At 47.4% G+C, this 142160-nt stretch overlaps 1 protein-coding gene and 2 long non-coding RNA genes across 6 annotated transcripts; all 3 read left to right on the forward strand.

The window, feature by feature from the left end:
* Positions 1 to 22019: 22019 nt before the first annotated feature.
* LOC146765741 (uncharacterized) lies at positions 22020 to 71116 on the forward strand. The gene is made up of 3 exons (XR_014949700.1): positions 22020 to 22224; positions 59596 to 59752; positions 68821 to 71116. It is a non-coding gene; the product is annotated as an uncharacterized LOC146765741 (long non-coding RNA).
* LOC146765742 (uncharacterized) lies at positions 37653 to 58941 on the forward strand. The gene is made up of 2 exons (XR_014949701.1): positions 37653 to 54446; positions 54906 to 58941. It is a non-coding gene; the product is annotated as an uncharacterized LOC146765742 (long non-coding RNA).
* Positions 71117 to 72434: 1318 nt separating the features above from the next.
* PMEPA1 (prostate transmembrane protein, androgen induced 1) lies at positions 72435 to 116542 on the forward strand. 4 transcript variants are annotated; one of them, XM_021553607.3, is made up of 5 exons: positions 72437 to 72899; positions 87985 to 88023; positions 105242 to 105396; positions 111052 to 111105; positions 111200 to 116542. In XM_021553607.3, the coding sequence occupies exons 1-5, from the start codon at positions 72797 to 72799 to the stop codon at positions 111752 to 111754; spliced, it is 906 nt and encodes a 301-aa protein (XP_021409282.1). In that variant the 5' UTR covers positions 72437 to 72796; the 3' UTR covers positions 111755 to 116542. The 4 variants fall into 4 exon arrangements, with proteins under 4 accessions (XP_085414415.1, XP_021409282.1, XP_031362418.1 ...); XM_031506558.3 differs by having other exon boundaries at positions 72440 to 72899; positions 111197 to 116542; XM_085558289.1 differs by lacking the exon at positions 111052 to 111105 and having other exon boundaries at positions 72435 to 72899; positions 111197 to 116542.
* Positions 116543 to 142160: the final 25618 nt, after the last annotated feature.

Here is a 142160-nt window from a genome sequence, read left to right on the forward strand (position 1 = left end):
AAAAAAAAAAAATCCCAACCCAAAACCTACATGGAAAGATTCAATTTTATAATCAGCAAAGGAGGTTTTAGGACTATGTCATATGTAAAGAAATGTGTAAGTTCACAGAATTGTGGAAACTTGAGATTGAACACTTCCAACTGCAGGGGGATTGCAGTCATGATCTGAGCTTGTTCTGTAATGCAATAATAATGCACACAAACACAAAGCAGTTCTGCAATTTCAAATGAACACAAGATTTTTAAAGTGGTCTTTAATCCCTTGTAAAGATAAAGCAATTCTTTGCTCAGTATAGCAACAGCAAAAGTGTCTCAGGTGTGAGAAGTTAAAAAAAATACAGTGAGAAAATGGATCTTTTATCTAAGTGGAAGGAGGGAGTGAGGCTAAATTGACCTAAATAATAGAAAGGTTTGGAACTATGAGGCAGTGGATAAAAACTGATTCGGGTAAATTCCTCACATGTTCAAAGTCTGAGAGTGCCAAACCTATAATTTAAAGAATGTATTTAAAAAGCCTGGAATGGGTGATTAAGAGGGGCTATTTGAAGTCTGAAAGTGCCACTTTCTGACAGCAGTAGGCCTGGAATTCACATTGCCCAGGGAAAATAAGGATTGTTATAAACTGGTACAAATATGTGCATATTTGTCATGAAGTCTTGAGGGCTTGAAATTAGAATGAAGTGATTAAAGGTGTTTGACCACAAGGCAGTAAGATGTGCTTTTCAATGGGAACAGTGAGAGTTAAAAGTCTAACTTGTTGGGCTGGAAAAGGAATTTTGTGATATAGTTTTCTGTTGTGGCTCTGTGCTGTTGAATATCTTCACCAACAATCTGGAGGATGGGGTGGCACACCCTGGGAGTGGGGCAGCACCCAGAGGGGCAGCGAAATCTCCACCCTTCAGGTTTGTCTAAACTCACCTGAGGAGAGCCCTGAGCTGGCCTGGAACCTGACTAGAGCAAAAGGCCTCCAGAGAGCCCCTCCTGGATATTCTTCTGGCATTTTACAACTTTGTGGCTGTCTCTTTGGCTGCATGTGCTGTTTGAGCCTCCGTGCCCGTGCCCACGTGCTGCTTGTGGGAGGGGGTGGCTGGTGCCTCCTGGCTACTGCAGGTACCACTGCTGGGGAGGATGGGCTAAACCAGGAGCCCACTGCATCATCTCTCCTTGGAATGGAGACTTCTTGTTCTGGACCAACATTTTAAAAAGCTTTGTATTTCCCTTTCCTTTGGAAAACCTTTTGTCTCCCTTCCACAGCTTGGGGGTCAAATCTCTCCTTTCTGTAACTCCACCAAGGCTAATTTGGCCAGTGTTTTTCCCTATCTCTCAGCCAAAAACCCAGTTAAAAGAGGTCCTGACAAATCACTGCAAATGGAGTTATTTCCTTTCCAAATGCTCTCCATGGGCTAAATCTTTTATGTGAGCTGCAGTCTTTTGACAGCCCATGGGAAGCTGGTGGCAAACACATCTGATGTCTCTTCTCAGTCAGAAGACCTTATTTCAGCAGGAAATATCTGGACCTACTTTTCCTTGCTGCAGCTCCCAGATATCCCCTTGTGGGTATCTCAGCAGCCATTACATGGAGTCAGTCCTGAAAGCAGACAGTTTTTCCTTTTTTATAATGGGAGAGTTCATTTCTGCTGAGAATACAGTTTTTACCAGACTGCCTGCAGGACAATACAATAAAAGATTTATCCTTAATAGCATTTCACTGAAGTTTCACCACAGGAGACAGGGGTTTTTGTTGTGCCTTTTTTTATTATTATTTTCCCCTTCAGTTGCTATGAAAGTCTCTGCTCTTAGCTTTTTTTTTTTTTTTGAGAGCATAATCCCTAGATGTTCTCTGCCACCTCTCAACTGAATTTTACTCTTTTCTTTAATCTTTTCTCATCTCTGACACATTTCTCTCCCTTGTTGTTTTGCTTCTCTTCTTCCATTATGTAGTCAGTGGAAATTAGAAAAGAAACTGGTTGTGAGCACAGTAAATCTGAAGTTGGACAAGGCACCAGTAGCAAAACTAATGTGAAATAGGAACTCAACTTTGCTCAGCTGCACCTCCATGTTTGCTTTTCTCCCTAAATCTCTGTTAGGCACATTCTGCTCATTTACAAGCTGTGACTCCCATGATTCTTCTCCTCTCCTTCCTCCAAGTCTTGGCTGAGCCCCAAGGGCACACCCCTCTTCCTGCTTGCAGGAGGGTTCCCTGCTCCAGGACCTGTCCAGGAAAGGCACAGGCACTCTGATCTCAGAGCTTGTCCAGGGGAGGCAGCACCTGCAGAGGGCAGAGAGGGATGGAGTCTCTCTGAAGTGCCCTCTCTTCCCAAGGAGCTCAGCAAGCTGATGGAGGCACTGAGTGCCAAGTGGTTAAATGAGAGAGCTCAATCCTGAATCAGTGAGATCACTGACAAGTGCCTGAAGAAGGGTCCACAGTCCTTCTGGAGTCATCTGGAGGTCCAGTAGTGCCCTCTGACTTGGCTGGAGAGAGACTTGAGGTGATATTCCATCTCACGCCAGTCAAGCCTTGTCTGCCTCTTGTTTTCTGCTACTAAATAAGTAGAATGGTGCCTTCCTTCTTCCTAAAGTGCTGCAGAACTCAGGGTTGTAAAGAGCTTCTTGAGCAGCATGTTTCATAATTAATTGTTATCCTAAGCTTCTCAGGTGCCTGACTGCTTGAATATCTAAGAATTTATGGGCATTTGGTAACGTCTGAAAATGAAAAGTCTCTTTAATATGCTTATGATAAGTATTTGCACTATTTTAGAAAGCTATTTTCATTCCACTCAGACACTTGTTAAATAACTTTTTAGATCTTCAACATTTACTGCTCATTTTATATGTGCAATAAATCAATCAGATTTAACAAAGGAAAGAACCTGATTTGCCCACAGCCCTGTCTGAGCACAGAGGTGCCATTTTGCAATCTAATGAAGCTTTCAGTTAAAGAAATGAAAGGTGGGGGGGAGACTTTGATGCCTAATAAAAATGATTCAGCATCCTCATAACTTTGACAAGTAGTGTGACTTACAAACCTTCCACTGGAGCAGTGTAACAACAGAGTAGGAACTTACAAGTCTAGACTACAGAAGATACCAACACTAATGTATCCTCCCTAAATCCAAAAGAGCTTTGGGAAAGGGAAGGGCCCCAAGCAAAGCAATTATTATAAACAGAATATAGTGCTATGAAGAAAATTCATGCTGTGGGTTTGGACTCATGGCAAGAAAAGATATCTACATGCACTCAGCTTTCAGTATTCACCCTTGTTTAAATTACTAAGGAGATCCTGAGATTGCAGACTTTTTAAGAAGGGGCTACCATCCTGCGTTTGTATGTGCCTGGCAAAAAATGGGATACTCCAGCATGAAATGGGTTCTTTGCTGATAATGGCACATTCTGTACTGAATAACCCATTGTGAGCATGGGCAGCCCTGGCACAGGGTGCCCAGAGAAGCTGTGGTTGCCCCATACCTGGAAATGTCCAAGGCCAGGTTGGACGGGGCTTGGAGCAACCTGGGACAGTGGAAGGTGTCCCTGCCCATGGCAGGGAGTGGAAAAAGATGATTTTTAAGGTATCTTCCAACTCAGGCCAATTTAGGATTCTGTGATCTTCAGGAATACTCAGCACTACATGTGGCTTTAATATGGTCACAATCTTTTCTTACACGTTGCTGAAGCCCCTACTGTTTCTAAAACAATGCATTGCTTTTCCTTAAATTTTCCTTGCACTTCATAGTTAATCAGTACAAAGTTTAAACAGGGATTTATATATACATAAAAAGAAGGATTCCTTAACACCTCTATAAATCATCCATCCTTCACAGTCTGGGGTTATTACCAGATGGGTATCTGTCGAGGCCTGTCTGAAGAGACTCTCTGTGACTTTGATGTATTTTTCCTCTGCTGCTAACAAATGGGTCACAGCCCAGTTATGTGATTATACAACATGTTTACAGCTCCTGCCATACTGAAGATGCACAGAATATTGCTTGGCAGGAACCAAGACATGCATCTTCTATGATATAAGAAGTTCTACATCTCTCCCTTCCATCCCTTTATATACACAAAGAACCTCACAGGGACAAAACTTCCTTGCTGTCATATTTGAGAATGGTGGGGCTGAGTCTCACTGGCAGAAAGTCTCACCGGCAGAAAGTCTCACCATCTTTAATATGCTTTCAAGCTCAGCAACAAAAAAGCATTAAAACTGTACTGCATGAAGGCTTCTGTATTATGAAGTATCATCATCCAAACACTTTAAGTAGTATTCTATAACATAGTCTACCATAAGTTCAATTTTTACTCAATCACTTGAAATGCACTTAGGAAAATTGCTCTTTTGCTGTTTTCACAACAGCTCTGGAAGTCAGCCTCTGGTTTAATGATAACTGCTTTAATCACAGTTTGGCTTGTTTCATTTTGACAGCATTGATGTAACAAACTATTTATTTTCTGTATGTTAAATATACTATCATTGCAGCTACCAGATTTTTTTCCTGGTGCACTAAGTGCAGATGACAAGGTTTGCATCTCATTAAGGTAATTTGTGTGTGCATAATTTTCAGTAAACACAGTGCATGAAATCACGGATCTTCTCTACCAAAAGTGTCATCTGAAACTATTTGTGCTTGGTTTAGTAACGGAAGTGATTTTTCAAGCCCCACTATATATAGCAAACCATGTGCTTTCTCCAACAGGAGAGCTGGTCTGCAAAGCAAATGCAGCATCCTCGAGCAGGAGTTGCATTTAAAAATATTGTTCCACCATTAGGCTGAGCAAGCTCCTCTCATCTGAATGGCCAGGTTCAGATTCTGCAGCATGTGCAGCAGGGAAGGATGTTTGTTCCTTCACTCAGAGCCAGGGAACGGGGGAATTCTGCCACTAATTTGTTCTGATCCTGCTGCCTCATTAGGGCAGTCTGTAAGAGATGGGAAATGTGTCCTATGGCAGTGAACTTTCTGCATGGAGCTGTTAACACAGTAAATAGCTCAGGAGGAGGGAGGGAGACAGCTGGAGCACATTGTGTTTCATAAAGACTACACCGGGACCTTGAGTCTTCATTTAACCCATCACTGAGGTGACAAATATCCACTGCTTTGCTGCTGGGTGATGCTGCTGCTGCTTGCCTGTTAATTTATCTGTTTTCAGGCTGTCTAGACATTGTTTGGGTCAAAAAGTGCTGTCTCTCCCCTGCCGTGGGATTTGCCTGCTCAGCTCTTGCTGCAGGCTGCTGTGCCAAACGGGCTTTCCAGAAGAATGCTCCCTCTGTCTCGATGGCTTATTAGCAGGACTCCAAATGGATGGAGACCGTTTCAATCAGGCTAAGGCTTCCTACAGATAAAGTTTATTTTAACTTCTTCTCTCTAAAAATACACTGGCAGGGATAAATAATTCAAATACTTTGGGTTTTTCCCCCCCTTGTGATTAAAAATCTGCCTAAAAGTGTCCTTGAAATGTTCTCTTAAGAGGTTCAGGCGGGTTTTGGATGGTCCAACCCCAGACTAAACTAAATGCCAATGTGGGGCCCACACTGTGCCTTTGATGGGGTGGTTCTGACACGGTGCTTATCAGAACCCCTTGCTTTGCTGCCAAATAAGTATTAAAAAATACTTAAAATCATACTTCAAGTATGATTTACTTTTAAAATCCTACTTCAAGTTAAGTCAAGTTACTGCTGAATACCTCAGTGTCCATGTATTTCTTGGAAACACTTTTAGAGATGTTGTCTTTTGGGGAACTCAGCTGAAAAGATGTTTTCTATGTGAAAAAAAAAATCTTCCAGCTCTCTTACCCAAACTGTAGCCATGAGGTTCTCAGTCTGATTCAGCAGGAGATAACCAGAAGTTTTGTAAGGGCAAGAATCCTGCTCACTATAACATAGTGTTGTATTGCATTCTGTATTCAGTATCAGCATTAATTTCCTAATGTCAGAATATTGTCCTGTCCAGGACTTAATGAAAAATCTCTTTTTCTGGGACAGAAAAATGGGGCTTAGACTAATTGAAATATTTTGGAGGGACTGCAAGGACTATGAGAATCTTTTTTTGATCTTTGAAGAAGTCTCCCAAACCAAGGCGCACGCTGTGAACTGTGTGGTGGGAGCTTTAGGTCCCATGTTTCCTGTTCCCATTTCATTGCATCAGTCAGCCTGACTTTATCTTCCAAGAATTATGGTTTCCTCACACCACGTGGAACTCACCACTTGTTATTGCTCCAACACAGAGCATAGGAAAGTTCACCCAGCTAGGGGATCTGTAGGGAAAGATGGGATAAGCATCTGTGTTAGGGTCCATTCTTTTATGTGTGTATACTGCTGTGTGTTCAGCAGAAATACTTTGAATTTTTTCTTTTCTTTTTGTGCCATAAATTCACATTTATGCATAAATACTTCTGATAGGTGAAAAAATTTGAGGAAAAGAAATCTACCCTCACTGGAAAAAAATCCTCCCACCCTGTGTCCTGGTTTACAGGTGAGCACATGGGCTATGCCTGTTTTCTTTATGCCTGGAGATCCCTTCTGAGCTGGCAGGATTCTGCCAGAGGTCCTTAAGTCTGCCAGAGGTCCCTAAGTCTGCCATAGTTCCCATAGAGGGAGAGGGACTCTCTAGGGTTGTTGCTGAAGAGAACACCTCAGGATTTGCAGCCGATTTTTGGAGGACAAGTCCCAGTTTTCTCCCATCTGTAAAGTCTCCCCAGCTCTTTGCTGCAGAGCTTGTGAGCAGCTCTTTGCTGGCTCTTCTCTTGCTGGACAAGGGCTCCTGACCCTGGGGAGGCTCCCAGCTGAGCTGGGGCTCGGACAGACTGGACTGAGCTCAGCCAGGTCCTGCTGGAGCCCTGCCCTGGCTCTTGGCCACTTGGAGGACACCCAGCCCCAGGCCCTCAGTGACCAGAGTTCAGGCAAGTGTGCCCAGGCTCCAGCAATTCACTCTGAACCCAGCTCTGAGAAATTGTTGCTCCAGGCTTTTATCCTCTCCTTGCTGGCAGTGCCTTTTGCTAGGAAGGTGCTGGAGGGAGCAGTGGGAGCAGCATCCCTTCGGAGGAACAGAAATTCCTGACCATGTCCATCCCAGCGGGCTTTAAGTCACTCTGACTGCAAGATTCTCAGCTTCACATCCCTTCTCACAAAGCCAGGGCTACAGAGAATCTTTGCTCTAAATTTTCTCCCCCCTCCCCATTGGAATTTACAAAAAAATGTCAAGTTTTGTTAAATCTGACTACTACAAAGCTGAAATTTTAGGTTAAGTTAGACCAGAAAGAGTTTCTTTTTTTTTTTTCCATGACTAATTCTATATTTATCCATAGAATTTGCATAGGTTTTCTGTAATTTTAATGGAAGCACCTTCCAAAATATTAACTAAATAGAGAAGTACTTTCCCTGATTTACCTGTAGATCTATAACTAAAGGATTTTCCCACTATCCTATTTATTCTAAATGAGTGGGCTCAAGAAAGAAAGCTGCCCTAATCTTCCAGATAAGACAAATATTTCCAGGATTTCAAAGCTTCTCATGCAACTTCTGAGCTACCGAGCTTCTTCTTCTCGTGCAGCTTACAGAGCTGAATGGTGTCTCCCAATGAGGCAGGGAATTAAGTGAGGTTTAAGGAGAGGAAATTGTGATGGTGGGAAGGATGCTCAGAAAAATTAAGGGTACCAATATCTTTCCAACCCACCTACGTCTCTGACCTTCTGCCGTATCATTTACCTGTCTCTTGCTTGAGGCATCTTCCAGAATTCTATTCCTGACTGCATTAAAAATCTCATCCTTCTCTTCCCCTTCACTCCCCAGGCCAAGATGTGCCTCTGGCACTGTCTGAGCCTGGAGAAGACTCCCAGCTCAGCATTACTGGGGGAGCCACCTGGGCAGGCACTGCTGGCTTAGTTTCATGTCAGAGATCTCTTGCTGTGCTCAGGGCTGATCTACTGCAGTCATGATTTTAATGACCTTCCTCTCTCTAAATCAGATGCTAAGGGCAAAGCAGTGCGTTTCACTTCTCCCATTTGTAATTAGCCAGCAGCAAACTGAAGTCAGGCAGTGTTTTCCTGTTGCCTTGGCAGAGACTGGGAGGTTCAGCCCTGTTCACTTTTGAGGGCATCCAGCTGAACACCGGCCCCTGAGCTCACCTCCAGTTCTGCCAGGGATCTGTGGTGGGTTTGGGACAGTCTCCCTCTGCATGGGGAAGGCAGCCAGAAGTCAGGCAGCAGAGGAGGAGATGGAAGAAGTGGGTTCAGTCCCTTGGCCTGCCAGGGACTTCCCGCCTGACTGTCATCCAGACACTTTATCCTCTTGTGCTTCAGTTCTCTGTCTCTAAGCCAGGGCAAACAGTGATTTCATACTTCTCTGTGGTGCCACGAGGAACTGTAATATCCCCTAAATTCTGTGGGAGAGATGAATGGGTTGGTTTGTACACAGACCCAGCAGCTCTAAGAGCAGATACTGCCTTCAGTGCCTGCGGGATCTGGGACCAGCAACGTGCTTGTGATCGTGGGGGGCTCTGGAGATGGGATGAGTTTGGGGCCTGTAGCTGCTGCTGGCTCACACATTACAGAGCACAAGGTTGTGCTTCTCAAGCATAACAACAAGTGATTCCTGTTACTCTGCTGTGATTCCTTGGGCAGTCCTGGAGCATGGGCAGACATTCTTTGGTTCAGCCCCACGAGGTGAATATCACTTGGATGGCAGTGTTATAGTGGGCATCATTAGATGTGGACTCATCACTTCTTGCTTTAGGTTAATTTAAACATGTACAGGATATTCCTAATCATTCTGTGGGGCAGTTTTCAGTTTGATAGGTACATTATATTCCTTTTTAAAAAATAAAATATCTATTGATATCACCCAAGAAGGAATTTTCCCCCTTACCTCAAGGCTCAGAGGCAGTCAGTTTGAGAGCTGCTGATCTCAGCTCAGCAGGTGATGTTGTTTGATTCATCCTGTGATGTTTTGTCTGCTCAGATTCCTGACAGCTTGCTGTCTAGCACACAGGCAGCTTGCTCACTGTACCTGTGGGAGGGACACTTGATGCCAAGCTGCCCTCATGGAGGAAGCACCTTTCATCCCTGCTGGGCCCGTTTGGAGCTGGTAGCCCTCAGGTGAAGAGAGCTGCCCTGCCAGCCCTCGTGCTCCTCAGCATCTCAAACCAGTGACAGTGCCATGCTCCCCTTTACACCTGAGAGGGCAGAGCGAGTTAACAATTCTGTCAGAACTTGGTAAAAGTTTGGGGAAGTGGAGATAAACAATAAGAAGTGTTTGATTCTCTATTCACCATTTGAAGCTGATAGAACAAAATGTCTGTGAAGGCATGCAAATATTTCAGGGTGCTGGTTAAACACTGCACCCACTGGAAGTTTGCCCTCTTGCCTTATGGTAATCTAGTAGTGTTTCACAGATTGCAGCAGGCCTACCTTTTGCAAGTTTTACTTCCTTTTTCACTATTTGAGATGAAGTATCCTCATTATGCCCAGACTCAAAGACAAATTAGGAGATTTTGCCATCAGGGTATTTTCCTAGTTGTACTTCTACTGCAGTCCCTGCTGCAGCCTCACACAAACACCCCTTTGACTTGTAACCCTCTGATGGCCAAACACCAAACTGGAGTTCAACCTTGCTGTTGCTCTTTGCTGCTGATATTTTTGTTCCTTTGTTTATTCCATCTGAAGTCAGTTTATAGTTCATCCCACTTCTGTTCCTGCTGGAGTTTTTGCTCCATAAACTGTATACCTCCCTGGCTGAAAAGTCAACAGTTATTGTACTTTCATTTCCTCCTCTGAGGATGAATCATAACCAAGCAAGGGCTGCAGGAGCAAAAACAAAAGGAGAGAGAAATAAGGCTGTGGATCAGCTTCTCCAGGCAGTGTGAGTTCCTCAGGGTGACCTTTACTAATGCAGCCCATGAACTGAACATGAAATAGTTTCCTTTTCAGTGGCTGAAATAAAGTGACCCTTGAAGGTTTGCTGGGTGATTCCATGCAGATGAACTTGAGGTTTCCAAGTGGAGCAGCCTCCCAGCACTGCCCTGGCTGCTGCTGGAATGTGCCTTTTGTCCTTACCTACAGCAGCAGCACATGGGCTTGAGGACTTTGCAGACACTTCCAAGCTTTTCTCCATGGCTTCAGAGACCTTCCAAGCCTTTCTCCATGCCCTACAACCATTCAGAGAGAGATCCAAACACACAGCACAACCTGAGCCCCTGAATGGGACTCTGATGTTCGTGGGTTTCTGAATCTCCCCATTCAGAATCGGCTTCTGCATTGAATGGATGTATATGGCCTTAGCAGCAGCTTTCCTAAAAATGATCTTTCAAAGGCAAAACTGCCAAAGCAGGGAGGTTGTGTGACTTTATCATCTCCTCTTAATATCATTTGTAGCTGTTCATTGGTTATTTTGATAAAGTAGTTTTCCATGCCACCAGGATAGGGCTGGATTATGTGGAATATGATGGGGGCAAGAGAGAATGCATATTCAATCAACAAACATACATGTGTGTGAATGTATTTAAAGATGAATATTTGAATAGGAAATATGACTGTAAGAAAAATTATTTCCATTTTCTTGAGAAAATTGAGTATTTTCTAATCAGCATCAGAGTTAGAAATAACTTAAAATTTATGCAAAATGCCACTGAATGCTCCATCCAAGGCAGCAGGCATCACTCGTGTGCTTTCATTCACAGTGTAACTGCACTTCAACCCAATTTGAGGTGAATGTCAGCCCAGAAATAATTTATACTGAGGGACTTTCAGTCTCACACTTCAGATTTTTGGGAGATGCCACCTTACTTGAACTTTCTCTGAATTTTAGTCATGGCACACGTAATCACTAAACAGAGGCATCAGAATTTTGGCAGATGTTTGGGAAAAGATGTTCTGCAGTTTTGCTCATATTTGAAGAGTTTTTTGTCCTCTGTGGCTTGGTCTGATGCCCATCGGTGTTCATGGAAAACTCCAGTGGAGCTGGATGAGTTTTGCAGATCCGGTTCTGTAATGAGACGAGTTTCTTCCCTTCATGCCAGAAGGAATGGAAAGTGCTAAACAAACTGCAGGAGGTGGGTGACCCTGGTCTGTGCCAGGGCCCCGAGTTCTGCCTTTGGAGGGACAAGACAGAAGAGAAAAGTCACCTCCCTGCAGTGGCTGAGTTCTGACCTGAGCCAGCTCTTAGGTTCCTTTTGTAGACTTTTGTTAAACTGACATTTAACTCCGTGAATCACACATGGAATTTGCATCTTATGTCACACACACACACACTGAATAGTGGAAAGAATATGACTCAGTTATATTCTTTTTATGAATTGAACTCTAAGAAAAGATGTCTTGCATTGTTTTGTTAAGAAGTCTCTGTTCTGCTCCCTTACATTTCCTCCAACACCCACCCACTCAGAGGCACATGCACTTCCTACCCCTTACCCTACCAACACTCCCACCACTCCTTTCTGTGACCCTTCTACTGGAAGTTGTTTACTGCTGCCTGTTCCCTTCAGTGTCAAGTCACTGCTGTTATTACTGTATAGTTATTATTATTTTTGTGCCAGCCACTCATCTGGACAGGAAAGCTGTAAGAAACTTAATTACTTTGTGGCCGGACGTGGAGCTATATTTCTAAAAGTAGCTTTTCTTTTTTGGATCAAGTTCATTTCCTACAGTGTCTGGTTTTATGAGTTTGTGAAAAGCTTTCAGGTTCTCAGGAACCCCCATACTTTCTTCTCAAACACACACACACAAATATATATAAAGAGTATATAATAATCTGGAACAATTAAATCGCTTTCGCCTCTTGTCAGTCACCTACTTGGAGTCATTTGCAGTTTCACACACACACTCTGCTTTCACTTCTGGGCTAAATAACTCTCTAAAATTATCTGTGTGATTATTGTGTGCTGTAGTTCAGGACCCTTCCAGCTGAAATGTTCGGTAGAAAATATCACTGTTATTCTTAAAATGTAATTTCTGGCGCTTACCACCAACTATGTTAATTTTTGTATTTTTTAAGAGTAGTGCAGCAGAACTGGCAGAGATAGTGAGTAATTCCCTTGAAGCTATGTCCCCACTGATTTGATTTTTACTTGACAGCTTATCCATCATGCTGTATGCTTATTTAGACAAATAAATAAGAGAGCTGTTATCTGCCAGCCTGGCCTGAGGGCTTTTAGCAACACCAGAAAGTCTGCCGGCTTTCCTTTCAACATTCAACAAGACGATTAGGGAATCACATCATGGTAAACGTGGATATACATGCTTCAGTGGAAAAAGAAAAAGCTGCCCTAAAAACTGGGAATCCATGAGAAGTCCAGTGATGGTTTGTACAGTAACAAAAAAAGCAAATACCTTCTGAGCAGGGATCAGGGAGGTAGCTGAAGAAAAACTTGTGTCTAATTCTGTGTGGTGAGCAGGGCACTTCTGGGATTTATTGCAAGCACTGGGAGATGCATTCTGATAGAACATCCTCAAAAGAAAACAGATTTGGGTCAACTGAAACATTTTTGAATTCATGTTCAGCTTAACAAGTTGTTTCATTCTTAAAATTTAAGCAAGTCAAAATGCTCCCTTTCAACATTTTAACATGAAACAGTACATCTTTCAGAAATGTACCTGGGTTTAGTTTTTAAATGCTTACAAGTGAAATGACACTTTTTACTTGAAACTAAGTGACAGATTTTACTCAACCTAAATTATTCTCTTCATTTCATTAAAATGGAGGGGGGGGATTCAATTTTGAATCTACCCTCAAATGTTTTCTTCCACAATTTTTCAGTACAATTTTGCAAATTCCCTTCATGAGAAATCATTTAATGCAGTCACAGAAACAGCCATTCCTCCACCTGCTCTCCAAGCAAATTCTCTCTCTTTCAGTGAGACTAAACCAGCCCTTCCCCACTCCCAGCTGCTGGAATTGTGAGGGCTGAGCATGAATCTGCTCCTCTTTGTGCTGCTCTGTCCCCTGAGTGACTCCTGAGCATGGACAGGCTCAGAGCTTCTCACAGTCAGATAAGCAGGGCAGAAGTTACAAGCTAAAGTTTGTGCTGTCCTTAAACTGGGACTTGATTTTTAGAAATGAGAAAAATAAGCTCTCTGCTTGCAAAATAAAATTTTGGTCCACACTAGGGCACAAATATGCTGTCCTGATTTTCTGCACACTCTACAATTTACTGCCTAATCTATCCTGAAGGTTTCCATAGGGTGGGACAAAGGGATATCTGTCAGTCAGGAAATCTAGGTCTGAGGTACAGCCCTAATATCCCTATGAAACTGCACAATCATAAAAAATTCCAAGTTGGAATAAAGGATGGAGCTGTGTCTGTGTCCGTAAGGGTGTCTGGAGAAGACCTAAGCTCATCTTACCATCAGCGTCAGAAGGCTCTGATAAATGGTAGCTTTCCAAGCATGACTTAATTTCTCCCTAAGATGAGTTGGAAAGCTGGAAAAACCTGCCTTATAAAAAATGGTCTCATCAAAGTGAAGATCTCCCCAAGTTCAAAGACCTGAAAGAGTAACAATTTGTATCTCCCTTTAGCTTTTTTAATAAATTCATTCAATTAGGGAAAGTTTAAAGTCACAGCTTTTAAAAATCACTTTTCATTCTTCTCCTACTTTCTCTTTCAGCACCACAGTCACACCCCAATTAAGTAACTGTACTGATTACAATAAAGACTAATGATCCTCCACTGGCCCCCGCCTCCATTAGCAGCTTCAGAATCCCACCAGAATCCTAATTAACACATTGATTTGCTTAAAAGAAAAATAGTGATCTTTGGCTGTCCATTCCACCAGCTGTGTGTTCCATCACCCAGTCTCCAGCAAGTCCATTGATTTCCTTACAGTAAACCCAGCAAATGTCCATTAATTCTCCTCCCTTAACTTCAGGATCCCGCTCAGATTCTTTTTGCCAGAGTTTGCTGGGACGTTTTATCCAGGAAAGCTTTAGGACTAATATGCTGTGCTCCTCTCCTGCTGGTCCACTGGTTCATCAAACTGATTTCAACTGACTGCTGGTGTGAGACTGAGGGGAAATGCTCAGTGAGGATGTTTAACTGCACGCTGCCAGTTCGACTTGGTGAGACATCCAGAGAAACCAGGCAAAGAAAAGGGCCAGGAAAGCCTGGATGTTAAGGTTGTGTCCTCTACAATCACTCTCTGATAATTAGACTTGGTAATGAGGGAGCCCTCATTATCAGGAGCTATAGAAGGAGCCTGCCAATGTTATTCTTGAGGTTGGTGGAGGTCAGGAGGGAGCACAGGCACAATGCTGGCTCGCCCCGAGGCCCAGCGGACCAGCGGCAGCTGCTGCGCGCCCGAGGGGAATGTGCGTAGGGACTCCTCCTGAGACAAAACAGCACCAGTTTGATGTCCAAGAAGTTTCCTGTTTCAAAGCACTCCTCATGCTGTGCAGTACACTGCAGATAGAGGTTATAAATAATTAGGAATGAGTGACCCAGTTCGGATAATAGAGCTAACCTGCCTGTAAGCTTTTTCTAGCAGCACTCGTCGTCTGCCTGGGCTGGTGTTAGAGGCAGCTTCAGGAAGTCTCCAATAGTCACCAGTCATGCAGGTGGCTCTTGAGTGAATGACACCAGGCATCTTTTGAGATTTCACCACACAGATGGAAAATACCAATTTCCACTGGCCACCTAGGTACCTGTTTATCATAGGCAGGCCGAAGTGGCAGGATCCTGCTCTCCGATTGCTAACACCAATACCCACAAGACCACTGCAGTAAAATGTGCTATAAAAACCACTGTGAAATAATAACCAAGTGATAAAATTACAAGTAGGAACACATTTAAAAAAAAAAAAATTATATGCACTGCAGGAACAATGATAAAAGCCTGCCTCTCAACCTGTCTAATCTCACACACAAACCACACCCTTGGGTATTGCCAACCAGCTGAAAGCAGAGTAGGAGCAGAGTAAGTGAAAACACATGAATTGTGATGTGTAGCTGCGTTCCAAAACCATATTACAGCTTTTCCCTTTTACTGCTTATACGAGATTCCTTGGAATCTCCCAAGGATGTGAGATGGGAGGATGTGTTCCTCCCTGGCTGGATGTGAGAAGCAGAAGTCAGTGGGGTGCACAGAAACATCTCCAGGTGTTCCACCAAGCAGGCTCAGCGTGCTCTGGAGTTATTGCCAATGGCTGCAGTGTGCCAGGTTACTTGTGCAAGACACTGGGCTGAGGAAGGGCTGACTAAACAGGTGCAACAAATAAATAAATTATTGATGGGCACAAAGACATCCTATGGCTTTCATTGTGAAATACATTTTCCTCTCGCTTTTCTTGCTGCCTGCTCCAGCAGAAATTAAGGTCTGTGCTAGTTTTCAATCAGAGTTGAGTCAGGCGTAGCATCTTACTTTACATCTCCTGTGTCAGTGTAGGAAGTTAAAAAGCACCCAGCAGTGGTGTCTTATTCTTAATGAAGTCAACAAAATGCTTTCTAATGTCTTAGACAAAATCAAGATTTCACTGGCCTTACACTCCAGTCTCCCTGAACACAAATTTCTTTTCCTACAAGGTGATTTGAATAATATTCACATTCAGTTTTTATGAAGAGAGCACATTGGGACAGGCTAAATCCCATGTGGTTGTTGAGTTCAAAACCAATACTTGCATCAAGGTTATTTTGGTGTTGTGGTGGGTTTTTTTTTTCCCCTTTCCCAGCATTTGCTGGATTTCAGATGCAAACATGCACACAAAACCTGGCTGCAGCAATCTTTTCAATTAGAGAGATCGTTCTACATACTCAGGGAGATTAACATGCTGCAACTTGAAAATCTGCAGCTTTTAGGTTCACTCTTGGATGCCAGCATACTACTAGAGATTTGGAGATAACGACAGGGCATTAGACAGTCTCTAAATCACAGCAATTATTTTTGATGAGAATAAAATGAAGATAAAGCTGAAAATAGCACTGCACTTTCAAAGGAGTGATTACAGGGCCTAAACCCTGGGCAGCGAGGTAGATGGATTTTAGCAATATGCAAACGGAATGCTGATCAGAGCCTTGCATTTGTCATCCCTGCATTGCCAAAACTCAGCACCCATGGCATGTCCATTTTGAAACTCACCATTTTAAGGATTAGCGGGAGGGGAATGATCCCAACCACACCAAACCAAATGCGTTTTCTTGCTCGGTGGATGAAAGAGCAGCTTCTGCTTTCTGCATTCTCCTGCACAGCCTCACTTAAAGCCTCCTTACTCACCAAAGTGTCAGCTCCAGCTGTGGAGGCCCAGCCTACCCCTGAGCCTTCCAGGATACCTGGATCTCTGGCTGTTTCCTTCTCACTCTTTCCCCCTCTTTAACACTAGAATAATCTTGCCAAGTGATTTGCATTTGCCGTAAGAAAATGGTTGGGTTAAACAATTCAAGTTTGAATTCTGTTCCAAAACACAGGATCGTTTGCAGAGCTTAAAGAGAATTACAAACACTAATTGATTCTGACAGTGCGCCTGCGATGGCAGATAAAGAATATTAAAGCCATTTTACTGATAGGTAAACAAGGGTAGGTAAAAGAATTATAATTTCCCTGAGCTCATACAGGAAATCTGTGATGAGGGTGAGAGGAGCACTCAACGTTTCTGGTTCTTTGGTATAATGTCCTGTATAAGAGAAAAGCCCTCCACAAAATTGCAGTCTCTGGTTTTTAATTTCTGTACTGTGAGGACCTGTACTGTGAATATCTTGTTTTCAAAATAACATCTGCTAAAATACACAGGCTAATAGATACATCTGCATTCACCAGGAATATTGTAGCTCCACATTTGGATTTCCACATGCAAATCTTGAATTAGTCTTATAACAAGTTCATTATGTGAACGATGTCTAATTTGCACATGCTGTTTTGGCAACTGTCTGTTCAATTTTGAACATGCAGGACTGCATGCCTGCCCTTTGGAAACCAAAGCTCTTTAGCAACCCTTCATGTAAAATTCTCTATTTTTCTTTCATTGAATTAAGCTGACCTGAGAACTGGGATCTCTTTTATTTTATTTTTATTATTATTTAAAGGAAACTAATAGAGAATATTACAAAGGACATCCTTTAAAATGATTCAAGAGCCTGACTGACTTTGAAACCACTTTAGTCTTCCAGTTTTTAAAGAGATTTATTCTGATTAACTGACCTGAATGTTAACAGAACTGGAATTTTAATTTGTATTCAGACTGTAAGAATATCATCCACTCAGATGAGACAGTGTTGTTTAATTAGGTCTAGTAGTTAACTCAGAAGAAAGTAAATGTACTGCTAGAGGTTTGGAAGACTGCTACAGGCTCCTGGGATTTGTGGGAGTTTGGAGAAGCTTAAAAATAAGAAGTCAGTAATTTTAGGAATTAGAAATGAGTGCTTAGAAGGTATTGGAAAGGTTCTGCAAAGTCTGTAGTCAGCATCTTTTAACCTTGTGCTTCCCATTAGTGTAATGACCTTGGAAAGATTTGAAATTTTGCAGTCCAATCAAGTAAATCATATATATGTAAGGTTCAATTTCTGTGATTCCAGAGAAACCCCTCAGATATTATGATAAATATGCTATCTACAGTATCTTCCACAAGACTCTCTGTGTTTCATTTATGATGCAAATGAGCTGTGAAAATTAGAAGTAATGTATATGCCACCACCAGCAGCCATTAATAGCAGTAGGATATTATCTTCACAATTATAGTTTGAGTCTTAACAGTATTCTTTATAGTTGATAAAATAAGTTATATGTATTTTTTCAAATTGCTATTCCCACACAGTTTAATACATCATTGAGACTTTGCTTCTGGTTTGTTGTTGTTGTTTTCATTGTTGATATTTTGGGACATTTTGGTTTTAATTGAAAGAAACATTGCAAATTACAGACTGACATATTTTTGATGAAATGACAAGGCAAGCACAAAGCCATACAGAGCTGACAAAATGAGATAGAAGAGGGAACTATTCTTTAAAGTTATAAATGTGAAAATTGATTCAAGAACACTAGCTGTTTTCAATTTTTTATTACAACATACTTTCAGGACACCCATGTTCTTACAAACTGGAGCTTATGTTCTGATATGCAAACATAATTAACACTTAAATTGACACTCTATGTCCTGTGGTGTGGAATTTTTCTATTCTCAAATGTGAGCAATTTGTGAAGAAAGATGGTGGCAGTGAAACATCTCAATATCAAATTGGGGCATCCTCCTGGAGGGGCTGCTGGCACTGATGGCTGATTGGATCTGCCAACACCTTGAAGTTCAGGAATGGATTTTAGGATGGCACTGGCCAGCTCTGGGGGCTGCTGCAGTAAGGGTTTGTGTGTCACCCTAAGCCAGCTGCAGGTGCTCCTCAGGCACCTTTGGGACAAGGCTGGAGAGGGTTTGGAACAGGCTGAGAGCTCTGCATGGTTCCTTTGTGTGGCTTTCCAAACACACTGTGGAAGAGCAAATCCTTTGTAGGGCATTTTGAGTTGCCCATCAGTTGCCTTCCAGTGCCACATCAGAAGGGAATTTGGAAATAGTCATATTTTCAAATTACCAGTTTGCTTTTATTCCCCATGTCCATGTATATCCCCTGTGTTTTGCTGGCTGCTGCTGCAGAAGATATCTTCTACCAAAAGCTCCCTCTCAAACTTCCTCAAGTAAATGGAAGGACTCTCTTCAGCAAAGCAGCACAAGACCCCTCCAAACAGAGCTGTCATTGTTATTTCAGAGGTCTGGGAATCTGTCACAAGCAAGTTGCATTTCTGCAAACCACCCAGCAAACACCCTGCACAGCCATCCCTGAGTTCTCTGTGCAGGGAGAGCAGGAGCTCCAGCACAGCTCAGTCTTTGTGGCAACAGTGATTTTCCAAAGCCAGCACAAAATGCCTCTTTGAGAGCTGGAAAGGTCTGGAAGGGAGAAGGCTTTGCTGCTGCTTGGAGAGGTGACTGTGGCTCACAGAACAGAGATGTCACTGCCATGGCATTCCTACTTCCCTTGTCAAAGTCCATGAGCACAGTGTTAGACCAGATTGCCCAGTGGGGCTTTTCAGGGGAATTTTTGCATTCAAATTTGCCTGACTGTACAGTAGCTTCACACTTACACCTGTGCTGAGGCAGCAGTGAAATGATGCAGCTCTGTTTCCATCAAGGTAGCAAAACAAAACCTCCTTTTGCTCAGTAGAGCAAAGAAATTAATCACAAATTATTGCTCTCCAGTGGCAGCAAATTCCTACCAACTTGGTAGAGATGCAAACAGAGGTTTCAGCTGGGAAGGATGATTGAGATGAGCAGGGACAGACTGCATCCCATGCATGCAGAACAATGAAATTACCTGGTAGCACTTCACCCAGCCACGGTGTGCAATGCACTGGAACCGTGCTCAGCTGTGCTCTTCATCCCTCATGTTTCCCTGGGTCACTATGAAATCTCTCCCTTCTTTACCACACAATGACAGCAATCTTACCAACATTACAGAGACTTTGCACCATACTGAAGAGCCAAATGAATAGGTAGCCCAAGGAAGGCACAACAGGAATTAGCTGAAATTAAATACCATGAGTAAGAAGCAAAGATTGAAAAAAAGTGGATTGGTTTTGTGGGGGACAAAAGATTAAGGGTGGGCATGATAACAGCCTAGTTCTTTGGAAAAGATTGATTTAAAGAGGTTAATGGTTAGTTATTTCCCTTCTCCACTGGAGCTGGGACATCAGTTTAGGAAGAAATCAGCTTAATTTGCTGGGAAAAAATTAAATTGGATATTAGGAAAAGCCTTCTGCTTATTAGGAGAGTTAGGTGGTGGAACAGACTCTCTAGGTTAGTTTTAGATCTCATGCTCTGAAAGGTTTCTAAGGCTGTGTAACACAGGCACAGAGGACGGTGGTACACCAGAGATAATCCCTGTGTAGGAGTAACTGAGACTGCACAGCACAAGGAGAGGACATGCAAAGTTTGTTTCAGTTCATCCTTGTGCTCTTCTTGTCCAAAAAATTGAGGCATTTGGCCTAGGGAAGGTATGTATTTAAACAAATCACTAACCTGACCCAGTTTCATTGAAAGTTTTATTTTATTTCAGGCAGAAATGGGAGGCAATAGGAAAAGTTTCATTTCTGGAATTAATTATTTCCCTTTTAATTTTCGCCAGAGTAAATCACATATTTTTTCTACATGTTTTTAAAAGTCTGCATCAAAACATGCATTTTTGGGCTTACTAAAATAAATGCAAAAACCTGACCAGAAAATTATCTGTAGTTTTCAGGGAATTTCAGGATTTTAAGGTTTTTGTTCTTGTTTGGAAAAGGAGCAAACCTCAGAAGTGCTAAGTCGTTTGTCTCTTGGAACAACTCTGCTCTCCACAGCTCTTGTGTGATCTTTGGCCTCTGGCAACTGGCAGGGCTCCTTGGGGTGCCCAGGGGAAGGAGGGGAAGCTGCTCTGCTCCGAGATTCCAGAGCTCTGGGGGCTGCATTGGGCTTCCTGCGTTGCTGCCTTGACCTCAGCATCAGCAATTCCTGCATCTCCAGCCTCTGAACGTCTCCTGCAGCTCCTGCTTCCTCCTGCCTGCTTTGACATGGGCTTTAATCACTCCTGTAGGTTTTGTGAGAATCTTTATTTCATTTAAGAGAGGATGAGGAAAAAAGGATGAGAATCTCAGAGGGTTCTGTGACCGAATCATGGCTAAAGTTCAAACAAACTGCTGGAGTAGTCCGGCAGCTTCGGGGGCTGCAGCTGCAGCGAGTTCTGCAGCAGGAGCCTGACGTGTTTGGAGCTCACTGACACAGAGGTGCTTTGAGCAGATTCCTCCAGAGCAAGCCCAGACCGGCGAGGCTCATTTAAAACATCATCAGCCATCTCCTCATGCAGCAATCAGCTAAAGAAATAAGACTGGGCAGATGAAAACCCCAGGAAGGTAATAGAAGCTGGGGGAATGGAAGCTGGTGCCTGAAACAATTAAGAGTTCAGAGGTGAGTCAGAGAAAAAACAACTGCTTTTTATTAAAAATTCATTTCAATTTCATGGGCTGGAGAAGTGATCCCAGCCCAGTCTGACTTCAGAGAAATGCCTCCCAGATAGCAGGATACAGAACAGCTGAACAGCACAGGACAGAATTGTTGTTAGAGCAAACGTCTCCCTGGCTGAGGAACACTGAGGGATTGAATGGAAATGTCCTTGGTGCAGGGAAATGTACAGGCTCCTCTGCAAAAACTCCTCTCGCCAAACTCTCCAAAATCATATCAAGTCTAATATCTGCAGAACCAATGATGCACCAGGTTTGAGGCATTACATCACCAGCACCCAGCTCCATTGGCTGCTCCTGCCCTGAGGACAAGACATTCCTTCCTGCACCTTTCCAAAGCTGCTGCTTCTCAGGAATTAACTCTTCCAAGTGTGTCACCTTGGGACAAGCCTAAATTTCCGACTGATCCGTGTAGACAGTGTTTAATATAAAAGGTGTTGTTAGCTGGAACCTCCAGAGCAACAGCTGTGTCTCTTCAGTTCAGATTGTTTCTCAACCTTCACTGCAGAAAAATGAACAGTGTATTTTCTGTCCTTCAGGAAAAAAAAAATCAAATTGTCAGTGCTGTTATAAAAAGGAGAATACACTGAATCAAGAATACTATGCAACATCAGTAAATAAGGGATTTATATAGGAAATAGAAGGGCTGCTGCTGCTGCAGTGTGAAAAAATTCCTCTAAGTGGTTAATTAGATTTATCAGTGTCACTGCAAAAAAGATGCTGCAGATGCAGGTTAGCACTGCCTGGCTTGAATTTGTATGCTCTATTTCAGGTTGCATCCAAAAATAGCTGGTGGATCTAGACAGTGTTGCAGGAAAAAGAGTGGGGTACATCTGTGTGTGTATATATTTTGAGTATATGTGTTCTTTCCCCTTTCCAAATTTCCAGTTTGCCTAGTAAGTGTGAGAAACCAGTTTCATAAGATTACTGCCCAAAAATCAGCTGATGAAACTCGTTGCATTCTAAGTAATTTGGTTATATAACTTTTCCAAAAAGGAAAAAAAAAAAAATCCCCGCACACAGAAAGATGCAAGGAAGTTTCTGGAAGATCATTTCTTGACTAACTCTTTTTTTTTTTTTTTTTTTTTTTTTTCCTGAAGAAATGTTGTTCCAGGGAGTGTCTGACTAGTTCTGCAGCTTGGCAAAAAAGCCAGACGTTACCTCATAGCTGCGGCCAGACAGCCCATTTCTATGCCAGGCAACCACTGCAGAAGCACAGAGCACAGGGCCCTGCTTGATTAGCACTTCTGCTGTTTCGAGAGTCCTGGAGTGTTTTGTTCAAGGTGGGCTGCTGAGAGGGGACTCGGTGTGCTTTTGTGCAAATGATGAGGCCGGGGCTGTGTGGGCTGTGGGCTGGGGGCACAGGGGGAAGGGAGGCACAGGGACACAATAAGGGGAGGCTGCATTAATATTCCGTGTTCATGTTATCTTTGGGAAACAGGATCTGTTTGATTTGACCTGGTCAAAAATAAAATAAAATAAAAATAAAAACAACCCACCAAGTATCACGTCCTAAAGGTCAGAGGAAAAGAAAGAGATGGGAAACAAAGAGCTGTAATGACAGAGCAGGTCAAACTGAATTAAATGTTTAATTGTCTCCCTCGTGTCTCATCAAATAGCTGTCTTTAAAGCAAGAGGGATCTTTTCTTCCAGCAAAACTATTACCAATTCATCACTGAATTGGAAGGTGACGAGTGTTTGTAAACATTACAGTCAATATAATTTTCTCATCCTCTCCCCCATTGTTGATTTACCTTATTTAACTGGATCATTTACCTAGTAAAGCTGTGCCTGTATCATGTGTTCCACAAATGCTGGGGTCCCTGCACAGAATTCCTGCCCAGCAGGACCGTGCTGTGCTTTTCAGCAAACTGTACCCCCTGCACAAGAGAAGGGCAAAGAGCAGGGCACAGAGAGGGCAGAGATGCCCAGCCCTGCACCTCCTCCTGGCAGTGTCCTGGGACGACTCCTTCCAGCAGCTGAGCTGTGCTTCAGTGCTCTGGAATGGAGACAGGCTGTGCAGTGAGCTGGGACAGGAGATGCTGTGTCCAGGAACAGCCTGAGTTCACCTCCCCGTGTCACACAAAGCTGTAGGGCACTGGAGCTCCATGACCTCTCCTGGTGTATTGACTCTGTTCTTGTCAATGACAGCAGAAATTTCTGTTTGGGACAGAAGAAACAGATTTTAATAATTCAATTTTATTGGGTGACAAGATAGCTGCTAATAAACTCACCCTTCTACCTGAGAGTACTGCATGATTGTCAGAAAATTCGATATCAGAAAATGTGTGGATTTGGGTTATCTTTAGTAGTCAGTTTCCCAGATGACAAAAGTTGTAGCTAAAGAGGTAAAATTAATTGGTTTTGGTCACATATAAATCAGTGTCAGGATCAAACCCTTAACAGTTCTTAGCTCCCAGTCTTTATTTGACCCCTAATGCAAGATATGTACCTGTGGGAGGCAGAAATCAGTCCTTACCTAAGACAACTTCTACTGAAACTTCTACATTTCTTCCAAGCCTTTTTTTGGGCTTACAAGGAAAACTGATTCCCAGAACTTCAGGAATGTCAACTGGAAGTTGCAAGAGGAGAGACTAAAGTGTTACGCTAATGGACTTAGGGCAAAAGTAGAACCCATCTGACCCAGTTAAGACCAAGTCCAACTGCTCTAAGGCCCAAGGACATGTGTCAACACCAGAGATGGGGAAACCACAACAGGAGTTTTTCCAAGATTTACAGGAAGAGATGTGCTCTGGATGTTCCCAGCTGCTCACAAGTGGGCCAAGAGGCTGGTAACTCCAGTCCTCCCTCCAGTCACAGCACTGGAGAGCAGCTGCTCCAGCCAAGGGTGTCTCAGAGATCTCCTGCAGGGCCATGCTCCTCGAGATCCTGGGTATCACCTGGGTTTTGTGCTTTCTAGAAGCATCACAGGCTCACTGGGGACATTTGGCTGCTTGGCTGGATGTGTGTGGTAGGACAGTGGTGGTTGTGGGTGTGGGTGCCCGGATCAGTAACAACCATTGCATTAACAGAGCTTTCCTATGGTGCTGAATGCAGCTGATTCCCTGGATTACAGGAGGCCCCACAGGGCTCTTTGGAGATTCCAGCCATAGGGCTGCAGAAGAGAAAAAGAAGGAAATTGCTTTTCTCTTCCTTTTTGGCAAATGAGAAGTTGGAGCAGTGGGCAGGGTGGATTGCTGGGTGCTGTGAACTGTGCTGGCTCTATCCCTCTGCATCTCTCCCAAGCTCTTCTTGAGATCATTTAAATATATTTAAATCCCATTTTACAGTCACCTTAGGACCAAATAATTTTGAGGCCAAATTTCCTTTCTAACACAGTTAAGTTTCGTGTAGAGTAAATTTCCTCAAATTTTGGCTTGATGCTTAAAAACACCTTGGCACATGAGAGCAAGGCCTAAGCCACTCCTGGCTCCTCTTTTTCCCCAGGGTGAGGGGATTTGCTGTTTCCCATGGTTTCACATATCAGTGATGACAAAAGAACATGGACATCCCAGCTTCCAGGGGCGTTGTGAGCTCCATTTGGGGAGCTCTGTGCCTCATTTGGCTGCCTCAGAAAACCTTGCTGAGGACACCCCATTGGGGCTCCTGGCAGGCCAAACAGGAGGGCAGTGCACAGCTCAGGGTCAGCGCTGCACTGTCCTTGCACAGGAGGAGGAGGAGGAGGCAGAAATGTGTGCTAAGGAAGTGCAGCTGGAGGAATTTCAGGCTTTGGAGGTCAAAGTGCAGAGTGAAAACCTCAAGGATAGTTTCAGCCCTGAGCACTGGGTTCATCTTCCCAGCACAATGCAGATGGAAGGGCAGTCTATGCAATAGGAGTGGGGAAGTCAGTTAAATGTATGTATGGGATACAGTGGAAGAAATGCATTAAAAAGTAGAAATCCCTGCCTCCAACCAGATCATACCTTCCAGAAAAATTGGAAACAGTTGGTGAAGGGGAGATTTGCAGGGTGATGGAAAGAAATAGGAACCAGCCCTGCTTGCCCAGCTCAGGAACAGCAAGGTGTCATTCCCAGATGGGGTCAGGAAAAGGTTTTATTTGGGAATGGGAGGAGGTGGACAATCACAGGATACCAGGAGCTGGGCTGTGCACATGGGCATTACCCACTGGGAAATAGGTATGGATGGAGCTGCAGTTTCCTTAGAAGATAACAAAGGTATTAACATTAAAGAATAGAGATTGTTTAGATTGTTTGGGGAGCAAGAGAAAAGAATGAGAGGAGAGAGAGCTATTTGAGAAGGAAAAGGATTTATTAGCCTTTGAAAGTGGGGATCTGAGAGAGACTAGAATGGGGCTGCTGTGTCATTATGAGCTGCAGTTGGAGATGTTTCAGAGAGTAAACTAGTAATAGAAATATTTTATAGGCCACCTGACCAGAAAGAACAACTGGACTGTGAAATGACTGTGCAAATAAAGCAGGCATGTAAAAAGAAGAGAGTGGTAGAATTGAAGATTTTAACTATGAGACATAGACTGGAATACATTAAGAGAAATAAGGCTGGAGGTATGTTTGCAGATCAGACACAGACCTGCTTTCTGATTCAGCCTGAGCATCAACTGCACAGCTTGGCTATTACAAAGGGACTGCATGAGGACAGACACAATAGGGGAGAGCCCTGGGGAGGCAGCTTTGACAGGCTCCAAGGGAAAAAGGTTTTAAAGGTGGATTGTGGAGGAAAGGGTAAGGGGGAAAAAAAAATAGTGATTTTGGTCTGAGTGGCCTTAGAGCTTGAATTTCAAATATTTAGGTTTTACTTGTCTTACAGTTCCACAGAAGCAATCAGTAGTGTGGAATCATGACCCACTAATGAATTAAATCCTGGAATCACCCAGCTTCATCCCAGGTGAAGCTGTCTGTTGTTAGTCAGAGCTGGGAAACAGGGCCTGTAATGAACCCCTGGCCCCAGTGACACCACCAGTAAAAGTCAGGTTTGATTTAACGAGGCCATGGCTTCATGCTTGATGCTCATAATCTCCTTGGGCAGGAGGGTGATTAGGGAAGGTGAGAGCAGCAAAGCTGGTTTGGAGGGCCAGGGATGCTCCCCGGGGGGAGGGAAGTCTGGGGTTTCATTGCCTGCCATACACAAATCCTAAAGGGTCATCAAAGGGTGAGACCCCTGCTAAAGGTAAAGATGAATCTTTCCAAGGCAGGGCATTGTATATGTACAAGGTGGCCAAGGAATAGCTAAATTTTGAGTGGCTGTCATGAGTCATACATTGTTTTCTTGTAGCCAATATGCTTGACTTCACCTCATATATCCTCTCTGATTAAAAGAAATAAAGGTAAATAGGATGGCCTTAGGGATTTGCAGATGAGTCCAAAATAGCTGCATGTATTGTATATATTAAGATATCAATTTTACTACAATTGTAGAGATACTGCCAAAAAGTAGCCTTCTTGTTTTATTCCTTTGTATTAAAAAAAAAATTAAAAATAGAAAAAAGTGTGTGTTTAAGGGAAGCAGAAGGAAGAGGTTGTAAAGAGTGAAAAGAAACCTCAAACCCAACAGGTGCCAATGATTCACAGTTCTCTTAGTCACCATTGCTGGCTGCATGAATCAATAGAGGACTCTGCCTATTAAATAAAGATTCAATTTTGGTATAAAATATTACCTGATAACCAAGCAGCCTTATTCAGTGAATGCCTCATGAAAGACTCAGACTGAGGCCCCCAAAGAGAGACAGGTCAGTGCACAATCATTTAGCAGGGAAAGCAAAAGCTGAATTTTAAGAGTCTTTATGTAGATATTAGAAAAAAAAGAATTCTGCTGTTGTTATAACTAATGATAATAAACTGGAACCCCATCTGGTGTGGGCAGGCACTGCCCAGGCCCCCAGGGCAGCCCTGAACCACGGCCTCTGTCAATCCAAACACAGCCCCTTTGACACTGTGTGGGTTCATGTTTGTGCACAGCAAGGGATGGAGCTCTGCCCAGAGCCAGGGACTCCCACTGCCACTGCTGCTGGCAAAAATGTTGGATTAACTCTGAATACCCCTTCCCTCCTGTCCTCTTGCCCCCCAACTTTTCCATTTGGCAGCCAACACCCCTCTTCTTCTCCCAGTACCACTAAAAGCAGTGACTGTTCAAACAGATTTTCCTTCAGTTGGTAATATTTTTTTGGGGATGAGATGTGCATGTGTTCATTAAAACTGAAATTTTTTTTCAAAAAGAACAAACACGATCTGTGGTGATTGTCTCTAGTTGCTAATCCATTTTTCCACCTCCTTTTCCTTTAGCATTTGGTGGAGAGTTTTCATCCATTCTCGATGGAGACTACTCATCAAATGAGTCTTCCAGCAGCCCTGGCAGGGCTTTTAATCCCTCTTTACTCCAAGCAACATAAGGGCAGCAAATACTTTCAGTGCTTTGGCCTCTGCTGTCCATGGAGTGGGAGCTGGTGGGATGCTGCAGTCTGAGAGGGCTGGGATTTGTGTGCAAGAGCCAAGCGTTGATCTGATCTGCTGATGCTCAGGATAATTAAACAATAGAAGCAAAATTATTAATAAGGTTCTTTTTCCAAGGCATGGAGAAGGCTGAAGGCCTGGAGAGGGGCCAATGAATTTGACTAAATAAACGTAGCAGAATAGGAAGATTTTCAGCAATTATTGGCTCATTTTTTCCCCAGGCTTTCTAACCCATTGCTTTAACTTATTGGCTTAAGATACTTCTTACACCCACATCACATTTTGCCTTGGGCCATTCTGCTGCTCTTGACAGCTGTCTAGGGCAAAAGGAAATCACCCGACCACAAATGTTTTCTCATAACTTCATAACAAGGGAATCTGAAGAAGTCAAAACCTTGGCGGTTCAGACCTTGCTTTAAAAAGCGAGATAAATTTAGGACATGAAATGGAGGCATTGCCCTCTGTCCCCTGGCTGTGTGTCCAGTTGGGCTGCAGTGTCCACACATTAGCAGCAATTAGCAGCAGTCTGAAAAGGGGTACCTGAATTGCTGAAGTTCTGGTGGTCATTGGAAGAGCAATCACAGCCCCTCAGTGCTGCATTTTGGTACCTGGCAGGTCAAGGGAGAAGTCCCAGGATGGGGCTGGAGAGGTGGGACTTGAGCAGTCCCAGCTGCTGAGGGGTGGCAGTGCAGGGGGACAGGGTGGCAGGGCACGTGGGCAGAGCTTTGCTGTGCCAGGAGGGAAGGACAGTCCCAGCTGGATGATTAATGTTCAAGCTAAAGCTAAACCATGCCTGGCAGTGCTCTGGCTGCTGACTGTCCCAGGGTAGGAAAAAGGGAAGATGCCTTTGAGCCCATCCAGCCCTTGTGAACTGGGTCAGAACAGCACAGCCTCAGGGGCAGCCACCCTCATGGCAGGTTTTTGATGCCTGGTGGAGATTTAGGTTGCTGAAGGGTTGAGGAGGGCAGTGTCAGCCCTGCTGTAGGTGTTCAGTGTTTGCCCTACATCTGAAATGTGCTGAGTGAAGGCTGTCTCTGAAAGAATGCTATTGAGGGACTGGGAACAGCCACAGATCCTGACACTGTGCTGATGGACATCAGAGCTCAGGGATGTTCAGCTTGTGCTCCATCATCTGCCCATGGCCCCTACAGCAGGTGCATCAAGCAATTACTGGAAAATAATTAAAACTTCGCCTGTCTTCCCACTCAAAGGGAAGACAAGCTGGCAAGCTCCAGAAAAAGAAATGCAAATCAATGAGCAGTCAGTGTTCAGAGTCTTTTGTTTTCTCTGCAAATGGGTGCAAGGGAGTCTTGGGACTACTTTGGGAAGGTCAGGGGTCCTCTGAATGCCAAAAGCTTGAGGGATCCAGCTGCATCTTGCTCAGATGTCCTGGCTGAAGACAAGTCAAACAACGAGCTGCCTTTTAACTTCTTGACATTTTATTTAGACCCCTTCTTCCTTAGAATCTGTTTCAAACATGTACACTCAGCCATTCTCTCACAGCCCTGTTCCCTTCTGCACAGAGGGAGAATGGGGAGGTTGTTGAGGTTTTGGTGTGAGTGTGACTCTGCCTGTCTGAACTAGTAAGACATTAAACATCTTGCCCAAGGTCACAAATAATTCACTGTCTTTCCCTGATGATTTTCAATACAACACATGCTCTAGCACAAGTCCTCTCTGGAGAGTGAATATTGCAGTTTTACTGTCTGTATAGGATGACTTTCCCTTTTTTCCTACCAGTGTACCCGAAGACCTGGTTTAAAGGAAAGCTGAGATATTGTTCCCAGGAATAAATCTGTCTGCAAGTTTGAAAATGGTTGAGTATCTGAGCCTTCCAGTCTTCACTGTTCTTTCTCCAAACTTGTTGGAAAAATCTTGGAGGGATGTTCCTGTGGCTCTGAAAGGTACTGCCCAGTGTGATTCCAGTGGCTGTGAGCTCAGCTGGGCACACCCTGATTCCCTTGGAAGAGCAGCTGGAGCTTCATGGCACTGCTCCATGGGCATCCAACAGGGACAGAAACAGAACTGCAAAGCAGTAGCTACATCCTATTAAGAAGCATAATTAAAAGTTTAATTACTTCTGAAAATAGTGGTGTCACTGGCTAGACATGCAAATCCCACTGCAAGCCGAGTGAGAAATTCAGGTTTCCAGGAGGACCCTTGGGATGAGTGGAGTGAGTGGCTGGGGTCCTGATGTGAGGGGCACTGGGTGCCACACCTGGCCAGATGAAGATGCCCCTGCCCACCCTGCCCTCCTCCCTGGCAGGCCTGTCCCTCTGCTTGCCTCCCCTTGCTGCACTTATCTGATGGTCAAAGTCACTCTTATTTACATTGCCCACAGGGCATGTTGGATTGGAGCACATTTCCTCTCTTGTTACAGATGATGAATGCAGCTCTATTAAAATATCATCTCATCTTCACACTAGATTGCAGTCTAAGATAATATGTATTTTTCCTATATCGTTTATACAAGAAAGATTATGTTAAATGCCAGACCCAGTAAATATTTCAAGATCCACTGCATTGCTGAGAACAGTTTCTCCCTGGGCATATGTTTAAGAGCCAAAGAAAACACTTTAAAAATTTCCTTCCTGTTTAATTTTTTTAAAGGGCATTCTCCCTATATCTGTTACTGAAATGACAAGTTGTCATGTTCCTTGATCTTATTACAGTTGCAGATGTAACTCAGCAGGGAATCTGCCCGAGTTTACATTTAAAATCATAAGACCCTGATTCTGATATTTTTTTATTTTTTTATCAGTTTAAATCTTTCTGTGGTATAGGACTTCCAGCTTTACCTCATTGTAATCAAGATCAGAATTGCTCCTAATTATAACACTTAACTCCTGTGTAGTGCTTTACACTTTTCAGGCTCTCTATATTCATCAATTAATTAATCCCCAAAGCAATATTAGATTTCTACTGAAAAAATGGAAACCAAAGCAAGAGGGTGAGAAGAACTTGCCAAAAGGCAGTGGTGATGGAGGAAGAGAATGCCCCAGTTCCAATCCCAGTACCCAGGGAGGAGGAGAACACTCCCAGTTCTAATCCCAGATTTTTTTTTTGCAGTTCACTCTCTGTCAATCCCTCACTGGGTGGATTGTCCTTCCCAGTGTGCAGGGAAATGTCCCTGCATAATTGTAGCACAATGTCTGCCCTGTGCCTCCTGCACCTGGATAAACCCCTCCACAGATTCTGGAATAAAATCCATGGCTGCACAAAGATGTTCTTCCAGAATATCAGTTTTATTCCAGAGTAATATGCAGGCAGGATATTTTACTGGCCTATCTGTAGTGGATTAATTATTCTAGTACAGCTGTTCTGGGAAGGTATTTCCCTGCAGGCAAGCCCATGGAGGGCAAAGGGGAAACATGAGCTTGTTGAGGGATTAGGCAGAAGGGTGGGATGTTTAAAGGTTCAGCTAAGCTTCAAATAAATGAATTTAAACCTTTGGAGGTTTTCTCCATCGAACCTCATGGAGATCAGATCATTTTTATCAAAGAGAATAAAAGGACCAAGATGCAAATTTGTTCTTATTACATTGGTTAGTTGGAGAGGGAAAAGGAGAGAAGTGACTTCAAGAGAAAAAGCAGGTTACATGGAATTTAGATTATGTGATTTTGGAAGGTGTGAGTCATTAGGAAAGAAGAGGGGGGGAAATAATTTTCTCTGGTCGCTATGCAGTAATGCAGAACAGTTGTTCCTGTGTTTATTTCTGTGTTTTCCAGCATGGAAATTGTTGGCATGGCCCATTGTGAGATAGGGATTGTACAAACTGAAATAGAAAAGCAAATACTCACCAATACAATGGCAGCTGATGCCAAGTGTAACACCTGACACAAATATGTTGAACCTATCAGAGAGAAGGGATCATTAAAAGAAAAAAGTATTCTTTTAACTTTCATTTCCTGAAGGGATTTTGATTTGTTTAGGGTATTTTAAGAATAACTGGAACAACTGCACTGGACTGGAATGGCACACCAAGTAGGGCAGGGAGAAGAAATCTTTGATTTCTGCTTTTGTACTTCAGAGTCTGAAAACAGAAAAGTACTTCATTAAAAGCAGTGGCAGCAGGAGATCAAATGGTTTATTCCTATTACAGTGTATTATTATTTTGAATCAATATTTCATTAATAAGATTCACTCTTACATGCCTACTTTTTCTTTAGAGAAATTGAAAATCAAACACAAACAAATGCAGCTGTTGTTTGCGTTCCTCTGAAGGTCCTCTCATCTGTGCATGGACTGTTTGTTCTTTTCCCTTGTTTTATTTTCTTTTTAAACCTTGAGGCTGATAAAAGTCAGATTATTTTCAAATTGTTTGTGTTGTTGCCTACACCAAAATCATCCTTTTTAAGGAAATTACCATAAAAGCAGCCAAGTCTGCTGACATGGTATCATGTGTTGAAAACGCCTCTGGTCATGGCTGTGTTTCACAGATTGGTTGCGGGTACAGGAGCCATTGCAGGATTCTTTGGCTGCCTCTGACCTTGCTGCTGTTCTGTTTGTGTTTTGGGGTTTTGAAGCAGGTCCCTGGAGCAGTCACCTGGGCTGCCCAGTCCCACCCCTCGCACGCCGGGGGCTCATATCCCCGGATCCTCCTTCCTTCTGGCAGGGATGCTGTGAGCCCCTGGAGCTGGAGCAGCCTCAGCAGCTTGCTGCTGGCTCATCCTGACCATGCAGCCCAGCAGGGGCTCAGGCTGTCCCCTCTGGGTGTGCTCATTCTGTGCATGGGGACACTGTGTGCACAGCTAAAGCTCACCAGACTGAGATGCTCTGCTCAAGGACCCGAGTGCAGCAGTTCTGCTCCCACCTGGCCACCTCTCCCCTGTGCCTTCTCTTCCCCGTGGTTCCCTCCCTGGGGGAAGAAGCTGCAGTGCAGACTCAGAGCTTGTCCTGACCCTGGGTGAGGAGGGAGCTGAGAGCACAACTGAGAGCTGAGAGCTCTCAAATGCTTCTGCTTCACCAGCGCAGACACAAAGTACCCAGCAGGAGAACATCTGCCTACAGGGAGTACTGTGCAGGGCTTGTGATGCTTGAATAGTTTTTGTCTGCTCCTATGCTGCAAAAGGGATGGATCCCAACCCAGCGCAGGGCAGAGTCAGTGCTGCATTCTCTTCTGGATGAGTACATTGCCCCTGAGTGCAGCTCCTTCCCATCCTGTGCTCCAGGGATGGCAGGGGAGCAGCAGCACAGAGCTGTGGGACCTGTGTGGGGTTGTGTGCCCTGGGACCTGTGTGGGGTTGTGTGTCCTGACACTGCCCTGAGTTTGGAGGCTTTGGCCCTGGTGTATTTGTCTGTCCCTTGTCTTGTGAGAGGGACAGGAGGGGAGCTCACATACAAGTGCAGACATTTGTCTCCTGTTTAGAAAAGACAACTGGTGTTTGGGCAAGTTTCTCTTCTTGCATATCTAGTCCCAGCCTTGAACTGTCCCTCTCCATCCCACAGTTACTCTCTCCCTTAGCACGGACATAATTGTTTTTCTCTGCTCCTTTGATACCAACATTTCTTCTTTCCCAGAATTTAACTCTTGTAGAAGAGGCTCAAACGTGTTTTCTGTATGTTCATGTTTAGGTTTGCAGAGCCACTCAGACCAGCTAAGAAAAGCCAGCCAAGAAGGTCAGGGAAAAGAGCCTTCATGTGCTTTGTGGATTGCTCTCATGGTTGGTGAAACTGGCAGGACAGGGGGGAAAAAAAAGTGTTTGTCCATGTGTTGTGTATGTGGAAATCTTTGCAGCTCCAGTCTAGACCTTCCCTGCTGTTCAGGGAATCAGGGAAACTGCAGCCAGAGTGGAGAGGCTGGGTGAAATCATAATAGTACCATTGACACCAGCCTGCACTCAGCCACTGTGCAGACCCAGCAGGCTGGCAGGGGAAATGTGTCACCCACACTGTCCTGCCTGGGGGACACCCTGACAGCCACCAGTGGTGCTGCTTCCTCGTGCAGCATCTGAAATACCCATCAGGACACTCCCTCTGAGCTCTGAGCTCTGAGCAGATCCAGGGGAGCTGTGGGTCAGGTGTTGCTTGGGTGCACAGCACTTGAGCACCCCGTTTATACAGAGCACGTGGCAGGTACGACCAGAGCAGCTTTCCCTTCCCCAGTGCCATCAGTGCTCTCCTCTCTGACGTGAGAGAATTGCACGCGCTCCCCTGGAGACTGCAACACGTCGAGGTTGGCCAAAGATGTTGTGTTGAGCCATATGTTGACCCAAATCATCAGGAGATTCTGTGGGTTTCGTGTCCCAGCTTTGTTGCGTTCAGGCCCTCCCTTGTGTTTGTCAGGCTTCCAGGCACTGATGTCTGGCGTTCCCACCCTGTCTGCCACCCAGTCCCAGCGAGCTTTTTGCTGAAACAGGAGCCTTTGATTTTTCATTTTGAATTAACTCTAGGGGTTTAAATTTCTTTCCTGGGTAATTTTTAAGACTTCAGACAGAATAAAAAGTCTGTATCCAAAACAAAACCTCTTGTGTTGGGAGAAAATGAAATGTTTCCCATTTTTTCCTCCCTTTTTTCCTCCCCTTTCCTTTTTCCTAATTTAATATTGGTTTTAAACACAAACTGGAGACAACCAGAAATGATGTTTCAGTGCTATTACCTTCTTTTTCCTTCCTTTCCTTGGCTGTGATGCATTTGCACTGCTTGCAGTCCTGACTTCCCCAGAAGACACTTCCCAGGAGCCTCCTTTTCCTCAGAATTCCAACCCCGGCTCCCCAAGTCGTTCCTGCATGTACCAGACTAATGGCATCAGCTTCACCAGTCTGTATTTTAGGCTGCAAAAATAGCAAGGAGGTGATTCAAAATGAAAAGTGCTTTCCAAGTGGTTATGTTGTATTTAGTAGATTAACCACCACCCCTCAGAGGAGGCGGATGAGTGTGGAGGAGGAAGAGGTTGTTTTGGAGATTTTGTGTGAAACTTCTTTTGAGTGACAGCATTCTGTGACAGTTCCTGAAAACAGTGTTTTTTACTGGCTCCCAAATTCTCTTATCTTTTGGCAAATCTCCTCCCCATCCTGCTGCCTCTCCTCCTTGGGATACTGGTGAAAAACCAACAAAAGGAAAAGGGAACACCTGGCACGTTCACCTGTGGCACGAGGACAAAAACACAGCTCAAGTCAGTTCTCAGCAGATGGGCTCCTGCAGCCCTCCTAGAAGGACATTTTGGCCCCAGTCACCAGAATTTGGATCATGTTTCCCTGATTATTTTCTGAGCTGCTGCTGTCTTAAAAGACCCATTGCAATGGAAAAGAAAACCTTTGTAAATGCTACCGGCAGCAGTGGTGGGGAAGGATCTGATTACCAAAGGCATGTGTGGCACCCTGGCCTGTGCTAGAATGGAGCATTTCAATTGTGCTCTGCAAACTTTGCCCCTGCAGACAGATAGAAAATGGTTAGATGGAGCAGGGATTCATTTTCTAAAGGAAATGAGGATATAAATTCATTTAAGAAATGACATGCCAATTTTTCTTGCTCCGTTTTCCTCTCATAATCAATGGTACAGCTGCCAGGAATTTTTGTGAAAATAACACTTGCTTTCTTATGTTTTTATTTTTATGTTTTTAAAATCCTGCTCAAACGTTATGAAAGACCCTGAGCCAGATATTTCATATTTAAGATCTCAGCGGAGGTAAACCTCACAAAGCAAATGAAGAGTCCCTGTCCCTGTTGACTGCTGACAATGATAGTGACACACGCTGCAACATTACTTCCTCAAAACCTGGAGAAAATATATAACCCATTTACTTAATGGACTGAGCTACAATGTCATCAGTTAAGTGAATCTCGTGAATAAAGAACAAGATGAAGTAATTGCTTCCAAAACATTTCTGGAATGAAGTAAAGCTTCACAGCGACTGGTCTCCTGGGGTCCCATTGATAACCTCTTTGGAGCAAAGTTTGTTCTTCTGTGAGATCCTTTTCCAGGTGTTATTAAGGACTCAACTCACTAGACAGCATTTAAGGGGGGACCTTGATGTCACCCCACTGTGGCTGGGTTGGGGGATTGCCATCGTGGTTGGATTTAAAACAAAGCAGCTAGAAGCAAAAACAACCTCAAGCGCACGAGCTGGCACAGATCTGCTGTGTTCCAGCTCAGTCTGGGGAGGTGTTGAGCACCTGTAGGTCCCAGCAGAGCAGTTTATAAACCCAGCCAAGGAATGACACAGCAGGCTGGGGTGTGTTCCCAGCTGAGACAGTTTCAAAACAAGTGAAGAAACTCTACTGGTCTGGTGTTGCAATCAGCACTCCTTGACTGCCCTGGGAGAGCAGCAGCAGCAAGGTCTGCACCTTCACAGCTCATCTTTCACTTGGCTTTGGCTTTTTTCTTCAGAGGAGAAGCTGCAATGCCATCCCACAGCAAGGGCAGAGAATGAAAGGCTGAGCTGGCTCTGAAGAGCTTGGTGGTGTGTCTGTAGAGACCCTCTTTGTTTCAGGGTTGTTGGGCCCCTGAGAGTTGTCTAGGTCTTTTTTTCATAATGAAAGAAAAACTGTTGGAAATGCTATTTTTGTAGTCCACAGGACAAAAGAGTTGTTTTCCTGAATCTTTGCAGCTTTTACTAGGCTGGAAGGGACATGTGGGGGTCATCTAGTCTGACTGCTTAGGGAAGGGCTATTTTCAAAATCAGATCAGGTCAGATAAAATAATCAGTGTAGCCCTTGATTATAATTTTTAGAGGTTTCTGCCTCCATAGCCACACACAAAGAGCTAATCTGGCCTTTGGCATGATGGATTAGGCAGAAATTTCCAGCTCCAGAGCAAAAGGAACACAGAGGCAGGAAACTCTTGAGGTAGATCAGCTGTGGGCAGGAGAGCTCATTTCTTTGTCTGTGGTGGATCCATTTGGCAAGGCTCCCACCCCTGAGTCCCATCTTCCCTCCTGTCCCCCTGCCTGGCTGCCTGAGGTCGTGGGACCCTCACACAGAGTGCAAAAAAGTGTTTGTGTCACAAACCTTGGGGAGCAGGGCAGGAGTGGTGATGATAATGGTTCACCAACTGTGCTTACAAACCAAAATTAGAAGCCTTCCCATGTTCCTAACTCCCCTTCCTTATCCTTCACACAATGCCCCTATCTGCCCTTCTCATGTGATTTTTGTATTCCCCTCAGCAATTTTATTTGCACAATGTTTTGGGTTTTTTTTTTTTCCTCCCACATGATTGTTTTTCTGCTTGCTTCACAGTGGCTGAAATGTTTAGTTCTTTCCATCTGACTTAAGAGGTTTCTGGTCTTACAGTTGCTCTGGAAAAAATGTAAGTGCTTAATTAATATGCAACTATTGGAAGGGAAGAGAAAAAGGAAATATAGGGTTTTGTCTGACAGAGTGAAAAGCCCCATGGTACAGAGTGCACAAAAAGGGGGTTCCATAAAGAGATCTGGGTTCTCTTTCCATCCCAGTGCCTTGTGTGATTTCCAGGAAGTGCCTCATCTCTCCAAGCCTCCTTGCCTGCTCTTGCTTTTCTTTCCTGTTCACTTATTTTCTCCTCTGTTGAGGTGTTGAGCAGCTTAGGGCAGGCACCACCCCACCTAAAATGTACCTGTGTCAGCTGGCACAGCCCCTGCCTGTGAACCCTTGGTGGTGAAGAGAGACACCTCACAGTGATTCACAGCTTAAGTGGGATAAATAACATCTCCTAAAATCCTTATCCTCTCCATTAACTGCAGAAAGAACCTAAAACTGCTGTGTTCCTAACCTGGACAAAGAAAATCTGGTGGGAACCTACACAGCCCAGAACATATGCAGTGTTTATCACCAGCAGCTCAGCTGAAAACTTTAACACCTAACTATAACAAATCATAATGCTAGGAAAAACTGCTTTTCCTGGGTTTCTTTCACACAAAGAATCTCGTTGCTGCATATCACTATCAAAGCAAGCACAGCAGAAATGACTTGAGCTCTTTTTTGTGATGACAGTGGAGGACTGTAAGCAAAATGAAGCACTGTTCTTCTGGGGATAAATAAAAAAAAAGCAAGATCTGCATTAAAACAACACTTATGGGAACTTAGAGAAAACTTAAGGCCTGATACTTTGCAAAGTGAAGAGGAATGATGAAGATGCAGAGGTTGGAGAGGGGAGTTTGCCCTGTTGGGTCATTCTTTAGTGGAAGCCAATATTTGGTGCAGCTCAGTGTGATGAGCAGCACACCTTGTTACAGCCCAGGAGGTGGAAGGATAAACTTGAAAGCAGAAGGAACTTTCTACTTGCTTTCTAAAGACAGCAGAATGTTGAACACCAACAAAAGGTCTCACATTAAAAAAAAAAAAAAGAAAAAAAAGGAAGAACTCCTACACTCCCCCCCCCCCCCCCCCCCAAACACCTCAAAAGGCCAAATGGTCTTTTGAAATGTGGTATTTTATCTGAGCACTGCAACAACACTGGAGCATGGAAGTCAGGAAGGGGTTTGTGAAGGCAGCTGCCACTGCTGGGTGTGAGAATGGAAGAACAGGTCTGTCTCAGATCATCTGGTGGAGTCACCTCCCTTTGTCCACCCTCATCATTTTCCATCAATCCCTGCTGCCCTCTCCTCCCTGCCCTATTCCCCCCTAATCTTTGCTCCCGCTACATCTCTCTCCAGTTGGATCATTATTGATAGCTACATTTTTCCCTCAAAGAAAGCCCATATTTATGAAAATAATCTGTAATCTTTATCTTTAGTTACAGAAGATTTTTTTATTTTCCTGCTGCTTTTCCTGTTTGTGCAGTGCTGAGCCCCTCAAAACTCAATTCTGTTACCATGCATTGTGTGATGAAACATTTCTGCATGTGCTGAGTTGTAGGACTCATCAGCCAGCAAGTGGATGACAATTTCTACAATAGCTAACAAACCACTGGTAGGCAAAATAGCAATAAAATTCTAATAATTCATTTGCTGAAGCCTTTTCTCATAGACAGATTTCCTGCTACAAAATTATGACTCAGGCACCACCATTTTCAGAGGTCTGTTCTTCAAAGGATGGATTTTTCATCCTTTTCATGTTGAGTTTTTCACCCAACATGGTACTGAATCATTCCCTGGGATGTGAAAGGTATTTGTGTTTGCACCACGTCGAGGTGTTGTCGTTATGGTAACTCTTCTGTATTAGTCTTGATTCCTCATGTAGTGCAATTATGAATGTTGTTGTTTTAAAATACTCTGAGCTGTCTCCAGCCCAGGGAGCCAGCACAGCTCAGTGAGACCTGCACATCCCCACTGAGGCAGAGCTGCTTCACCAAACGTTGTTCAAATAAAGAGCTGGTAAGGAAAAGAACACATCAGAACTATTTCTGTGGGAAATCAGTGGAGAAGTCCACATTTCCCTTGAACTTTTCTCCACTGTCTACTTTGCTTTTTTTTCCCCTTTAAATTAATTCAGCCTTGGTTCTCAGGTAATCACATGAGCCCAAATAAGCAAGAGGGCACTGCACTAATTGAAATGATGATATAAGCTGTGATATTTCTGCAGAGGTGCTTTAGAAAAGCCTACTCTTGCCCAAGGTCCAGAAATTGTACATCCATTCCTCAGTATATCCCAGAAAAGGGATGGGGTATACCACAGTGCAAGGACCTCCCTGTGCCCCCTTCCTGTATGGTTTTAATCCACTATTTCACTTTTCTGGATCTGAAGGAGTTCAGATCTCAGTGCAATATTAAAGACACACAAAACCACTAAAGACTGTGGCTTCAGTGTCCACAATTTGCCTCAAGGTTCCAAAACATTCCCTGGATGTTGCCCAGGGGACAATAAATCCATTTCTATCTCTCCAGACTTTGAAGGACAGACGTTTTTTCTTAAATAGACCGTCTCTGTTTTCATTCCCTTATTTATCTGGAGCTGACACTTTAGCACAGTAGATGCAGCCAGACACTCAAAACAAAGAGAAACTCGAGTCCTTGACTTTTTTTGAGACTTGCAGCCTGTATTTAAGAAGGAAAAAAAAATATCTAACAAACAGAGAAAGCTTGTTTACAGATTTGTCTCCTTGGCTTCTCTAAACATCAAATAGGCAGAACAAAGATTAGGAGTTTCTTCTACTTTGTGAAATACTAAATAAAAGAGAATAAAAGTATTTATAGAATAACAAAAGAAAGAAACAAAAGATACTGTGCACAAGGTGTTCCTTTGGTTTCTTGGGAGAATTGCAATGAGGCTCGAGATTGTCTGCATTGCAAACGCTCACAATGAGCTTTTGAAAAACATTTCATTTGCTGGGTACTTGACCCTCTGTGTGGATATGTCTCCAAACTGAAGGGAGGAAAGGAGGAGGCAAGGGAGAAGAAAGGAGCTGTCCTTGCTTCTATTATCTTCAAAGACTGTAACATTTCTGCAGGGTTTCTAGATAAATGGTGAAGGAGAGCTCTCCAGGACATCCTGTCCTCCACCCCTTCTGCTGGAGGCTGATTTCACTTTCCAACCATTTGCTGTGGCATGTTTTACCAGGAATTGGCTGCAAAGAAACCAGATTTCCCAGCTGGGCTGGCCTTGGTGAGAGAATCACCCCCGCCAAAGGCTGAAATCAAGGTTTTTTCACTTCATCTTCAGGTACAGAAGGCAATAATAGGGGAGAAGGGAGATGGCCAGACATCCAAAAGCTCTCTGAGCTGTGTGGGATAGATGGAACCTCTTCCTGTGGCAATTTCCTATTCTTGGGCAGCTTTGGTGGAAGTGCCCTGTTGCTTTTGCTGTTACCTGGTGAGGGCTGCAGTGGGTTTGTGCTCTGGAAATCCTGAGAGGATGCAGAGACAATTGGCTGCTCTCAGGCTGAGCAGTGGGATCAGAAAGGAGGAAAGCAGTGACAGGAGTGGAAGGCAGCTGCAAGGACATAATTTGTCCCAAAATCAGTTTTTAAAGTGTGGGGAGCAGTTTGGGTGTTGGTTTGGCAAAGGGTGCTTTGGTCATCCCACCAGGGCCTTGCCATCACATCAGTGAGGGCTCAGTCTCTGTAAAACCCGGCCATTGGTTTAATCACTGGGAAAAGGACTTGGGGCAGTTTATTTTTCAGGTAGTTGGATTCAGGTAGTTATTTTATAGGTCTTGAGGAGGGAAGTGGAGCTGGTGCTGAGCACGGAGGGTGGTTCTCACGTGGGATTTTCTGTCGCCACCATGTGAGACTGGCGCGTGCATGCAACAGGCACGGAGCCACCGCCACCAAACACATCCCCACTGCCAGCTGGACTTCAACCAGACATCCAAAGGTGAAATCTTATCTCCATGCCTGAGAGAAAACAGGAGGAGATGCAGATGGTCCCAATAAACCATTGCAGGAAACAAAGTACACTCGATAAGGAGCAAGGGAAAAGGAGGATGAGAATTCCTAATGTCAGTGATTCTGTTAAAGACTTTGACCATGCCTTATGGGAAACTGCAAAGTTAAAATATAAATAAACTGACTTTAAAACCTCAATATTGCAACAGTAGTGGCTGAGTTGAATTTAAATTACCTTCTGTAATTCCTGGAATATCTAATGCTTTAAGAAAGTGTGATGTTTTTCTTACCTCTTACATAACTTTTTTTGGTCAAATTTCTGAAGCAGTGTATTGATCTTATTTTTTTTTAAGGCAGAGATTATCAAGCCTGTTATCAGTTTCTAACAAATAAGGGCTGGTCATGTTAGAGAACTAACAATTCAAAGAACAGGGAATTCTTCTCAAAGTCTTATCCAACAATCCTAACACTTTCCTCAAAAGTCCCTGAGTAATGAAGAAAGATAAGGATAGAAACATCATATTAGTGACTGTCATTTTATTTTATTTATCTGCTGAGTGCAGTGCAGAGGGAGAATCACTTTTCAGCTCTGAAATTACTGTAGATCTTGTCCACAAATAGAAGCTAAGTGCAGACTACACTGTGCCTTTGCTTTTTGCCTCCTGAAAGACTCTTTGGCTTGAGGGAAAGGCAGTTCTGCATCTGCTCACAAACAGTGAAAACCAGCCAGCTGCAGAGATCAGATTGGAAGGTGTAGTTTTGCCTTCGCTCTCAGAATAGGATGAGCACCAGCAGGAGCACAGGCTGGCCCCTCAATGGACCAGCATTTTGGGGTTAGTCTGTGCAGACCTGCAATATTCTTATTGATTAGAATTAATTTGATAGTACTATTATGCCCCTACTGAATACAAAATTATTCTGTTAGCTCTGCTAGAGGGGTTTCCCCCCCCTTCTAAAATGGTAAATGAGACAAGTAAATCTACAGGACAGTCTTTGACTGCTGATTCATTTCTGATTCATAAAAATAAACAGATAGCAAGACATATGTCTGAGTTGAACAGCATTTACTCTGTGGGAACATGTAAATGTAATAACACTCTTTAACAGGGTTAAACAATATTAGCCCTCTGATTTCTCATTATTAGTGTCACTAATTCTAGTTTCATGAACATCACTAAAAATATATGGCATGCAAAAAAACTACTACCATAATGCGGAGCACATGCATCTGTCTTTCCAGAAGAAAAACAGGCTTGGCAGAGACTGCAGTTCTGCAAGGATTTGAAACAACAACTTTTTATTCATTAAAATGTGGTTATGGTCTGAAAATGGACTTGAGAGAGAGGAGGAGGGAGGGGAAAAATGATCTCTCATTACAGACAGCACTTAGCAGTTCCAGTTTGTCTTTCACTGGCAATCTGCACTGACAGATACAATGGCTTATTACTGCCCCCACTGATGCCAACAGAAAAATTCCCTGTGGAATTCAATGGAAGAAAGACCAGACCCCAAATCTGGACTGCTGTCAACAGTGGGGAGCCAATGTCAGTCTAAACAGAGCAAGTTTGGTTTCTTTGCTGCCCCATGTGTCTTCAACACATTGCCAGCTCAGAGCTGAATCCAGACTCTTTACAGCTTGTGAGGAGAGTGGCTGGGCAGGCTTTGCCAAGGCTGTGGAGTCTGAGGCCGTGTGAACCTCGTGAAATATTTGCAGCTTTGCAGGACTGGGGAATGACTTCTGCAAGCCAGTTCTGCTCTGACTTCGGGCCAGGGCTCAGCTCCTTACCAGGGCGCTGCCGTTGCTCCGGGTGTCCATGTGCACGTGAAGGCACTTGCCAAAATGTGACACCTGCACACGGTCACATCCCCAGAGGCACAGCCTGGACTGAGTGTCCAGGAGGAGCCTGCCAGAGGAACGTGCCTCAATTACCTGTTCTGAAAGCCCCCAGTGCAGAACCGCCTGTCCAGGATTTCCCTGCTCCTGCACCTAGGAAAGACATTTTCCTAATGCCTTAACCCCAGTCTTTGCTGCAAATAAGGTGATTTCTAAAGGAACAAGAAGAGTATTGTTCTATTTATAACAAACTTCTGAATGTTGAAGACTTTTGCTATATCTTTCTTCTTATCAAATCTTTCCTCGTTCTTTTTTTCTCTAGACTAAACAAGCCCAATTCCTACAACCTTTCCTTACAGGTCATATTTTCCACATCTCTTATCACTTCTTTCTGCTCTTCCCTGGCCTCTTGCCAGTGAAACCAAATGATGGTTCCCAAAGCTGGACATCCTGCCCCTATTTTGTTGCTTTGGATATAGGACAGTGAAGCAAGCAGAATTATCAAGAGATGAGGAGCTGATTTTTAATCCCCTCCATTATCCCTGAGCTGGATAACAGTGCTGCAGGGGTTTAGGGATAAAAAGAGCCAAAGTGGGAGCTCGCTGAAGCACTGAACAAATGACATAGATTCCTAGTTATGACCATCTCTTAAATTGTGACAAGTCCTCATTAACCCTGAGGTTATTACTTTGCTCAGCTAAATATTCACCTGCACGTTCACCTGGGATGGGGTTTTGGGGACAGCTTGAGGAGTTTGCCTGGAGTCAGCTCGACTCCTGCCAGCACCACTGTGCTCCCACAGCCCCAGGAAGGATGGATCACGACAGAAATTGCTGTGCCGACTGTGGGAGCAGGAGGAGGACACTGTTGTCATGTCCATGTTCTATCTGTCATCTACTGGTAGCTATTTATACTGCGCCTATCGCCGGGGTGGGATGAGCAGGGGGTAAGGGAACGTGTGAGAGCCTCCGAGGCACTGAGCTGAAAAAAGAAAGATCCTGTTGGGTTTTAATGTGCCAGACTGAGCCTGGGAGGGAGCCGCTACCTGTCACAGCACGGGGACTCTCTGCAGCCCTTCCAGTGGCACTCAATCCCTGAAAAATCACAGCCTGCGCCGGGAAATTGCAAATCCCTCCAGGACTGAGCTCCAGGGCTTTAATAGCTGCATGTTTTATTCAGCCTGTTTCTCCTGGGCTGTATGTTGTCCTTTATATGTTTTCAATATTTAAAGCCTGTTTTTCATGACAATGTTTCTTCTGGCATTTCCACGCAAGATTTTGCTTTTTCCGTGTCTCTTCGTTTCCAGAAAAGATGTGGTTTTGTGCATTGTTCTCCTACGGCTGTGAAATCTCGGGGTGTCCATTAAAATGAAAAGAGTGACAGAAAATTAAATTAGTTTTATTATCTATGGTAGCAGCGCTAGGAAAAAGATTGTGACTGTGTCTGTTAGGGCTGTGTAGCACAGGTAGAGCCAGAGAGCCAGACTTGGCCTCACCTGGATTATTGATTTTTTTTTTTCTTAATTCTATCCTTGCTACTGATTTTTAAGGAACCATCATTGCTTTTATTGTTATAAACTAAGCAGTGCAGGAGGTTTCAAACAAACCTATTTCTCCATGACATAACCATTCCCCAAACACTGCAGATTTGGTGCTACTGTTGATGGGAAATCAAGGACCTTTTTAAAATGGAATAATTTCTCCAGACAGTCCTGCTGTTGACAAATCCAGTTAATGCTACTACACAATCTTAGAGAACACAGAGAAATGTTACATCTACTCATTCACCTGCAGAATAACTTAGCATTGCAGGTCAGCATTTAAAGGGGATTGTCAGTAATTAGGCTGCTATAAAATATAAGTACAGTGGACACAGATAATAAAACCCAAGGAAGCATCTTTGCAGAGTGTCTGAGCCCGGGCAGTTCCACATGACCATAATGATCTTCCACAGGAGGCTCCTATGGAAAAAGAAAAATTAATATGTGTATGTATAAATGAATATACACAAAAACACCCAACTGCAGAGGGGGTCTGTCAGTTTTATTAGTTATGTATCCCCTCCAGGGAAAATGGAACTTGCTCTAGGGACGTTCAAAGGAATTATTTTTAAATGAAGATGATTACATCGGTGTCTGTGATCCCACAAGTCACTGGGGTTTCTTTGTCTTCCTCTTGTTTTCCCTGGAGACTGCATAGGAAAATGAACAAAGCAGAAATGCAGAAATCTGTGGCTACTCTGGAGACAGAGGCAGCCTCGTGTATGGCATGGGAAAGGAGAGCCAACATTCCTCTTTCCATCAGGAGCCCAAAGCTCCTTCACAGAGACAGAAAAGCTACTGCTGCCAGCACAGGGACCATCCCTTGGGGGCTTTGGGGTCACCCCGGGTGCTGCTGCTGGCAGGTTGCAGCCCCAGGGAGTTGTTGTGCCATAAAACCAGGGGCAGAACATCCCCTCTGCTTATTCCCTGTGAAACTGGGCATGGAGGAGTGGGGAGTCCCCAGCAAGGGGAGTTCCAGGGCTCCTGGCATCCACGGCCAAGTGCACGGCCCCTCCTGATGCCTGCTGCTCTCCTTTGCCAGGCAGGGGTGCTGCCCTGGGTTACATTGGTGCTGTTGGTGCTCCATGGTCTCACCTGGGCCAGAGGGACCCAGAGCTGCTCCTTGCTCCAGAGGGGCCTGGCTGCAGCTTCCCAGCATCTCTCAAGGTCTGTCAGCTCTGGGCTTAATGGACCCGCTCCCTGGAAAGATGAAATAGATGGTTGGGCAATAAAAGAAAAGCTGGAAAGAAAGATTTATAATTTTCCCCTTAAGCCTGTCATTCATGTCATTAATATAGATGTCGTTTAGGAGGGCAACAACTTTCTCTTCTTTTTTCTTCTTTCTTTTTTTTTTTTTTTTGCTAAAAGCTTTGTGTATGTACCCACAGTCTGACAACCAAATGGGTCTGCCTTTCTTTTTTTCCCCTCCAATATGTGGATTGCTTCTAATTCTGTCAGTCAAATGGAGCAGCAGTTTCGGGAGGGGAGTGATTAAGGTTCCCTCGGAATAAAGAGCTGCATGCTGTGCCTCTGCTATTCATCAGCAATGGGGATGGAAGAGCAATTCCAGGCTCCTGAATAACAGGATTTTTTCCAACATACAAAACACACCTTAGAAATACTCTACCAGCAAAGCGCACAATCTCCAAGTGCTATGCTTATTTTCTGTTTATTCAGGCTTTATTTTCACTTTTCACCATGTTCACCCCACTCAGCCCTAGTGCTTGACTCCAGACTCCCCCAGCAAAGCACTTGGCAGTTCCTTAATTGTGCTTAACTCGATAAAACCAAACTATTTAAGCTTGTGCCTAAGTAAAGCCTTTGTTATATACTTTGTTAAAAGAATTTTCATTATTAGATCTGAATCTATGCTGTTGGTCATTTATGGGGGCAAAAAATGCAGAGCAGGCAACCCTGCAGTGTTTCCCAAACCAGTGTTCATTTAACAAAATAGTTTGTAAGGAGAAAAAATATTAAAAAGGTGAAATGGTTTTAAAGGTGTTTCTAAATAAGCTGCCAGTTTGCAATTTCGACCAGAATTATTTATAAGTGTTGAAAACCCACTTAAAATATAAAATTTCCTTTTTATTTATAGTCAAACAGTATATTTTATTTGACCTCAGATATTTTCTGTTTCCTTTTTGACTCCTCAGATATTTTTGACAATCATTTAAAGTTTCTCTGAAATGGAAATGCAGATGGGAAACCAAACAGCTGGGGCTTACTGAGGAGTCAGGGAGTCTGTTGCAGGTAATGGATTCACAGTTCCCCAAATATCAGTCCAGCACCACTGCCATAACACCCTCTTCTTCATGCAGTTAAGATGAAAAATACAGATGATAAATTGTATTCCTGCATACCAAGGGATGGTGGGGGTCCTCAGAGACTGAGCGTTTGTTGAAATGCAAGATATCACTTCTTCATTCCCCACTCTGCTTTATGGCGTGGCAAATTTATTATGAAGATAATATTCAATGCCCACACTTTACTGAATTTAAATCGAGGAGAACTTATCCAGGTCAGGGAATTTTTTTTTTCCCCTCATCACTTTTAATGTCTGCAAACATCCTGTCTGTGTGAGTGCCTGTACCAGCGTGTCCGCTGTGTTTGCCAAGGCACAATGGAGGGAACACTTGGGTGCCACATGGTAAACGTTTCATGAAAAGAGTATCTAAAACCATCCGAGACTGTCTGCTCTGCACTCAAATGCAGGACATTATTTCATGATTCCCTGTGATCCCTTTGGCATTGTAATTCTAAACTTTGCAAAGAGAAGTGGATGAAGGTGGATTACAAATTCTAGGCTGTATAAAGAACCTGTAATTATTTGTTAAACTGTTGTGTTTAGTCTCCTGTTCTGCTGTCTCCAGGCTGGGCTGTGGAGTGTTTTCCAGTTTAACTCCCTGGTTGTTTTACTGATGTTTAAGGACAAGATGTGCCTCCTGCTTTCTCACAGGCCTGCAGATAAGATTTCTTCTTCAAATCCCGGGGATGGCCTGAGAGTGTCTGCAGGTAGAGGATAATTACCTGTGGGATACAAGCTCCAGTCCCACGCTGGGTGATGGGACACTTTTTGACATGCCAGCAGACATTTCTGTATGAGCACAATGTCTCCAGACACCTTCTCATGTTGGTTTTTTTTTTTCTTTTGTTCTTGTTTCCCCTTAGACACAATTGAATTTGTTTTGCTTCAAGGTAGAATTTCCCCTAAAATGCAAAAAAAATATCTGCTTCTCTGTCCACCCTTCCTTTCTCAGACAATGGGTCCCCTGCTTCATCTGGAGATGTATGTGCATGTATCTATACCTATGTATGGATCTACCTACATGTGTATTCTTTCTTTACCCCATTCCACTGTGATTTAAAATAGCAACTCTTTGCCAGTCTCTCCTCTCCCACCAGAGACAGGTAGGGTTATTTTGGAAGGTGCGAGGGTTGTTTGTTTTAACTTTTCTTTAAGCCACCAGAATGGTGTTAAATATAATTTCCATGAAGTGCTCCAAACCCACTGCGTTTGCCTGGGTGTATTGTTTTTCAGGCTCTCTCCCACCTCTAATCAGCTATGATTCGGCACAGTTGGCAGTCTCTGCTCAGCAAGCAGACTGTCTGAATCACAACTCAGCCCTAGAAAGGATGGTCTTTCTAGGTCAGGGCTAAATATACTGACTATGGGGGTGAGCATGGAAAAGTTCCCATTCCAGCTGCTAAGCTGCTATCCTGCACTGAGTCTGCAGGGATAAAACTCCCTACCTTGACAGCACATGGTGAGGCTTCACTCACTGGGATGTGAAAGGGGAAGAGGGAAAGTCCTGTGGAGTTCCTGCCCCACAGCAGTGAGGCTCTGGGGCCGTGGCATCCCGGAGCCATGGCTAGGAGAAACCCTCTCTTCCCTGCCACGGCTCTGAGCTGCATGGAAAAGGGAGCAGTTCCCTTATCCCTGGCAGGAGCTGGGCACATGTCTACACTTCACCTTGCTCCTCCTGAGGCCTGGCAGCTGGTGGGACCAGGAGGGCTGGGATCCCCTCCTCTGTGCCTGCAGGCAGGGAGCCCTGGGAATGCAATGCCCGCGGGATGACGTTTGCTCTCCATCCTCCGGCAGAGAGGGACAGCCACCAGAGCATTCCCTGAGCTGAAGGACACTTCCAGGATGGCTGGCAGGCCAGGAAAGAGAGCTCTGTGCTGCAGAGGGGGTTATGGTGACATCCTCTGGGTGAGGATGCCCAGAGCTGGGGAAGCAGCAGGGCACAGCCAGGGAGAGCCCAGCTGTGGAAACATCTCCCTCCAGCCTGGTCCAGCTACTCCTCCAGCCCAGGGCTGACACTTGGCAATGTGGCTGGAAAATTTAGAGCACAAATCCAGGTGCTGTTTGAAGTCAGTAATGAAACAAACTCCCATTTCCAGGAGTGGGACTGCATTTCCATTGGCCCCTTCCTATTAATTCTGTAATACCATCTTTCATTTTTATATAACACAACCAGCCTCCTGCAAGAGTTTTCTTTCCTTTTAGAAGATGAAGCTTCAAGATTGTTACAGTTGCTAGAGGCAACTATTCTGCAAAATCTTTTTATAAAATGTATTTATCTAATTAAAAATCTTTTAACAGCACCATGCCTGTAGGATCAAAAATCTCATTTATACTGTTCAGGACTAGAGCAAGTATTTGCTGCTTCTGTAGAGCCACAGATAAACAGGGACTGGAGGGGCATAAAATGACTGCTCCAACCCAGCTAATCCTAATGCACTTTTTCTAATAAAAAAGTGGGCTCTAAGACCTCTCTGGTTTATTATTGGAAGAAAAGTAATGGGAAAGGGGGAGGAGTAAGCTTATAATGGAGTCAATTCAATGTAGTTGGCAACAAGAGTAGAACAGCCTTACATCAGTGACATTTTCCAGTGAAACAAACCTGTTGTACAGAGAACAATTTTTAATTAACTCTATATCTCATGTGTCGAGGAACGTGAGCAAACTTCTTTATGACTTTACTTTTGGCTGCAAAGTATATCCCAGTTTTTATCCTCCAAGAATAGATCCATGAGGTGAGTGGCAGGGAAGAGAGGGTTTCTAAATATGCACGCGAGACGGTACAAAGCAACTTTGCAGGCACTTTATTGATTTTATCTCCTTCTTTTTCATGAGGCAGAGCATTTATTAAGCACTAAATGGTACTCAGAGAGTCTTTAGGAGGACAAGGCTTGTAGAAGTTAGTAGGGAGTTTGGAGAAACCAAGTATTTGTTACTCAGCCTTGACGAGAAGAGCCCAGGCTGCCCAAGTTGGTGGCCAGGGTGGCTCTATCATCGTGGCAGTACCACTGACCTGCCATGGGTCTTATGGTTCTGGGAGCTCCCAGGAGCTGCTGGAGGCCATCCTTCTGCTCTCCTTGCCCACTGCAGAGCCCACTCCAGACTCTGACCTAATGAAGGGAGAAAAAGCTTTTTCCTTGTGGTGGCATCACCGTGTCCCGTGTCCTGGCTCCTCTCTGGTGGGGCAAGAATGATCCCTGGTCAAATGGGACAAAGCTCAGGTGGGGAACCAGAGGAGGTGACTTGTTTTCAGGTATTGGGATGTCCTGAGAGACTTCTCAGGAGGAAACTGGAAGAGTCTGTGCCATGGCTGTGCAGTGCTGCAGCCACACTGAAGCTCAGTGTAATGGCTGGAGATGTTTCTCCAGAAACCAAAGCTATCCAATCACAAAATTAAACACTTGCTCTGCTATTTATTTTTTTTAACCTATACTAGCTCAAAATAACTTCTGCTCTTAATTAACTTACCCAATCAACACCATCAACCAGGCCCTGCCAGCTGTTTGGCTGAGTTTCTCTGTGCTCAGAGCAGGGCTGGGACTCACACTGGCTGCAGTCTGAACTGGTGTGAGACAAAAAACCACAAGAGAATGAGTGTAAAAGCACATGAGCATCTCTTTGGCTTTGCCCATGTTTTGATTCCAGGAACTTTGTTCAAAATAGATTGCTCTCAGAGCCACCCAAAGGAGCTTGATGATTTCCAGTCAAGCTGAAGAAATAAGTATTTCATGGGGAGTTGAAAAGGAATTTAACAGAGCTGCCTATAAACCAATTGGTTTCACTTCTGGTCCCAGGGCTCAGCAGAGCTCAGGTGTTTCTCTCAGTGAGGGTCCCTGCTTGGCCTGTACCCCATCACTGCTCCTTCCACTGCTGTGCAGAGGTCAGAGCTGTGCTGCAGACAGAGGAACGGGGTGCTGAACAGCACAGATCATAGGGGAGCCAAATTTGTATGCTTTAGCACAAATTAGATTGCATTTCTAAAATCCTAATAAGCATAGAGATGGATCCAGTGGGATTGTTACAAACCAAAGCAGAATAATAAGCTCATCCAGAATTTAGCTAATGGACAAAAGGAGAGACAATTTTCAAGTAATGGGCACATCAAATGAAGCAGAGAGCATCTCTCTAAGAAGAAATACGATCCTATTCTGGGATGCTGGGGCCTGCAGTGGGACATGGAGGGACTTTGCAAATTGTAGCTGTGCTGGGGAGAGGTGCTGATGGGTGGGGAGCAGAGTCTCACCCTTAAATATGAGAGTCGAGGAAGTACTTTAGGTATGGATGAGAAATTGCTTTCAGGAAACCAAGCCCTTCATTGAAACCAATGGAGAATTTGTCATTGACTGCAGTGAGATCAGCACTAGACCTGTAACAAGAAAATAATAATGGTCTTGTCTGAGAAATAAATAAATAAGTAGATAAAAAGGCAGCATTCAGAGCAGCCAAGAGCATTCTCTGCGGCTCCAGGAACACTGCACTTGGTGAATCATTTCTCTGTTAGATGGAGCATTTGTTCAGCTCCTGATTTATCTCCAAGCAAATTTAGACTACTCAAAATCGATTTGCTCGTTATAATTTTTCAATGCCTATGGGCAAACTCTTGGCTTTTGTTGCTCACTATTGTTGTTCCTGCTGAGCATTGGCTGCCTGGCTCACGTGGGCCTATGCCTCCTCCCTGCTGTGTGATGAAATGTTATAAATAGGGGCTGGCGAAAATCACAGTGCCCCGTGTTTCAACAGTTAGTTAGCCCCAAAATTCTGATTCCCTTTATTTTAGAGTCAGTTCAAAACACCTGTTCTTTAAAGGAACTGGGTGCACATGTTAACAGGCAATAAAGAAAAGCAAGGCACATCAGGCAGCAGCTAAAGAGACCTTAAAAGGCTTCCCTGAGAGCCATTGAGCCAGGAACCTGCAAATATCCATTAATGAAAGTTATTTTGCTGATGCAGGTTTCCCACAATAATTTGATTGGGTTGGATTGCTGTTTGGGAGGAGGGGACCTGAGGAACATCCCTGGACATTATCCTGGGGAGCCTTTTAAGGCAACACCAGCCCAGTGTCAGCACATTTCATGGACACTGCTGCAGCTCCTCTAGCTGCTCACTGGATGGGATTCAAGCAGTAGCCTGGAGAGGATTTTACAGACCTCTGGCCTTTTCTGTTGAAGCTGCTGCTTACCCAGGATCCTGTCCAAATTTTATTTAGATATTCCTATTTGGCCTCCCTGTTTAGAATTGTAATTACATTTGGCTGTTCCGCATGTGGTCAATCCAGTTTCGTGCTTCAGTGGGTGCTGCTCAGCTCTGAGGATTCATTACCTGTGGGGGCACTGAGGGATCCTTCAGCCTTTATCACTTCCACTTCCTCTGAAATTCTGGGGTTTGCAGCCCTGCCTGTCCCAGAAGAGCTTTCCCAGGAGCAGATCTGGTTTTAACCTGTGTAAGAAGCTCTGCTCAGCTGTGAGAACAGCCCGGGCTGAGCTTAGCTCTGTTATCAGGAGATTCTGTGATCCTCTGTACAAGGAAACTGCTGTTTCTAACTCCACAAGTGACACACAGGTTTGTCTCATGTCAGACTCAGCAACTTCTTGGATGCTGGGTTTAGCACTGAGCCATCATGCTTTCATTGGGATCCTTTGTTCTTGCAGTACCTTACACCAAACACATTTTTTGGAGATGCTAAGAATTTGCATGATATTAAAATGCATGTTCCACTGGGCTTTCCAGTTAATTCCTTCTCTTTTTTTTTCTTTTTTCTAACAAATAGGGCTCAGTTTTACCATTGTTCAGTTTTTTTTCTTTTATTTAAGCAAAATCTTCAGCCATTCAGTGCCTCTGTTGAGATTTTTTTCTTTCATTACTTTATGGCAGATGAAAGTTAAGAGGTCCAATTACTAACATTTTATGATAGCACAGAATATTATTAAAGCACTTAAGAGGTTATTAACACCTTTTATGTACCTCATTATTTAAAAGCCTGCCATATTTAATCATTTTAGCACCATTAAATTGGCATTAACAACAACCCTATGACTTACACTCAGAAATGTCACCATTTGACAACACTAAATGCAATAAAATATCTCACAGAAACCTGGAGGCACCAGGTGAACTATAAAAAAAAAGAAAAAAAAACAAACCAAAAAAAAAAAAAAAAAAAAAAGGATTTTTCATGGGTTCCAAACATAGATATCTGCAAGGAGAGGCAGGGAGTGCCCACCTCACCCTGCTGGCAGTGCCAGAGGGAGCCAGGGGAATGTGTTTGGCAGGAAAAGCTGGGTTTGCTGTAGGACCCTCTGCAGTAGGTGAGGGACACAAGGGACACTGAGACCTCCCCGTGCAGAGGAGCAGGAGCTGATCCTTGGCCAGTCCTCTCTGGAGTCCAAGGTCTGGGGTCTTGCCTGGGCAATGGGAGTCCTGGGAATCTTTTTGTGCCCCCGTGGGTGCTGTGGCACCATTGCTGTGTCCGTGCCATGGCACAGGCTCAGGCTTTGAGGGCCCCTAATTCAGTGACTGTCACACTCCTCCCTGTGCCTGGGGATGGATGAGCACCTCTGACAGGTGAGGGAACAGCAAAGCCCTTCTTCACTCCCTGTCCTGCCAGGGCCCCTTCTTCACATGTGCTGTTCCTTCTTAAAGTGATGTAATTATTTATCCTGTGACTCTCCCCATGGATCCCTTTCCTTTCTTTTTCCTCTCTGTCTGAGCTGGGGGGCTGACACACAGACTGGTGGTTGGTGATTGCACACTCAGCATCAGCCTCTGCCCTCTGATTATCAAGGACAAAACCCAACAGTAGACTGGAACATCACGTTAATCAAGGCAGAAATATTATTTTTACAGCCTTCTGATTATTTCTAACAACCTGCTAAAAGCCAGTGGGACTGGGTGGGTCGGAAATGCTCTGGTGACATTGGGAGTGTTCCAGCCCCTGGAGTTTTTCCAGCTCCTGCAATTTTCAGCTCACCAGCTGAAGGTTCAATGCATGTGGGACTTTTCCACAGCAAAATATGGGATGAATTGTGTTTTCTCTGTAAGGTTTACAAATAAATCCCTTTCTTATTATCATTATTTTCATAGACGAGTGTTACTAATATATTTTGGCATTTTAAAGCACATCCTTGAATTTACCCTGGCAACTGCTGTACAGCTGAACACACAATCAGGGAAATCTATTCCATTACTTTAGCAGTATTTGCATTCTTTGTGATGGTCTAACAAGGAAAAAAATGGAAAAAGTCCCCAAAGCCTCAAATTTACAGCCATAAGAGGCCTCCTGAGTTATTTTTCAGATGTTGGCACTCAGACAAGTGACTGTGTCAAAAACCCCAACAGGTTTATGTACAAAACCATGTGCTGGAAGGGTGCCAGCAGCACTATCAGGATATCAGTTCAGCCTTTTGGGGAGGGTAAATGTCAGTGTTTGTAGCTGGGAGGGGCTGGGGCGCTTGGTGTTAATGAGGCTGCCTGTCCACAGCCCAGTCCTCCCTTCCAGAGATCTCTGGGATCCTCCCTGTTTCCACTGCCCTTGAAGGGATGGATTAATATTCCAGCCCAGCCACGCTTGGGGTTGGTTTGCTGTTTGTTGTACATCGATGTCTGCAGCAGTTAAATGCTGGTAGGTCTTCAGGTCTGCTAAACAAATGATGGGAGCCTTTAAACATCATTGCACTGGGCTTCATCCCCCACAGGCAGCATGCAGATCGCTCAGGTGCGTGTGGAGAGGAGGGAATGGGGCTTCCTGCCAATCCCCCTCTCCAGCAGAGCCAACTCCCTCATTATCTGGGAAGGAGGGGGGTTAATTGGCATGTCTTGGTGTAGGGTTTAACAGCAGTGCCCCAGCCCCGAGGACAGAGCTGTGTCTGCCTTTCTCCCCCGGATCTGGGTCTATCTCTCCAGGTGTTTCTGGTATCTCTGAAGTCCCTTGGCCCTCCTCCCTCCATCTCCCCCACTCTTTCCCAGGGTATTTTTGTGTGTTTGTCTGCTGTGGCACCTTTCTTTAGAAGCTGTGTGTGATGGAGCCAAGTCCTTGGCACCTGGGCCATGGGGTGCAGCCCTGCAGGGCCCTGGGGAGAAGGGAAGGGAGGCTGTGGCTGGCTGTGTGCCCCAGCTGCTGCTGCCAGCTGGGCTGGCTGGGCCAGGAGTGACTCTGCAGGGCCAGCAGCAGCTCCCCGTGCCACGGGCACTGTGGGTCCCACGCTCCTGCAGGGGCTGTGCCAGCAAGGTGAGTGGTCAAACTGGGCAAGCACCAAGGGGAAGAGCTGCTATACATTTATCTATTATGCTATTCTGAAAATGGCAAAGCCCAGATCCCGCCTATAGGAGTAAGCTTTATCTGTTCCATCAATACAGCTGCAGCAACAGGTAACTATTGCATTAAGTGCTGTAGAATAGCTCCCTTGTGGCTTTTCTTACCAAGCCTTCACTACCAAAAGAGGTGTGACTTTTATTTTTTGTTTCTTTATGGGCAGATAGCTAGTAAGTGGTAACTATTTTCCTGTAAAATCAAGGTGATGAAACTCCAGACCCACAGGCAGCATTGCTGGGTGAGAGTAGCCATGGGTCACTTGGCATTGGCCAAGGGAAATGCTTCAGTCCTGAGGTTATTTCAGACTCACTATTGCTCTTCACTTGCTGAGTTAACTTAAAACCCTGTCTCAGCACTTGTTCTGCTCCTGCCTAGGAACTTCCCTGGAACACCCATCCCAGCCTGTGCAGCCAGGCCAGCAGAAGTTTCTAGCTCAGCCTGCCCTTCCTCCGTTGAGGGGACCATCTCCTCAGCAAGCAGAGCTGGACAATGTGGCTGTTTTGCAGAGCATCATCAGCCCAGGCTGGTGCAAACCCAGATCATTTATCATCTGGGGCTGTGATGGATGAGGTGATGTGAAGTGGTGGCTTTGCTCCATTAGTGTTGGAACCATCCGATCTCTTTGTTGGCAGCCCCGGCTGGAAAGACTCTTGGTGCCCTGTGGCACCTCTCCTCTTTGGAGAAGACCTCTGTCCTTCAGAGGGGACTGTGAGCAATCAGCACAGTGGCCTCGGAGATTCTGCTGCCTCCGGAGCTTTCCTGCTGTGCCAGGGCTCAGTGGATGCTCCAATTCCTGCTGTGAGCCTGACTCAGCTCCCTGGGGACAGCGCCAGGACCCCCAGGCAGGTGAGGCAGATCCCGCAGCTACTTCGCAGCCTGGGATTTGCGTGTCTGCATGGTGCTGGTTTGCGGCACGGAGTTATCTGCATTTGTGTGCGGTTGTTTTTCTGCCCCAGATCCCGCAGCGAGCTCTGCTCAGAGCTGCTGCCTCTCGCACGCAGCAGGGCCCGGGCTGGCTCACTCCTGCAGCTCACCTGGTGCTGCTGGCCACAGATTCAGCACTTCAAGTTACGGTTAGCCCTGCCTTTTAAGGTCTATTCCAACCCATTTAACTCCTCGGCTTTGTGTGGAAAACAAATGGGAAATATAAAAGCTTACATCAGCTCCTGCAACTCACAACGTGAATGGGAAAGCTGCAATAAATTTAGAGTCAGAAAAAGAACTGAGAGTAAACTCCCACTTTTTTTCAAAGACAGTTGATTATCAAAGGATAATTTTAGGTGACAGTTGTTGCTGGGGTATTTTATGCTTTTAAAAAATTATTACTACTTTTTAGTTATACAGCGTAATTCTTGAGCAGATACTCGAGCAAGTGAGATTGGCTCATCATTCCTCTTTAATTCCACATCATGTCACTTTGGAAGGGAAATGGCTTGGTAAAAGCCAGAGAGTTCAGATACGATGCTGGCAGATCGTTATGAAATATTCACAAGACATTTAGTTTAACTTGGTGCTAATTGAACACTGACAGCACAAGTTACTCCTGCCTGCAGCAATAGTCTATCACGTTTAGGCAAGTGGCATTCTTTCCTCTTTGATGCTCTCCGAGATTGGAGGCTGTGAGGGAGCACAGTTAACAACCAGTAAACACTCGGGGAGAGGATCCTGCATGGAGAATCCTCCAAAAAGTGGAGAGAGTTTCTTTGCACAGGGGCTGTGACAAGGCTTCCACTTTGTCTATGAAAATTCTCAGTATTAGGTGAGGGGTGACTCTAAATTCTACAGATTTTTTTTTTTTTTTTTTTTAATATCCTCCTGAGTGAAGACACTTAGAAGCAAGACTAATTGCAGACTACCTAATTTCTCAAGCCATGGCCCAAAATGCCTCCTTGCCCTGAGATGAGAGGTTTCCAGGGCAGCTGTAGCTGTACTGGTGTAACTCAGTTTTTCTATGGAGACATGGCCTTGTTTACCTCTTTCCTCTTTATAGCTTAACATGCTGTTTACTGGTATTTGTGAATTTGTTTCTTATTTGTCAGTTCAGCTTCGCCGTGGACATTTAATAACGGGGATTTTCCTACCATTTTAATTGTCTCTTATTCCAGAGCCAAGCAGAGTTTGAAGCAGTGTATTAATACCATCATTTTAGTCATCAGACATGATGTGTGGTCTAAATAGCTTGGATCAAAACTCGGTGCCCAGCTTTGCCTGAAACCCTCTGGCCATCTGTGGCTTAGATGCAGTCATCTGCCTTGGGTGCCTCAGTTTCCCAGCTATGGAGAAGGGCCAAGTTGTTACTCAAGGACTTTTCTCATCTTCCCATTTGGAGGAGTTTGCTGCAGACTCCTCCTGTGTGGCCAGCACAGGGGGTGCCCAGCAGGAATGTGCAGGAACAGCTGCCTCAGCAGGGACCCTGCTCCCCCGCTCTGCAGCCCACGCCGAGCACATTTTGTCACTCTCAGTGTAGCTGAAGGATTGAGTGACATCCATGTGCAGCAAAATATTAGAGAAAGTGACCCAGAATATATTTAATTTACCAGGGGAAATGCCCCTTTCTGCCTAACTCACCTGTCCCGGGGAATTAAACTGGAGAGGAGTCACATAGTGAGAAGGTGTTAATGAAACTGTCACTGGGTGCTGAGGTGACAGTGGCTTCCATTTCAGGAGTCCCTCTGGCAAATGGGGTGGTGGCTGAGCACTGGCTGCCTGTAGAAAGGCAGTCAGTGATGCCTTGTGCAGGCTGACCTAGAGGCTGGACAGAGTTGCAGAATAGCATTTATTCAAAGGATCTCCATGGATCCACCTTGGGCAGCACCAGAGCCCAGCCAGGGCTGCACCCAAATGAACCAAAATGGCACAAAATGAACCCAAATGACCCAAAATGGTCCCAAAATGCACGAGCGCTCCCGGGGGCTCTCCCTGGGATCAGTTCTGCTCCATTGGCACCTTGGAGTTCATTGTCCCATTCCAGCTCCAGCCCATCAGTCCCACCCTGCTTGTTTTTCTCTCTCCAGCCCACGCTGTTTGTGCTCCTGGGCTGAGGTTTGGATCATTTGTCCTTGGTGCCCAGCTGGAGCAGGAATTGTTTTGTCTCCCTGCTCTGTGCACAGAGCTCACCATCCCATAATGTGAAGCTCAGAACTACAAACAAAGCAGCACAGAACCTGAAAAATAGAAAAGCTAAACCTGAGGCATCACAGTACTGCAGTCGCTGTGACTGACCAAAGCAGCAGTAGTACAACTGGTAGTAACCATCAAAGAGCTCCAGCAGCTTGGAGTAAGCCCCAAATCCAGTGCTTGTACAAATGCAGGGAAAATGGGCATCCCCTTCCCCATAGCCCTGATGAGAAACTACAAATGGGTGTAAACAGCCAAGGAATAGGAGAAAAAATGTGAGGAATATTGCACAGGCAGCAGTCACAGCACACAGCTGAGGCTGTGTTTTTCCCTTTTCAATAGAAATAGAAATGGGGAGTGCTAAGGAAGGATTTAAAGGGGGTATCTGTGATTTCTTTGAAGCTTGGGGTCGGGTGGAAGATGAAAGATGGTTTCTGAGCTGGACAGACTTGAACCAGCAGCTGAGGACACTGCTGGGGTGATCCCCACTCCACTTGCCTCCAGTGCCAGTCATGGTGAAATAGGGATCACCCCAAAAGAGCTTCGGTCTGAGATGAGGAACACCCAGCTGGGATTGCAGAGAGAAGGGACCAGGTAAATTTAAGCAACTAAGAAAAACATAATTTCATTAACAGAAGGTTTTTTCATCCCAAGCAGATTCTGGATATAAGCTCATGGCTGAGCTGAAAGCCACAGAAATGAGCTTTCCTGCCCTGGAGATTTGCACGAGTTGGTTGATGGCTGTAGATAATGATCTGCTGGGAAAACACACCTTGCTTTCAACAAAAACGTATTTTCAAAAGCCAAGGATGCAACAGTGGACTAAAAGAGCTTCCAGACTTCCTTTCCATAGACCTCCCACCCTTGGATTGTTGAAAATCACTCTCCCAGTGATCCTGTCCTTGGGAAAGTTGAATAAACTAACAGTGCCCCTCTGCAGAGAAGCAGCAGCAGAGGGAGGGACATGAAATGTCCCATCCTCCCCAGAGTCCTGCTCCAACTGGCTTCCATAAGCATTGCTCCTCAGGAGGGAAAACAAATGAGGCTTTCAAAACTGTTTTACTTAATTCATTTCATTCTGGGCCAAGCAAGGCAAATAGACAGTGGGAGGACTTCACTGATAAAGTTCTTTAGGGTTTGTTTTTTTTTTTCAAAAGCTGAGAATACCAGAAGATAACACAACAGCAAATTAATGCATATTTTAAACCCTTGTAGCTAAACATTCCCTTCTGGGGCTGCGCCAGGTATCTCGTGGTGCCACTGAAAATGGGATACAGATGTTCACTTGTTTGGATGGAGACACTGCAATAATTCATGCCTGCTACAAATGATCAGCTGCCTCATGCTCACAAAAAAATACTCTGATCTTTTTGTCAGCATTAAGGAAATATATCCCCTGTACCTATCTTAAGGAAAATAAGGACTGTAAGAACTGTGAAATGTGTTTTTCAGTTTTCAAAATGTAATTTCTGTTGTAGCAGCACAGCCAGTGTTGGTAGGAGTGCAACCAGCATGATTCCAGTCCAAGGGTGCCCTCAGTCCAAGGGGAATGAGTTGGTGTCTGGGACAGGTATAAGGAGCATTAAAATACCTGATGTGAAATGTGTATTCACAGAGGAGCTCTGGGATGCTGCCCCTGGGACTTTTTTTTCTTTGTTTCCTTTTCGTAACTTCAAGCTTTAAATATTTGTGTCTTTTTAAAGATGAATTTGGGTGGTTTTAACATGTTTTACCTCTGACTTTGAACTCACTTGTGGTGAAAATAACCTCACTGAAGTCCACAGTAGCAGCGCTCAGGAATGTGGTGTGTCCGATCTAATGGGGCACGATGGAAAAAGGAGCTGCATCCCCCAAAAAACACCCAGGGACGTGAGGAGAAAGAGCTGAGCCCGTCAGGCTGCAACACAGCAGCAGGGCTGACACTCACCTTCTGCTTTTCCATGTACAGCAGAGCACTGCAAAGCTGGCATCTGCCAGAAGGATTTGTTCCATCCCTGAATACCTGCACTGCTGCTTGCCCCCGTGCTGCTGCCAGGAGAGGAACAAACAGCTCCACACCTGCTGCACAGCTCAGCCTTGAAGGAATGCATGTGCAAATCTGGCAGGTAGGAATTGCTCTCTTCAGATCACTTCTTGAAATAGGAGCTCTCAGCTTTTCCTGCCTGCTGTTCTATTTTTCACTTTCTTCTTGCAGTGCCCATATTAAAATGAAGATTTTTATAACTTTTTATTTCATCTTAATTCATTTTCATGGTGGGGCTGTAACCAAATTCAAACTGGCACTTCTAGGAATCCAGCCCCGATGTTGTATGAGGGTTTTAAAGGTGTGCACAGTTTTTTCTCTCACTCCCCCAGTTCTTTTTCTTGGTAATTTTTGTAATGTGGATTTGGACCTGACACAACTGGCATCATTTGGGATGTAATGACTGTTTCTCCTGGCTTATTTGGGAGTTGTTTAACCTTTTGCTTACCTTCCTCAAGTTGTAGGTTGACTTCTAATTGAAAAATACCATTTAGAATCAAAACCCACTGAAAAATCTTTGGATTCAGTGCACTTAAATGCAGCACTTTATTTCCCTATTTTTTTTCAACAGTTTTCCTTGACTTAAATGACTCACCAGATTTTTTTTTCCAATTTAATGAAAAGTTTTGGCATTCTGAAAGGGCTTTTTTTTGCAGAACTACCTGTTAACTGATTGTTTTTTCCAGTTACTGTTTACTACATTGTTATTTTAGTTTTTCACATCAGTGCAGACCATGGACAACCCCAGCTGGGCATATATATAAAACTTTCCAAGGGAATTGTGGATCCCTGGATAGAAAATTTCTCTCTCTAACAGCTGAATACCTTTTCTCATTTCTCTGTGGACTCCTTGAAGTCCCCAGCCCCCAGAAGTTCACAGAGCACAGTCAAAAACTGTTTCAGGTTCATTCCCACTTGCTCACAGAATGTAGTAACTCAGCCAAGACGTGCTGCCCCACTGGTGTTGCTTCACTGGAGCAAGTCACAGCCAGAAATAAAGGCAGGGGCTATTTTTTTCTTCTCTAAGTATGTTCAAAACATGAATTTCCATGAGTTTCCAACATAAGACCTATATCTGCATGGTAAGTAGAGTCACTTTCACTTGCAAATGAGGTTGGATCTGCTAAAAAATCTGCTAATTTGCAATAAAAATAGCATCCATCTTTGCTCTGCAAATATAGTCTCTTTGAAAACTGTCCCATTTTCAGAACTGCAGCAGCTTGTAGGATGGGAGAAAGGGGAAGGAGGAAATACCTTGCATTTGAAGTCACTTTGTATTTCTCCAGGACTATTTCACACACCTTTAGTCATTATGCTGCGTTTTGTGTTGTCACATTAATTTTCACAGTAGCAGACTGATAGAAACAGTGTGACTGCACTGCAGAAGCAAGGGAAGCTGGATTGATTGGGAGGGAGAAGGATTTGTTCAGACATAAATATCTCCTGCCATATTGAGGGGAGTTAAAAAAAAAAAAAAAATGGCCAGCCAAGAAATTGCTTTTTTGTAGGAACGTTCTGTTTCTCTCTTTTTCCTATTTTTTTTTTTTTCCTTTTAATACATGCTTTAATGTGAGAGACCAGGCACAAGGGGAAAAAGTAAGTGGCTATTTAATGAGTCTGAGGTGCTGAATCCAAGTGCTCTTTCAGAGGGTGAAACTGCAAGGAATGGGAGACAAGGAAGGTGAAGGGGTGTGTGGAAGTTGGTATTAAATAAGGATGCCTGCTCATGTAAGGTCTTGTTGGGGAAAATGCTGACTTTCTTGCGGGTTAAATGCTTGAAGGAATTGCAGAGTCAGGCTCTTAGAAAATGAGGGCACACACCGAAAAATCAGCACCTCAGCACACAACCAGGTGAGAAGATCAGGTGCAGAGAGGAAAGCCAGTGCAATGCCTTCTATGCCAATCTTCCTGCACCCCAGGGAGGATGCAGAGATTGCAGAGAGGAGCAGCTATTGCTGTCCCTGTGCAGCAGCACCTACCTGGCCACCAATTTATCCCCTGGGATGGGGTTGCTCTCCGCCCAGACTTTCAAAAGCTGCTCCAGCACTCACATCTGCTGGCTTGGCAATGCTGCTCATGCCCTGCCAGGGCCAGTGGGATGGTTTTCAGTGCAGGCTGGAAGCATTCCCTGGGCTCCCATGGCTTTTCCTTTAAGGGAGGAGCTGAGAGATGCCTCAGCTTTGGAGCTGAGTTCTCTGCTGGCACTTGTCACTCCGAGAGTATTCTGGGCTAGAGCTTGTGGTCTGGTGTAGGAAAATAAATCCGCCTCTGAGGAGGCTTGAAGGAAAGTCCCAGTATCTGATCAGAGGTTTTGCTATTGAGGATGGGATCGGTTGCAGCTCTAGGAATGCCTTTTTCCTCACACTTCTCCTGTGCTAAGGACAGCTGGGATGGGTCACACTGTCCCTTGTGCAGCTTCTGAGCCTTGAACTGAGGCTTCCACTTGATAAATCCAAGTTTCTGACACCAAAAGCCTTGGGTGGAAGCTTGCTTATGTCTGGCTGGTTGGCAGCAGGCAAAACTCTTAAAGGAAGAGCAGCTAATTGCATATTCATAATGGCACATCCTTGAGAAAAGCCCTTAATTTCTGCTGTGGTGGATCTGGAAATTCACCCTGTCTGTGCTCAGCAACAACCACCCCCAGCCTCTGAAGAATGTGGATCAAACAGAGCTTTTTGGCCCTTTTTCCTCTGAAAAAGAACCACTAATTTCTTCAGTTGGAGCATTTTATTTTTTTAACAAAAGAGCATGATACAGCTCTATACACCAGTTGGAAGCAATGTGATTTGTGTCATGAATACTAATATGCATTTGATGGTGTCCTATAAATTCAACACATTCGGAAGAGCGTTAACAAGAGTTGTAGGAACCATACTTAAATTCTTCCCCTACTTTTTTGTCAATTAAAGGAAAAAGGAAGCTAGTGAGAGTCTGTATTTGTATCCAAAACAAATATGGCTTGGGTCACGACAAGACTTCTGCACGCCGTGCTAGACCTGGGTCTACAGCACATTCATTGATTTTTGTCTCCATGAATCACCCTAAAGCTATAGGCAACAAAAGCTGAAGCTATGTAGATGTGATTTCTAGTTCATTTGTTGTTCATTAGAAAGATTTTGTCTCTCTCATTTGCAGCACCCCTGCTGCTGCGTGTTCATTAGGAGAATGGAACGTATTCCAAATATTTCCTAGCTCTGGCAGGGCAGATGGTGGAAAGTAATTTTCCAAACTCTTCTGGAAAAGGATGGGGTGGGGGGAGAGGGGGGGAACACACCCAAATAACCCCAAGTCACCCCCTGCACGCCAGAAGAATTTGGTATTTCTGAGTGCAGACGTGCCGTACACTCTCTGTCTCTCTGGTTGTACAGTGCAGCATGTCGGAGTGGTGGGAAGTGTGTATGAATGGGAATGTATCACATTACATGTGGGATGTTAGCAAGGCTGGGATTTTTTTTCACAGGAAACTGCATTTGCAAAGAGCACACAGCAACATGCAGTACCCTAAAAGATGTGTGTGAAGGAGCGAGCAGGATTCATTTCCCTAAATCTTCTGGGCAACCCAATGCCTGAGGGAATCCCAGGGAGGGAGGACAGAGCCTGGGCCCCACTCCAGTTTCCCAGTCCAGCCCTGTGCGGAGGCGTGAGGCAGCCTGGAAGCTTCTCAGACGCCCCATCCCCACTGCCCGCCCCGGCCGCTCGGGCAGAAGGATGTCCCAGCGCTCAGACAATGGTGGAGGAAGCAGCTCTGGCTGCATTTCCCTTCTGCTCCCCGGGGAGCTGGGGCAGCACACAAGGCAGGGCCAGATTCAGCTCTTGGATCCACATGAAACATCCCTGTGCCGACTGCTCCCTTCCTCCCGGGAGTGGAAGTGGCGCACGCGAGGGGAGCAGAGGGGCCAAGCTGGGAGCACAATGATGGGGAAACAAAGAGCGGGGCTGTGTTTGCTGCCATTCACTTCTGCTTGGAGCCCTTTCCTATTTCCAGGAGCCTCTTGACCTGCAGCTCCTTCTCCTCAGCAGACAGACCCCAAAGCCCCGCTGGATCCTCGTGGCTCTTCAGATCAGACCAGCAAAGCATTGGCAGCGTGGAGCCCAAGCTCTGTGCTTGCAGCCAGGATTTCAGCTCCTCAGCGCTGGCACTGGGAGCTCCTGGTTGTCCTCCAGCTCCTGGGGACAGCAATGGTGCTCTCAAAGTCAACACAAACAAACCAGGAGAGGCTTCAGGCAGTGCAGCAGAGCCTGTCCAAGGGCTGCCGTCCCTGGGCTGTGCTCCTGCTGAAGGAAGGAGCCTCCAGCACTGACCTCAGACCTGCACGCCCCAAATCTCAGACAAAGAAACCTGGCAGAACACAGAACTTCCTCAAAAGAACGGGACCAACTGACCCATCCATGCCAAGCCGCTCAGCCTGGGAGGGAGGTGCTCTGACAGCTGCTCTGAAGCCCTGTCAGATTGTCAATGCTCGCTATCACTGATGGATTTCCAAGCCCTCTCTTTCTGCAGGCACTCTCACATTGCAGTGAGTGGGTGCAGGTGGAGGTGCTGGGGCTCTCACTGGCTTCATTTCATAGAATCACAGAATGCTTTAGGTTGGAAAAGCCCTCTAAGGTCATCAAATCCAATAATTCCCCCAGTGCCACCAAGGCCACCACTAAACCCTGTCCCTAAGCTCCACATTTACACATCTTTTACAGGAGTCCCCTCTGAGCCCGAAAATTCGGGATCATTCCTTCCCAACAGCCCGGTGTGGTGCCCTGTGGGAGCTGCCTTTCCTCCCAGGCTGGCCAGAGCTTCCTCCAGCCAGGACTGTGCCACCAGCTGAGATCCAGGCTTTGTGCACTCCACTTCCAACACCTGAAGCTGTCTCCCCACAGCCAGGCTGAGTTTTTAACTTCAGAGATGAGCAGGGGCTGTAATTGATTCGTCAGGGCTCCTGTTAATTGGGCTTTGCTCAATTGTTGTGATATATTTCGTTCCCGATTATTACGCTCTGGAGCCAAGGTTCCTTTAGGTAATTTACGCTGTAGCCTACGTATGTGTAAAAAATTTATTGCACTCATGTTTTTAATTAAAATGCATGCGATAATACTAAAAGCAGAGAGGGAGAGGGAGGGAGGAGAACGCAGATTAAGTTTTTAATTGTTTTAATAGTGAGATTTGTTTCAGAGAGAACAGGGCATATTGGTTTCCTTGGAAACATTGGCGATGTATTAGCTGTATAAAATCTAGCATAAAAGATTTGAGAAAGTGAAGCCTTTAGGTTTTAACTGATGTTATAACTCTTTTCATTTGGAAAATCAGATTTACACATGCTCCCTGGAGGCCCAAAATGGTGTCTTTTTTGTGTTTTCTCTTAAACCTTAGAATTTATAATTTCGTAGATTATCAGAATCATTAAAAATCCAAAAACTCCAATAACAACAAGAAGAAAAATAAGTCTTCAACAATTCAATATCCCTGATTCATACGATTTAATTAGATGTGCCTGTAAGTTCTCTTTGTGCCAAGCAGTACCAGGCTCAGACAAGACTCCATGTGATCTGGGAAAGAAGGGCAAAAAAATTGGCTTTTTTAGATGTTCCAGTAAAACTGGAGATTATTGGTAATGGACAGAGGGTGATGTTTTATATACATCCTGTGTTGTTTTATTGGACATCACCTGGATGTACAATATACAATGTACAGACAGTTTCAAGCTCAAGGAACCACTGCGGCTGATGATGATCTGCCCTCACACAAAGTCTTCAAGGCCTCTATTTTTCCTGGTTTGTATTTTAGGAACCAGAGGAGCCCTCAGAGAGCCTCATCCCAGAAACAGCACGTTGGGTTTGGGGCTACAACACTCCAAGGCAGTACAGGAGGTCAAATGTACATTTTAAGGGTGTTCTCATCTGAAATTAAAACACTTCCTCTTCGTTCTCTTTGAAAAGCAGGCTCTCAAATTATCCATTTTGTCTCTTTGTAAGGGAGGGTTCAGCTCTCTGCAGCCGAGTGGGACTGAAACAACCACTTTTAATATCTGTGATTCACCTCTGAGCCCAAACTGTGATGATACAGAGCATCTGGGGATCCAATACTGCAGAAAGGCTCTCTCTGGAACAAAAGGGGGGGGAAATAGACTGCAGATAAAGTAGCAGATGTAGTATTTTGGACCATCGAAGAAGAGAATGGATGGCTGGGTTTTAGCGTGTAAGACTAATCACTCAGTTGAAATCATTTCAGCAGCTGAGTAAATAGACTTATGGAAAAGACATTTATGGGAGCATTTGTGTTCCAGGATCCTCCCTCTTTCCTAGCCCCGCCGGTTGTTTGCTTTTCTGTCTCGCTGGTGCCGAAGCCTCCCGACGGTGTCAGCCGTGCCCGGTGCGAGCAGCGGGGCTCGGAGCTGCCACCCTGCCCAGGGACCGGGCCCGGTGGCCAGCTCGGCTCCGGGACACCGGCCGGGCAGGGCAGGGCAGCACCGAGCCGGACCGAGCCGGGCCGGGCAGCACCGAGCCGGGCCGAGCCGGGCCGGGCAGGGCAGCACCGAGCCGGACCGAGCCGGGCCGGGCAGCACCGAGCCGGGCCGGGCAGCACCGAGCCGGACCGAGCCGGGCCGGGCAGCACCGGCCGGGCAGGGCAGGGCAGCACCGAGCCGGCCCCGGGACACCGGGCCGGGCACGGCAGCCCCGGCTGTCACACCGGGGTTGTCACGGAGCGGCACCGGGACGATGGAAATGAGTCAAGCCTAAAGGAAAGCGGAGTTGAAGCGCACGGGCCGGGCAGGCTCGGCCGGAGTGTCCTGCCTTGTCTGTCCGTCTGTCCTGCCCGGTGGACACAGACAAACCCTGCGTGTCTGTCCGTCTGTCCTGCCCGGTGGACGCAGACAAACCCTGCGTGTCTGTCCGTCCTGCCTGGCCTGAGCCCTGGCTGTCTGTGCGCCCGGCCGGTGCAGGCAGAGCCCCGGCTGTCTGTCCGTCTGTCCGGCTGTGCCCAGCTCGGGGCAGGGCACGGTCACCGCCCGACAGAGGCAGAGGCGATGCCGTGTGTCCCTGCCCGCTGCGCGCACGGGCGGCTGAGCCGGTTCATGACCGGGGCAGGAAGCGGTGGCAGCGCCGCGGGTGCCGCGGCACACCCAAGGCGCGCGGAGCCCGCGGCGCCGGGGGTCGCGGTCGGGCCGCCCCGCCCGGGCACGGCCGCGGCCGCGGCGCGGGGCCCGCGCTGTCCCTTTAAGGCGGCGGCGCGGGAAGGCGCGCGCCGCGCCTTTGTCACGGCCCCGGGTCACGGCGCGGTCACGGCCCCGCCCCACGTGGCGCCGCCGCCCGCGCGGCCGCGCGCCACGCCCCCCGCGCTGATTGGCTGCCTCGCGCCCCGCGGCCGCCGCCGTCACTTCTGATTGGCTGAGCCCGCGCGGCCTTTGTCGGCGGGGGCGGGGCAACGCCTGCCCGTGGCACCGGGGCCATCTGGCGCTGCCCCGCGATTTAAAGGGGCCGCGCCCCGCCGGGCGAGGCGGGTTCGGTTCTGGGAGCCGGTCCCGCTGGGTTTTCCATGCGAGGCCAGGGGCGCATTCCTGGGGATACCCGTGTGGTACCCCGCCAGTGATGGTGATGGCGGGAGGAGGGCTGGGGCTCGCCCTGTGCTGCCGCTGAATGGCGACTTCAGGCAAGGGCATCTTCAGAGCCGCTTCCTCCTCGTCCTCCCCGGGGTTTGCCCGTGCGGGCGCGGAGCGGCTCCGGGATGATCCCGAGCTGCTGCAGCCCCGCGGGCAGAGCGGAGCCCGGCTTTGCCCGAGCTCACCCCGAGCAAGGAACGGAAGCCCAAGGCGCAGCCGATGTGTCCCGGCCGACACGGGCGTGTGCGGGGCTTTTGCGGCGGGGTGGGTGGGTGTAGATGGGCATCAAACAAGGGCAGTTCACCCATGAGCTGCTCGCAGCTCCAAAGCTCCGCTGAGAGCGGTTCCGAGCTGCCTTCCCTCATCGCTCAGGTGCTTCCTCGGATGAGCCTGAAGTCTTCACCTGGCTGGGGCAGAGCTCAGGGTCACCTTTGTTTGCTTTCCAGAGCGCCGTTCCCCTCTCCAAAACCCGTTGTTCCCTTAAGAAAAGTCAGGGATTGTTTGATGTTGATGCAGTTAGAACTCTTCCCTCGGCGCTGTTTTATTTTACATGTGCCATCGTGGTTTCTCTAGCACGAGGAAATGAAGTGTGCTCAGGCAGGGAGCTGTGAATTCAGAGGGTGATGTATTTCCCACCAGTGCCTCAATAAAATGTAAAGGTAGGGTGGAGTCTTTCCAGTGATGCCAGCCAGAGTTATATCAGGCCCCAAATAAGACAGAATGGGTGGCTTGCATTCCATTCTGGTGCCTTCCGTGAAAAAAATTCATTACAAACAAATACTGACTTTTTATGCCTCCTGGTTGGGAATAAAACCTCCTAAGTGGGATCCTTAACTAAAGCTGCTGAGCATCCATGTCCCCGTGGCATTGTCCTCTGTGGCAGCAGAGATCCTGTTCTAATTGCTGGGGAGAAAACCTGAGTTTCTGGAACCAAGCAGTTAGAAAAATAAACTTAAATTGAGAGGTTAGTCACCAGAAAGTGGAAACCATGTCTGGAATTGTTAGAAATAAGACTTGCTTGAAAATAAATATAGAATTATTCACCATGGTAACTATTGCCCTATTGCGTTAGTGCGTATCGATTTAACATTAATCCGAAGACTAATGCTGTGAAATATTTGGACTCTTTAATGGACAACTGTTTAGTTAACAAAGCTTTTGGGAGTTGTGGAGTTCTTTTTGTTTTGTTTTTCCTTGGGTTGTCTTGAACACCGTTTGACTCTTAAGGTTACTTATTTCTCAGATGGATCTTGCTTTTCCATTACATTTTATGAATTTATCCATAGCGCTGCACTGTAATGATCTCAGTGATGCTGGAGTGTTGCAGTGAGGAATAAAAGGAAATATTTAAATGTGTCTGTACAGGCAAATGCCTGGCTTCTAGTCTGGCTTTGAGCGAAATTACGTTACAATCCCTGACTAGCCATGGCAGCCTGATGTGCCCACGTCCTTCATTTTGTCCAAGGATCCCCGATGGTCTCGGAGCTCCTGTGTGTCCCTTTCCATGGCTGCAGAGCCCGAGGCCCAGGGAGCAAACTTGGCTTTCTCTGAAATTTTACAGCAAACCCAGGAAGCGAAGGGAGATCTCGCAGTTCCAGACTCATCCCGGAGCCGTCTGAGGTGTCTCCAGGGAAAACATAAAAAGAAGTGGAAAAAAGCTGATCAGTGACAACACAGGAGCCAAAATCAACAACAGTGTGTTCTGGAAATGTCCCACAGATGAGCAGCACTCGCTGCTGGGACAGAAGCTCTGACAAATGCATTGGGCTGCAGGCTGGATGGTGTCACTACAAAGAACAGGGTGAAGCATTTAAGTTAGTTGATGTACTTTTAATTTTTACAAGCCCATCTGGGATGACTTTAATTATTTGTTCTTAGATCATGGTGGAAAAATGCTGATTATTCTTAAAGCCACATGAGTCGTTCAGATGAAATGGAGATGGTGGTAAACAGCATTTTTTAAACCAGCGTTGACTTGCAAACAGTTATTTTTTCTTTATTTTTAAAGAAGGTTGGGAAGATGTGTGAACTTGCAGCAGCCTGCACCTGAATCGGGAGCCTTTATCCAGCAGAGCTTTGTGAACTTGTAAAAACTCCCCCTAGAACAAGCTGATTCATGGGGTGAGGGCAGGAGCCTCCCCCCGCTGGAGCTGCCTCTGCCACAGCTCCAGGGCAGCCTGGGCACGGGGTGCTGGCAGTGCCATTGCTCAGGCACCCCATCTCCTGTCCCTGTGCCCAGGGGTGATGCCTTTTGGATGGCAAAGCCTTTTGGAAGGCAAAGCTGTGCCTGCTGCAGCAGAAATTGCAGAGAATGACCCTCCACTCAAGGAACTGACCTGCCTCAGAAGAACAATCCATTACTTGGAGCTGCATTCACCCTCTTGAGACTGTTTAAGGGTGTTCCAACTGTCTTAAAATCCAAGAATTCTGCATCCAACGTGAACTGTGGCCACATCCACATGGCTGAAGAGCTCAGAGGGCTCGGCAGCGGTGGCAGGGCTGGTGCTGCCAGCTGGGACCTCACATGACACGGGGACACGTGCAGTCCTCACCTTGGCTTATTTATGGCAGTGCTATGTGTTTTAAGTGCAAAGGATGTTAGCTGCAAGCTGGTAGGCTCAGATAAGCTTCCAGCCACCTTTTCTGGCCAGTCAAGAAAGGTCCTTTGGAAGAGCGTCGCTAATGTTCAACCACCAAGTGTTTTAAATGTAATATAAAGATATATTTCCAGATAAATAATAAAAGTAGGTTGATTGATAAAGCATATCAGAACTGGATTTTGTCTTAAGAATTTTGACCCTGTGAGTGTCTGGCTTTTAACTTTCTTGATGTCCTTTCTGGGGCTAGTGGGCCCAGTATCCCTGTAACAGGGGTAATGTTTCTTCCTTTGCATTTTCACAAAGCATTTCTAAAAATCTCACTGCCACAAAATAAATTGAGCCCCGGAAATAACCTGAAGGAATCACGATTACCCCTCCTGTGTTACTGATGAGGAAACCGAGGCAGGAAACAAAATATAAAATAGGATTGGAAATGCTTTATCTCCAGCTCTAGCACAGATTTTTTTCATGCAATTGCCCCTAATCTCCCAGCACACCAATTCCCACCTCTGCTGCCACCCTAGCACCTTCCCCTGCCTTTGGGAATGACACTTGTTGGATAATTCACGTGTTTTCAGTGCTGGGGAGCACAAACTTCTCCAAGCTTGTTTCTGTCTGAGCCACACGATCCTCTTCCGTGTTTCCTTTGGATTAGTAATTGTTGGGAGTTACCATCTGTCGAGTGGCAAAGAGTAAAAGATTAAACAACCCAGCAATTCCTTGTTCCTTCTCTCCAGCCATTTTCACAGGACTGGATGGGGCTGCACGAGTAAAGTGCGGGTGGGTATTTAACATTAGTTTGTAGTAGTCATGTAGAACTAAATTCCTTTTCTGGGCAGGGAAATAAAGGTTAAACCTTACCAATGAGTGTCACTGTCCCTACCCCAAATATTGAGACCATCCATCTTCTGTGATTGCTTCAGCTTTGTAGGAATAGGATTTCTGCTGGTTGGTCGCCAGTCCTCGCCTCGGTGCATCTTCCAACAGCATCTCTGGGAAATGCAGGCCCGGCTGGGGATGCCTCAGATACTCCCAAATTCTAAATCAGAGCTATCAACAGTTACAGGGAAATGTGCTTTCTTAGAAGATAACTGAAGCTGCCTTTATCTCCCAGTAACAGGATTCACCAAGTATTATAGCAGCTACTTCGCACCACTGTAGTTAAGCTTGTTTCAGCATTTTCATTATAAACCTTTGTTTTCACAGGTTTATTTCCCAGAAAAAAAAAAAATCTGTCTCATCTAAACCTTGGCACAATGAGCCCTTAGGGAAGAGATGTTTGTTTTTCCTTTTACCTGTCTTGCAGTGAATGGGGTCACTCCATTTTACAGTGTGTGGTTTGAAACAAAAGTGGAAATAGTTCCTGAGCTCTAAGCAGCACCACTGGCACTACCATGGGAGCTAATGGGAATTTTCACTGAGCTCAGCCATGGCCAGACTGGCCCTTACAGGTTTATCCCCCACATCTCTTTTCTAATTTTTGATATTTTTCTGTCTGAAATGCTGAACTGGGGACTGCCTGTGTAGGGCCCCCACAGCTGGGTGGGTGTTGTGGGGTGAGCCTGACTTTTGGGTGCTTTTCCAGCAGGATACACAAATCCTGGTGCTTTTGGAACTGATCTGCAAAGCTCTGCCAGGTCCTGCTGGAGGCTGGGAGCTGGGGGTGCCACTGGCCCCACCTGGGTGGGCTCAGTGCAGGTGGTACTTTAAAAATCCACTGCGGGTGGGTGGGTGCAGTAGTGACTGGAGCATCCCTGTCAAGGAAAGGCTGGGAGAGCAGGGCCTGTTTGGACTTACGGGATGACTGGGAAGGGACCTCATCAATATGTGTACATATCCAAAGGAAGGATGCCAAGAAGATGGACCAGGCTCTGCTCCGTGCTGTTGAGCAATAGGACAAGAGGCTACAAAACTGATGGCCAGGAATTTCCACCAGAACATGAGGAAAAACTTTGTTTCTGTGCTGGTGAAGGAACACTGAACAGATTGCCCGGCGAGGGTGTGGAGTCTCCCTCTCTGGAGATATTCCAGAAGGCGTCTGGACACAATCCTGTGCCCTGTGCTCGGGGATGACCCTGCCTGAGCCGGGAGGGGGGACACCGGGTTGTTCCCTTCCAGCCTGACCCGCTGGGGCAGCGCGGGGAGGGGAAGGGAAGGGAAGGGAAGGGAAGGGAAGGGAAGGGAAGGGAAGGGAAGGGGAGGGAAGGGGAGGGAAGGGGAGGGAAGGGGAGGGAAGGGGACGGAAGGGGAGGGAAGGGAAGGGAAGGGAAGGGAAGGGAAGGGAAGGGAAGGGAAGGGAAGGGAAGGGAAGGGGAGGGGAGGGGAGGGGAGAGGAGGGGAGGGGAGGGGAGGGGAGGGGAGGGGAGGGGAGGGAAGGGAAGGGAAGGGAAGGGAAGGGAAGGGAAGGGAAGGGGAGGGAAGGGGAGGGAAGGGAAGGGAAGGGGAGGGCAGGGGAGGGAAGGGGAGGGCAGGGCAGTCCCCGTCTGGCGCTGACGTCACGGTCCCGCCCGCGGCGGCGGCGGCGCGGCCGCGTCCCCGTGGCCGTGAATGAGCGCGGGGGGCGGGAGCGGAGCGGGAGCGGGCGGGCCGCGCTCCCACCGCGCTCCCACCGCGCCGCGCCCCACAAAAGTGCGGGGCTGCCGCGGCCGGGCCCAGCGCTGCCGCTTCCCGGGCCGGAGGGGCGCGGAGCAGCCGCGGGGCCGAGCGGAGCCGCTGCCGGGGGCGCCGCGCCGCGCCGGGTTTTTTATTTCCAATTTCTGATCGCAGCTGCATTTCCCTCCCTCCGCCCCCCCGCGCCGAGGAGGAGCCCCGGCTTTATGTGGTGCTGCCCGGGGAGCGCTCGGCGGCCGGGAAGTTCTTTGTGTCGCCGTCGCCTTCCTTTTTTTTTTTTTTTTCTTTCCTTTTTTTTTTTTTTTTTTTTTTTGTGTGTGTGTTTAAATGTATAACTTCATGGGGCTGAACAGCACGGCCGTAGCTATTCAGCCCAATGTGTCCTGCACATGCAACTGCAAAAGGTCTTTGTTCCAGAGCATGGAGATCAGTAAGTACCAGCCCTGCTGCTCCCGGGGAGGGTGCGGGAGGTGCCCGGGGTGCGGCAGCGCCCGGCGGCCCCGCCGCGGGCGGGGAAGTTCCGCGGGGCTCCCGGCGGCGCCGGGACCCTTGGCTGCGATGCGCTTTCCCGGAGCGGCTTTCCTCCCCTCCGTGCGAGCCCCGCTGTCTCATCTGTTGCCGCTGGGATGTCGGTGCGGGTGTGACACGGCGCGGGCCGGGCTGCCGGAGCTGCCCGGGATCGCCGCTCCCCGCCGGCACCGGGGCTGAGAGCTCCGCTCTTCCCCGTCGCGGCTCCATCACCGCCCGCGTCTCGCCCTTTCCCCGCGGTGCCCCGGTGCCCTGCCCATCCTGCGGGGGTGATGCTTGGGCGCTCCCCATCCTCCCCCGGGGGTCTGCGCTGCCCCCGTGAAAATCACCCTCTCCTGGGTACCCGCGGTCCGGACACTCGAGTGGGGTTTGTGTTTGGGAACCTGTTCTCCCCGTCTCCAGCCCCTCGGGGCTTTTTGTTCCGAAGGGCGATTTGGGTTTTTTCATTAATATTTTTCAACCCTCGCAGAGTAGCAGTGAGGGCAGTGCCTGACCTAAATATTCACCACTTCTCCGTGTGCTCTTTCCCTCTTGGAAATGAAGTGCACGGAGGTGAGAGAGAAGGAATATTACTGCTGAGGGGATAGGAATGAGTTTGGCTCTTTGGCAGTTTTAAGCAAACAGTATTTCCTGTAGAGGGAAGGTTTTCAAGGCATCCCAGAGAGCAGGAGGGTTGTCAGGATTGTACCCTGCTTAGCACCTTGTTCAGTGCCTTAAGATTCAAACCATGCACAGCCTAATGCAAAATGGCCCAAAAGGAAAACTTGGGAAAGAGTCTGGATTTTGCATATATGCCTGGCACTGCGACGGGGCAGGCTGGCGCTCGGTGCGTGCAGGGAGAGCCAGCTGAGCTGTGCCTGTTTCTGCTAGCACAGGATCTGCCCCGTTACCTCCAGCGGGGCTGCAGAGCATCTGTCCCTCGGTATTTTGGATGGCTTTTGTCCAGTGTCGTCTGCCTTCTCCTTCTCCAGCTTCATCCTTGTTTAAATCAGGCGTCTGAATCCCGGAGAAGTCTGCAGGCATTTTTATACTGGTACGAAAATGTGTTCATTCTGAAATTTAGCATAAACCATACCCTTTGTACTGTATGCACTTTTAATCTTGATTTAATCTCATTCGTGTTCAGACAAAACTAAGCTGGATTTGCCTGATTTTATTAACACTACCGGTACTGAATAGACCATTATTCTTCCCTGACTTTAACAGGCCAGGCTAGATGTGCATACCAATAGCAGTGTATATATAATGAAGATATAGTTCTTTTTTGTGTCGGCCAGTTGCTGAACATAAACTGTGTGCCACAGAATCCCAAGGACGAGACTTTGTGTCTGATCAAGGCTCATGGTTGTGATAAAAGTTGTTAATTAAAATGTGTAATGTCTTTTGAAGAAAAAGCTTCTATTCCAGTCTAACTCTTGGCATGAGGTTTGGTTGGAACAACTCAGGCTTTTAATTTCACTCTTTGACTTTTTAGAAATAGCATAGTTTATAATTTTTTCCCCCATTTTTGTCAGCATGTGACAGGCTTGGTAAGAGGCAGGTGCTGCTTATGGATGGGGGGGTGAGAGACAGGGAATGGTGAATGACACCGGAGGAAACCTTGCCTGGATTGGGATGGGTGTTGTGGGAGCCTCGTGCCTGATGCTCCCAAGGTCCTTCCCTGACTTGTCCCTGCCCTCTGTCACTCCGGGGTCCCGACACTCAGGTGCTGAGTTCACACGAGCTGGGAGCCTTGGAGCCTCCCTTGCTGCTGCCCTTCCTTATTTCATGGTGGGGTAGGTTTCTTATCACCGATGTTATTATTTATTTCCTGCTGATGGCGGGCAGCACTGGCTCACCCCTGTGCCACACGAGAGCTCTGGTGGCACTACGGGGGCTGTTACCTGATCGCTTCCTGCACCTGGCTCCGGTGGAAGGGGCAGAGCTGAGCCTCCCTGAGATAAATTCATTCTACAGCATTTTTCCTCTTCCAGCCGCTTGATTTTGTCTAGCTTTCTGATACGACTTTGAGGGAACCTCAGAGCAGCTACCACCAGATGCTCCTTTAATTTTTTACCCAAAATTTTCAGGCAGGAACGCTTCAGGAGAGTGGCACGGGGCGGGGGGGGAACACAAAACTCTGATTTACAACCCTCTAAATAGGTTAGCTGTCCAAGCGATGCCCAAACCCCTTTTCCTCGCAGGCTTTCCTCCGTATGGCGGCTGCGGCGCTGCGGTGGAGGGAGCAGCTGGTTTCTGTTTCTCCCAGATTAGGATTATAAAAGGGTTTTCGGGGGCGGGGGCACGAGTCTCGCCCGCCGCCGGGCTGCGGTGCCAATACGCCGGGCGGTGCTGGGCAGCCAGACGTCTGCAGCAGTGGGCTCTAATCGCCCCGGCTGGGCGAAGGAGGTCAGGGGTGACCGGCGTGGAACAGGCTGTAAATAACTCATTATTTGGCCAGGCGCCGTGCCTGCCTCCCCGCCCGGCAGCGGCACCTGCCCGCCCCGGGCATCCCCCGGGCATCCCCCGGGCATCCCTGCGGGAGCCGCCGGGGCAGCTCTCGGCGCAGGCTTTGCAGGCAGTGTGATCGTGCAGAGTGTTCTCCGAGGCGTTTGGGATTTTTGGGAGGCGTCCTTGCATCTCCCAGCATCGAGGCCAGCTCCCAGCTGCAGCGCCGTGTCCGGCTGGGCTGAGAGCAGGTTCCTGTCCAAGCCGAGACTTGTAGGTTTTCACATTCTTCGGTTTAATGACAAACCAACATGGCTCATCCAGGGATCACATCTTCTTTCCACTTTCACGCTGCTTTTCTGACAAATGCATTTCTTTCCTGACACTCCGTCATCGGCAGTTATGGCTTATTCCAGGGCAAGAGTGGATGTGAACCATGTGCTTCTTTATTCCCCCGCAAAGTTTTCCTCGTGGAGGGAAGCCAGAGCTGCTCCCAGTGTTTCAGCAAGCCCGAAAGTGCTTGCCCAGAGGATGTTCACTTTGTGGCATCTCAGTTTGACCTCAGCCAAAGCGGGGAGTTCCCTCTGTCTGGCTCTGGTTACGTGTCTGTGGCGAGCTCTGCTTTTTGCTGAGATCAGCATCCCAAGGTGTGATCCTGGAGGAGCAGAGCAGAGCGTGGGTGGATTTACTTATGGTGGCCCAGGAGCTGTCTGTGTGTGCCCTTGGCCATCCCAGGGGACCCAGACACTCTGCAGTGCCAGCTCTGTGCGTCCCACCTTTCTTACCCTAGGAAAGGCCTGATTCCCTAAACTTGGAGGTCTTTATTAAAATTTCAATTTATTTGTGCCCTCAGGTAGTGATTTGGATCTTAGTGTTTTATAATCGATGTCGAAAGGGAGAATGAAAAGACACAGAGAGGGAAATGCAGGGAAAATAGTCAAACTTTGTTTTTTCCTATGGGTGAACACCTGGATTGTGCTGTGCTGCCCAGCGGGACCAGCACATGGAATGATCCTGTATAATCAGAGGTGATCATTTATAATGCCAAGTGGAGGCAAGACATGGTTCATTCTTCCTTTTCAGTCAGTGTCAGGGTGTTTGCTGCAGTAAGTCCTGTTACCTTCTGGCATGGAGGCATCCTCCACCCCCTGAATGTTTGCCTCCATAGTGTGTTTTCAGATCCTGGTTGTGAGAACATCAGAACTGAAGGATGTGTGGGGAGCAGCAACCATATTCTTTTCCTTAAAGCCAGGAATTCCCAATGTAGGGTCTGGGATTACCTCTAAATTTTTGGGATATTGAATTAGTTGCTCCTTTGTGAATGGAGAGAAGAACACCCACAAACACATGTTCTTACTTTTATTTGCTGTTGCTCATCAAAAAAACTAATTATTTTATATTTCCCAGGCTGAAGTTGGTAGTTTGATAAATCCATTTTTAGAACGAATTTGTAAACATAAATTATAAGTGGAGAGACATGAGAAGACCTTTCCAAAGGAAGTACCAAACTACATGGTGTCACTAATAAAGGGTAATTACAATCCCGCTCCTTTCCTGAGTAACTCAGTGTACAGTCATGTCTGTCGATGTTACTTCATTCAGGTAGCAGCAGCTGTCAGAATTTGCTAAGCCTAATTAGTGAAAAAAAAGGTAATTTATTTGCAGTGGTGTCTCGTGTGAAAACTGCCAACCAGTTTGCTTCCTGGAGGCAGATCCTGTACTGGTGTGTGGTTTGACTTATCCCTCCTGTTCTCTGACACACAGTGTGTCTGCTCCTGGCGGGTTGCATCCAAGTGACAGAGCCGGGCTGGAGAGCTGGTGAGGAGAGAGGTACAAGGGCCACTTCTCTGCAATTGAGTGGAAACTTGGTTCACGCCATGAGCACGCTCCCAGACGTCCATAAAGCTCAGGAATCATTGCAGTCGACGGATGTTTTAATGCACTGTTCTTCCTGTCTGTGTGGCTGAATTGCTGGGTGATTATTTTATAACTGTTTTGGGTGGCAGGAGGTGGGTCACTCGGGCAGGTCCCAGGTGAGGAAATGCATCCCAGACCCGCTCCGTCTGCGAGCGGCGTGGCCGAGTCCGGCACAGGGAGGAACAGGGAGGAATTCTACATAACCAGCGAGATCTGACCCTTCACATCCATCCTCCAGGACTGATCAGTGGCTGCTGCATTGCTGCTTCCTTGCTGCAGGGAATGCAGTGGTGGTCTGGGAGCTCCTCCAGGAGCGATGGGTGAGTGTGGAGTGTAGGGGAGCAGGGCAAGGGCGATCCTGGCACAGAGCATGGGAGCAGCTCCATGAGTGCCAGCACCTGGAACATGGACACAGGGCTGGGAGCTGGAGAAACCCTGCACACACATCCCTCTGGGAGCTGGAGAGACCCTGCACACATGCACCACCAAGGGCTGACAAGTTTTCAGTACTTGAGGAGGTCTCAGGGTACTCTGTGTGTGCACACACATGCATAAACACATCCGTGAAACTTAATTTAGTAATACAGGAAAGTGGCTCCAAATGAACTGGTTAATGAAGAAGTTGGTAAGCAGAGAAAGGACTTGTGGGATTTGGACTTTTTTGATTGTTGTTTTATTTTTTAAAGCAGATAAATTTCATCTGTAAGAATTTATCGTTCAAATCAGAGGATCTGGGGAGTTATTGAGAGTAAAGAGAGCTTTGATGATTTGGCAAGGAATACAGCTTCTAAGGCAGCACTTTGATCTGCATTTTAAATGCTTCTTTGTAATGACAGTTTCACAATTTCTTTTCTCATTTTGAGTCAGTTTTGCAGAGGTATGTTTTGAGAGAAAATAGTAACAGCACACATTATTCTTGTTGGCTTTGGAGCCAGCTAGAACTTGTAGTTCATCCCAGATCTTTTGGCTACTGTGGTAAATTTATGATTGCACCAAAAAGGAAATTAGTAAAGATGTTAAATATTATCAAAGCTTTGCAAATCTTTTGAAATCTCTCCGGTGTGAAAACTAAACTTGCATTAGCATTTCTGCTGTGGTGTGTTAAACAGTGTTTATCCAAGCATCCACCTAGTACTGCAGGATCCTGATTTAGCTATTTTTTCCCCTTCTGAAGGACACACTACTGTTTAGCACATGCATTCTTTTAGTTTTGCATTGCACCAGAAAGCTTGGCTCTAATGACTTGAGCTTTCTAAAGACAACCCCACTGGGAACTTTTTCCTTCCCTTCTATCTACAGCACCTCCTCAGATAAACTCTTGTTGGAGGGAGAAGGTTGTTGGTGCCTACATGTTCTTATACAAGAGAGCTTTTTGCATTAATTTATGTGTTATGGAGAAGAGTAAGAATTGAGAATGTTTATTAAGGTTTTAATTTAAATTTTTCCATAGCATCTTGAATCAGTTTGGGGAGAGGTTTATACATCTCTCTCATTGGAAATCAGCAGCCTCAAGCATGATGACAAATAATCAGGTTTTCCCAAATTGGTTTAGAGCTGTGTGGCAGCTCTCCTGGTGCTGGTTTTGGCCTCTTCTGGCTCTGATGAGCTGTACCAGGCTGGCAGCTCTCTGCTTGTGGAGCAGGTGTGTAAAACAGGGCACACATTTCATTTGCAAGGTAAATTCACCCAGGAAGTTGGGTCTTCAGTACATGCAAAAGGTACTGGTAGGCCTTAGATAAATAGAGCTGTGTGTACATTTGCCTTGCATCCCTCCCAGACTGTCAGTGACTGTGCTCAGTGGGGCGTTATCCCTGTTTTTGGATCTCTCTGGAACAGGGTGCTGATTTGAAGCATGTAGCCCTGAGACATGTCAGTCACCATCCCACTCAGAGATGGTACAACCAGGGCACTGTCTGTGTTCAGGCTCAGGTTGGCATTTACTCCACCTTCACTTTTAGGTTTTTTTTAACTAAATGCTGCTTTTTCAAGGTGTACAGAGAGGCAGCACTGCTAGAGGCTGTAATCCATCAGCGTCCCCTTTTTCTCCAGGTAGTCAGACTTGCCATTTCTCACTGGTGCAGGAGTAGGCTAATGCTCCACTTAGAAGAGGGTGTGTTTTTCACTGTGTGTGGTGTGTGTTAGCGTGTCCCAGACTGTGGTGTTACGTAAAGACACCTTGCACATCTTTGGAAACTTGCCTCACAAGTTGTCAGTGTTGGTGGATGTCCACAGTGCTTTCAAGTGGTTCACACATTTGTGCTTGGTATATTCAGTCTCGCACATCTCTTTAATAAAATGCCTCAGACTGGGTAATTTTGCACTTGCAGTATACATTCAAAAGCATGCAGTTAGAAAGCTTTTGCACATGGCAGTTCTCTGAACCATTCCTGAGACCCTGCTGAAGCCTGCAGAGCTGAGGGATTGTGTCTGTGATGGTTTGTGCTCTTCAGCAGGTGCAACAGGATTTCCCACATTTGCAAACTTGGCCCAAGCAACCCAGCAAAGCAGAATTTAGCCTTGGCAAATGAAAACTGATTAACCCCCAGGCCTGGAGCGTACCAAGGATGAAAAAAGTTACTGGCACAAAAATCAAGGCTACTTTTCAAAGAATATGTACAAGACATGGCTTGGGGATTTTTTTCCATCTCTTCATTCTGTCCAATATGTAAAGTAGCTGGTTTGTTACGCTAACCCCCTACAAATGATTGTCAGTAATAATTCTGTAAAACTGTGAATCAACTCTGCATGACTTTGTGCAAATAGACTGAGTAATTTCTTTGTTCTTTTCTTCTTACTTTGTAATTGGAGTCTGTAAAAGCCCAAAGGTTTGGTCTTGTGGAAAGCATGATTCATTTATTGGTGTCTGTGCCGACTAGTTATCTTTCAGTAATTCCAGAGTGCTGCTACAAGCCAAGAGTGATTCATACATGGCTAAGTGCACAAACAAATGGGGTCATGGCCATCTGCAGAAACTTTTCTAATCTATTTATGGTATCGGAGAAAGAAGTGGGTGTATTAAGGATGATGGAATAGGTGTCAATTACATTAGTGACTATAACTGGTTAAGTAATGCTCACCATTACTCAAAACCACATCTGCTCCTTGCTGAAGATCACAACAGCAGGTCCTGTTTAAATGTTAACGCTGGTCTGATAGGAGAGATGGATTGAGTGTCTAGCCTGCCTCCTGAGGAGCTCACCATCCTCACAGCCCTTCTGCCTTCACTGAGATTCAGACAGGGATCAGGAACTTGCACTGGGAATATTTGTCGTGGCAAACTCCGTCTCTGCTGTTGCAGACCATGGTCATCATAAGCTTTACACAGAATTTGGCCTTATACTTAACTTGTGTTGATGGTCAGGGTAGGGTTTATCATTGGCACACCAGGCAAAACAGCTGTGCAACATCTCACAGTGCTGGTCAAGTGGTCAGTTTTCCTTCCAAATGCATCTGTGGTGGTTTAAAATCTTGAGGGAAGATGACCAGCATCTTACAAGTTGGCCTTTCTCTACTTCTGTCCCTTTTCACTAATTATGATAAATTAATTATCCCCTTCTAATTCTGACAACAAAACATCCCTGGCTTCATCTGTGTCAGAATTGCTCTGGTCAGGTTTTAGGCTTTTGCTTTTAGGCTCCTGCCCTGCTCAGGGGTGGAGGAGCTGGGCCCAGGGCTGGAGATGGTTGTGAGGAAGAGAGTTTGAGATCAGCAGTAGGAAGCAGGAGGGCAAGGAGCACTGCAGAAGCCTCTGGTTGAGGGTCTCTGGTGGGCTCCCTCTGGACTCCTGAGTGCCAGAGTCTGCCTGCTCGTCAGCCTTGCACACTGCAGCTGCCTTTGCACCTGAGATAGGTGCATCCAGCCAGATCCTGCCCTTGCAGAGCGTGGAGTGGTGTCAGTGTGTTAGGACCATCCCATGTCAGCAGGATGGATGAGTGTTACTCATGATGAGATTTGGAAGTGGCCATGGCCTTGTCTCCCTGAGCCCTGGGCAGCCTGTACAGTCACTGCTCAGTTTGGTTTCAGAGGACTTGACTAGAGCACAGAGCTCACGGACTTCAATTTCTGTAAACTGAATTTAAGCATCAGCACTGGCCAAAAATATGGGAGAATTTGGCAATACATTGTTGTTGTCCTTTCACTGATGTTTTGAGCACTGTGTTCTGCTGCACCCTCCCTGCACGTGCTCCCATGAAGGGAGACAAGGCCTGGCTGACACCCTGAGTTCTCTGTGGAGGGGGAAGTGACCCAGACTTTTGCCCAAAGGACTGATGAGCCTCTCCTGATGTCTGAGCAGCTTTCTTCTCCTGCCCTTGCTTTACTTAAGTCAACAGATTGTGTAAGCCACATGCGAGATTTACCTGCAGGGCAAGTGGGAGAATAGCAGTGCCATTTGGATGAATTCCCAAGAGACATCTAACCACTGAGTGTTCAGACTCACATTTCTGAGCTGAGTCCTACAACAGTCCTGAGCCTGCTCGTCGCCTCTTCCACTCTTCCATCTGTGGCTTTGGCGGCCGAGGACGAGTCCCAGGGAATTTGCTGCTGGCTGGGCTCTGTGCTGAGCAAGCCTGGAAATTCTCCCCCTTAGTGGTTTCTGTTTAATGTTATGATTAATGTCGTTATTTCTTACGAAAACAAAAGATCCCCCCAAAGCAGAGCGTTTCCCACGGCGCTGAGGGTACATGGGGCTCACCCTTGGACCTGGCACTCTCCTCACGGGGTGAAACCCAAAGCTCAGCAGCTGAAATGACCCTGGTTGGGCTCGTCCTTGGTGCCTGTTCCTCACGGGGTGAAACCCACAGCTCAGCAGCTGAAATGACCCTGGTTGGGCTCGTCCTTGGTGCCTGTTCCTCACGGGGTGAAACCCAAAGCTCAGCAGCTGAAATGACCCTGGTTGGGCTCATCCTTGGTGCCTGTTCCTCACGGGGTGAAACCCAAAGCTCAGCAGCTGAAATGACCCTGGTTGGGCTCGTCCTTGGTGCCTGTTCCTCACGGGGTGAAACCCAAAGCTCAGCAGCTGAAATGACCCTGGTTGGGCTCGTCCTTGGTGCCTGTTCCTCACGGGGTGAAACCCAAAGCTCAGCAGCTGAAATGACCCTGGTTGGGCTCGTCCTTGGTGCCTGTTCCAGGCCTGAAACCAGGCTGCGTTCCCTTGTGCTCTTCACAGGTATTTGTGCAATGAGATCTCGAGACTCAGTGGCTGTTCTTGGCTGCAAGGGCTCGCTGAGGGCAGATGTCTTTCCTGGAGGGGCAAGTCCTGCTCTTTCTGTGTTGTTATCATTATTTCCACCATTATTCCGCTTTACCAAGGGTGGTCTCCTTGGCTTCAGTACCTCAGAGTAGCATATACAGATTAGTCTGTTCATCACTGAGCTCAGAAAGTACCTTGTCCTGCTAGGTGCTCTCTTTAGGACACTGAAGAAACAGCATGATTGATGGGCACTTGCTTCACACAATTCAGGGAAAATTTATCTTAAATTGCAATTATTTTCCACATAATAAGCAGGAATCTCATTTTTGTTGTTACAGTTACATTACTGTACTGGGACTTTGTCTGAATGGGAAGATGTGTCTTTGAATTCAGTGTTTCCAACTGCTCAGGCACACTCAAGGTGTGTAACATTTAATGATACTGATCACTGGTGTGTAATGCAATCAGCGTTTATGTTTCTCTAGTGTGACTTATTCATATACACACTGCACTTTCCTCAGCTTTTTCTGGGAATGCAGGTGCTGGCTGTCCTGTCAGCTGATGAGCCAGAGGTGGGCTCAAAAACAAGGAGAGAGGCAGAGGTCTCTGATGGGGGTCCTGTGTGAGGTGCAGAACAAACTGCAGGGTTACAAACACGTTCTAGCCTGCTGACAGCTTTTAATCCTCTTCATTCTCATGGGTTTTCTTGATAAATACACTTTTCAACCTCCACTGAGTTGGCATCCAGGCCTGAATTGTAAGGAACAATAAACATAATGGACAGACTCAATTTAATAGATTTCGCTATGAGCTTTTTATTAGTGCGGCTTTAAAAAAAAAAAAAAAAAGGAAGGAAAAAGAGATGAGTGCATTTATTTTCTTGAAGTGCAGAAAGCAGCTCTTTGAAATCCAAGGGAAGCGTGCCCGAGTGGGCTCAGTTCAGCTGGTGGCTGGGAATGAGGGAAGGATCCATCCTGCTGCGCAGCCTGCAGAGCGCCGGCCGGTCTGGAATGGGTTAACAGTGCGTGCAGATGTTCAGGAATTCCTCTTTTGACTTGACCGTGGGGTTTTGCTGCTCTTCAGAGCACAAGTGCACTCCAGTCACAGCAGGTTCATGGGTTTGGAGATGCCTTTCATCTCTCCTGTTCTTGCTGCATGCCCGGGAAGGGATCACACTGTATCTTGTTGCCATGTGTCTCCCTTGGTTGTGTTTCTAGAGATTTGCAGACCCACATAAAGCATCCATTAAATTAAGCAAAATGGCCTTTAGAAAGCTACGTTTCAAGTGGAAGAAATGCTTTATGTAACGTAGGGGTATGTGAGGGGACCTAAATACAAGCTTAAATTGGCTGTTACGAAAATAGGTATAATTGGGTTTTTGCACAGTGATTTTACAGCTTCTGAGTTTAATGTCCTGATGAAATCCTGCATCCAGTCCACGTGCGGCCGAGGAGATGGGGGTTGAGCAGCCTGAGTAATGGGGCTTGTTCTAGGAACAGCCTTGCCCTCGATTGCAAAACTGGACACGCCTGTAGTTTGCTGAGGCTCTGCTGTGTCTGAGAGGTGTCTGGAGTGAGGTGCTTCCCTCTCACCTGTGTTTGCCCTTCGGTCTCTCCCCTCACTGCCCGTGTCAGGGGAAGGGGCATCTCGGACCGTGGCTGTAACTGCTTGCAGGTGAACAATGCAGCTGTACCCTCCTGACTGGGCACCTGCCAAGAGCTGCAGCTTTGTTTTCCAGCCAGATCAATGCAGTTCGTTGAAGTCGTTGGGTAATTTAGTAGCTGGAGGCACCTCTGTGGGCTTGGCGTGAGAGCACTGCTTCACTTCCCCCCTCGGGAAGGCTGGGAAGGGTTTCCCTCTGAACCCAGGCTCCCCCAGCTGCATCCGGGCACAGGTGATGCTGTGGGGTCGTGGTCCAGCCATTCTGGGATCAGCAGCCTGGGGAAGTGGAGGATGTCACATTTTGGCCTTGCATCCTCATATTAATCTTTTCCTGTTTTAATATTTAAAGCCTTTCCGTTCTGATGTCTGGGGAGAGAGTATTGGCTCTCATGGGTAAAAACTGACACATCCTCTTTTGGAAAGCTCATCCCAAAACAGGTTTTCTTTGTAGAAATCAAGGTGCCTTCAAGTCCTGTTGGCAGAAATTGGAAGAATATTTTTTTTTATTTGGTCTATCTTCAATCATTTAGGCCTGAGAGCTGGTTTCCTTTCTAAGGAAGCTTACTAAGATCTTGCAAGGATGAAAAAAATCTGTTGCTTTCTTTGGAATCTCTTAGCCAAGGCATGGAGGAAAGCCTGGTACTGCGAGACAGGGTGGAAAAAGCTGAGATAGTATTTGCTGCTTCTTTGAAACTATCCTTTTTAATTGTCTAAACAGCATTTCAAAGAAAATCTCTGCTCTTCTCTATGTTCTTCCAGCATTATAATTCTATATAATCACTTTTCTTTCTCTAAAAGAATAGAGCATGATTTTTTTTTTTTTCAGAAGGGAGAAGGGATAAATTCCAGATGTTGCTGGGATACACTTTTTGCCTCTGTTTAATGTCTAGTGGCTTTCAGTAAATATGCAGCAAGAGGTGGGGCTGGTGTTTTTATTCCAGGACAAATCATCTACAACAAATCCCATCTGCTGGTGGGGGGAGAGCGTCTTTTGGGTGTGACCTGGTGGGGTTAGAGCTGATTCTGCCAGAGGCTGAGGCTGGCCCAGGTGCTCCTCTGGGGTCTTTGCCCTTGGTCACTCATGGTCTCCACGCTGCCTTTCCCACACCATTGCTGAGCTCCTGCTCTGTGGGCACAAGGGTCGGGTCCCTGGCATGGGAGTGGGCACTTCTGCTCCAAACTGGCACAGGGCATTTTTGGGAGCAGCTCTGCTCTGCAGGCAGCCCGGGCTGGGTTTTGCAGGACTCTCCTGGCAAGCCAAGCTTTTTCAGCCCAGCAAAGAACATCCGTGTGCCCTGCACCAGCGTGGGGCTGGATTCAGAAGCTGGGCTCTGCAGATGGGCAGCTCTTTTCCCTCCTTTCTTGCCTTTTCAGTGCATGCCATGCTCGTCCCTCCTCTGCAGCCTTGCAGGCTGAAGCAGCAGTGATTTTCCAGCATGTGTTGCACAGAGGCGTTGTGGGACCAACACGGCAGCTCCGTTCCCTGTTTCGTGTTTTCACCTGTTTAGGCAAAGCACATCCCTGCTTTGTTGGCAGCCTGTTGGGTTGCACAAACAGTGTAAGACAAAACCACGAGCAGGTGTTGGTCCAGCCAGGGTAATTACTGGTTCCATGCTGCTGCTGGTAGGCAGAGAGCCTGAGCCACCCTTCCCATGGAGCAGTCTGGCAGCGCTGCGGCTGCACAAGGGCTCCAGGCATGGCTCAGCCACTCCCTGGATCTCTTCCCTGCTGCTGATTGCATAAAAAAAATTTATGCATATAAGGAGGGAGGGAGGAGAGCTGAGGGTGGCTCTGGTCAGGTTTAAAGCACCGACTTTATGTGCCAATTCTCATTTGCATTTAAAAAGTTGGCAAATGCGTGGCTGAACCTAAAGGGAAGATGTGATGATGGGAGAGGCAGGCGTGCCAAGAGAGAGGGGAGAAGCAACATCCTAAAATCTTGCATGACTTCAGAGGGTTCAGGTTGGCTTCTCCCACATGTCCTAGACCATGGCCAAACATCTTGGATGAGACATGATGGGGAACACATGTGCACAGGGCATCACGCTGCATCACCTGGTCTGTGGAACAGGGAGGGGAGAGACATTGCTTTCTACCCTTTTGGAAAATGAGCCAGAGAAAAGCTGATCCTGATCCAGCCAGCTGCATGCATTCTCAACTTTTAAATTTCCTTTGGACTCCCACCCTTTTGGGTCTCCCAAGCCATTTTGGCATCCACTTTTTTCTCAGACTCTACATTTTAGTTTTGGGACTCCCACCCATTTTGGCCTCCAATCTTCTTCTGGCCTTTCACTCCTTTCCAGCCTCCCACCCCTTTCCAGGCTTTGTGCAGTGAGCTGGCTGAGCAGGAGGAGGAGGAGGAGGAGGTCCGAGCTTGTTGCCACACGTTGGTGTTTGGCTGGGCAGAATTCCTTTCTTTCCTTTCCTGTCACGCTCGGTGTCGGTGCCCGTTCCAGCGGGGTGGTGGTGCTGCTGCCCATGGGCCTGGAGGCTCAGGGCTGCCTGTGTGCATTCAGGTGACACCTCATGTTTGCCCTTTTGAACACCTGCATGTGAAGCATCTAAATCAGCCTGACTTCCCATCAGTGAGCCCAGCCTGCGACCCCTCGTTATTTAGCTGCTGCAGTAATGTACAGCGACTGTCTGATCCTTAATCTTTTCCTGGGATTAAAAAGTTGGTTTTCTCTGTCCTCCCAGGTGCATGGAAAGTAACTTTTTAAAGCTTTATTTGAGAGCAGTGATGTGCTCATGTATCCCCTGCTGTGTTGCTGCAGAGGCAGGCGCAGGGTGGGGAGCAGGCTGTGTGTCCGTGGCCCCAGCGCTGTGTCTGGCAGCATCTGCCTCCCTTGCTCTTGGGTTAAAGGCCACTCTTATAGGCCAGTAGGACTCCTTCCAATCAGACTGTACTAATTAGTACCAATTAACCATTATCAGTGACAGACAGTTCTTACAGGCTTCATCAAAGGGTCCTGTGTACACGTGTTTCTCTGGTGAACCTCCTGTGGGATGCAGAGCTCCCACCCGCCCAGAATGTGTCAGCTTGCCAGGCACTGGGGAGCATCCATGTCCTGTAATCCCTTCAGTGTTGCAGGCGGTCGCACACTGATGGGTGAGAGAGAAGTCATGAGTTGTCTTCTGTTGCAAACTTTTTGCTGCTTTGTTCTCCTCACTTGAAAATGCATCTGCTGGGCATTGCTCCTGGGGTGTTGTGCAAGATTTTGCTGTGGCTCTTCCTCTTCAGCGCTCCAGAGGCACTGCCCCCGCTGTGATCATGGGTGTCAGGAGACCCTGAGCTTTCACCAGGCTCAGAGGCATGTGGGGCTCAGCTCTGTGTGTTTGCAGAGGATACAGAACGTGATAAACAGCCCACCGGTGCCTTGAAGTGCAGAGTGCTGCCCTGGGCCATGGACAGGCAGTCTGGCGCTGTTGGATGTGGCAGGGAGGTCTCTGGGGTGGGCTGGGTGATCTCAGAAACTTTACAAACCTCTGTGAAACTCTGGCATTGCCATCAGGTGAGATCAGGAGAGCGTCCTGGGGAAGCAGGAGAGAGAGGAACGGGACCTTGGTGTGGAAATGTCTGGTGTGGGAAAAGCGCCTGGGGTCTTTAGCCAGGAGTGGTGGCACCTCTGGTGCTGCTGGCCCAGTGGAGATGGTGGGAGCAGGTTTCTGCTGGCCAGGGGAGCTCTGCCAGGATGAGCCCCAGGAGGGGAGCAGGGGTGTGTGTGCAGCCGCTCGGAGGTGGCTCCCATCACTGACGGATCCTTTCTGTTTTTCTTTCAAATGTCTCCAGGCACTGAATGTTTAGGTCGCACCTTTCCAGGTAAACTGGGTAAGTGAAGTATTTCAAGAGTTGCCAAGATCTAATTACGAAGGCTGATTGCATGATTGCAGCTGCTATGCTGTAAACACCCTGGTTCCTGCTCCACGGAATGGGTGGGACATTGCCTGGCCCCCAGAGCAGCAGGTACCTGCTCCTCTGCTGCAGGGGGGATGCAGTGGTGTCTGCAGAGGCTGACTGTGCAAACCTGCTGTTCTCTGTCTATCCATATCTGGCTGCGCTTTGGTAATCCTGGATGGGATTTTTTTTCTTCTGCTGTTCAGTGTAGAAGCAAGTTCAAAAGCTGAGTGGCATTTTAAGCACCAGTACTCTTTCATTTGTTTCTACTCTGGCAAACTGATGAGCAGTGCTACATTGAGGAAAGAGACTTTCACTCTGTTTTATGAAAGTAGTTGACATCCTGCACCTTTTAAGTCATGAGATGTGGGACTTCTGCTGAGTGTGGCCAGAGATGCACATGTTCAGCACAGACAAAACTGGGTGTTGGAAGCCCTGTTAAACCAGGCTCCTGGATTTGAGCTGAACCCGTTTGCAAAAAACCCTTTAAAAAGACACTGCTATAATGTTGATGGGTTTGTCTCTCAGTTCAGAATTGAGTTTATAACAGCACCTCAAAACTGAGGTGTCTTTGCTCAAATGTGGTGTCCCAAGCCTGCTGAAGAAGAACCAGCTAAATAAATTGTTAACAAGTGGCGAATGAATGATTTTAATAAATGGCAAATCAATTGCTATAGAGCCTGGAAAGTCAATAGAACTTATGACCTTGGCTTATAACCACACTCGGATCCTTAACATGCTTATAATGCCTACAAATCATTCATTAGGCTTTTATCAATCATCAATTAGTAAAAGTCATAATCTAAAATAAGAAGAAAAAAAATTTATTTCAGTTCCTTTATTTTGAGCCTGGTGGCACAATTTGGTTGCACAGCAGGATAGCCCTTGCTTATGCAAAAAAGCTGTGAGACACCACGGGTCCCCCAGCAGCGTTATCCTGGCACAGACATCAGGCAGGGGAGCCACGGGATCCTGAGGCTGGGATCAGCCCCAGGGCTGGGACACTCACACCAGCCCGTAGGGAAACTGTCCTGCAGCAGTCAATGGTTTATTTACATTTATTTTATATTAATGCCTTAAGATCCCAGCAGATCAGGCGGGCAGGGGTAGCTGTGGTGTCCCAGTGCTCTGAGCAGCTGCTCGGGGCATTTTTGCTCCAGCAAAAGGCGTTTGGCTGTTGCTCCATGGTTGTAAAACTCACACCCGTTTTCTTGTGCTGTGATTTGGGAAAGCGTGTGAGTGGGGATGTGTTGGAGCTGTGCTGCTCTTCCTGCTTTCCCTGGTCTTCCCATTTTTTGTGTGTGTGTTTGTGCCTCGGGGAGGGAGGCAGAGATGCAAGTGAAAACATGCGGTTTTCTTAGAATATAAATAACAGAAAATTAAGTATAATTTTTGTTTGTTGTAGAGTCATTCCCTGCAGTCTCCAGTTGTTTGCTCCTTTGCTGCACCCCTGTAGTCTTGGGGTTTTTTTTCATCTTACCAGATGGATACTATTTGGAGTGTGCTGCAGGACACTTCAGCGATCTTGCTGCGGGGTTAATTGTGCGCCCGGCGAAGAGCTGTGCTTGCAGACATCAGTGCATGCCCGGGCTTCTGAAAGCCTGGCCTGCCAGACGGGGCTGCCTCTATCAGACGCTTTTTGCCTCGCCTTTGTTGTCTGGGTCCTTGTCTGCAGCTCCAGCCTGGGCCGGCATTCCCAGACATCGCCACCTCCACCGCCCGTCCTCCCCAGCATCCTGGTGCTGCCTGCAGAGCCAGAACCCCAGGGGGAGATGCCCCTGCCCATCCCGGAGAGATGCCCCTGCCCATCCCGGAGAGATGCCCCTGCCCATCCCAGAGAGATGCCCCTGCCCATCCCTGTGCCACCTGGGATAAAGCCCTGCACGTGGTGGGTCAGAACACCAAACCTGGGCAGGGAGCAGCACTACCTTTGGTTTTCACTGGGCTTTTTTTCCTGGGTTTTTAAGGTATTCCACCATCTCTTTGATAATTCCTGGATGTCTGTGGTGTGGAAGTCAGGCTCTTGGATTCCTCTAAATGACTTGTGGAGCAGTTTGGTTGAGCTGCAGCCGCTGCCCTGATCTGTACGCTGGGGCATGGTCAGGCACCACTGTGTCCCCTCCATGGGGAGTAAAAGAAGAGGTGCTGCAGTTTCTGGTGGATTTTGAGTTAGCTGTCCTGCTTCTGACAGAGGGTGGCTTGGAAATGGGTACAGAGGGGAAGGAGAGAATGCCCTCAACAAATGGCTATTCATCTTATTTAGGAGGAGGTGCATTCCTTGAACTCTGTAAAATCAAAGGGCAGGTGGAGGGTTTCCACCAAGCAAAATTCACGTAGCTAAACATGTAAGTACATGAAAATGTGTGATTTCTTAAAAGTTTGGGTGAATTCTGGGAGAAGCTGGGTCATGCTCTGCATTCACTGCAGTGCTCCCCTGTGAAAATGCCAATGTGCACCATTCTTTATTTTATTGTTGTGGGTTTGGGCATTTTGTTATATTAGTCTTAAATGCGTTTGTTTCCATAGCTGCGCACTGCTGATAAAAATCCCAGTGTGGGATCTCTCATTCTCCCTGTGCATGTGCACCAAAAATAAATGCCAGGCAGTTGTCAGGAGATGAGCTGCTGCCATAGCAGGTGCCAGGCTGTGAGGAAGGTCTGGCTGGACCCTGCTGAGGCTGCGGGTGTGTGGCATCTTGCCATGGTGCCACCATCCACTGTCCTGCCACAGCTCCTGGCTCTGTTGGTGCCTCAGTAGTCCCAGGGACCTGGAGCACCTGGGGAAGGAGTTGACACTGGACTAGTGATGTCTTGGAGATGGGGTAGGAAGAAACAGAGGGAAGGGGAGAAGAAAGTCCTTGTCCCTTTTTGTTGTGTAAGGTGTGGATGAAGTGTGCTGATGAAGGATCGGCATCTGGTGGCTACCAGGGTACTGAAACTCCTCTCGTGCTCTGAATTCACTGTATTCACCATCATCTGTTTGTAAATCACCTCTCATCAGAAGGAGGTGGGGATTTAATAGCTGTTTAAAGGATCTCAGTTGCTGGGTCTGGTTTTGCTTGGTCTCAGGCTGTAACTCCAGAGCTGGCAGAAGGAGGGGGGGGTGGTTCCCTGCAGCTGCCTGAGGTGGCTGCTGGCTGTGCCCAAAGTTGCCCATTCCTTGTGGAGCGGTGCCACTGGGCCAGTGAGTGTCACTGATGCCCAGGGTGGCACCACACCACTGCCACCGTGGTTTTACACCTGTACAGCTGGGCTGGAGCACATCTTCCAGGTATTTACTTTTCCTGCAGGAATAGTGAAAGGTTTTGTTTTGCCCAGAGTTCTGATCTGTGGTTCCCAGGTTTGCCTGCAGCCCCACTCTGTGCTGGGTGTGCTCGGGGCAGCTGCTGTCCCTGCTGCCTGTGCTGGCATGGTCAGGGCATGGCCAGGGTGTGGGATCACCCCAAAACCTTATCCCGAGGGCACATGGGAGTGGATGGCCGGGAGTGCTTCTCCTCACTGCTCTGCCAGGGGTGTCCTTAACCCCCCCGGATGCTCTTTCTCCTTTAATGCATCTTTTTAAGTAGTGGGTAAGTGTTTTCTTTCTGGCAGAGATGAACAAGGGATTTTAATAGGACTTTTATTTTCTCTTCATGCAGTTCCCTGGCAGTAACCTGCCGTTAGCTCCAGCATTTATTTAGGGTATTTATATTTTCATATGTGGGGAAGCCAAGGGGTTTGATCAGGGTCGCACAAGAAATGTATTTTAAAGCTGGGTCTTCGGGCTTTTTTTGAATGTTGACCTGACCTCTAGGCTTGGCAGAGAGGGAACATCTTGGTTTGTCCCCTTTTAACTGAGCCACGCAGCGAAAGCAGAAAATAAAGAAGCATATATTTCATTTTTGCTCCTTCTTGTTGGCAATCCGCGCAGGGCTGGACTCGCAGGATGAGGAGCGCGAGGATGCTGTGTGCACGGGAGGCAGAGGCAAACCCGGGGCTGGGAATGCGATGGGTTCCTTGGCGTGCAGGGCTTGCAGCAGCGCGGGCAGGGGCGGCGGCCGCCGGGGCCGGTGCCGGGGCTGCGCGCCCTGCCCGCGGCCGCTCCGCCCGCAGCCGCGGAGCCCGCCCCGCCGCCGAGCCGCAGCACAATGCTGCCTTCACTCCACGGCAGACTGCAGGTCTAGACGCTGTCCCTGCCTTTTGTTGTCGGGGTCACAGGTTAGGGAGCGTTCCCAGCTCCGTTTCCCTCCGCTGATCGGGGATCGCTCCCCGCGCGGAGTGCTGCGCCCCTCCGGAGGGAGTCACCCCGCTCCCCGAACACGCTCAGATTTAAATTATCGTGGCAGCTCCCAGAGAGAAATGTGCTTTTGAAAGGCAGCCGGGATCACCCCCCACTCCAGTTCTTGCCGGCACAGATGCTCAGCTGACACCAGCTAAATAGAAACCTTTTAGCTCTTGCCAGTAAGTCTGGAGCAAGCTGCCAAAAAGCATCGAGGACCAAGACACAAAACGAAGTCAGGCCTGAGCGAAGTACTTGCAAACGAAGGATGGAACTGATGTCTCTTGATTTTTAGCACGAGGTGCTTCAGTCTCGGGTTTTTGGGTTTTTTTTTCCTAAATACAATGGTGGCATTTTAAATGTTTTCAGCAGATACAAAGCAAGTAAGTCCCCTAGCAACAAAGGGAAGGTTTTTCCCTTAGTGCGGGGAAGCATTTGTGAAATTTTCCTTCCCCCTTAAAGACAAGTTTGGCTGAAGGAGACATTTTTAGTGGCTTTTGGACATATTTAGAGATGGGGTTTGAAGCTGTGATGTTGCCCCTGCCCCAGCCCACCCTTGTCAGCTTTGCCTTGGCCAGGAGGTGCCTCTGGGTTCCCACCCCTTGTCTGGAGGAGGGAGGTGCACAGGAGGAAATGGTTTGATAAAGAAGTTGGGAACAACTTTTTTTCTTCTTCCTGGCAAGAAGACATAACAAAAAATTGGCAGGTTCATGCTTTTTAATATTGAATTAAAATCTATTAAATAGTCACAGAGAGCCAAAACCTGAAATTGCTGTTAGGCACTACTCTTGGTGAAGTGAAATGCTTCTGGATCTGGCTCATTTCTGAATTTTGTGTGTGTGTGTTTGTATCATGTGCGAAGAATGAGTCTATGAAGCTCAGATAGAGGTTTTAAATAGAAATAATGCTGGCAGCTCTTTCTCTCTGAATCCAGGGCTATTATGTGTCTGGCTCTTGCCAACATGAATTGCTGAGGAAGTTCATGTGAACTCCCTGGCTGATTTGACAGCTGCGCAGCCTTGGTGGGTTCGAAGCCCAGGCACTGCTGAGCAGAAGTGATGACATTTTTTGGTGTTTCTTCCTTTCAGAGGGTGAGGATGGACCAAGGGAGCCTGTTTCCCACCCCAGTCCTGGCACAGACAGGGATGGGCATGTTGAGCAGTGGTGGCCCAACTTTTTACCCAAAGCTTTATCTGTGGTCCCAGATGCTTCCACTCTCAGGGGAATGTCACGGATTTGTGGGGGACATGGTGGGGACACAGGCCATCCCACTGGCAGTGGTGGAGACCACAGAGCCTCTAAACCTGCCCCTGTTGCCCCAGTGGGAATCCTCATGCACCTGTGTGCAGTGGGAGCAGTTTGGGGTTAATTCCTCTGCAAACCCGCAGTGCAGCGAATGATGCTGCTTGTACGGGGCGTGGGGGGAAGTAATGTTAAATTAAACTCTCCGTAAGGGAAGAAAAGCATCCAGCCCCATTCTTTACTGCTCATTTTAGTAATTTCTTCCAGATAACCTACACATCTGTGTCAGTGCAATTAAAGCAGAAATTCTGTCTAATGAACAGTTGTAGCCCTTGGGCTATTGCGGAATGAACAATGAAGTTGGAAACAGTCTTATTAAAATAATAATTAAGAAACAAGGGTTGGGAGACAGAGGGAGGTGCAGATGAGGTGGTGGTGGGATGTTATAGGGTGAGGAGCAGAGAAGAACTGAATTCAGGCTGGTTCTGGACTTCCAGGGGTGACTCCCACCGTGACCCTCCCCTGGGCACAGGGTCATGCCATGTCCCAGCAAAGCAGTCCCAGGCCAGGCTGCACTGGCATGGGAGTGTTGGCCTGGGGTGGCTGTGGCCTGGCCCCGGCCTGTTCAGCAGATAAGTGATTTTGCCTGTGTATTTTATTTTGAGGTTTTCTTGTTCTTCAACAATTCATAAAGCTCAGAAAGGAATAAGAGTGTTTCTTGTGTTAGACAGGATTATATTTTGTTGTTTTTGTTTTTTTTTTTTTTCCAGAAAAACATACTTTCCCAGTAAAAAAACCAACACTGCATACCCACATTGTTTTTACTTTCTTTTCTTTTTTGCATTCCTGAGGACTGGGACTGAGCAGGCTTAACTGTGTCAGTGATGGGGACTGGGCAGTTTTTCTCATGTGATACAGTTTATTATTTTGTTTCTAAGTAAATAAAAACAAAAAATTCCTTTTCAGTGTTGTTAACCCTTGGGGTTATAATACTGTTTCTACAGAAGTCATCATTTTATGCCAATAAATCAGTTAAAACTTGGAGCTGGCTCTTTCAAACTTAATCCATTCCTATTTAGAAATGCATGTGCTGCAGAAAGCTACTGACATCTCAGATTAATAAAATAAATTAAAAAAAAAAGCAAATGCCATAAAAAAAGAGGCCAGACAAATCCCACTGGAATGATACATTGGAATGATTTTAGTAGGATTTATATCTAGGAGCTGTGGGGGTTTTGTGTTTTTTTTTTTCCTTTTGAAATGGTTGTGAACCAGAGTGATTACTTATCATTTTCATTTTAACTCCATCTGACAAATCGTTTTAGATGGAGAAAGCAATACTGTGTCTTTAAATGGCTACTCTGTCAGCGCATCTTGCAGGGCTTTAAATGCCCTTTGTTATCGCAGTCTAGACAGGACGCAGGCGGAATATTTGATATGTTATAAGGCAGAGATGTGACAAGGTTGAATTAATTTACTGGCTTATTTAAAGCTGAATTTCAAAACATTTTTCCTTACAAACTTGTTTTTTTTTCCTCTCTCTATCCTATATATTTTTTTTTTCCAAGTTCGTGCAGTATGTTTCAACTGTTTAGACTGGGAGAGGAGACATTGGCTTACTGCAGCCTGCAGTACTTTAATTGCCCTTTTTATGACTGTCTAGACATCATGCAGATGCATGTTTGTGGTGAGAAGACATTTCCCCCTCTGGTTATACGATAGTCTGAAACCTTTACATTCCCTATCTCCTTACCCCCTCTGCCTTGGAATGCGCTCTACTCCCTCCATCCCTGAAAAATCACTTTCCCCCTCAGTTTTATTTTTTGAAGGACACTTCGGCCCCCGTTTTCCTGCTCTTTTCCAGAGGCTGGTGTGCGGACGCTGCGTGGGGATGGAGCTGTGAGGAGGGGATGGCTCGGGGGTGTCCCCGCAGCCGCTCCCCGCCCGGGTGCGGGTCCCGGCAGGAGCGGCGGCCTTTCAGCGGGTGCGGGGTTTTAGTTATGCAGACCGATGCATTAATTAACCCCGTTGCCATAGCTGCTGCTTTATTGTTAAATGCGGTGAAAAGGGGACAGGCCGTGTCCGTGGATAATCCTCCCGTCGGTGCTGTGCCCTCTCCCGCCCCGGTGCGGGGCAGCTGCCGCCCGCATCCCGCATCCCGCATCCCGCATCCCGCATCCCGCATCCCGGCGGGCAGGTGGCGGGGCACGGCCGGCCCCACGGCGGCCGGGCCGGGCCGGCCGGGGCTCCACCGCCTCCCCCGAGCCCATTGTGCGGCCTGACCCGCGGGTCGGCTCCCCGCAGCCCCCCTGCCCTGTCTGTCTGGGGATGGGACGGGGGAGCGGGACAATGGGGCGGCGGGAGGGACGCAGATGGGCCGGGATGGGGATGGGGATGCTCGGGAGAGAGGGCAGAGCAACCCGGGGTGGGGATGGGGATGCTCGGGAGAGAGGGCAGAACAACCTGGGATGGGGATGGGGATGCTCGGGAGAGAGGGCAGAACAACCTGGGATGGGGATGGGGATGCTCGGGGAGGGCAGGAATCCCCGGGATGGGGATGGGGATGGGGATGCTCGGGAGAGAGGGCAGAGCAACCTGGGATGGGGATGGGGATGCTCGGGAGAGAGGGCAGAGCAACCTGGGATGGGGATGGGGATGCTTGGGAGAGGGGGCAGAACACCCCAGGGTGGGGATGGGGATGCTCGGGGAGGGCAGGAATCCCCGGGATGGGGATGGGGATGCTCGGGAGAGAGGGCAGAGCAACCTGGGATGGGGATGGGGATGCTCGGGGAGGGGACAGAGCAACCTGGGATGGGGATGGGGATGCTTGGGAGAGGGGGCAGAACACCCCAGGATGGGGATGGGGATGCTCGGGAGAGAGGGCAGAGCAACCTGGGATGGGGATGCTTGGGAGAGGGGGCAGAACACCCCAGGATGGGGGTGCTTGGGGAGGGCAGGAATCCCTGGGATGGGGTTGCTCAGGGGAGTGGACAGAGCACTCCGGGATGAGGATGCTTGTGGAAGGGGACAGAGCACCCCGGGATGGGGCTGAGGATGCTCAGGGGACAGGGACAGATCACCCCAGGATGGGGATGGGGATTGGGTCTCTTAGGGAGGGCAGAGAACTCCAGGATGAGGATGTTCAGAAAGAGCAGGTGACCCCAGCCCAGTTCTTGGCCCCAAACCCCATTTGTGCCTGGCCTTCTCTGTGTCTGCACCCTAAAACTTGCACACGCAGAATCCCCCAACGAAACAGACTTCCCAGCAGATCTGCTGTGGGAGTTTAAACCTTTCTCAGGCTGTTGCTGCAGCTGAGGTGGAAGTAAATTTATTACCTTTAATTTTGTCAGATTTGGGGCGGTTGTACTCACCTCCCCCATTCACTCTGGTGTGTGTGTGTGTGTGTATATATATATATATATATATATATAAAAATACAATTTTTTTTTTTCACATCTCTGCGAGACTGTGCACATGCATTCGCTCCCATCTGGTGGTAGTGACCAGTTCAGACCAGTTCAAGAACTGAATTTGAATCCTTCAGTGACCAGACACAGTGTGCCTTGTCTGGGCATTTGCATGCATTTTGCATATTTTTTCCCTGCAATGCATAATTCTGCCTGTAACTTAAGATTGTCCTTGTTCCCTGGGAATAACTTGCCTTGTGAAAGGTCACTCCTCTGGCGAGCGGGAGCTGCAGAGTGGCACCGATGATAGCGGCGCTTGGGAAGAGGCAGAGCAGGGAGTGTTTCCCATTTTTTGGCCCTGGGCTGTGCTGAGGAAATCCGGTCGCAATTCCAGCCCTGTCATGACCTGTGTGGCTTTGGCCAGCTTGCTCAATCTGGGTTTCGACACCCGTCTGCTAGCCAGGGCAGCCCCTGTGGCACTGCTGCCCGGGGCTGCGAGTCCTGCAGCCCCTGTGGGAGCTGCAGCCCCAGGACAGGGCACGGCAAGGTCCCAGCACTGCTCCCAGATGTCAAGGGGCTCCTCGGGGCTGTGCTGGTTGATAAGTGAGGTGGTGTGAGGGAGCCATGCTGGTATGGAGTAGAAATTCTGGAGGAGCACAGGTGAAGAATTCGAGCTGTTTTGTGGCTTTTCTGCACCTCACTCATGTCCCTGAGCGGGTGCTGGGTGTGAGTTGTTGGGTGTCATGCTTGTGGCAGGGAGGCACAGGCACTGCTGCTGTCCTGTGTCTCACTCGAGGTGCCCTGCACGAGCACTGCTCCCACAGGACTTGCTGGGCACCGTGGCAGGGGCTGGGTGCTGGCACTGGGGCACCTGGATCTGCTTTGGTCTCTGACAGGGTCATGGCTGAGCACAACGGGAATTGACCAGTGGATGGTTTCCCCAAGAATGAGTGGAAATGGAAACTTTCTAGGAGACAGCCAGGGTGGAGAACCTGGTACTATCCAGCATTTTTTCAGCTGGGAGAGGCCGTGGTTGATGCCAATGGCATCCACAAGCCCCCGTCTGCACAGCCCCATGCTGTCCCTGGCGTGCGCCGGGGTGTCCCCAGGGAGTGGGACAGCCTGTGCCATCTCCCTGCCCTGCTGCTGCTGCCTCCTGTGTGCACAGCCAGGGCAGCCTGCTGGCTCCTGGTGACCTGCAGCCTTCAAGGCGCCTCGTTGTGCTGGGCTGGGTGACAAATGCACCTCACGTTCCCTGGTGTCCCCATGGCAGCAGGCTCTGGCACCGCTGGGTGATGCAGGTGGATGGGGCTGCGGGAGGCTGCAGGTGCCCTGCCAGTGTGAGGCAGCTCCGTTGCAGTGGGAGACAGGGCTGGGAGGAAGGTGGAATCAGAAACCCAATCCCTGTAATTGCCATTTGCTTTCTGGAGAGGGGGCAAAGCCCTCCCTGCATGGAGCACTTGCTCTCCTTGGAGCGTCCGCGTCTGGCAATTTGTCTGTCGAAACAGATGTGGGCAGCGACAAACATCTATTTCTATAACTAGAAACAAATTTGGTAATTGCCTCTTTCAACAGGACTTGCTCAAGCAGGAAATGAAATTCCTAAATGGCAGTTAGCAAAAGTATTTATAGCTAAGTTCATAAATGAGATGTGCTTTCCTTTGTCATGAGTTTCTGCTGGGTGGAAGGAAAAAAAAAACCTCTACAGTAGCAAGCCACATATTGATCAGGAGTGTTTCCAGGGTATACGAAAATACTTATTTATTAATGTGTTTATTTTTACTGGCTGTTAGAAATACCCCTGACAAACAAAACCTGTTTGGTCTTTCAGGGTCAGCTGGTGGGGTTTGATCCGGATATTGTGTGCTGTGTTTTTTCACTCATTATTTAGTTGATTTTTTTTTTTTCCCTGGCTCAGTCTATTTAAGACTGCAGATGGTAAACTCTAGTTCTTGTGTTCCTCTCTCTTGGTGCTCTTGTTCAAAGGGGTGGGTGATGTTTTGCCTTCACCCCTGCCCAAACGTCATCCAGGCCTGATGCTATTGTGCTTCCTCTTGGGAAGCAGGAGGTGTTTTGGATGTTCTCAGCTTGGTGGGGGCCATGAGCCCTGCTCAACATTTTCTAGTGAGCAAGCAAATTTACCTGTCTTTTAAGTGCAAAATCAAAATGACTTTATTCTTTTAATCCAGTTCATCTGTTCTCACCCTTGGGAGTAACTTCAAAAGCCATGTACTCCTTCCAGTCATCTCTGTAGGCTGGGATCAGCCTGACTGTGTGTGAAATGCCTTGTCTAAAAATCCTGGAAAAGGGGAGGGTGAGAGAAGTAGGCACAGAAGAGAGAGAAGGGGTTGGCATATGCAAGATTTCAGGGAGTCAGTGTGTCCCAAAGAACCTTGTTAGTGCTCATGGCTCTGAGGGAGCTGTTTCATGTCTCCAGGAGTTTCTCTAAACAAGTGTCCAACTGACAGGTCTCTGCTCGGAGCCCAGAGCATCCTGGCTGACAGAGCTGCTGACCCCAGCTCTCACATTTGCCATTTCCCTGTAAAAGCTGAGTTCTGCCATGCTGGTCCTGCCTCTGTGGCCCTTGGATGCACGTCCCACTCCCTGCAGCTGCCACCGAGCTGGGTGAGCTGGGGAAGGTCACCTTGTGAAAACAGGCCCAGTGGTGTGGCCAGGACAGTCGCTGTGGTTTTTAAGCACTAAAAAATGTTCTGAGGCCCAAGCAGTCTGATATTTCTGTGACTATTAAGCATGAAATGGGGCTGTTTCCTTTAAAACAAACAAAACTGGGGGTGGGGGGATGAGGCCATCATTTGCCAGTGACTCAGAGGATGTGATGCTTGATTACCTGGGGTGACATCTGAAGAAAAAAAACCATATTAAAAACAGTTACAGCTCAAGGCTTGGTGCTGTGAACAAGACTTCTTGAGGCCCTATTCCCTGTTTTCCAGCAATGGTTTTTTTTCAACTGGCTCCTTTTCTGAGTCTCACCTGCTCCCTGCCTTTCTGCCCCATCCTGCCCCCATCTCAGCCTGTCATCACTGGCTTGCACGGTGTCACTTCTGCTCACTGCATCAGAATTGACTGTGCTGAATCCAGAAATGAAGTTTAGCTGTTAACTGTACTGATGATGCGTGAAGCAGGCCCAAAATGATCTCTTCCCAGCTGTCCTGCCTGTTGTCACAGGCCTGATCCTGGTTCCTTTGGTGCCTCGGTGTTGCTGCAGCTTCAAGGTGCTGCCAGTCAGTGCCAGCAGCAGCACTATCAACATTGAGAACATATTCTGTATCTTCCCTTGCTCTCTTGTAAACAAACACAACTGTTGACAATCTGAGGGCCCTTGTATCTGGTTTTATGGAGGTATTAGAAGATAAATGTAGCAGATGCTAATACAAAAATAGTGCAGTAATGACTTTGCCTGCTCTGATTGTTTCTGAGATGACCTAGCAGATGAGCGAGGGTGAGTAATCTGCCATCTGAAGTTCTTTGTTCTTTCATCTCTTCTGTGCTGTCCACAGCCTCTGAGAGGGACAGCACTCTTTAAGGAGAGTATGTGTGTGTGTAAGAATGTGTAAGAGTCTGTGTGTGAGTTTGTAAGAGAGCATGTGAGCATGTTAAGAATGTGTAACTGTGTGAGTGTGTTAAAAGTGTGAGGGTTTTTTTAAACTTCTTTCTTTAGGAGTTATGGCTAGCACAGCTACATTTCTTCATCTTAGCCATTATCTCTTGAGTAATTTCACTTCTTCTCATCACTTCTCACATGATGCACAATTCCAGTACATACAGAAATTGTAATTGAAGCTTGGGGATGACTGGTTTGACCTGCAGATGTGTGTTATACCTGGCTGAAAGCATAGGTCATCTTGGCTGAGACCTTGCCTGTAAGCTGTTCTGTCCAGCTGTAAATAATAGCTGAGTGTCTGGAATGATTGCAGCAAAATACAAGTTTTGGTTTAAGTTTTTTTTTCTCTTCTATACTTGTGGTGGTTTGGAGAGTTTGTCTTCTGCAGAGATACTCTGTGTGGAAGGAAGAGCGTTAATAAAGTTTATAGGAAGCATTTTATGAACTGAAATGTAGCTGTAAAAGGCAAGGCAATGCATTTAAAGTGTAACCCAGCCTCACCTCCCCTACGGCTGTGAGGGTGCTCCCAGCATCACCATTGACTCAAATCACTCTCCCTCCTTGTAAATATATAAATTAATTTGAACCTGTGGGTGCCAGTATTCTGTCTGTAAGGACTCGAGGAAGCTCCTTCCTGCAGCATCTCCTGTGGAGCTGTGAGTGTGGTCTGCAGCGTGGCCCACACATAAATCCATCAATTTGAGACACTTCTGAGCTTTATGGTCTTGGTGACTGGGTAGCAGGGTGGGCAGCAAAGGCATGAGCTTATAAATAACCACAGGAGAGTGGAGTCCCCATCACTCATTGATGCATCTCCATAACCCACTGTGAAGTCCTTGTTCAAGGCCACGCGTGGTTGGAAGTGGCAAGCGAGCAGCAAACGTGAAGAATGGGACGTGACAAGTGCTTCTCCTTGGTCACGAAAACCCCGTTTTAGGGTGCTGGGAATCTTGGGGGGGAAAATGCTGAGTTGCAAAACGGTCGCACGCACAGCGCCCGGCTCCCGGAGCTGCCGCGTCTAGACGGAAAATACGGAAAAGCAGGTTGTGTCACTTAAATGTGGTGTCTGAACCTGTTAGTTTGAAACGTATTCTGGAATAAAAATTATGCAAAATTAAATTAGTGTGACCTTGCTTTGCATTTGGAGGCGGAATATGCCCATCTTGTAAAGCCTAGTGCATTTATAACACTTCCCTTGGGGAAAATCACAGAGAGAAATGGAATGAGGTCTCTTCTAATTGAAAAGTGACAATGATTAGGAAGCCAAATACAAAATGTGTTGAGTATTTTTTTTTTCTTGTTTTGTTGTGTGTGTGTTTTTAAGAATACCAGTAGAATTATAAATTATGTGCTTTGCAGTTTGGCTTGTTTTTCATTCCCCAAAGGCTTTTTATTAGCATAGCAGCTGAATTGCACTCGTATAATAGCATATTAACTCAAACTTTGGGTTTTTAATGATCTTTCTTCATTAGTTTGACTGAGCTGCTTGGATAAAAATCTTACGGAGCATATCCAGCTTTCCAGTGTGTTGGGTTTGTTTTCCTTTCTGCAGAAAAGAAGCCCATGAAGACAAGTTAAAACAGAGGGAGCTGGCAGAAACTTTGGTGCCTCGAGTGGGTATGAGTCTCTTGAAACATGAAAAGCACAAATTGAGTGTGTGGGGTTTTTTGTTTTGTGTTTTATTTTTTTTTTGTGCGTGGTTTTTGTTTTTGTGGGTTTTTTTTTTTGGTTGTTTTTTTTTTGGGTTTTTTTCGGTTTGACTTTTATTTTATTTTTTTCCAAAGGCCAGATTGGGCAACCTGAGTGTTCTTGGGATTAAAGTAGGATGGGTTTGCTCCTGGGCATGGTAAGGCTGGGCTGCTCCTCAGAACCTGAGCTTGGGGTAGAGATGGGGCAGGAGGAGCATCCCAGCTGGAAAGCAGCATCCCCTTTGTTCTGGTAATCATCCTGGGCCTTCCTGTTGCACCTCTTGGTGTAACCCCCAGGTACAGCAGTCCCAGGGCACTGAGGGATGGATGAGACACTGGTGTGTTGTCCCAGATGCTGATGGAATTCCCACTCCTTCTTCAGGCTCTGCTGGTTCTGTGTCTGTGTGTGCAGGAAGTCTGGTGAAGGTCATTTGTAAGTGGCACATCTTGTGTGTCCCAACCTGGGAAGGAGTTTCCTGGGTCAAAACTTCACCTGTGTCACTGAAGCATCAGGACCAATTTAGCAAGATTTGGTTCACTTAAGGCTTCTCTTGTCCTAGGAAAGGAACTGTCCTTTTTTACTACTTTGGCCTTGCTTTTCTTTAGAAATATAACCCCTTTTAACAGAAAAGGAAGTTTTCCATCTTTCCATCACCAGCTTCATTTATACTTTTTCTTGTGTTTTCTTACCACGGCCTAAGCATATGCTGCATTTTGAGGCTGAAGTGACTCATCTTCTTAAAAACATTTGTTTATTGGTTTTTTGGGGGGTTTTTTGGTGGTTTTTTTTTTGTTTTTTTTTTTTTTTTTTTGCTTAGTTTTTTCTTGTCCATAATGATTTGTGCAAGAGATGGGCCCTGCACCCAGGCTGGGTGGCTGCTCTGCTGCCCATGGGGAGGGCAGGCACTGGGGGATGCTCTCAGTGCTCAGTTACAGCTGGCACCAGGACATACCTTTGGGAGGTGTAGGGACACCCCTACACAGTGGGGCTGACGTGGGAAGAGTCCTTGTGCCTTTTTTTCAATGGTTGTCATCGTCCCCTTTCCCAGCCCTTTTGGTTTTGGTGTGTTTGTGCCTGTGGCCAGTCTGGGTTCTGCTCAGAAGCTCCTGTTCCACTCAGTTCCTCCAGCACAGGGCACCAGGGGCAGCTTTTGGGTCCCACACATGAGCTGTGCTGCTTTGGGGCTGGATCTGATTTATGGGAATGTGGTTTTATTCTATGCTGTTCCTCTTGCAGTGGCACTGGGCAACTTGTTGGGGTTGGTGTGAAAGACCCAGAGCTTGCCTTTTATTCTAGCTAAAAAGCATTTTTAAGGCAAAACTCCTGCACAATGTTTGGCTTTTAATCCTTTTCTTCCCACTCCATGTGTGACCTTTCAGAGTAGAGGCAGCTGCATTTTAGGGGTACTGGAAGGATCTGGGCTCAAAGTCCTTTATCCATCCAGCTCAAAGTGCCAGATAAGGCTCCTGCTTTCAAGGCATAATTCTGCTTTCTGCAGGCAGTGGGCAGAGCTCTTGGAGCATTTTGGGCAGTGGCAGAAATAGCTGCTGTTTAGCAGAAAGAGCTCCAAGGTAACTGGCAGCACTCACCACCTGGACTGTTTTCTTGACATTTATTTGCTTTTACTGGCACTCAAGTGCCACCTGTCAGGAGAAAACTTTCCATTAAAAAAAAAAACAAACCATGAAAAACCTAGTAAATTTGCCTGACTCAGCAGAAGCCACCCCAGCTGGTATGAGTGGTGCCCTTTGAGGTCTGGTGGGCCTTGCTGTGTGTCTGCAGATATGTATGTGTGTGTCTGTATGGATTAAATACAGATGGCAGCATCCATGATAGCTTAGGGCATGGCTTTCCCATTTTATAGCTGTTGCTGCTGAGAAGCAAACAAGCTGTAAATCCCCAGAATGATTGAATTTTGCTGTCTGGCCCCTCCTTTATGCTGGGCACTGGAGTTGCTGCTGCCCAGTCCTGGGGGCTGGGGGGAGTGACCGAGCAGTTTGGGAATGGCATGTTCTCCTTGGGCAGCAAATTCATGGAAATAATGACCCAGCACAATGTTTGCCTCCAGCACTCAATTTTCCTTAGCCTCAGGGAGGTGTGTGAGGAATTATTTCCTTAGGAAATTTTAGGAGCGACTTCTCGCTGCCTCCTGCCAAGTGCCTGCAGAGTTAACCGGATAGTCTGTTGTTTGCTTGTTCTTGTTTGTTTGGAGGGGTTTTGGCAGTTTTCCCTTCTGCCAGTTCAAGCCACTCAAGCTGCCACTGTCAGCTGAGCCCTGAGCCGGGGCTGTCTGGAGCTGCGGGACGTGGCCCCATGGCAGAGGCATCGCACCCATCTGGCGTCTCACCCAAAAGCAGGAGCTCTTCCTGTGGTGGTGGGCAGCCTTGGAAACAGGGGCTGCCACTGCCTGCTGTGCTCTGCTGTCCCCTGGGCCACCACTGTCTGACCCCTGGGACACAGGGTTGTGCTGAGGGGGCTCAGTCCTGTCCTCCCCAGAGGAAGGAGTAGCAGTGATGAGAAGAGAACTGCAGAAATTTAGCTTGCATTTAGCTGAACTGTTTCATTGGGATAAATTATGTTGGCTCGTGGCTCTGCAGCCCCAAGAGAGGCACGTGAGGCTCTGGGATGCTCCTGGTTTTGTGCCCAGTACTGGGGACACCCAAGAGGTCTTTGGGAAGTCCTGTCTGTGCTGTAGCCAGGAAACACTTTGCAGTATAGATTGTCTGCAAAGATCCCTCCTGGAGGCTCTTCTGTGACACTGAAAAATTGAATGAATGAGGTTTTTGTGGGCTCAGGGCACACAGAGCCCACGTGTGAGAGCTGTAGCAGGAAGGGTGCAGTGTTGTCAGTGGTGTCTCAGCCACCTCAGTTGTTCTTGTGCTCAGTTACCTGCTGCTGTTCCCGACGGCTCAAAATCTGTCTGTCTCTCTTGCAGCGGAGTTGGAGTTTGTACAGATAATCATAATCGTGGTGGTGATGATGGTGATGGTGGTGGTGATCACGTGTCTGCTGAACCACTACAAACTCTCTGCGCGATCCTTCATCAGCCGGCACAGCCAGGGCAGGCGGCGAGACGAGAACCTCTCCTCAGTAAGTCCCACCCTGCTCTTCCAGCCTCACTTGCCAGGATGTGTTTGGCCTTGGCATCATCTGTCTCTGTTTTGGGGGTGAGGGGGCATTTTAGGGGTGCCTCTGGCTCTTTAGGATGCTGTGTGTGCTAAGGTATGGACAGCCATAGCCTCTGACTTTGCCCTGAGTTTTGCAGTTTGGATTTTACATTAGTGAAGTGACTGCACAAGGCTGTTCTTGGCATGTCCTGTTCCTGAAACCACCACCCCCAGCTCGTTGGGGTTCATATGCCTTGGTTTAGCAGTCCCAAACTATCCAGGTCTTTGGCTCCAGTTAGGGTCTCAAGTGGCTATACAAAAACTTCCTGCCTGCCCTGCAGAGAAGCAGGAAATCCTGAGTAACTTGCTGCAGTTTTCACCAGCGCTGCTGCCATTACTATGGTGGAAGGAGAAGAAATCACCTGTCAGCCAAACAAGCAGAGATCTCTCCAAGGGGATGTGCAAGAGGCTCTCTGTAACCCAGGCTCCCAGCTTCATAAAAGCCCGAGGAGAAATGTGTGAATTGTACCTCTGACAGGGATTTGAGGGGAAGCCTTGCCAGCCTCAAGGCAGATATTGGTTCATGCAGTTTCCTCAAATGCTCAGAGAGACTTAGAAGGATGTATAGAGAAAAGGCATCACATTTTCTTGGAGGGCGAGCATGTACTGTTCACTGCTGCCTCTGTGGCTTTGTCTTCAGTGCAGAGATATCTTGTACAGATACTTCTCCTTTTTGGCATTCACTCTGAAGGGTCTTAGAGCCCTTTAAATAGGGCTCCCTCAAGGTCACTGCTGCATGCCCCCTTCCCTGCAGGCTGCCAGGGCAGGCTGGACACACCGCTGGTGCTGTGTGCTGCTCTGTGTGGGGCTGTGCTCCCCTGAATCAAACCTGTACTTGCTGCAGGAAAACTATCAAATAAGGGGATTGCTCGGGGGTTTTTTCTTCTATTTTTCCATTTTCTTTCCTCTTTTTTTTTTTTTTTTTTTTTGAGAGGGATATCTAAGATCTTTCACTAAGCCAGCCTTCAGTGCAGTTGCAGGCTGCCCAGGGCTGTTTTTGTCACACACCACACGTAGCAGACAGAGAGATCCCTTCTTGGTCCCTTCTTGGCAGCTTTGTGAGGGGGATGCCCCTTGGGAAGGAGATGCCCTCTTGTTCTAGGGGCTGTGGAGCTCTGGCTGTGATCCCAACTCGGGGTCTGTCCTCACTGTAGTGGGATGGGAGTGCTGGGAATGCCTGATCCCACGGGATGCCTGATCCCACGTTAAACCAGCTGGTGTGAGGGTGGAGATGGCTCAGGCACCTCCCTGCTTTGGGGCTCAGAGCCCAGCTCCCCACACATATCCCAGCTCCACCCAGAAATCTTACGTTCCTCTTACGGTCCCATGCACACATTGCAGCAGCAGAGTGTGGGCATCCGAGCACATGAGTTATTTAAAATAGCAGAAACATTGTTTTCCCATTTTCGGATTCTTTCACTGTATTATCATGTCCAGAATGTTTTACCTGCACCATGCCAAATGTGTCGTTTTACATTTTCAAAGCAAAGTTCATCTCAAGCCCTCTTTATTTTAATACAGTAATTTCTGTTTTCTTAAGTGGCCTGCTTTTTATTTTTTTTAAAAAGAGTTCAGAAGGCTAACATGGAAATAAAAGAGAAAATCACATGGAGATTGACCAAAAATTTCAAATGAATGAAAAATTGACTCTTTAAAAAACAATTCCTTTTCCCCCCTTTATTGTTTTTTTTTTCTATTTTAAATTTTACCAAGCCAAAGTTTCCAGCCATTTTTTGGCTCTGTTACTTATTCAGCCTTCAGACACATCAGTGATTGCTTTTCAGCAGTGTTTGACCTCTGTGCCTCTGCTCAACCCCAGTGAGGATGTGGAGTCTTCAATACGTTTTTTGGAGCTAAGGAAAGAAATAGGAATGTATAATTTTGGGTTTTTGGGGTTTTTTTCCCCATCTTTATGGTTGTTCCCCTGTACATGCTGTGCATGCAGCACTGATGGAGTGGCAGCAGAGATTCCCTGTGGTACCAGCACCCTCCTGATGGGACAGAGCTCGTTACAGGAGGATCCAGCATCATAAAGACTTAAAAGGCAGCACCTTTCGTGTCTGTCCGTGGAAAACAGTCTGAAGGAGGGCTGAGCCTGGCAGGCAGAGGCCACACTGGGCTGGATGCTGGTTGATGCAATCCATTAAACTTGCACTGAACTTTTTAAATCCCAAACTTCATTTTGGTGTCATGACCGCAGACGGGCACCGGAGCTGCATTCGCGCTTTTCATCTGCTGAAATATTAAAGCAGTTCATCCCATGGTCAGGATGCTGCTGGGTCTGCTGGAGTTGTCCTTTTTTGTTGCTGCAGCTCAAAAATTACAGCTGAAGGAGAAATTAATTTCCCTAAAGGGTTTTTTAATGCGGCTCTCACTGGCAAGCAGTTTTTGTATTACTTCTTGTGTTTCTCCATTACCATTCTTGCTGTACTTAAACTCCTGTCTCCTCATGACAAGTACCTTCTATTTTCTAGAACTAAGAATATTTAAGAAATGCTACTGATAACTTTTCTTCCTTTTAAAATGGCACTTTCTCTGCACCACTGTAACTGTGATATCCCACTCCCCCAAGAAAAAGTACCTTTGTGTCCCCCAAAATAGAAAATGAGTCTTCCTGAAGGTTCAGAGACTTAATTTGTACCATGCAGCCTTACAGAGAAAATTCTCTGACATCACTAAAACAAGTAGTTCTAAAAAAAGTTGGAGATTGATGTCTAAAAAGACATTTAAAAGAAATTTTAGGTTCTGCAGCAAGTTCTGCAATACTTGCAGAGGCTTTTACAGCTGTGTTGCTCACCAGACAGCAGAATCTCACCTTTCATTTCAGAAACCTATGGCTTTCTAGGCTGCTCATTGTTGAGATGGACTCAAGTCCTAAATATTCTGAAAATCAGGGTGGGTGAGGAGAGGCTGAAGATCTGCAGTGATGTTGCTCCTGCAGTTTTGCTTGGCTCAGTGGGGCCGTGGAGCCATCCCAGGGCCAAAGTAAAGGCTAAAAGCAGGGATGTATCCTGTCCCTTAGGCTTTTCCCTCCTCTGACTACTGATTTCCAGCACTTTTAATCTTGCTATGGAGTTTTTAGGGCAGCTGTGCTGCTCCCCAGATGAGTTTCATGGTCGTGTGAGAGGCAGGGTTGGTTGGTGCTGGGGTCCTGGGAGAGGTGGGTAGTAAGGGCTGCAGAAATCCAGCTCCTACAGAAAATAGGTCTCCTGTCTGCTCCTCCTCTCTCTGCACATCCCATTTGAATGCTGTTTCTGCTGGTTTGCTACTCTTGCATCCACGTGCTGCCCCGGGCATCGTTCCTGGACCTCATGTGCACAAACAGATGAATGGTGTGTGAGCCAGAGCTTTGATTCCAAACACACGGGCAGGAGGATCTCGTTGAGGCTCTGGGTGCGTGGGCACTTAGGGGTAGGGCATGTTTGGGGTGCAGCAGCCCTGCCCATCACCTGCCACGGTGGGATGTCCCAGCTTGAGCCTGGCAGGGCTGGGAAGCACCAGGAATCTCACCAGCCACCCTCGTGGGAGCTGGCTGACATCACTCCCAGGAAAGGGGGGAGCAGATGGGATATTGCCATGGCACTGCCCACTGCCAAGTTAAATATAAAACATCTAGCAGAAGGCAGCGGGGTACTCGCTGCTCAGGAAGTCTGCCACGGGGGCACGGCAAAGCAAACACAATTTTGGGAGTGCTTCCCGCTCCTGCCCACTGCTTCGGAGTCCTTTGGGATGAGGTGACAGGCTGGCAGCGCCTGTGGTGGCACTGGAAATCCTCCCGGGGCCTTTGGTGGTAGTGCCTGGGCACAGGGTTGGAGGGGAGGATTTGTCCTGTGGCAGATGCAGTTCCTCTTGGATCTTTTGGCCCTCCCTGCAGGCAAGAATTCCATGTAAAATGGACCAGACTAAACAGCCCATGCCTGTGTAAACAATTGCATGTTGGAGTCTCGAGGTCTGGAATGAAGCAGGGTTGGTTGTCTTGCTCGGGAAGGGCCATGGGGCTGCAGCTCAGCCAGCACCTTCCTCAGCTGGCTTTTCACCTCTGCTCCAAGGAGGTGCTCCTGAAAAAGCCATGGAGAAGGGGGAAGACTCTGGGCAGTCTCATTTCCATTTAAATCGCTGTTTTCCTTGCACTGGCACCAGCCCTGCCTTGAGGTTTGTGTGCAGAGCTGAGCTTCAAATCCCAGAACCTGATGGATTCTCTCTGTACCTGATACCAGGTGCTATGCCAAAGGAGAAAATACATTTCAGCATTGGGGAAAAATGAGAAAACAGGAGGGTGGGGGGATATAATGTGTTGTTTCTCTGGAGATTTTAATGTGGTGCTGGTGTGCTGTGTTTGGGGCAGGTAGAGAAATAGGAGTTCTCATAGGAGAAAGGTGTGTGGTTTCCTCAGACCAGCCTCTCAGTGCAACACTTCAAGGGAAAAAAGGGGTTTCTTTTTCCCTTGGCTTTTTTTTTTTTTCCCCACTGGTGCTAAATACTTCTGCCTGTGCCTGGCTTACTAGTGCCAGAACTGGAGATTCACCTGCAAGGAACTGGGAAGTTCCAAGTTATAATTACAAGCCTTCTGGCTGTTTTCCTCCAGCTCTGCCTGCCAGAGGGATGTTGCTATATGTGAATATTAGTAATATTTAAATATTGCAGTTCCTAAGGCAAAAAAAGTCTGGGGTGAACTGTGCGTGCTCAGAGTATCACCAGCAGATGGGAAGAACCTTTGTTTGTTTGTTTTGATCATGAATTGTAAACTAGTCTCAGGGTTTGGGGGAAATTGTGGCTTCACCATGCCTTGGGGTTGTTGGCACTGAGGTTTGGATCTCAGGACAGGGTGATGCTTGCAGTGTAAGAAAGCCTCTACACTTCAGTCCCTCAGTCTTGTTTAAGACAAGGACCACTGACTCTTTGGGGAAAAATACTCTGAAATCATCCTGTTGCTACAGGGTTTTTTTTGTTGTTGTTTTTTTTTAGCCAAATCAAAATTAGGCTTAACATTTGGTTATTCACTTATTATCTTTATTTTCCCATGATGTCCGTGGTTGTGAGCATCAGAATGTGGGTGTGAAGAGGGTTTTTTTCTGTTGGTTTTTGTTGGTTTTTTCTTGAGTTGTTTTTTTTTTTTTTTTAATCTTGTCATTATTTCATGGAGCGTTTTTTGATGTCTTGTGAATCACCCACGGCTCATGGATCACAAATGGAAAAATACTCCTCTGGCATGTTTGAACCAGGGAAAGAACCCTGCTGGGGGTGTGGGGGTGGGAGGGGGGAAGTCTGCAAATGGGAGAGGGCTGTTTGGCGGTGGTGTTCTCATCCTTCAGTCTGCAAACGGTCCATTAGATGGAGGCTGAGGTGCGAGGGGAGGGAGGTTTTGCTCAGAGGGGCTGTTTCAGTGGTGGTGTGGCAACACTTGAGCGCGTATGCCCGGCGCACATGATGGAGATGCTGGTTGGACTCGGTGCAGACGGGGCAGGAACACGTTGGTGGCGGTGTCTTCTCCGGGTGACACCTGGCACAAGCTGTTTGCAGAAGGAGCTTACGCCCCTGCCATCACTCACCCCGGCCTCTCTTCTCCTTTCCCACGCAGGAGGGAAGCCTGTGGCCTTCGGAAAGCACCGTGTCGGGGACCGGCATAACCGAGGTGAGGGCGCCGCGGGCGCCGCCGCCCGTCCCGCCGTGCCGCCGTGCCGCCGGGCCACCTCTCACCCTCTTTCCTCTGCTCTCCCTTCCAGCAGCAGATCTACACCCCGCGGCCCAGCGAGCGCCTGGCAGTGCCCTCCTTCCTGCAGCGGGACCGCTTCAACCGCTTCCAGCCCACGTACCCGTACCTGCAGCACGAGATCGACCTGCCGCCCACCATCTCGCTGTCGGACGGCGAGGAGCCCCCGCCCTACCAGGGACCCTGCACGCTGCAGCTGCGCGACCCCGAGCAGCAGATGGAGCTCAACAGGGAGTCCGTGCGGGCCCCCCCAAACAGAACCATCTTCGACAGTGACTTGATAGATAACTCCGTGTTCGGGGGGCCCTGCCCGCCCAGCAGTAACTCTGGCATCAGTGCCACCTGCTACGGCAGCAGCGGCAGGATGGAGGGGCCGCCACCCACCTACAGCGAGGTGATCGGCCACTACCCCGGCTCCACCTTCTACCAGCACCAGCAGAACAACAACGGGGTGCCCCCCATCTTGGAGGGCAGCAGACTCCATCCCTCACAGATCAATGGCCTTGAGAGCACAACGACGACGACGGCGTGGAACAAAGAGAAAGAGAAACAAAAAGGGCATCCCTTTTAAAAAAAAAAAAAAGAAAAAAGAAAAAAGGAAAAATGAAAAGAGAAAAAAGGCAAGAAAGTAAATTAAACACTCTGCACTTCTCACTAAAAGAAAAAGGAGAGAGAGAGAGAGAGTTGAGGAAGATGAGCAAAGAAAAAAAAATGAAGCCCTTCCCCATCTCTCCGTGTATAAATATTTACTTGTTATGTCTGGTCTGAATGCACAAGCCTACCAAGCTTGCAAAAACATTTCTTTATTGAGCTGTGTCTAGACGTTTAAAAAGGAAAAAAATTCAACTGTAGTCTTTTTTTTTTTTGTTTGTTTCTAGTTGGGCTGTGTGTGAATGCTTTTTTTTTTGTTTGTTTATTTCACTTATCTTTAAAAACAAAATATTTGCACAAAAACCATTTTGTTTAAAGATCTGCAATATAAATATATAAATATATATTAAAAATAAGAGAAAGTGTATGTGTAAGGAGCAGACGTATTTTTGTATTAGAAGAGGCCTATTCAAAAAAAAACAAAAAGTTGTTTTCTGAACTAGAAGAAAAATGGCAATTTTTTGAGTGCCAACTCAAAAAGCATGTATTACATTGTAAAAAAACAAAAAACAAAAAAAAATCGAAAGCAGGGGTTTAGAGTTATTTATATAAATGTTGAAATTTTGCACTATTTTTTAATATAAATATGTCAGTGCTTGTGTTGGTCAAAGCCTCTATCATGTCTACCATGAACCTGTTAAGGGATCTATGTGGAAGTGAAGAACAAAGTAGCTGGAAGGGGAGGAGGATCGCTGGAGTGGAGATGCCAGCCCTGGGAGGAGCGGTGAGCGAGACTGCAGCTTATGCAAATCCTTAATTTCCAGAGTCTCAGCGCGTGGCCGCCGACAGCCACAGCTTTTATACATTCCCTACAAAGCAAGAGGAGTTGGTGTGTGTCTGTCTGTCATCCGGTAGGATTATTGGAGTAACAAGGTAAAATGAAAACTCCCTGCTTCCCGCAGTCAGGAATGACTGAAGCAGGCAAAAATTACTTGATTTTTTTTTTTCTTTTTTTTTTTTTTCTTTTTTTTTTTTTGGACAACCTCTAACTTTTTGGAGGGGAGGGTGGTGGGGGTTGAGAATAAACTTCTGTGTCTGAAGGAACAAAAGTGTATTTTGGTTTATTTCTTTCCATGTTCAACTGAAGGTTGCTGTTGGAGCCAAAGCGGTGGTTGTGGAAGTCCTCGTGAGGAACTGGTAGCGCACCCACTGGCTGCCCTTCAGCTGGGTTTAAATGTCTCGTTGATAGGACGAGGTGGAAAGTGTGGTGGTGGTGAACATCATTTTCATTTTGTTTCAACCTCCCAAACCTCAATTTGGGATAAACGGGCGCAGCCGTGTCCCGCGGCGCCGCCGTCCCTGGTTGTCGCTATTTTTCATGTTTGTTATCCAGCTAAAGAGGCACCAGGTACAGTAGATGGAAATGAATCTACTCCTGTGTTGTATTAATTAAAGGCTACAAAAATAATGCTTAAGGCTTTAGAAGCAACCCCCCTTACCTCTTCTGGGACATCCTCCCCCCAGGTCCCGCCGCCCTCCCGCCGCCGCGCGTGGTTTATTGGTGCGCGTGGTTTATTCCTCTTGGTTTCAGAAGCGCTTTGTCTTGCTCTGCTCTTGTTTACATTTTCTGTCACCTCGCTGTCTGGTAGGGGCCTCACCCTCGTGGTGAATCTGTAGGTGACCGAGTGAGTGAGGGGGAAACCTGAGAGAGCGAGGGGGAGAAGGCAAAAGGGAAAAATCCCGTTGTGGGTCCGGTCTCTCCGAGCGTGAGGAAGGGTCGGTAGGGAGCCACAGAGAGCGAGGATTTTACAAGGGGGTGTGATTTGATTTCCTGCAGGATGCTATCTAGTAGAGTGACATAAATGAAAGATATAAAGGCAATAACTATTGTTTTTAAGCAACTTTTTTATTACTTGAAAAAGAAAAAAAAAACGTAACCATGAGAACGGTTTTGAAGTTCTGACCATTTGAACAATATTTATATATATTTTAAAGAAGATGATGAATAGCTGAACTTGAAGTTTGATCATTATTTTTTTTGCTTTTTGCTTTTTGTTTTGATTTCTGCCTAGAACTAGTCCTGTACCTTCTCAATACTTCAGACTGCTTTTCCACAGTTCTTGAAATCTTCATAGTTTTACAGTCACATAACCTAAATTTTGATGACCTAAAAAGAAAAAAAAAACAAAAACAGAAACAAAAACAAAAAAAAAAGAAAAGCCACAAAAAATAAAGTAATGCAAAGGAATAAATCTAGTTTGTCGTGAAAGGTACAAAACTGGTGAATTTGTACGAGTTTTTACAATGTATCTTTCCTTTATGTAACATGTCTATTTAGTGCCTTATTAAACAAACAGTAACCCTCCCTTATTAGAGAGGGGGACACAAAATCATCGTTAGCATTAACCAGCGTCTGGTCTCTTGCTCCTTTGGACCTTGCATTCACTTTTCCAGTCCCTTTTTCCCGGAGCAGCTCCCTGTGCCTGGCCACACCTGCTGCTCCCTTGGCCGCTGCTCTGCTCCGACTGTTCTTAGGGAACTTGAACACGTTTTATGCACATTATCCTACCCAGGGAGGTAGGAATCTGTGGTGGATATTGTAAACGAGATACCAACCAAAAGAGAAAGCGAAATATAATATCTACTGCCCTCTTGAGCCAAAATGTGTGAATAGTGTTGTTGGGGTTGGGTGTTTTGTTTTGTTTTGTTTTGTTTTTTGGGGGGGTGGGGGTGTGTTCAGTAATCTGAACTAGTTTTGTTTGCTATTAAAAAAATACGGTTACCTCAGCAGATTTTGGGTGGAATATGCATCACATGTTTAAAACTGAGCAGTGAGTAAAGAGGTGGTGTGGGGACCAGAGGTTGTTAAGAAACAAGATTGTCTTGTCACAGGGTGTCACCCGGCCACCAAACCCCGCGGAAAAGTCAAGGAAGTGGGCAGGGGCTGGATAGGCACAGAGGGGTAGTGGGAGAGGGTCTGAAGATGCAGTGCAATTGAACCCAGCTCTCATGCTTGAAAGTCCTCAAAATTTCAACCAATTCTCTTTTCCCCCTTTTTTTTTCTCCTCCTTCCCCAGTCCTCTCCCAGTGTGAGCTTTTATTTGTCTAATGTCACACCCAGCTCTGCGGTTGAGCGATCAGTTTGTTGAGTTCCTGGGTCCAGGTTCATTTACCTCTTTCTCTAGTTTGGGGAGCTTAATGAGTGTGAAATGGGGTGGCTCATCAACACCAAATTTCTGTTGCAAATGATGCCTTTCAGCCCATCCATGCACAAACCCCAAGCTGCCACCTTTCCCTGGGCTGCTGCAGCTCCAGTGAGGAGAGCCCCAGGCCCCAGGCAGTGGGAGCTCCTCAGCAGAACTCACTTGTTACCTTTTCTCTTTCTTCTGTCTCTTTGCAGTCCTGAGAACTGTGTATTTCAAGTGCAGATACCAGGTCTGGGGCCCAGATCCACTCCAAGTTCTGAATGGGTGTTTAGAAATAATGGTCTGTTCCTTTTTTTTTAATTATTATTATTGTTGTTGTTATTGTTATTATTATTATTACACTATTTAATGTTACTTTTTGCCTCGGGGTCCATTTCCTCCCCATTCCCACGTCCCAAATTGCCACCAAGGCAGGGAATTTGCTTTGCACACCCTTGCTGATGCCCCGTTCCCTCTGGCCTTGGTGCAGCTCAGTGGAGAGCGGTGCTAGAGTGTCCTGCAGCTGCCAGCACAGAGATTCAGGCCCCTTAAAAGTGATTTATTTTAAAAGAAATACAGAAGAATCAAAGCACTGCTAATGCTTAGCAACCTCATGTCCTAGCCTGCCTTTTTGCTCTGAGTTTTAAGTCGCGTTAGCTTTAAAAGGGGTTGTTGATCTTACAGAGTTTCTTAGCTTACAGTACAGCAAACAGCATCCTAAAAGTGCCCCCAAACCCCACTGGCCTGCAGTGGGAAGGTGGCTTTGTCGATTCTGGTGGGGTGGAAGGATGGGTTTCATTTGGGGCTGTCACTGTCAAACACGTGTTCCCTTCACAACCCTTGGTTACACCGGTTTGGAGACTCAGCTTTACTAATCCAGCGTGTTGTTTCCATAAGTGTTACAAAATTCATTCTGTCTTAAGTGGGGTCTAAGGAAATCCAATTGCTTTCTGGAGAATCACCCTTTTGTATGTGTATTGAATTATAAAATTGCACTAACTGCTATTTTAAAAAAAAAATTTAAAAATCAAAGCCCAGTGTTTTTCCTAAGGATTGGGAAAAGACTGAATCAGATGTGTAGCATTAACAGTGCTAGACCAGAACAGAATGAATTTTAATCTCTTCTGTCTCTGAACTGCTCAGAGATTTTCTGTGTACAACACAAAGCTACAAAAAAAAAACCACAAAAAGAAGTTTTCCAGAAACTGCGCTTCAAATTTTTGCTGTACTATAGAAGCTCATGAAGGACAACATTAAAGTCCTAATTTGCCTGCCTTATAGACACATTTCATTGTATTAATATTTTCTTAAACTTCCAGTTGCATTGTGTTGGCTTTGGAGTTTGTTATAGGCAGTCCTGTATCTTGAGTTCTGTTCAATTTAAACTTATGTAAACTATTGACAGCACATGCAATGCAGTACTTATCTATATTTTGCTGTTTTAGTATGAATATGTACTCTGATGCCAATTTACAAAAATCTGTTGTAAACGCTTCTTGTGTACCAGTAACCGATAGTGGCAATTATATGTCATTCTAAAAGCTGCAATACTTATACAATAAATTTTACAATACTTTGGAAAATTTGCCTTCACCTTTTGCTTTGTTACCCCCCCAAAAAAAAAAAAAAAAAAAAAAAAAAATCAGGGTTTGTCAACACAATGTAATTTCAATTTTCCTATTTTCTTCTGGAATGTTGGAAAATGAATCTGCTCGGTTTTGGATATTTGTGTGGGTTCCCCCCTTCCTCGTTCTGAACCACGGCCCCACCTGTGCGTTGTCCCGTGGAGCTGTGGCTGGTTCCTGGTGCAGTCGCCCGCTCCGTGTGCGTGTGTGCAGGTGCAGCTCTTCCTTGGAGCAGTTTGGGTGGCACAGCTCCAGCCCCAGAAGGATCCCTCCTGCTCTGCCCAACACTCGGGTCCTGCCTTTCAGCCGAGAGCGTCACTGATGGTCGGAAGGTCTTAACTTGAATAACGTCAATCAACAAGAACTGCACAGATTGACTCAAATCCTAAGCACAGAGAATTTGTGTGTGACTTTTTCTTTTTTTTTTTTTTTTTCCTTTCTGAAACTGTGGTCAAATTGCAGTGATCACATTAAAGCGATTGAAAACTTGACTGTTTGCAGGGGGTTTTCTTTTGTGTGTCTGAAGGATGGATGTCCTGTAGATTCACCCAGACCTCGGGTTTCCCCCTGGGGCTAAGGGATGTGTAGTCATTAAAATCATTAATCCCTGGGGTTTGCTGCCAGCTCTGCCCCAAGCCCTTGTGTCACTGTAAGACACGTGAAAGCACGACGCGAGCCACCTGCTATTTGCAAGGTAAAGATAAAAGTTTATTCTCTGACTCCAACTTTTATACTTTCCCAAAGGTGACATTGGATTGGAGAGTGAATGGGCCACCTCTCCAAAGACATTGGACAAACCACTAGTACATCAAGTTTCTCCACCCCCATAAAAGAATGTAAACAATATGTTGTTTACAGAAATTGTGTGGGAAAGTTCTCCAACAGAATGTAAACTCAGAAGGCTTTAGAAAATCTTAAGAATCAGGGTGACACCCTTGGTTTCCCCAGCCCTTCTCTCTGGCTGGTCACAAACCTCTGTTTCAGGTGGCAGCACTCATTAAAAAAGTTAAAAGTGTAAAAGGGTTAAAAAAAAAGATTAAAATGTCAAAATTTTTTAAAAAAGTTAAAAGTAGCCCCTGGCTTTGACAAGCAGCTCCTCCAGCTGCTTTGGATGGGCAAGTGGTGGACACTTGGCTTTGATTTGGGCTCGAGGAGCTGCTGTGGGCTTCAGCAGGATGCTGGGGTGCTCTGCCCATGCAGTTATTGCAGCACAGCCCCAGGCTGGTGGTCAGCTGGGAGAACATCTCTGGTGAGGAATAAAAGCAGTTAACTGCAGCCCAGGGAGGAGAACCCCAAACCCACCCCTGGGGTCCGGTTCTGGAAGCGTGCCGCTCACCTCCTGCTTGTGGGTTGGTTTGTGGGGTTCCTGGTGTCCCCTGTGCATTGCTGCTGGAAAGACACCCCAGGGTGAAACAGTGCTGGAAAGCAGCTGGCCATGGTTGGAGCACTTTTCCCTGTGGTAGGAAGTCAGATGATTTTAAGGCTGTGCCAATGCTGTGACCCCAGCGCTGGCGTGAGCAGCTCCAAACCCTTTTTCCCATCTCATGCCCAAAGAAATGCCAAAACACAAAATTGCTGAGAGCAGGCAATGCTCCTGCCCCAACCCTGGAATCACAAATACCCATGTGGAATGCATCCACCTTGCCCCAGGCATGGTGAGGCAGGGAAAGGGCTGGGTTTGGTTTAAAGTGCTGTTTCGAAATTACATTTTTGGAATCACAGCTGAATCCAACATCTTCCCACAGAAAAAGAGAACTCAGCTGAAACCACATTTTCCAAAAGGGATTTTTTTTAAATGACAAAAAAAAAAAAAAAAGAAATCAAGTTCAACCAGTGCAGTGCGTGGGAATGGGCAGAGGTAGCTGTTACTTAGCTACCTTTCCATGTCTGTTGAGGAGATCTGGGGACACTGCAGCACCACTGATTGGTAAAAGATTATTTTTAAATTTTGGGTTTTGGTCGGGTTTTTTTCAGCTCACTGGGAGAAACAATTTTGCGATTTTTGGAAACCACAGGTGGCAAAGCCTTTGATTTTAAAGAGATTTCTTTGCTGCAAGTTGGAATGGGGATGAAGAAATCAGGTTGAGATTTTCCCTGTGCTTCCAGCATCGAAGCCCTTCTTGCAGCACTTGTGGGCCTCCATGGTGCACTGGCTGGAAGGTGCAAATTACAGCTGCAGAGAATGTAAACCTCATACATAGAAGCACTTTTTTTTTCTTTTCTTTTTTTTTTGTTCATCTGTCTCCATATTTTCCCTATTCATCCTGACCCAGTCTTCCTCTCTGCTGCTGCCTCTGCCATCCTTGGGGAGTCCTGCTCCTGCTCTCCTGGCAGATAATTCATTGCTGGGCTCATGCCTGTGTTTAATCAGGTTTGTGCCCTCAGGGCATGAAGCAAAACCCCTCTGGGGCTTGTCCAGATCTAACCCTGGTGCTCGGGATGGTGCCACCAGTGACTCCCTCCCAGGAAGGACAGGGATGGTTTGGGGTGCTTTGGGGTGGGGAGGGTGTGAAACCTGGCCTCAGCCTCTTGCTTTTTAGCCTGCTCAAGCTGCATTTCCCTGGGCTGATTTATTGGAGGTTTTTTCTCCATGCTGTGCAGGCAGAGCCCTGTCTCACCACTGAGGGAGGGGAAGCCTTGACCAGGGATAGAAACCCTGAGTAAAGTGGCTGGAAACAGATTCTCCCTGCAGTGATGGGTTTCACTGAGATTTCTTAGGAAAGCAGCGTGCTCTCACAGGGATCCTGCTGTTGACTTTCCCAACTGTAACGGGAATTCACTCCAAACACTTGCTGCTATCCCAAAAAAAAAAAAAAATTAAAAAAAAAAAAATAAATTCCCTCTGCTATGGCATACAGCAGGGCTGTGTAACAGTATTAGTAGCAAAAGAGCAGACAGGAGAGAAGAGGAAATAATTACTGCCCAAAGGTCCCTTCATTTAAGGTCTGATGGGGTCCAAACTGATTCCCCCTCCCTCTTTCCCTGCTCAAGAGCCCTGCAGCCAGCTCTCCCCTCTCCCTGGGAGACTCAGGGGCTTTGCTCAGGGACAGGCAGGAGGGCAGCTGGCCCAGCTGGGGATGTGGCCCAGGTGGGCACGATTTTGCCATGGCCCAGGAGGCAAATTTAAGCAGCTCCAGGGAAGGTGGAAATTTGTTCTGGGGGTTTCTCTGCTCGTCAGAGCTACAGGAGGTTTTGTAGTCTTTCCTGACCAGGTTTCTAAAGCTGCCTGGGTGATGTGAAGAAAAGTCAAGCCCTCTGAAACAGCAGCCACCTTTTTCTTTTGAGTTGAGATTGGGATTTAAGGCCTTTTTAAGGGTGCTCAAAAATGGGTTTTTGTGGGTCTCAGATTCAGTCAAAGAGAGAAACATAAAGTTTCTAGCCAGGCAGAAGCCTGGGAAAAGCTAGAGAAAAATGTAAATAATTCTTTATCTCTCTTGTTGTTCACATCATTTATGGTTAAGTTCTATCATTGTGTGTCAAGCACTTTACACCAATGGTATAAGTTATTTTCACTTCAAAACCAATAAAGTTAGTCCTCACAAAGCTCTATATAAAAAAAGCAGTATATTTTAAATAAACCAAAGTTTTACTCTCACAACCTTCTAAGTCAAAGTCTTTTCATTCCCATCCTACCTTAACAGCAACAGGTTTTAGGCTGTGCTGGAGCCACACACTGCTCAAACTGTAGGTGTACTTTCTTCCTCTGTGGCTGACAGCCCATTGATGGTGGTAGCTCCAGGTCCTCCTGCCTGGCTGCTGCTCCCCTGGGGAACCTGTCCTGCCTGAGCAGGGCTTGCAGTCTGCTGGAGATTATCCCTGTGCCAGCCAGCAGCTCAGGCTGGTGGCTGCACCCCTGTGGAGTTTTCTCCCTGTCCTCTGCCCATGCAGAGCCTGTTCTCAGGTAGGACTGAAAGGTGCATAAATGAAATGTAGAGCTTTGGCTGACCAGGCTGGTGGCTCTGCTCTTGGCAGAGGAGAGGTGACATAGAACCCTCCCTGCAGTGAGCCTGGAGTGGGGTTTGCAATGCAGAAAAGGGGGGGAGCATTCAGTGCAGGATTCACCAGTTGTGAGCTCCCTGTGGCTCTTCATTCCCCCCTTGCTCCGTCCTGAATCACTTCAAATGCACACGCTTGCCTTGGGATTGATTGCTATCAGCAGCAGTAAATCACAATCACAGCAGCCAGTGGGGAGTTTTGGGTGCCAGTCAAAATGCAGCTGCTCAGAGTATTTATCTCTGGGAAGGCAGGGAACCTGGACACTGAACAATTAGATCAGCGTGGCTCTGTGAAGCTGCATTTGATTAAGAGAGTAACTGCAGTACAAAGTTATTGCTTGGTGTTGCTGTGCATTGCTAATAGCAGCCTGGCTTTACAGACAGAGAGGCTGGAGATGGGAGCACAAAACCCCTCTGTGCATGGCTCCCCAGGCAGCAGCAGGCTCCCAGCCTGTCCCTCCTGCTGATCAGGCACAGAAAGGAGAGAAGAGGTGGCCTTTGCAGCAGTGCAAGGGTGGCACAGATGTCCTGCCTTGTTTTCTCATGCCACAGGAGCTCCTGTGCAAATTCAAAGCCTGTAAGATGGGCACACCTGAGCCCCAGGCAGTCCCTGCAGTGTCCCAGGTGGGAATTCCCAGTTTGCCACTTAGGCTTGGCCTCAGCTCCAAGACAGCACCACTGAATCCACATCTCCAGGAGCAGAGCAGCCAGCTGCCCCTCTGCACCAGGCCTTCACAGATTTCTACTCTTCCCTATTTCTACTAGTCAGAATTCTACTATTCAGATAGAATAGCACTACAGAATCTACTTCACAGATTTCTACTATTCCCATTAAGGTGGGAATTAAGCATCCAATGCCCAGCTCTAAAATAGTCATGCAAGCACCCAGTCCTGCAAGAGCAGCCCCTTCTGGGCGCTTGGTGGTGTTTTGGGGAGGGTCTCTGCAGGGATCAGCAGACTGGTGTGAGTGTGAGGAGGAAGCTGGGTTAGGTTTAATTTGGGATCAGTGCACACCAGGGGCTTTCCCAGGGAAGATGATAAGCTTCAAGCACAGCTTTGCTCCAGACAATTCATTAATGTGCCCACACAGATTTTTTTTCCTTGAATCTCAAACCCAGGCTCTGCAAGGTTCAGATGGGCAGAACCAGGTTAACAAAAAAATGTTGAATGACCCTGGTGGGCCCCGCTGCCTCTCTCATCTCTGTTTTTCTCTTGGGAGCTGCTGTTTCTCTTTGCTCTGCTGAGCAGGTCTGTTGATTTTCCTTTCTGAGGAGGAAAGCCTGAGGTTCTCCAAGAGCCTGGCCATGGTTCCCTGCTCCCAGGGCAGCCCTTCTGTGGGCATGCAGGAGCCTGAGCTAAATATAAGCTGTGCAGGGGAAAACAGGGGGAGTTGGAGGAGGTTGAGCGAGAGGATCTGTTTATTTTCCCTCTGATCTCTCAGCCCTGTTATGTTTTATTGCTTTACAAACAGGAGGCCTGGAACGCTTCCTTCCCTCTTGTGCCAGTGCAAGGTCAGCTGGGTGCATAATTCCTGCACTTGAAGGAAAATATACCAAAAATACCAACTATTTACAGTAATGTTGTACGAGTGGCATGAAACTGGAACTCTATTTACTTTCTCCAGGCCAGGTTTTACTGTCAATGCCTAAATAAGCTATTTATATAAACAATTTCTATGTATTTTCTCAGCACCTGGATGCACTTCCACCCTGCTGATGAGTAACCTGTGGCAGAAGAGCAACTTTGATTGCAGAAAACCCCTCTGGAGGGTGCTTTAGGTGCAGTGGATCTCAAGGAAGGTGAGGCACCTCCAGCACATTTGTTCCTTTCTCTGCAGAAGGATGTGGTGCCCATAGCCTGGCAATGCTTCAAATGAAACCCATTTTGGGGTGCGTGGTGTTTGAGTAGCTCTGTCAGAGAACAAAGGGGCAGGACCAAGGAATGTAACAGAGATTCCTCATGCTGTAGAAAAGGCTAGTGTGAGGTAAGGCTTTAAGGAAGCAGACTAACTCAAAAAAATGTGTTCAAGTTTACTCAGCTCTTCCCATTCGTCAGAACATGCCCAAGTCCTCAGTGAGGTTCCAGCTCGGAACTGAGATCCTGGACTGAGTCATCAGCAAATGTAACTTGTGAGTAATTGCTGGAAGCAAATGTCAGCTTGGAAAATGGGCTTTATCTCTTCTCTGAAAGTTCTGGTTTATGGGAAAAGGCAGTGGTTTTCCTTTCATGCTCTGGCTTTCAGTTCCCTGCGTGGGTAAAAGCTCAGCCGCGCGTCGCTGCCGGCGTGGGGGAGTTTGGCACCCCAGGACACTGCTCATTGCTGCTTTCTGTCCTGCCCCTCAGCTTCTGCACTGCCCTCAGGCCTTGGGCAAATGGGACAAATGTCATCCAGCACAGGTGCATGTTGCTTGTACAGAAATGCTGCATTGTCAGACTGACACAGAAAAATCCCTGCCCGAACCTGGGGCCCTGCATCCTGCTGCTCTCCATCCCCTCTGCTCCTGGGTCCCTGTGAGCCCAGGACTTGGCCATGGCTTGAGGCCAAGGTCCAGCTGCCCAAACAGCCCTGCCCCAGCCCTGTCCCAAGGTTTCCTGGCAAACCCAGGGCTGACACTTCCCACCACTGGGATCCCCAACCTGTCTTTCCTGGATATTCTCATTTCTCCTCCAGATCTGGCTGAGATACAGGGTGACAGGCTAGAACTCGAGTGGAATCAAAATTGCATTTTAATTGTAAACATTTGTCCAGAAATTAATGTTTCTGAACTAATGTTTCTCTCCAACCAGTGTGTTCAGAAACAAATGACTTTCACTAATTGATTTTCCCCTGTATAACGGGAATTGTACACGTAGAAATTCAACCATGCATAATTGAAAATCCCCCTCTTTCAGCAGGTATCCACATCATCACTCAACTGGTGTGTGTGCTTGTCCTCTGGCAGATATCACCTAGGAGTCACATGGCTGGCTGGAGGGGGCTAATTTCTCAAATTTTTGTTCCTTGTGCTGGATTAAACATTGAAAATCACTATAAACAGGCTTCCATATTGAATAAATTTGCTCATAATCCCAAACATGTACAATGAGGGAATATTACTGATGTCTTCCTCCTTTGGTGTACTTTATAGCTCCACACCTCTGAGATCAGTAATGCCATTTGTCCCAGTATATAAACCAGTTTTGAGCAACTTCCAGGAGCCTTTCAGCAGCTGGTGCAGTGAAGGCAGAAGGGACTGGGCTCTGAAGCCTTTGGCTCTGCTGTGCCAAGCCAAAGCTGCCCCAGGACCCTCGCAGGGAGCTGAGAGCCCGGGGAGAGGGAGCAGAGGGGAGAAGTGAGTGTAAAATCAGTTGTGAGAGTGCAAGGCTGTGATTCACTGCTTCTCTCAAGGGGCAGGGGAGATCTTGCCCTGCTGCAAACCAGCTCCTGAGGTGACAGCAGATCTCAGTCACTCCAGGAGGGTGAGGAGCAAGTCCTGCTCGCAGCTGGGTGTGTAAATGGGTGTTTTAGGGGAGCTGTGGGGTCAGTGTGATGCTATTAATCAAGTTTGCCTGCTCCAGTAACACCCACAATGGGTCCCAGCAGTGCTTTACAGGAGCACCCTGGGGTGCTTTGACCTCTGGTACCATCAGCCTTAACAGGCAAAACTCATCAAGGTTTGTTCAAAAGTAATTTTGCACCATGGCGTCGGTTGAGGAGTAGATAATCAGGTTTTATTTATTGATTTGTTTGTTAATAAAGCTGTATAACAAAGGATTTAATCATTCCAGTGGTATTGAATGTAATGGGCTTGCAATAATTAATGCCACCACTAATGGAGGATTGGAGTTTTGCCTTAATTATATCATTAAGACACATTTCATGCATTTAATTGTTTCTGTAAAATGACAGCCAACCTCTCCTGCCTCATATTTCCCATTTCCAGATTCAATTACTTCCCATGCAAGGGCAACCTGCTAGTAATGGCCTCTCACAGTTTTTGCTTTCCAGGGGAAATCAAGTGGGTTTTGGTTAGATATGCCAATACTTTTCAGGTTAGCAAAGCTTTTACGTGTTGTTTGTCAATGTTAGTGATGAACAGATGCACTGAACTCTCCCTTCCTCCTTGCTGGCCTGGATTTAATGAAAAATAGGTGTGGGGGAAGGGGAAAAATGTGTCAAGACAGAACAAGCAGGTTAAAAATCAGTCCCAGGCTTTATCACATGCCCTGCTGCACCTGTGGGAGGTTAAGTTTGGGTAAAACACACCATGTCTGATCCAAAATCAGGACTCTTGGAATCAGCAACTGCAGCCTCTCGGGGATGATGCTGTGATCCTTCTCGTGGGACACCACCCGTCAGGAGGCTCAGGGCTCCTTGCAAAGCTCCCTGCTTGTTCTTTAGAAATAAGTTTGTGTCTGTAAGGCCAGAATCAGTCACCCAGCAAGCCCAGGCTGCTGAAGAGGCTTCTCAGAGATGTGTGAATTCAGTGAGGTCCATTGTGCTCCAAAGCAGGGCCCAGAGCCCTGGCATGGTGATGCACATGGCTTTGTTTGGGATGAGTAAATACAGTTTTCACTGGACAGGAATTTATAGTCATGTCTGCAGCTCCCAGCTGCTCAGGGGGGTGGGAGTGGTGTGTTTCTCTAGTTTGTGCCTTCTCTGACTGCAGCTCTTTCCCAAATCTGTAATCATTGCTGCATAACTACATAAAGGCAAAAATCAGGGTGAGGATGGTAGGAAATGGGACTCTCTGCTGCAATACAGAAAATATTAAGTTGCCTTGAGGGTCATCACTGCTGGATTTTGGACCATCTGAGATAAGCCAAAACCTCCCCAAATGCCATCCAGGTGGCTTTTTGCAAGGCAAAGCCAGCAGGCCACAGCTGGAATGTCACAAAAAGCAGGTAAAGCAAGTGGGGGAATGCAAGTGGATTGTGCAGACAGCAGGGTGGGAGCTCCATGCCAGGGAGCAGACTCAGCAACTGGTGAATACTTTAAAAGCCTTTCCAAATTGTTCCTGCAGCACTGACTGTGGGAAGCATTTGGGAGCAGGCTTTTATTGTAAACACAGGTGAACCCAATGGGAAGAAATGACAATGTCTGACTCAATTCAGAAGGCTGAATGATTTCTTTATTATAACTCTGCTAAAATACATTAATATGCTATATAAAAGGAGGATACTAAAACTGCATACTGCTTTCTCTGACTCTAACTCTAACACAACTCGTGACCCTCTCTGAGAACCCAGCCCAAGGTGGGTTGCATTGGCCACCAGGCTCAAACAATCCTCACCAGAATCCAACCAAGCACTCACTCCAGGTAAACAATTCTCCAAACACATTCCACATGGGAAAAACAAGGAGCAGAAATAGAAATTTTCTCTTTCATTTCTCTCTGTGCACCTCTATGAAAAATCTTGAGAGGGAGAGAAATGTGCTTGCCACAGGCTTTTGCTGCCAGACTGTGACCACGCTCCTTGACCTCAGTTCAGTTCTCTATTGGAGCCCAGGGGGAATGAAGTCAACTGTGCTTTCCCTCTCCTTCCTTCCCATCCTTTCTTGCTTGGTGTATGAAGGAGCTGAAGCTGGCCAAGGCACAAATCCCACCCAGCCCTTGCTGGTTTTTGCCCTGGGGGATCTGCAGGAGAGGTGGAGGAGCCCCGTGGGCTGTGCAGACACAGAGGGGGATCCCCCACCAGGAACGTCCTGCTGGGTGTGCTGCACATCTGCTTTGCCACTGGCCTGCTGGGAACCTTGAGCAAGAAGCTTCACCTGTCTCTCACCTGTCCTAAAAGTGATGGGGGGCATTCAGGCACCACGTCCTGGTTGCATAAAGCCCACTGGGGAAAATCACTGAGACACCAGATACAAAAAAAATCCAGATAAGAGGTGTGAGAAGCACTGATTTCCACTGTACAAAGCAGTGCAATACCATCTCACATCTTTCTACAAGGAAACTGAATTTCCAGTTCAATTTTGCGTATAGATTCTGTGGCTGGAGTGTTTCATCAATAGATACCTTCCCTTCCCAGCCCCCTGTGATTGTTAGTAACAAATTTATGTTGTGTTTCATTTCAGGTTGTCCAACAAAACTGAGCACCATTAATTGTCATTCTTGGAATAAACCAGCAACATAATTTATCAATGTGGCAATAACAGTAATGTTTGTATTTCCCAGTGTTGAAACACTTGGATTGGAGATGACAGCATTATAATTGAAAATAATGGTAATTATCTGTCTGCAAACCTGTTTTGTTGCTACGCTCAATATCTTCTTTGAAACCAGTCATGAACAGAAGTCACCACAAGCAACAATAAACTAAAAAGTAATTTTCCTAGAGACTGGTGCACTGCATCTGTTGTGTGGGAAATAACTCTCCTTTTTCTTTTGTTTAGGATTCCAAAATGGTCTGTGGATAGAGAATTTCAAATCAATACCATCCGGAAAAATCAACTGCTTCTATTTAGCCGAATTTGAAATGTTATATGGTAATATGAGTGTTTTGAATATATGGATATATATGTATGTACACCTTGAGATCATCCATATGTAAACAAGACACCTGCTGTATCAAGATGAAGAAGGAAACTTCAGCATAATTCTTCATGCTTTCCTAGTGAAAATTGCCAAATACATGTTGTGAAGTGTGGGCAACATATTGAGTTGGGTATGAGCTGAGCAGTGCCTGAGCCCAAGGAGCAGCATTTCCTCCTGGCATCAGGGCCCTGGGCAGGGGCTCAGACAGGTCTCACCCAGCCCCAGCAAATTTTGGTTGGAGCAGGCTTAAATTTGAATACTAAAATATATTTAAACTCATTTCCTGGAAAATACTGTTCCAGGGCAGGGCAGGGATGCTTTGGGCTGTGTTTTGTGCACATTCCCTTTTTTATTGCTGGTTCCAAGCAGTAATCCCACTTTTGCATTGCCAGCTGAGACACCAAACCCTGCTCCAGCTGGACAGGGGAGCCACGGAGCAGCACCTCTGCAGAGCATCACCCGTGCAAGCAAGAACCAAATGAGAATTTTGGACCCTTCCAGTGTGGATTTGGGGCAGGAGGAGACAGGCAAGAGCTCTGAAGGTGACAGCCCACAGCTGCACCCGGGGAGGGACACTGGGTGTCAGGGTGGGGTCCATGCAGCCATTTACCACCTTCTCCTTGGATCCTCATTTCACTGGGAGCTATTGAATCATTCCCTTGTGAACTAGTTTCTGTTGTCCTTATTAACCAAGGATTGATTAATTATTAATTAAGTAACTCAGGCTACTTATTAATTCAACTTGTTAATTAAGTATAGGATACTAATGAGGCAGCTTGTTAATTGAGTTGTCAGGGGGAAGTGGAGGAGTTTTTTTCTGCCCAGTTCCTGTAGCAGAGCCAGAAATGTGGCTCCGTGTGGGGACATTGGTCATGGGAGCTTCCTGAGTGGGGTCAGGCAGTCACAGCTTGGGAGATCTTTATTTACATTTATTCCTTTCTATTGTCAGCCCAAAACAACCTTTCAAGAAGAGACTCCAGGACTTGCAGCCCAATTGTGGGAATCCAGGGCATCCCTCTGGCTGCCCTGGGACCCTGGCGGGGTCAGAACCCCGCTGGACAGAGCCCCCAGAGACACTGGCTGTGATCTCTGTCCATGCAAAAGAGTTTTCAGTCTTACAGGATGAATCACAAGCTCTGACTGTTTGATATAAGTCATAATTAAGTGTGGCATGGGTGCAAAAGTAAAATTTTAGGATTCTAGATGAGGGGTCCAAAGGGGACAAGATGGAGGAAATTGGGTATGCCTTGTCCTTTTTCTCCTTCTTCATGCCCTCCATGTGTCACTGGGGTGTTGGCATTTTTCTGTTGGCTCAGGCTGGGGACACACTGTCCAACGTAGGTGACAGATATTGGCACGTTCTTGTAAATCCAGCCCAGGGAGTTTCTGGTATTTAATGTTTGTCACATCCCACTGAGGGCAGAGCCCCACACGCTGCCCTGCAGGACAGAGCTGGGCAGGGCAGCAGAACATGTGAGAGATCAACAGAATAAACAACCTGGAAACCAGCACAGACCAATTATGGCTTCTGCTTTGGCAGGGGGGCTGAAAGAGACTTTCTACAATCTCAGGATCATCAGTAGCACAAATTCCAACACCCAATATTTCAGTGCTATGGGCAGGACCAAGTGGGGTAGGCATGGACATGACCTGGAGCTGTGGGGATGATGGACAGCAGTGGCTGCCTGCTTTCCTCGCTCTTAATGAGATGCACAAATGGGAATTTTGCTCCTTGAAATGCCTTTAGGCTAAGACAAGAAAGCTCTGCAATCTACAGACAACAAGAGCAGGAGCTGAGGAGCTCCAGAGCCTTTGCAGGGAGTGAGAGCCACACTGGATTACCCTGGGTCTGGCCCAGCCCTGCTCTTTGGTTTGCAGGATCAGGCCAGGATCCATGAGGATGGAGCTGCTGTGAGGACAAACTCCTGCAGCCCCCACAGCATCTCCCTCTGCATTAGTGCCAGGTGGTCAGAACTGGGATGCTGATTTCAGGATGTTTGCTCTGGAAAGTTTGCTGATGTGCCATTTCTTGTTGCCAGCAAGGCTCCAGTATCAGTGGTTTGTTCCACTGCAAATGCCATTCCCCAGGCGAGCTGAAAATAAAACCATTTCTAATCACTTCTGAAAGTTTCTGAAAAGAACTGGGGGAGGGGGAGAGCTAATGAGGAAAACACACCGCTTTAGAAACAGGAGAGCATTCCCTGAAGTCAACAGAATAAAAAAAAATTCTTTTTGAATATTCATTTCTACTGAGATTTTCTATCGCTATAATTAATTTGTCACAAATACCCTGACAAAGCAGTTCTGGTGGAGTGATGAAGGCTACAGGCAGAGGTTTACTTAGCCTCTTTTGAAGGAAAATAACTAGCTATCAAATAACTTTAAACTCCTAAAGCTTTTCTGGCTTGATCCTGCTTTCATTAAAGAATGCCACTTGGCTTTGAAGACATTTAAAGCTTTTGAAAAATTGTTATATGGATTTATTTTTGGGTTATTCAGTCCCCTTCTGGTGCATTGGTGTATTATTCACTTTGAGAGGCGTTAGCTATTTGTTTTCTCTTCATGGAGAGGGACACAACAAAGCCTTTAAAGCACCCATGGAGCCATTCAGGCTCAGCTCTGCTGGTTTCCCTTTCCTTCCTGCCCTAACTCGGGATCCTCTGCACCTTTACCCAAAATAAAAGATTTCTGACAGCAGCCCAAGAGCAAATCAATGCTGAATGTCTTGAATGTACAGACTCTGCCTCCCCAGGCTGGATCAGGATCCCTGCTGGGTCAGTGTGGAGAATTAAAGTTCCTCTTTTTTCTTTCTACCCCAAATTTCTGCACAATGACAGGACATCCTTGCAGGACCCAGCAACTGACTCAAAGCAGCAGAAATATTTGTGTGATGGGAGAAGGATGAGGCCTGACTCTGTAATCATTCCTCACCCCAAGGAGCACCTGTTCAATCAGATTGCTCATGTAAGGAAACTTTCATTGACATGAGTAATCATGGCAGATTCTGGCCCTGAGTTATTACATGAAACCATCTCAGGCTCAGGAGAAAGCTGCATGACTCAGACCTAGCTTTAAAAAATAAAAGTTTTAAATCCCAAGTTAGGATGTGCCATTTGGCTCCTGCTGAAGTTGGTCTAAAAAGGCAGCACTGAATAATAAAAAAGATCAAGCTTTTGATGTTAAATTGCATGTTCAAGCATAAAATCCAGCCTTGATGATGAAGCTTAGCCTGGCTTATTTCACTCGGGCAAAGACACTAAACAAGAGCCTTACACTTTTTCTCATTTAGAGGAAATGTCTGTGCATTAAAAAAAAAAAATAAAAAGAAAAAAATATTTGACAGATAAGTAATTAGGAAACATTTGGCCAAACCGAAGGCAACAGAAGTGATTCCAATCAGAGGTGGTTCAGTGAAAGCTTTTCATCTCGACTCCAACAGAAACAGCAAATTTAGCACTTAAAAAAGTATATAAAATTCCAGCTTCTGATGAAGTGTTAAAAAATGAGTGAGTGAGAAGTGCAGAGACATCCACCCGGCCCAGGGCTGTGAGGAGGAAGAGGAGGAGGAGGAAGAGCCCTGGCTGTGGCAGGATGAGGTGTGTGCCAGGGGCTGGGAGGCAGGTCCAGCCTGGTCCTGCTCTGCCCACCCCAGCCCCCAGCAGGGCACCAACAGCTCCTGGGCTTTGCTCCACAAGCCTGTCCCCACCACAGACAGCTGCAATACCTTCCAGCTGGGGTGGAATGATTGTTGAGTAAGGAAATACGTGCTCTGTAACCTCACCGCAAAAAACCTCTGTAAAGCACGAACAGGAAGTGTACAATAAATTCCTTTCCAAATTAATTGCTATTATTCTGATTAAAACACATTATCATATAAATATTTGATTAAGAATGTGATTAAATCTTTCTTGCTCATGAACTGTGACAACTTTAAAGTCTAACCTTTTATAGCTTGGCATCACATCATTATTTTTCTCATTAGCTACGTTTAATAATTCGATCTCATAATATGCTTTGCCATTTGGAACCTTCCTTTGTGTGCCAAGTTCAAATCAATGCTGTTAGTTATTTGTGCCACTGCAGATAATTAAACAAAAATTAACAGCAATTTCACCCTGCAGTCTGGCTGTGGGTAGAGGAGTGTTTGAGAAGGCACAAGTCAAAGGGGTTCTTCTGCCATCGTGGTGGTGCAAAGCTGGCCAGGAGCAGTGTGGGAAGGTGGAGGTATCTCCTGGAGGCTCCAGTAATTCAGAAAGTCCCTTTCCACCAGGTCAAGCCTCTGGGCATCACAAACAGAATGAGCAAGCTTGCTGTGGACTCTCACAAATGATGTGACAGGGTGAAGTGGGGAGCAGTTGGGTCTTGGCTGTGTGGGGAGGAGAACAGAGGAGCTCTAATGAGGCTCAAGGTGTCCCACTGAGCAGAGCAGTGTCCCCTCCCCCAGGACACACATCCCTGGCACTCAGGTGCTGCCCTGGCTCCTTGCCCTGGCTCTGGGCTGTTCCTCTGGGGAGCTCAGTGTGCTGCAGCCCTGTCCCTCAGCAGGATCAGGCCCTTGCAGGCTGTTTGGATGCCTCTGTCTCTCCAGCTCACTGCAAACACCAGAGCCCACTTTCCCAATTTAAACCACACACAAAAGCTTGCCTTACATGGTCACTGATGCTATTTTTAGGTCCGCCAATTAATCCAGCTCCGTTTGAGCTGGATTAGAGATCACATACCCCCTTAATTATAGGTGTATAAACTCCAGACTGGCAGCTGTTTTGACATTCTCAGCTGGGAAATTTGCCCTAAACAGCCGTCCCCTCCCTGGTGTGGCAGGATTGAGGCCCGGGGCTCTGCCTTCGTGCCCATCTGCTGCCGTGGCACCGCGCCTGCTCCGGCGCTTGGATGCCTGCCCTGGCACACAGGTGCCAGGCAGCAGCGAGCTCCAACCCATGGGCAGCCTCCCTCTTTCTTATTTTCCTTTTTTTCTTTATCTTTTTTTATTCCTTCCCCCCCCTCTGTAGGAAATTCTCCCGGCTGCCCGGGGTTTTTCTTTCCGCTGAGGACATCTGCCAGGAACGAGAAGGAGCCAGTGCCAACACGCTTCCACGGTGGGGTCTCCACGGGGGGCTGCTGGATGTGCCTGCCCCACACGATGGGCAATGGGGGCAGCTCCTGGCACGGCCAGAATGGAGCCTTTCTGTGGGGGTGCTGGCCTGGCACGGCTTGAGCTCCCACACCCAGCAGAGCCCACGAGGGGCTGCCCATGGCACTGCTCTGTGCCCATGGTACTGCTCTGTGCCCATGGCACTGCTCTGTGCCCATGGCACTCTCTGTGTCCATGGCACTGCTCTGTGCCCATGGCACTGCCCTGTGCCCATGGTACTGCTCTGTGCCCATGGCACTGCTCTGTGCCCATGACACTGCTCTGTGCTGCCCATGGCACTGCTCTGTGCCCGTGGCACTGCTCTGTGCTGCCCATGACACTGCTCTGTTCCCATGACACTGCTCTGTGCCCATGGCACTGCTCTGTGCCCATGGCACTGCTCTGTGCCCATGGCACTCTCTGTGCCCATGACACTGCTCTGTGCCCATGGCACTCTCTGTTCCCATGACACTGCTCTGTGCCCATGGCACTCTCTGTGCCCATGACACTGCTCTGTGCCCATGGCATTGCTCTGTGCCCATGACACTGCTCTGTGCCCATGGCATTGCTCTGTGCCCATGGCATTGCTCTGTGTCCATGGCATTGCTCTGTGCCCATGACACTGCTCTGTGCCCATGGCACTCTCTGTGTCCATGGCATTGCTCTGTGCTCATGGCACTGCTCTGTGCTGCCCATGTCACTCTCTGTGCCCATGGCCTGTGTGGGGCTGCTGTGCATCTCAAACCATGCAGGGCACACAAGCAGTTTTGGACATCATGGGTGACCCCACAGCTGCTGCTCTGCTGCTCCAAGGGTGCCACATTGCCCCTCTCCCTGCCTGGGCTTCTCCCTGGGGACAGAGACACCAAAACAAGGAGCTGCCTTTTCTATTTTCATATGGGTAGGGGAGATTTTTAAGCTGGACATCCATAGAATTGCCCATTTCTAACCCCGCAGTGCTGCTGACTGGTGGCTTTGTGGCAGGAGCCCACTGACAACTAAAGCAAAGGGGAAACTTCAGAGAGAGTTCCATGGGAACCCTTCCTGGGACGGGGCTGTACCCAGCCCAGAAGCAGGAGCTGTCACTGCAGACCACCGTGTGGCACCTCCAAAGGCCCCACGTGTGGGGCAGGGCAGGGCTGGAGGCTCAGACCCTGCTGTCACCCCAGTCCCAGCCAGGGTGCAGCTGCCAGGGCACCGCTGCTGATCGTGGCTGTGGCCAGGGCAGGGAATGTCCCGGGCTGAGCCATCCCTGAGCAGTGCCACAATGCCCCAGCAGCCCAGGGACAGTGCCACCCCTGTGCGAGGGTCCCCAGGGCTCCTGCTCCAGCTCCCCGTGGCTTTCATGCCCAGTGGCCATCTTAGTTCTTTTCTTTCCTGGGAGACGGAGGCTGGACAAGAACTGCCATGAATGCTGTTTGATCCCAACAAATACTTTTTTGTTCCAGTGTGACACCAAATGTTTTTGAGGCTGGTGAACAAAGCACACTCTCCTCCTCGCTGCCTGGCAGTGTCAGCAGCACCAGCACAGGACAGTCCTTTGTCCCTTTTCTGGGACTCTCACTGCACCTCTTGGATCACATTTAATCCTGTATTTCTGTTGAAGCCTGGCACACAGCATCTCGTGGGACAGCTCGACGAGCAGGCACAGCTCCCCAAGGGGATTTCCATTGAAGCTGCAGCCACACACATTTACTCCTCCTGTCTCCACTGCCCAGTGGGAAAGGAGCCGTGTTAGTGCTGCCCTCGGAGAGGCTCAGTGCTCTGTTCTGTGTCTGGCTGCTGCCTTCCAGCAAAGGTCTCCCCTGGCTCCAGGGCTCAGTGAGGAGCCCCCCTGCTGCAGGGCTATTTGAGGGGTGGTTTGGGAAGCCACAGGCTAGGGTGAGTGGTGAGGGTGGGATGAGCTCATTTCCCAAGTCAGCTCTGCAGCTGCCTAGGACAGGCCAGCTCTCCCAGCTGGCAGTGACATCCCAGGGGTGTCAGAGGAGCCCTGGGACACTCTGGGGCCCAAGCAGGAGGCACAGGGACAGGCACACACTGCTGCCAGCTCCTGCTGCTCAGCAGAGAGCTGGAAAGGAAACGTGAGTGTTCCCTGAGCTTTGCTCCTGCTGGTCTGACCATCAATGCCCAGGCAGGGCATCAGTCCCACCTGTGTCTTTACAGAGCTTTTAAAGCTGTTTCTCTGTTTCTTTAAAGAACACCTGTCTGACAGAGGCCAAGAAGGGGAAAGTGGGGATACCTGCTTTTTTTGTGGGCTTTGGGAACTCATAAAAGCTTTGGTGGAGTTCTGGGGAAAGGTTTTAAGCTGTTCTAATCCAAACCTCTAGCTCTGAGATGCAGGGGCTGCTTCCTTCCCCTGCATTGCTGCAACTCTTTGGTGAGTACCAGGCTTTTGTTGCCACTGGCAGTGGAGCAAGGTTGCAGGAAGGTTGGAGCAGGAAGGTTTCTGTCTGACAGAGGCTTCCAGAGTGACTCACAGGGCAGCAATTCTGCCCATCCTCATCCCATTTCCAGGACATACCTGTGGTGGATTCCTGAGGCACCAAAACCCCAGAGAGAGCATTGTGAGATATCACTGTGAATCACCCCAGGGTGTGAGGGGTTGTCTGAGTGTCCCTGTCCCCACGCCCAGGGCTGGACCACCTGTAGAACAGCTCTGCCAGCTGAGAATTGAGCAATGGGGCAACAAACCAGAGGCTCAAGTCTTCCTGCTCCTTCATCCATCCTTTAGCACAGCCACAGCTGCTCCATGCTAATAATGAGAAAACCAAGTGGGGGAAGTGAATTTACAGATCTCTTCAGGGGGAACTGTACAAAGAAATAAAACTTAATCTCATCATGGTGACCAGCACCAGCCAGTCTTGATCAGGTCCAGCCACTGGGATAGGAGGTCTTGGATGCTGCTCACTGCACTCAGAGCCATCCAAATTCCTCTTGTCCACTGCCAACAGAGTGGAGAAGCACTCTGTGAGGTGAGGGAGGCTCAGCCAGCCCACTCTGATACCTTCAAGTTCTCTCAGTAGCCAGCAGGAGCCACAATTAACGTCTGCTGCAATTTCTTCATTATCATAATGACAGTGCTCCACAAAATATATGGGAGGCATTGACGGTGACGCCCAGATGCTGGAACCATACGATGCCACATGGAAAATCATGGCCTGGTATAAAAACCCAGCTTTTATATGGTACAGCTGCCTCTACATAATGCCCTGGTAATTCATCAGTGGATGGCATCTGGTTCTTGCCTGTCATTCTTCGACTTCCAGACAAACATAATCTCAAGTGTCTTAATAATAACACAGACCTGCCAGACAGGGGAGGAGGGAGGATGGAAAGGGGCTGGGGAGAAAAATTGCTCCTTTTGTGCTGTTCTAGCCAAATTAGAGGGGAAAACCAGAAAAAGGGGAAGCCTGGCAGGGGACTGGGAGTGCTGGCCGGGGGGGGGTGCTGGGGTGGCACCACAAGTCCTGGAGGAATCTGCATGAGGGTAGCTTGCAGGAGCCATTGCTTTGGTATCCAGGTCTGGAAGGGCTTCCAGGCATCTGCTCTTCCTGGGGCAAATTTCCCTGGGTCGGTTTAAAGGAAACCATTTGGCTGAGGGTGAAATTTGAGTGTGCACAGTGGAGGTGCAGGGTGACACAGAGCAGAGCTCAGCCTGCAGCCTGGAGCTGCACAGGGTGGAGGGACAATTCTGGGTCCTGCAGCGGCTCCATGGCAAAAGGTGTTAAAAAGGGTTGGAGATGGGACCTTTGCCTTTGGAGCTCTTCAGCCATGCTGCTGGATCCTGCAAAGCTGTGCCAGTGCCAGGCTGCCCTGGTGTCCCTGTCACAGAGAGCTCTCCTGGCACTTCCTTCCCACTCCCTGGAACTCACGGAGTGCCTGGGCCGTGACACCCACAGCAATTTTGGGGTGCCTGAGGGTGGGCAGCCCAGTCCTGGTGTGCTGGGAGTGCAAGGAGCCAAACCTTTACAGTCTGTCACAAGTCTGGGAACATGGAATATCTGCATATCCAACACATCACTGCCCCATGGGTGTGTGTGTTAACCTCCTGGTGCACCTCCCGTGGGAGTCGGGGGAAATTCCCGAGGTAGGAGTGAGCCCCGTGTGTGAGTGACTCTGCAAATCTGTACCTGGGTTACACAGGTGTGACTCACTGACACTGGGGTAGAGCAGCACCCAGAGCTGGCACGGTGCTGGCACGGTGGTGACACGGTGGTGGCACAGCCCCTGCCCACCCACAACGCACTCTGGGCCCCCGCGGGAGCTGTGGGATGTGAGATGGGGGATGTGGGATGAGGGATGCAGAATGTGGGATATGGGATGCAGAATGTACGATGTAGGATGCAGGATGTGGGATATGGGATGCAGAATGTGGGATATGGGATGCAGGATGCAGAATGTGGGATGTAGGATGCAGGATGTGGGATATGGGATGCAGAATGTACGATGTGGGATGCAGAATGTACTATGTAGGATGCAGGATGTGGGATATGGGATGCAGAATGTGGGATATGGGATGTAGGATGCAGAATGTGGGATATGGGATGCAGGATGTGGGATGTGTGATGTAGGATGCAGAATGTGGGATGTAGGATGCAGGATGTGGGATATGGGATGCAGAATGTGGGATATGGGATGGGCAATGTAGGATATGGAATGTGGCATGTAGGATGGGGGATGCAGGATGTGGGATGCAGGATATAGGATGCGGGATGCGGGATGCGGGATGCGGGATGCGGGATGCGGATGCGGGATGCGGGATGCGGGATGCGGATGCGGGATGCGGGATGCGGGATGCGGGATGCAGGCCGGGGCCGGGGCAGGCTGCCTGCTGCCACCACGAGATGGCGAGCGAAGGAGCCTCTCGGCAGGGCTGTCCCAGGGAAAGGGGCTCGGCTCCCGGACGCACGGGATGGCTCAGCCCGGCTTCCCGGGGCCAGGGAAGACAGGAGGGCGGAGAGCCGGGCTGGGCGAGAACAAGGATGCTTGAAGCTTTCCAAGCAGGATTCGGGAGAGCGTGGCAGCACGGCCCGCGGCTGTCCTAGCCCCTGACTACCCCATTTTCTGACCTCTCCAAGGGAAGGGTGGCTCCATCCCCTCTGCTCTCAGGATGACCCACTGCAGCTGGGGGCAGTGGGGCAGAGCCAGGCAGGGGGGGGGTGAATGGCAAACGGGGGCACTGGAGGGTGGGCAGCCCTGAGATGAGGAGCAGGGGCAGGAGCTCTGGCTGGGATTTACACGGGGAGCAGGAGGAAGGATTTTCCTGGCCCTGATGGAGAGTGCTGCTGGATGGAGGTGGGTGCTGGGGCTGTCTCTGCCTGGGGATGGGGAGGCTCTGAGTGAGCCCCTGGGGATGATGAGGGGGATGATGGAGACCAGCAGGGCTGAAGTCTTGCTCATCTGATTATTTTCTGTGACTCCTTCCTGCCCTGTCCTCTGCTCCTCTGCATGCACACAGGTTTGGGCTGCGGGGCTCCTGTTCCTGCCTGGGTTTGACCTGGGTTTGGCAGGAGGGTTTGGGCCATCCCTGAGAGTGGTTCCCATCTGCCCCTGTCTGCGAAAGGGTCAGCAAAGCTACTTCCCCTGGATATTTCTGCTGGAAGAGTTTCTTGTGGGAGCCAGCTCAGAGCTCTAGGGGGAGAGATGTCTGCAGGAACTAAAAGGGGTTTTTGTTAAATTTGTGCACACAGAAATTGTATGTGAGCTCTGGGAGCACCTCCCAGTGCTGGGGATGGGTGGCCCTGGCACAGCTGCCATTCAGCAGGGTCTGGCTGCTCTGTGAGCCCCAGAGCCAAGCCTGGGGCACCTGGGTGGGCAGCAGAGTCCCCCTACCCTGCAGCAGCACAGCACTTACATTGCTGCTCTATTGAGACAAATGAGGGTGGTTATGAGATCCACTTTGTGGAGGGGATTGGTGCCCCAAAACACACAGCCAGTGCCCCCCCTAGGGCACCCTGACCAGCAGACTCATTTTCACAATTTGTGTCCAGAGTATCTTGTTTTTTTTTTTTTTTCTTTTTTTGGTGCTTTTTTTTTTTTTTTTTTTTTTTATGTACAGAATTTCTGGTTGGTTTGTCCTTTTAAGATAGGAGTAGACAGACGTGTTATTTTGCCCTGCTTTCTCTGTTTGTACAGTAAGAGATAAGTCCCATGTTATGTAAACAACCAGACAATTTGTGCTGAATTGGATCTGTTGGTACTAACTGGGACAGCTTTATCTTGGGAGGGTGCCTGGGTGGGAGGAGATCCCTGGCTGGAATGGGTGCAGATGATTCCAATTTCACCTGGGAAGTCTTTTCAGGCTTGCATCAACCTCTTGGGCAGGAATCCCGAGGTGAGGCACCTCTCTGCCATGTCCCGTGAGGTTGCTGGGGTCAGACAGGGATTTGGGAAGGGCTCCAACGCACGGGCAAGGCAGGGCAGCTGAGCCCCAGGAACAGCTCTGGTGCTGTGCCGGGGGAGCTCTGCCTCCTGGGAAGGAGTTTAGGCTTCTGCAGCCTGTGCCAAGAGCAGGTCTGTGGCCTGGGATGCTGAAGTCCCAGCAGTGTGGTCCCTCCTGGACGGCTGCACGCTCGTGTGTTCACAGGGGGGCTTCTGGCACACGTGGAACTTGTCTTCAGTGGTTACCTGAAACACCCTCTGAAACAAGATGTACCTGTAAAACAAACAAAGCAGCTACGGATCTCCCAAACCCTGTTTGCTTTCAGGCAGAGCTGAGATCAAGTGACCCAAGCCAGCCTGCCCTGTGCCAGTGCAGTGTCTGTCCTGGCTGGGTGGGCACCCAGCTCCAGTGAAGGGGCTTTGTGCTGCTTTTGCCTCAGCTGCTGGCCTGGAGGGTGTTTTATTCTCTGCTGGAGGCACAGATCTCCTTGCAGCCTTTTGAAATCCTGCACGGTCCTGCTGCTGCCTGGTGCAGGCTGAGCTAGAGCAGAGCTGGACAGAGCTAAAAAATAAAGCAGGGATTTATTCAAAGGATCTCCTGCATGGATCCACCTTGGGCAGCACCAGAGCCCAGCCAGGGCTGCACCCAAATGAACCAAAATGGCACAAAATGAACTCAAATGACCCAAAATGATCCCAAAATGCACGAGCGCTCCCGGGGCTCTCCCTGGGATCAGTTCTGCTCCATTGGCACCTTGGAGTTCATTGTCCCATTCCAGCTCCAGCCCATCAGTCCCACCCTGCTTGTTTTTCTCTCTCCAGCCCACGCTGTTTGTGCTCCTGGGCTGAGGTTTGGATCATTTGTCCTTGGTGCCCAGCTGGAGCAGGAATTGTTTTGTCTCCTGCTCTGTGAAGAGAGCTCAGCATCCCTAATATGAAGCTCAGAATTACACACTAAAGCAGCACAGAATGTGAAAAATAGAAAAGCTAAACCTGAGGCATCATTTCAGCACCAAACACACCTGGGGCAGTGTGTGCAGTGTTTGGGTCAGGTCTCCTTTGGGGCTGCACTCCCCAAGTTCTCAGCACACAGGCAGCAATCCTGGGAAAGGTCTGATGTACTAGGAAGTGTTCCCCATTGTCAGTGTGTGGACTAAGAAGTGCTTGCAGGCTGTGCTTGCATTTCTTTCCACCCAAGAAACTTTCAGCTGGGCTGCCTGTCCCTGCTCACCACAGCCTGAGCCAGCCCTGCCCTTTCTCTCCTCCCTGGCCCCTCCAAAGCCAGGCCACCACTAAAATCAGCTGGTTTTGCTCTTGGGGCAGTGGGAGCTCATGAGCCTGGGGTGCTGCTGGATGCTTTGCACCTCCACCCTTGCCAGGATTGCTCTGCAGCCCCTCCTCACACAGCAAAGCCCCCCAGGCCAGCACAACCCCTCTGCTTTCTGCAAAACTGGCACAGCCTGCCCTGGCTGAACACAGAGTCAGCGAGTCCGTGGGTTTGCTGTGCTGCCCTCGCTGTTTGTCCTCCTGCAGGGCTGCCCCTGCACACAGGTGAAATGTTCCTGGGGCAAAGTGCAGCAGGGAGCAGCACCGGGACAGCAAACACCTTACGCCAGCAATGAGCTGCATTCCTCAGTGTTTTTCTTGGTGTGGGTGTCCCTGGGATGGAGGGGGAGCTGCCAAGGGGCCCCTTCTCTTAATTTAAACAAAATAGTTAGGTTTTATCGGGTTCAGCATTAATTGACCCTCAGGGACAGAGTCACTTGTTTTAGAGCTGCCTCTTTTCTGGTTGAATTTTTGTGGTCAGTGTTGTATTCACCTCTTTTTGCACTGATTTGCCATCCCGTTGATGGAAGTGTTGGATGAGAGGGACCTTGGGAGGGTTCTGGTCTGGTCTCTGAGCTGCTGTCAGGGCTGTCGGGTCAGCTGAGTCTTGTCCTGGACATGTCCAAGGACAGGAATCATGGCAATGATTTCTCCTCAGCCTCCCTGCATTGCACCAGCCCTCCAGGGGAATCTTTCCTGGTGTTCACCCAGGCACAGCCTTGGCACTCCCTGGCACACAGGGCGTGGGGCTCTGCTCTGCAGCCTTGCCAGTCCCCTCTGCCTGCTCCCACCCTGGGGGCACTGAGGCAGCCTGGTGGGGCTGGGGGCTGCCAGTGAGACACATATTTTCCCAAAGAAATACATATTTCCATAAAAAACAAACACTGCTGTCTTGGGTCAGCCCTCAGGTCTGCTGAGCCCCTTCCTCACAGGTAGGAGGCTGCAGATGTCCCACGGCTGGGAAATGAAACCTGCCTCGAGAGGAAATGCCTTCCTGGTGCCCAGCTGGGAAGCCTGAGCTTTTCTGTCCTTTTTTTAAACATTTATTTTTAAAATGTGGCTTATCCACCATTTTGGCTGGAGCTGGACTGGTGAATGCTGCTGGGAAATGGAGTTTGGATCTGCACATTCCCCCTGTGAGCTCTGGAGGAGTGGTGGATCTTTATCGCTCTTCAGTCTCCCTTGGCAACATCTATTTACATGGCTGCACAAGCTGCTGAAATAGTTACTTCACCCTGGTCTTTTGTTTTGTTTCATTGGAAACCAATATTTTGGCCATGTCAAGGCTTGAATTCTTTTGTGGCATGTTTAATCCAGGTTTGATGGCTTGCTCTGCTCCCAGAGGTAGAAAACCAAATAGAAATAAATACAGGGAAGGAACTGATGAGATGTAAAAGAAACTGGGATGGGAAGAAAAACACCCAGAAATGTGAAGTATCAGCAATTTCGCAGAAAGCTTTTAATATGACTTAAGAGACTTCATGAATCTGTTTAAGAAGGAGGGAGATGGTGTCAAAGCCTCTGGTGGCACAGCCAGATAATGAAGGAAGTTGTCACTGACTGAAAGATTTGGGGGTTTTGTGCACAGCTGACAGGGATTAGTCCATCCTGCAGGCTGGGGATGTTCCTGACTTCTGTGCTTTTCCTCCTGGCTGGTGGCAGCAGCAGGAACAGTTCTGATGGGAGTTGTCACCTTCACCTTGCAGTGATGGGGACCTCAGGGGTGGGACTGGCTTGTGGTGCCCACATCTCCCTTGCCTCTGTATTTTGTGACCTAACAGCACCCTCACCTTGCACAGAGCCAGCCTGGAGGAAGGCTGCTTCCCTGGGATGGTGGTGCTGGATTGGGTCTCCACCTGTCCCTGTGCCTCCAAGCAGGACCTGGGTCTCTTTTTCTTCCCCGTTGCGCCATCCCACCTGTTTTGAGCACAAGTTCTCTGGACAGGGAGCTTTTGATGGAAGAGGGAGGTTATGGCTCTATTTGTGCCTGGGGGTGCTGCTATTTCAAACAACCAGAGCAGAATTTTTGCTGCAGCTGAGCAGCCTCTGCCCAAGTCGGTATTTATTTGTTTGGGAGCCTGGAGGGGAATTTCACTTGCTGCCTTATCAGCCCTATCTGCTTCTGCCCTGAAGCCAAAGTGGTGCCGAGTGTTTTCTTCTCATTTATCTGTGTACCTGCCTTAGTGATTGGCCAGAAAGGATGGGGGATACTGTAGATCTCCAAA

This window comes from Lonchura striata, chromosome 20 (genome assembly GCF_050655825.1).
Source record: "Lonchura striata isolate lonStrDom1 chromosome 20, ASM5065582v1, whole genome shotgun sequence".
NCBI lineage: Eukaryota > Metazoa > Chordata > Aves > Passeriformes > Estrildidae > Lonchura > Lonchura striata.

Bases quoted from the DNA above. Each gene is read 5' to 3' on its own strand.
- PMEPA1 (XM_031506558.3), top strand. From the start codon at position 72,797: ATGTATAACTTCATGGGGCTGAACAGCACGGCCGTAGCTATTCAGCCC. The intron at 72,900-87,984 runs GTAAGTACCAGC...AAATGTCTCCAG, and splicing joins GTTCCAGAGCATGGAGATCA to GCACTGAATGTTTAGGTCGC. The intron at 88,024-105,241 runs GTAAGTGAAGTA...TCTCTCTTGCAG, and splicing joins CACCTTTCCAGGTAAACTGG to CGGAGTTGGAGTTTGTACAG.